This window comes from Salvelinus fontinalis, chromosome 25 (genome assembly GCF_029448725.1).
Source record: "Salvelinus fontinalis isolate EN_2023a chromosome 25, ASM2944872v1, whole genome shotgun sequence".
Lineage (NCBI taxonomy): Eukaryota > Metazoa > Chordata > Actinopteri > Salmoniformes > Salmonidae > Salvelinus > Salvelinus fontinalis.
The window spans coordinates 10,702,726-10,824,621 of NC_074689.1; the positions used below are offsets into that span (position 1 = coordinate 10,702,726).

General features: G+C 42.0%; 2 protein-coding genes, 2 long non-coding RNA genes and 1 pseudogene across 7 annotated transcripts; 2 read left to right on the forward strand and 3 right to left on the reverse strand.

Annotated features, from left to right (window-relative positions):
• Positions 1–12,789: 12,789 nt before the first annotated feature.
• Positions 12,790–36,934, forward strand: LOC129822827 (serine/threonine-protein kinase H1-like). The gene is made up of 4 exons (XM_055881263.1): positions 12,790–13,132; positions 13,388–13,487; positions 13,692–14,483; positions 35,294–36,934. The coding sequence occupies exons 1-4, from the start codon at positions 12,849–12,851 to the stop codon at positions 35,744–35,746; spliced, it is 1,629 nt and encodes a 542-aa protein (XP_055737238.1). The 5' UTR covers positions 12,790–12,848; the 3' UTR covers positions 35,747–36,934.
• LOC129822828 (uncharacterized) lies at positions 36,931–44,162 on the reverse strand. The gene is made up of 8 exons (XR_008754535.1): positions 44,089–44,162; positions 43,856–43,974; positions 43,084–43,125; positions 42,479–42,907; positions 40,493–40,701; positions 40,149–40,390; positions 39,802–40,018; positions 36,931–38,284 (listed from the first exon to the last, which is right to left on the reverse strand). It is a non-coding gene; the product is annotated as an uncharacterized LOC129822828 (long non-coding RNA).
• A 25-nt stretch (positions 44,163–44,187) lies between these two features.
• Positions 44,188–49,339, reverse strand: LOC129823308 (integrin beta-1-like; annotated as a pseudogene).
• A 3,004-nt stretch (positions 49,340–52,343) lies between these two features.
• LOC129822829 (uncharacterized) lies at positions 52,344–56,994 on the reverse strand. 2 transcript variants are annotated; one of them, XR_008754537.1, is made up of 3 exons: positions 53,172–56,994; positions 52,660–53,079; positions 52,344–52,484 (listed from the first exon to the last, which is right to left on the reverse strand). It is a non-coding gene; the product is annotated as an uncharacterized LOC129822829 (long non-coding RNA). The 2 variants fall into 2 exon arrangements; XR_008754536.1 differs by having other exon boundaries at positions 52,660–56,994.
• An 80-nt stretch (positions 56,995–57,074) lies between these two features.
• LOC129822826 (enhancer of polycomb homolog 1-like) lies at positions 57,075–116,282 on the forward strand. Of its 3 annotated transcripts, XM_055881262.1 has the most exons (16): positions 57,075–57,355; positions 63,432–63,526; positions 63,764–63,857; positions 84,621–84,780; positions 85,582–85,727; positions 87,367–87,573; positions 87,793–87,941; positions 89,560–89,716; positions 90,905–91,063; positions 91,368–91,457; positions 91,781–91,929; positions 96,951–97,375; positions 112,240–112,412; positions 113,519–113,660; positions 113,917–114,328; positions 114,611–116,282. In XM_055881262.1, the coding sequence occupies exons 3-16, from the start codon at positions 63,801–63,803 to the stop codon at positions 114,681–114,683; spliced, it is 2,499 nt and encodes an 832-aa protein (XP_055737237.1). In that variant the 5' UTR covers positions 57,075–57,355; positions 63,432–63,526; positions 63,764–63,800; the 3' UTR covers positions 114,684–116,282. The 3 variants fall into 3 exon arrangements, with proteins under 3 accessions (XP_055737237.1, XP_055737235.1, XP_055737236.1); XM_055881260.1 differs by lacking the exons at positions 57,075–57,355; positions 63,432–63,526; positions 63,764–63,857 and adding an exon at positions 65,968–66,464; XM_055881261.1 differs by lacking the exons at positions 57,075–57,355; positions 63,432–63,526; positions 63,764–63,857 and adding an exon at positions 79,486–81,641.
• The last annotated feature ends 5,614 nt before the right edge of the window (positions 116,283–121,896 follow it).

Consider the following 121,896-nt stretch of genomic DNA (forward strand, 5'->3'; position numbering starts at 1 on the left):
AGTGACTATGCATAGATGATAACAACAGAGAGTAGCAGCAGTGTAAAGAGGGAGGGGGGGGGGGCAATGCAAATAGTCTGGGTAGCCATTTGATTAGATGTTCAGGAGTCTTACGGCTTGGTGGTAGAAGCTGTTTAGAAGCCTCTTGGACCTAGACTTGGCGCTCCGGTACCGCTTGCCGTGCGGTAGCAGAAAGAACAGTCTATGACTAGGATGGTTAGAGTCAATTTTTAGGGTCTTCCTCTGACACCGCCTGGTTTAGAGGTCCTGGATGGCAGGAAGCTTGGCCCCAGTGATGTACTGGGCCGAACGCACTGCCCTCTGTAGTGCCTTGTGGTCGGAGGCCGAGCAGTTGCCATACGAGGCAGTGATGCAACCAGTCAGGATGCTCTCGATGGTGCAGCTGTAGAACCTTTTGATGATCTAAGGACCCATGCCAAATCTTTTCAGTCTCCTGAAGGGGAATAGGTTTTGTTGTGCTCTCTTCACAACTGTCTTGGTGTGCTTCGTCCATGTTAGTTTGTTGGTGATGTGGACACCAAGGAACTTGAAGCTCCCAACCTGCTCCACTACAGCCCCGTCGATGAGAATGAGGGCGTGCTCGGTCCTCTTTTACCTGTAGTCCACAATCATCTCCTTTGTCTTGATCACGTTGAGGGAGAGGTTGTTGTTCTGGCACCACACGGCCAGGTTTCTGACCTCCTCCCTATAGGCTGTCTCGTCGTTGTCGGTAATCAGGCCAACCACTTTTGTGTCATCGGCAAACTTAATGATGGTGTTGGAGTCATGCCTGGCAGTGCAGCCATGAGTGAACAGGGAGTACAGGAGGGGAATGAGCACGCACAACTGAGGGGCCCCCATGTTGAAGATCAGCGTGGCGGATGTGTTGTTACCTACCCTTACCACCTGGGGGCGGCCTGTCAGGAAGTCCAGGATCCAGTTACAGAGGGAGGTGTTTAGTCCCAGGGTCCTTAGCTTTTTGATGAGCTTTGAGGGCACTATGGTGTTGAACGTTGAGCTGTAGTCAATGAATAGCATTCTCAAATAGGTGTTCCTTTTGTCTAGGTGGGAAAGGGCAGTGTGGAGTGCAATTGAGATTGCATCATCTGTGGATCTGTTAGGGCGGTATGCAAATTGAAGTAGGTCTAGGGTTTCTGGGATAATGGTGTTGATGTGAGCCATGACCAGCCTTTCAAAGCACTTCATGGCTACAGACGTGAGTGCTACGGGTCGGTAGTCATTTAGGCAGGTTACCTTAGTGTTCTTGGGCACAGGGACTATGGTGGTCTGCTTAAAACATGTTGGTATTACAGACTCGGACAGGGAGAGGTTGAAAATGTGTCAAATGTGTCAGTGAAGACACTTGCCAGTTGGTCAGCGCATGCTCGCAGTACACGTCCTGTTAATCCATCTGGCTCTGCGGCCTTGTGAATGTTGACCTGTTTAAAGGTCTTACTCACATCGGCTGCGGAGAGCGTGATCACACAGTCTTCGGGAACAGTTCGTTTTCTCATGCATGTTTCAGTGTTATTTGCCTCGAAGCGAGCGTAGAAGTAGTTTAGCTCGTCTGGTAGACTCACGTTACTGGGCAGCTCTCGGCTGTGCTTCCCTTTGTAGTCTGTAATGGTTTGCAAGCACTGCCACATCCAACAAGTGTCAGAGCCGGTGTAGTACAATTCGATCTTTGTCCTGTATTGACACTTTGCCTGTTTGATGGTTCGTCGGAGGGCACAGCAGGATTTCTTATAAGCTTCCGGGTTAGAGTCCCGCACCTTGAAAGCAGCAGTTCTACCCTTTAGCTCAGTGCGGATGTTGCCTGTAATCCATGGCTTCTGGTTGGGGAATGTATGTACGGTCACTGTGGGGACTACGTCATCGATAGACTTATTGATGAAGCCAATGACTGTTGTGATGTACTCCTTATTGTCTTCGGAGGAATCCCGGAACATTTTCCAGTCTGTGCTAGCAAAACAGTCCTGTAGCTTAGCATCTGCTTCATCTGACCACTTTTTTATTGATCAAGTCATTGGTGCTTCCTGCTTTAATTTTTGTTTGTAAGCAGGAAATAGGAGGGTAGAATTATGGTCAGATTTGCAAAATGGAGGGCGAGGGAGAGCTTTGTATGCGTCTCTGTATGTGGAGTAAAGGCGGTCCAGAGTTCTTTAACCTCTGGTTGCACATTTAACATGCTGATAGAAATTTGGCAAGACGGATTTAAGTTTCCCTGCATTAAAGTCCCCGGCTACTAGGAGCGCCGCCTCTGAGTGAGCATTTTCCTGTTTGCTTATTGCAGAATACAACTCATTCAGTGCGGTCTTGGTGCCAGCATCAGTCTGTGGTGATATGTAGACAGCTACGAAAAATACAGATGAAAACTCTAGGTCAGGGGTGTCAAACTCATTCCACGGAGGGCCTAGTGTCTGCAGATTTTTGGTTTTTCCTTTCAATAAAGCCCTAGACAACCAGGTGTGGGGAGTTCCTAACTAATTAGTGATGTTAATTCATCAATCAAGTATAAGGGAGGAGCGAAAACCCGCAGACACTCGCCCCCCGTGGAATGAGTTTGACACCTGTGCTCTAGGTAAATAGTGTGGTCTACAGCTTATCATGAGATACTCTACCTCAGGCGAGCAAAACCTTGAGACTTCCTTAGATAAGATATTACAGCTTTGAATGTCCCGTTGGTAGGTTAATCTTCCGCGTAGGTCATCGATTTTATTTTCCAAATATTGCACGTTTGCTAGCAGAATGGAAGGAAGTGGGAGTTTATTTGATCGCCTATGAATTCTCAGAAGGCAGCATGCCCTCTGGCCCCTTTTTCTCCACCTTCTCTTCACGCAAATGACGGGGATCTGGGCCTGTTCCCGGGGAAGCAGTATATCATTCACGTCGGACTCGTTAATGGAAGAAAAGGATTCTGCCAGTCCGTGGTGAGTAATCGCAGTTCTGATATCCAGAAGTTATTTTTGATCATAAGAGACGGTAGCAGCAGCATTATATACAAAATAAGTAAAAAGATAAGTTACAAACACAAAGAAACAAACAAAAAAACACAATTGGTTAGGAATAAGTATAATGTCAGCCTTGTTCTCCGGCTCATGTCAGGTTGTTCATTTGTTGTGATTAAATAAAACCTGTCCATTCTGCTAAGTGCTAAATTTAAAAAACACCAGACATCAAGTCCTCTTTTCATGACTTGTCCCATAAATATGGCCTCCATGATCATTTTATCTGTCATTTAGAGATGATTCAGGGCATAGCAACTTAATGAGTAATTCAACAGGCCCCAATTTTAAATTAAACATGGTATTTTTAAGAAGTGGAATGTCCAAATCCTTCAGGAAAAAAACACAGTTTAAATAAGTTTGTCGCTGGCTTGATGGATGTGTGATACAGACATTAGATTAGCAGGAGTTCAATCACCAGGCACTCTATCACTTACTGTATTCAAATTGAATATTCTCAGCAGACTATTCTGTGGCATAAAATTGGAAGATAGAGCTCGATTAATGTCAGCCTCCTTCCTTGATTTACTTTGCAACGTCTTCATAATGTTTAGATTATGTGGGGCATGGCTCTACAGTATATGTTTTTGGGCTATGGGAATAAATGTGGACAAATTCTTGTCTTTTTTAAACAACTAGACATCTTGTGTTTTCAGTGTGAGCACTATAATTGTGCAGGCAACATACAAGAATATAACTTATTTGCAGAGAGAATAGCAAGGAAATGTGACCAACTATGTTTTTCAGCAGCTGTGCATGTTTTGCACTGTTGTAATGGTAGAGTTTAGTCTGATATTTCCATCTGAGCCCACACACTAAAGATCAGGTTCTAAACAGAGCAGTTTAATGGCAGAATAAGAAGGGGAAACATCAAATTATTCACATAGATGGATCTTTTGAGGGGGAAATGTTTTCAGAGGTGATTTATTTTGGGAGGCCTTTCAGAGTCAACCATTATCCAACATTGTTTTACCAGGAATAGAGTAATGAACTCTTCACATGTCACGCCCTGACCTTAGAGAGCCATTTCATTTCTCTATTTGGTTAGGTCAGGGTGTGATTTGGGGTGGGCATTCTATGTTATCTATTTCTTTGTTTTTGGCCGAGTATGGTTCCCAATCAGAGGCAGCTGTCTATCGTTGTCTCTGATTGGGAATCATACTTAGGCAGCCCTTTTTCCCACTTTCTGTTGTGGGATCTTGTCTTTTGTGTTGCAGGTTGTTGCACTCCTAGCTTTACGTTCGTTGAGTTGTTTATTGATTTTTTGGTGGAACATTTATTTAATAAAGAAAATGTACGCCTACCACGCTGCACCTTGGTTCATTTATGACAGGGAGTTTGAGGACAGCGAGCATAACATCACATACAGTGGGGCAAAAAAGTATTTAGTCAGCCACCAATTGTGCAAGTTCTCCCACTTAAAAAGATGAGAGAGGCCTGTAATTTTCATCATAGGTACACTTCAACTATGACAGACAAAATGAGAAAATAAAATCCAGAAATCACATTGTAGGATTTTTAATTAATTTATTTGCAAATTATGGTGGAAAATAAGTATTTGGTCACCTACAAACAAGCAAGATTTCTGGCTCTCACAGACCTGTAACTTCTTCTTTAAGAGGCTCCTCTGTCCTACACTCGTTACCTGTATTAATGGCACCTGTTTGAACTTGTTATCAGTATAAAAGACACCTGTCCACAACCTCAAACAGTCACACTCCAAACTCCACTATGGCCAAGACCAAAGAGCTGTCAAAGGACACCAGAAACAAAATTGTAGACCTGCACCAGACTGTGAAGACTGAATATGCAATAGGTAAGCAGCTTGGTTTGAAGAAATCAACTGTGGGAGCAATTATTAGGAAATGGAAGACATACAAGACCACTGATAATCTCCCTCAATCTGGGGCTCCACACAAAATCTCACCCTGTGGGGTCAAAATTATCACAAGAACGGTGATCAAAAATCCCAGAACCACACGGGGGGACCTAGTGAATGACCTGCAGAAAGCTGGGACCAAAGTAACAAACGATACCATCAGTAACACACTACGCCGCCAGGGACTCAAATCCTGCAGTGCCAGACGTGTCCCCCTGCTTAAGCCAGTACATGTCCAGGCCCGTCGGAAGTTTGCTAGAGAGCATTTGGATGATCCAGAAGAAGATTGGGAGAATGTCATATGGTCAGATGAAACCAAAATATAACTTTTTGGTAAAAACTCAACTCGTTGCATCCAAAGAACACCATACCTACTGTGAAGCATGGGGGTGGAAACATCATCAAGAAGCATTTCAAGGTCCTGGAGTGGCCTAGCCAGTCTCCAGATATCAACCCCATAGAAAATCTTTGGAGGGAGTTGAAAGTCCGTGTTGCCCAACAACAGCCTCAAAACATCACTGCTCTAGACGAGATCTGCATGGAGGAATGGGCCAAAATACCAGCAACAGTGTGTGAAAACCTTGTGAAGACTTACAGAAAACGTTTGACCTCTGTCATTGCCAACAAAGGGTATATAACAAAGTATCGAGATAAACTTTTGTTATTGACCAAATACTTATTTTCCACCATAATTTGCAAATAAATTCATTAAAAATCCTACAATGTGATTTTCTGGATTTTATTTTCTCATTTTGTCTGTCATAGTTGAAGTGTACCTATGATGAAAATTACAGGCCTCTCTCATCTTTTTAAGTGGGAGAACTTGCACAATTGGTGGCTGACTTAATACTTTTTTGCCCCACTGTATATTTCAAATTCATAATCAGTAATTATCAAATCTAATTAATGACCTTACACCATCGCTTGCTATTAACTCTAGCCTGATGTAAAAGCAATTAAGAAACCATGTTCATTATGCGAGTCTATAGACTGACAGATGGACTGGACATAGCCTAACCTGAACATGGCGAACCAATGACAGAATCCGTCACCAGAATCCAATTTTGCCAACTTGCACAGTGTTCATGCTTTGTTCAATCAAGACATTACAACCAATTTATCTGCTGTCCTTTCTACTCCGCTTTGGCTGGGACAGTAGTAGCAGCGGGCAGTGTGTGTGTGGGTGCATGTATGCGTGGGTTTGTGCGTGTGTGTGTGCGTGTGGGGGCACTAGTCTAAAGAAAATTGGAGTATCCGTCAGCCGTCCCTTAGGATCCTGCCTTTAGAAGACACAATATGCATCCCAAATGGCACACTATTCCTTTTATAGTGCACTAGTTTTGACCAGGACACATAGTACACCATGTACAATAGGGCTCTGGTCAAAAGTAGTGCACTATATAGGGAATAGGGTGCCATTTGGGATGCACTAACAGCATCCTCCTCCTCCACTCTCTGCCTCTGACAAACCCAGCGCTCGCCTCACTAGTCAATGTAATTAGTTTTGTTTCTCTGCTATTGTGTTCATCCCAAATGGCACCATATTCCCTATATAGCGCAATACTTTTGACGAAAGCCCTATTGGCTTTGGTGAAATGCAGTGCACTATGAAGGGAATAGGGTGTCATTATGGACGCATACATTGTGTTTCTCCACAGCACCTTCTTTATTGTTCCCTGCATAGCTTCTGGAATGGCGATGGAAGTGTAACATTACACCATTCCCCAGGATTGTATCAAAGGTTTTTGATCAAGTTTCACTAGTGTGAAAAATAAGTGTTATCCAAAACATTGATCTCTTCCACTCTTCCTTCTTTCCTCTGAACGGCTCATAATAAGCAAACATGCTCTGTGTATACTTCCCTGCTCTCTCGCCGCTAACTTCTTTGCTGCAAAACAACAATTACAGAGTGGTGTTCCAGTGATTAATAAAGGACAGGTTTAATTCATCAGTGAGATAATACAACTAAACTGCAAATGGTTAGTTATTGATGAAGGGGGTTATGAGGGGCTTGACTCGCCACGGATGGTAGAACAAATCTAAGAGATTGATAAACACAATTTTATTTTATCTGCCCAACTGTGGCCCTCTCGGAAAATACCTCTTATCTAATGTGAACAGGAGGCTGCTGTGTTTAGGGAGTAGAAAAAGACTGAAAGTGTGTGTGTGTGTGTGTGTGTGTGTGTGTGTGTGTGTGTGTGTGTGTGTGTGTGTGTGTGTGTGTGTGTGTGTGTGTGTGTGTGTGTGTGTGTGTGTGTGTGTGTGTGTGTGTGTGTGTGTGTGTGTGTGTGTGTGTCACAAGGGCACAACTTCGGGCTCTGAATGCGGGTTCTGCAGTCGCAGGGAGTGCATTGTGGACACAGTACATGCTGATATGAAATACCATTAACTTCTTATCACAAACCAGGGCTTCTTTTGACTTTATTCTATACTTTTTGTTTTCTTTTATGAAATTCACACTTGGGAAGTTTGTATGATTTATTTTGGTCAGTTGAAAGTGGTACTACTCTAACAGCCTCAACAGTTTGGAGAACAACATTTTTAAACTAAAATATTGCCATGTACAGTGCATTCTGAAAGTATTCAGACACCTTGACTTTTTTCCACATTTTGTTACGTAACAGCCTTATTCTAAAATTGATTAAATAGTTTTTTTCCCCTCACCAATCCATACTCAATACATGGGGTACAGCAGGCCACAAATGTGCATGTGTCAGCATATGGTCTCACAAGGGGTCTGAGGATCTCATCTCGGTACCTAATGGCAGTCAGGCTACCTCTGGCGAGCACATGGAGGGCTGTGCGGCCCCACAAAGAAATGCCACCCCACACCATGACTGACCCACCGCCAAACCGGTCATGCTGGAGGATGTTGCAGGCAGCAGAACGTTCTCCACGGCGTCTCCAGACTCTGTCACGTCTGTCACATGTGCTCATGTGCTCAGTGTGAACCTGCTTTCATCTGAAGAACACAGGGTGCCAGTGGCGAATTTGCCAATCTTGGTGTTCTCTGGCAAATGCCAAACGTCCTGCACGGTGTTGGGCTGTAAGCACAACCCCCACCTGTGGACGTCGGGCCCTCATACCACCCTCATGGAGTCTGTTTCTGACCGTTTGAGCAGACACATGCACATTTGTGGCCTGCTGGAGGTCATTTTGCAGGGCTCTGGCAGTGCTCCTCCTTGCACAAAGGCGGAGGTAGCGGTCCTGCTGCTGGGTTGTTGCCCTCCTACGGCCTCCTCCACGTCTCCTGATGTACTGGCCTGTCTCCTGGTAGCGCCTCCATGCTCTGGACACTACGCTGACAGTCACAGCAAACCTTCTTGCCACAGCTCGCATTGATGTGCCATCCTGGATGAGCTGCACTACCTGAGCCACTTGTGTGGGTTGTAGACTCCGTCTCATGCTACCACTAGAGTGAAACCACCGCCAGCATTCAAAAGTGACCAAAACATCAGCCAGGAAGCATAGGAACTGAGAAGTGGTCTGTGGTCACCACCTGCAGAACCACTCCTTTATTGGGGGTCTTGCTAATTGCCTATAATTTCCACATTTTGTCTATTCCATTTGCACAACAGCATGTGAAATTTATTGTCAATCAGTGTTGCTTCCTAAGTGGACAGATTGATTTCACAGAAGTGTGATTGACTTGGAGTTACATTGTGTTGTTTAAGTGTTCCCTTTATTTTTTTGAGCAGTGTATAACATTTACATAAGTATTCAGACCCTTTACTCAGTACTTTGTTGAAGCATCTTTGGCAGTGATTACAGCCTCGAGTCTTCTTGGGTATGACGCTACAAGTTTGGCACACCTGTATTTGGGGAGTTTCTCCCATTCTTCTCTGCAGGTCCTCTCAAGCTCTGTCAGGTTGGATGGGGAGCTGCTGCACAGCTATTTTCAGGTCTCTCCAGAGATGTTTGATCGGGTTTAAGACCTCATGGCTTGGTTTTTCCTCTGACATGCACTGTCAACTGTGGGACCTTACATAGACAGGTTTGCCTTTCCAAATCATGTCCAATCAATTTAATTTACCACAGGTGGACTCCAATCAAGTTGTAGAACATCTCAAGCATGATCAATGGAAACAGGACGCACCTGAGCTCAATGCCGAGTCTCATAGCAAAGAGTCTGAATACTTATGTAAATAAGGTATTTATGTTTTTTTTTTTTTTTATGTACAAAGAATTCTAAAAACCTGTTTTCGCTTTGTCATTATGGGGTATTATGTGTAGATTTCTGAGGGGGAAAAAATATTTAATTAATTTTAGAATAGGCTGTAGCGTAACAAAATGTGGAAAAATTCAAGGGGTCAATACTTTCCAAAGGCACTGTATCCTAATAGCTTGCATTGCCTCAAGCTTCAATCAATGTACTGTATGCAGCGTCCTCTTCTGGGGGTGTAGTTATACAAACAATGTCAAACTGAACGCATTTCATTTTCAAAGCAAAAATCACAAACGTCATGATTTTTGAATACATTCACAATTCAATTCCCTATTGTCACAAAATGATCTCTGTGCACTTTCCAGAAGGTGTGTTGTGTCTATTACTGTGCATTCTGAGAGTGATTGCTACTGAGAGCTGAGCAAAAAAACAATTTCCTTTACAAGATGGACAAACAAATTACTATTCAATTCTACATCATCCAACCATAATAAGAGCAATGAAGGGACTTACTGAACTGAATGCAGAGCAAAAGTGCTCTTACCACTACTCCTCTCCACTAATGATTCCCATCCCTACAGTCCATAATGTGTGCGAGTGTGTGTATATATGTGTGTGTGTGTTTCCCATCCCATCTACTCTATAATGACTTTACTCTCCCAAGGACTCAACGGCATGCGGCAGGCAGGAAGCAGGCATGCGGCAGGCAGTGAACAGCATTACCAACACACACACACACACACAGCCAACTGCATTAACAACACCACACACACATTGTGGTTCATCTGTAACAGGGGACACAGCCTTTTAGTAATCAGATAGTGGTTCGATAAGACTTAACAGCTGACTCCCTGAAGAGGCCTTCTGAAGGACGATTTACCGCCTCGCTGCTGATCTGATGTATATCCTCTGTTGGCTTGAGACTACACTCTGTGTCTGTGTGTGTGTGTGTGTGTGTGTGTGTGTGTGTGTGTGTGTGTGTGTGTGTGTGTGTGTGTGTGTGTGTGTGTGTGTGTGTGTGTGTGTGTGTGTGTGTGTGTGTGTGTGTGTGTGTGTGTGTGTGTGTGTGTGTGTGTGTGTGTGTGTGTGTGTGTGTGTGTGTGACACAAAAGAAACACTGGAACAAACCTCTATTTTTGTCACCTCCTCAAAGGTTCCAATGCCATGTAGAGCAGCATTCACAGCAGATTTGCAGGTGTTGCCATATCTGTCTTCAAGTTGTGAAACTTTTTATCTGAAAAAGAGAGTAAAGAGAATAGCATAAATGGGGTTGATCATCAGCTGTGCACCTGAAGGCAGTTTAACTGGTATACTATACTAGTTAAAGAACCTGTCATAAATCTTGACACTAGTGACACTAGAATGGGGGAATGCATCTGTTGCAACTCAACAATCACTACTACTCAATTATGACTCAGTTGTTATTATATTCAGAATATAGACTGACTGGATGGGTCTGAAACAGCAGGTTGGAGGAAGGAAGGCTCACACAAGGAATGACATCACAACCTGGTGTCTGAATTTGGAAACAGAAATGGTGATGACGTTGCAGTCATATCTGTCTATGTAAGGGTTCCCCAACTGGCAGCCCGCGGCCATTTTATTTGGACCCCCAATTTTTCTGAGCAAAAACATTTGAATTGTTTGACATAAGACTGCATAAAGGCCAGAAAATCAGCTCCCGTTGATTTTAATTTTGAAAATCTGTTCCAATGTATTACCATGCATAATAGAGAGATATGTGTGATTGTTTCCAAATGTAAGCAAGGTTTGAAGTGATATTGTTTTAGTCATCTGTCTGAGCTTCTTGCAGTTTATTTGCAGTCTATACATTTTTTGTAATTATGTTCCGGTCCCCAGACCATCTGCTCAAGAAAAATATAATCCCGCAGCTGAATCTAGTTGATGGTCCCTGGTCTATGTGCTATGGACGTGCCAGACAGACAGAGAGTGGCGTGTATTCATGGATGCCAAGGGAAGCCAGGCTTCCCCACAATATTTACCAAAAAAATTGAAAATATATATATTAAATCATTTATCTTTCATCTCTCTGTGTTTTCATCATTTTCCTTCAATTCGCAAGAGGCTGAATGTACTGAATCTCACCAGAGAAAGTATCCGAGTGAGCAAAACAGCGCCCTCTGTCTCTGTATGTGTAGGCCATCTATCTGAAGCTGTCTGGTCATAAAGAGTATGACATTGTTGCCGCCCGTAGCATTGAATGGAAGGGAAGCCAGCGAGCATTTGGACTCCATTGATAAAAATAGTATACTAGCCAATCAGCGTTGAGCTAAACTGAGTGAGCGCAACTGTGAATGGTACTGGTGCACCAAAAAAAAGTGTCAAGGGAAGTCAGTTTGGATTTGGCTTCACTCCTATCACAGAGAAATTTGTAATTGACAGACACAACTTGAATTGCTGCATCTGGTTGTGTTGTTGTCCTGTGGTGGCTAGCTATCTAGCTAAAATTGTCCCTTTCCTAAATTAGCCATGAATGGGGATAGGGATTTGGAGTTGTGGTTTTACTTAATTCTCCTTACTGGCCAATGATTATAATGGCGATTCTGATCCAACCATAAAATGCATTGTGCCCCTGGAATGAGAGGATGGAAGTTCAATATGTAGCTAGATGTAGAAAGTTAACTAGCTAACATTTCCCATGAAAGGAAGCTAGACTAGCTAGAAAGCATTTGAGCCAGGTAGCCTAGGACAACAAAAAATAAAAGCATGTACTGTATGACATTCATATAGAATTTGTCAACATGAAAGAGGATGGCATTGGCATTTCTAGGGTGAATCAACATGATTTTACTACTTGCATGAACGCGCACACACACACACACACACACACACACACACAAATCAGAACCATAGACAGCCACATCATATTTAGCTTATGTTGATTGGACTAAATTGCAGTTACTCTCTGTGGTTCTAAATCAATAGTTGTTTAGCAGTCTGAAAATGTCAGAAACATTAACTTGCTAGACCATACTGTAGGTCATGTAACTGTTTGTTACATGCAATATGCTTTGTGGACTTCATTGGACAGAGGTTGCTCTCTGGTTTTGTGATGAAACAAAGGTGTGGTTGAATTTATTCTGCCACTGTGTCTTCTTATTGTCTCAGCCTTAGGTATATATCAGGGTCACAAGGCATATGAACTAACAGGTTATAGAGATAACGCAATTACACATAGGTTGTAATATGGATTTTTTTTCTGTCTTTGCTTCCCTAGTCATATTGCCCACGCACCGCTACTGCAGACAGACACCACACACTGACAAATATGGAAGATGAAAGCTATAATAGGCCTATGGTAGGTTACTCTGTCATCAACCAGCATCACGGGCCAGGGTGGGTGGCAATACTATAGAAATAGCCTAGTTCTAGCGGATAGCCTAGTTCTTTCGACAAACGGAGATAATTATACTTTGACGAGCTCAGTGAAAGAATGTCAAAAGCTTCAAAACAACTCATACTGACGTGTTATCTTTGGCAACTGACTGATGTGGAAGAGCATCCGCACCTTATGCACCTGCGTGACAGAATGGCGAGAAAATCCTTTTCAGTGAATCCATCCATTCACACATTCTAAGCGTTGCCTTCACCTGCTCACTCACTCTTCTAGACGTCTTTTTACCAATTTAGCCGTTTATGTGTATTATAGTACAGGTTAAAGTTGACGTTGCTGCTGATCGAGTCTGTTAAGATTGTGTACGTTTTTCTTAGCGCACCGAATTACGCAAGCAGCAACTGTCACTTTTCTCTTCATGCATTCTTTAGTTGCGCTTTAGTAATGGGCTGCGGAAGCACCAAAGTGCTGCCTGAAAGCTCGGTTAAAAACGGTTACGTGAGCTTCGTGAAGTCGGTAGTGGGCTACAGTCACAAAAGAAAAGAGTTAGACGATGAGCTACAGAAGTGTAAAGGGACGCAGAAAGACTTTTGGAGTGTTGTTCAGAGCAGTGGAGTTACGGGTACACAGGCGCCGTCACGCATTCTACTGCCGACGGGCCAGGATGGGCAGAGGCACAACAGAGTGGCCAAGTACAAAGCGAAGTTTGATCCCAGAGTCACAGCAAGGTAACTGTATACAAATCGTCAAAGTTTGAAGATCAGTAGTAGCAATATAAATCAGTGCCAATACATTGTAGGTACTTAGACTAATTAATCTGCTAATGTTGTTGGTGATGATGACGACTCCACATTCTATGATATTTCATATTTATCTCCCATAGAAGACCTCACCTCACTAGAGTTGAATACAGTAGAACAGAACACTATTCTACTTCCCACTCACCCTTTTCTCTTCTCCTCCCTCCTGCCCTCTCTGTCCAGGTATGATATCAAGGCCCTGATCGGTAGGGGGAGCTTCAGCCGGGTGGTACGCGTCGAGCACCGAGCCACCCGCCAACCCTTCGCCATCAAGATGATGGAGGTCTGTAACTTATTTCTTCCAGTAGACCTAGGGAAGAGGTAGGGGGACAGCGAATGTTCATGAGGAGAGAAACAGAAGGAGAAGGAAGTGTGCAACATTAGTAAGGGCATTTATACCAACAAATTAAAAGTGCAGTAATATCAGTTGTCAAACTATTCCGAATTGTGTGTCATTTTATAAACTGAAATTCAACACCTGTTCCAGGTGGAGGCCAGGGAAGGGCGAGAGGTGTGTGACTCGGAGCTGGGGGTGCTACGCAGGGTCAGCCACCTCAATGTGGTGCAGCTGGTGGAGGTGTTCCAGTCGCCCCAGAGGGTCTACATGGTTCTGGAACTGGCCACGGGCGGGGAGCTGTTCGACCGTGTCATCGCTAAGGGCCACTTCACCGAGCGTGATGCCACCAGAGCCCTGCAGATGACTTTAGCCGGGGTGGGGTATCTTCATTCTCTGGGCATCACACACAGGGACCTGAAACCTGAGAATCTGTTGTACTACCACCCTGGAGCCGACTCACGCCTCCTGGTGACTGACTTTGGGCTGGCCAGCTTTGGGAACAAGGACCCTGGAGGGGGTAAGGATGGAAGTGGAGATGGAGATGGAATGGGCAGTGGAAGTGGAGTTGGGGGCTGTGGAGTTGGATATAGTGGAGTTGGAAGAGGCAGTGGAAGTCTGGGTGGAGTTCCAGGTGGTAAGGTAGCAAATAGGGATGGTAAGGGCAGCTGTGATAGAAGGGATGGAAAAGGCAGTGGAAGAGATGGAAGAGGGGATGGAGGAGGTGGCGGTAGAAGAGACTGGTCCATGACGACCACTTGTGGGACGCCAGAGTACATGGCCCCAGAGGTGGTCTTGAGGATGCCCTACTCCTGCCAGGTGGACATGTGGGCCCTGGGGGTCATAGCCTACATCCTACTCAGTGGCTCCATGCCCTTCGAGGACGACAGCCGGCCCAGACTCTACAGAGCCATCCTCAGGGGAAGGTACAGCTTCCACGGAGAGGTGAGTTGGTGTTGAGTTCCATCATGCGTTTCTTAAAGGGGCAATCTGGGATTCAAACAACAACAAAGCTGTCACCCCACTGCTTTTTTTGGTGAACAGCAGAGGGATGGGGCTGGAGCAATGTAACCTCTCTCAATTCATTGAGTTATTGGTGCAAGGACCGACCATCCGTGAGATCCAAATCCTAGATTTCCTTCTTTAAATGTTTTTTTTACTTTGAATGATCCATCTGTCTTTTTAGTTGTTTTGCTATGTAGTCCCATCGTGCGCAGCAGGCCAATGATCTGAGTGAAGTCCTTCTACATCCACTGCCTGCCACGCATCACACACTTTCAAACACTGTCTTTCACTCATGCAGAAGACACACACACACACACTGTCACACACTCTCACACAATTTCTCTCAGCAAGGTAACATAAACACACACACACACACACACACACACACAGTTACACACATCATATCCTCAGCATTATTTCACCAGATAATTTTTAATAGTCTGAATCACTGAACTGAATGTCTCACTGAACATGTCAGAACCATCATGTGACGTTTGTCTCCATTGATCCCCTTCAGCAGATCCGCATGGTAACACACTTGATTGGATACGTATGTTTGTTGTGGCGTCTCTATTTGATTTAGCTCTTTGAAAACGCTTAGAGGGTAAATAGGGCCTTGTCGTTCATGTCCTCTCTGCTCCTTTCTGCTTCGTGCTGTAAGTGAACTGGATATTTGAACAGTTCTGTTAGAGCGCTCTCTCTCTCTCACACTCACACACACACACACACACACACACACACACACACACACACACGCTCAGTCTCTGTGGTGGTGTGTTTGTGGGGAGGTTTGGGTCCGTTCTTTCACGCTGATTACACCCCAGTCTGGGATTATTCAGTGAGCTTTAAAGCATGGCCCCGTTCTGTTGTATGCAGCGGCTTGACATTTCAGTCTGCTCTATTATTCCAATCTTTACTGCTGCTACACTGACCAGACAGACCACCAAAGGAATAATGGATATGGCTGAAACCCTGGGTGGGATTACAAAAAACATATTTCACATATTTATGGCTTTATAGAAATATTTCTTATGTAAAACTGAGAAAATATATTTGTGTTTAAGCTGTATAATAACCTTGTCTGCAACGGTTACGAAATGAATAACTAGTCTACTGATTTTGCCTCACTATTTATGTCTAGGGGTCTTAGGCCTAGCTACATGGTCGGTAACCTGATTTGATGTGTGCAAAAATGTAAGAAGTAAGCGTGTGCGACTAGGCGTTGAATGTACACGTAACTGCCAAAGTAAAGGGAACACTTGATTAAATGAGGGAAAGAAAGTATTTTGAAAGCAGGTGCTTCCACAGAAGTGTGGTTCCTGAGTTAATTAAGCAATTAACATCCCATCATGCTTAGGGTCATGTATAACAATGCTGGGCAGGCCATTATTTTGGCTACCATGGCTATGCCCCCATAGGATGACAGTGCCCCCATCCACAGGGCACAGAGTATGTGAGCGGAGTTGAGCGGTCGGAAATCCCGCTCATCTCTCATGGAGGGGTGCATGCGCACTGCTCCTGCGCTCCACGTCCTTTCCAACCGTTCCGCTAAAAAACGCTCCTTGCTCAAAAGGAAAAAAACTGCCTCTCCAAATTCATTCCATTCATTAAAATCACAATTTATCCAACAGCCATCGATTTTTGTGACTACCTGGACCTACCACTTGGGTATGAAGCATTGAAACCAAACCATATGATTTGAATGAAAAGTATGTTAATAAACAACAGAAAACTTTAAGAAGCACTCATCATTTTAAATAGGCTGTGTCGTATTAAACAACATATAAACTCTCTAAATAGGTCAGGAGCCAGACAGGTAGCCTAAGAAGGATGAAAATGAATTAGTCAGGCTATATTATTTAAATTATGTCAAGGCTGGCAGGGACATTAACCACTCAGCATTTAAACAACATTTCGTTTTATTAAATCATTATAGTCTATAAATTACAAATTTCGGCTGTGACTTAATTAGAATTAAATACAAATTAAACGAAAAATGCCTTATTAAGCTACATCTACAGTGCCTTTGGCAGTTACCTGTATGTACGCAGGATACTGCTACCTTACTTTAGGTTCTAGGACAGTTCCTTGACCTATTGGTCGGCCAGTCCAAGCAGATTATTATTTGTTCAGATGGTGAAAAAACACAGAAATTTGATCAAATAGAAAAAGGCACACCCAAACTAAAGACAAAAACAAACAAAAAGCCTCATGGCCACCAAGCAAAACTAGCAGCCCTCACGACTCTGCCAGCTGGGACATTGACTGACGAATCACCTTAATTGGCAGCACCTGTATGCAAATAAAAGCTTGGCTCAGCATCTATACCCGGTTGCTGCTGTCACCTGGGGATTGAGTGTGGAAGTGTATAATGGTAGTGTGTTTGTATATGTCCTAACATTAACCTTCCCCCCATATCATAATCCAAGCCTCATGAATTTTATTTAACATATTTATGAAATTAGGGAAATTATATATTGTATCTGTTGCATTAAACAGCTGTAGAAGCCCATCCTTATACATCACATGTTCACAGGTGTGTGCAACCAGACTGTCTGTCTCTCATACCACCCACACACACTTACAGTGCCTTGCATATGTATTCATCCCCTTTGCTATCAAACCCCTAAATAAGATCTGGTGCAACCAATTACCTTCAGAAGTCACATAATTAGTTAGATTGCACACAGGTGGACTTTATTTAAGTGTCACATGATCTGTCACATGATCTCAGTATATATACACCTGTTCTGAAAAGCCCCAGAGTCTGCAACACCACTAAGCAAGGGGCACCACCAAGCGAGCGGCACCATGAAGATCAAGGAGCTCTCCAAACAGGTCAGGGACAAAGTTGTGGAGAAGTACAGATCAGGGTTGGGTTATAAAAAAATATCTGAAACTTTGAACATCCCACGGAGCACCATTAAATCCATTATTAAAAAATGGAAAGAATATGGCACCACAACAAACCTGCCAAGAGAGGGCCGCCCACCAAACCTCACTGACCAGACAAGGAGGGCATTAATCAGAGAGGCAACAAAGAAACCAAAGATAACCCTGAAGGAGCTGCAAAGCTTCACAGCAGAGATTGGAGTATCTGTCCATAGGACCACTTTAAGCCGTACACTCCGCAGAGCTGGGCTTTATGGAAGAGTGGCCAGAAAAAAAGCCATTGCTTAAAGAAAAAAATAAGCAAATATGTTTGGTGTTTGCCAAAAAGCATGTGGGAGACTCCCCAAACATATGGAAGAAGGTACTCTGGTCAGATGAGACTAAAATGTAGCTTTTTGGCCATCAAGAAAAATACTATGTCTGTCACAAACCCAACACCTTTCATCACCCCGAGAACACCATCCCCACAGTGAAGCATGGTGGTGGCAGCATCATGCTGTGGAGATGTTTTTCATCGGCAGGGACTGGAAAACTGGTAGGAATTGAAGGAATGATGGATGGAGCTAAATACAGGAAAATCTTGAGGGAAACCTATTTCAGTCTTCCAGAGATTTGAGACTCGGACGGATGCTCACCTTCCAGCAGGACAATGACCCTAAGCATACTGCTAAAGCAACACTTGAGGGGTTTAAAGGGAAACATATACATGTCTTGGAATGGCCTAGTCAAAGCCCAGACCTCAGTCCAATTGAGAATATGGGGTATGACTTAAAGATTGCTGTACACCAGCGGACCCATCCAACTTGAAGGAACTGGAGCAGTTTTGCCTTGTAGAATGGGCAAACATCCCAGTGGCTAGATGTGTCAAGCTTATAGAGACATACCCCAAGAGACTTGCAGCTGTAATTGCTGCAAAAGGTGGTTCTACAATGTATTGACTTTGGGGGGGGGGGGGGGTGAATAGTTATGCACGCTCAAGTTTTCATTTTTTTTGTCTTATTTCTTGCTTGTTTCACAAAAAAATATTTAACATCTTCAAAGTGGTAGGCATGTTGTGTAAATCAAATGATACAAACCTAAAAAAATCTATTTTAATTCCAGGTTGTAAGGCAACAAAATAGGAAAAATGCCAAGGGGGGTGAATACTTTTGCAAGCCACTGTACATCCATGAACACACACACACACAAATCTACACACGCGCATACTAGTGATGCGCAGGTCAGCTGTTTGTTCAACCACACACCTGCAATAGCTAATAACCCATCTGTGATAATGTGAAAATTTAAGGCCCGCACCTGACCCTAACTCGCAAATAGGCCGATAGAAAATGTGCTGTGCTGTTACACAGGTGCACCTTGTGTTGGGCACAATAAAAGGCCACTCCAAAATGTGCAGTTTTGTCACACAACACAATGCCACAGATGTTTCACTTTTGCAGGAGCGTGCAATTGGCATGCGGACTTCAGGAATGTCCGCCAGAGCTGTTTCCAGATAATTTTGTGTTAATTTCTCTACCATAAGCCACCTCCAACGTCGTTTTAGAGAATTTGGCAGTACGTTCAACCTGCCTCACAACCGCAGACCATGTCATGTGTATGGGCTCGTGTGGGCGAGCGGTTTGCTGATGTGAACAGAGTGCCCCATGGTGGTGGTGGGGTTATGGTATGGGCAGGCATAAGCTACGGACAACAAACACAATTTTATTTTATCTATGGCAATTTGGATACAAAGAGATACCATGATGAAATCTTCAGGCCCACTGTCATGCCATTCATCCGCCGCCATCACCTCATGTTTCAGCATGTTAATGGCCCCATGTCGCAAGGATCTGTAAACAATTGCATACTTGCCAGACATGTCACCAATTGAGCATGTTTGGTGTGCTCTATATCGACATGTACGACAGTGTTTTCCAGTTCCCGCCAATATCCAGCAACTTCGTACAGCCATTAAAGAGAAGTGGGACAATATTCCACAGGCCACAATCAACAGCCTGATCAACTCTATGCAAAAGAGATGTGTCGCGCTGCATGAGGCAAATGGTGGTCACACCAGTGATTCACTGGTTTTCTGATCCACGTCCCTACTTTTTTTTAAGGTATCTGTGACCAACAGATGCATATCTGTATTCCCAGTCATGTGAAATCCATAGATGAATGGGCCTAATGAATTTATTTAAATTGACTGATTTCCTTATATGAACTGTAACTAAGTAGAATCTTTGAAATTGTTGCATATTGCTTTTATATTTTTGTTCAATATAGTTGACATCAGTAAAGTTCTCTTTCATCTCTGCTTCTCTCGCTCAACAGACATTTAGGGACCGGGGAGAAAATGCAATAACTAAAAAAAATGGGAAAGATCTTTCGTGCAAAATGTTCAAATGATATCAGTTTGGCCGGTTTTAAGGAAATTAAAAGCAGTGGGAAAAAGCCAACATGTTTCTGATAAGATTTCAGTTCTGCTTGGATGCATATTATGGGATCCTGAGTGGCGCAGCGGTCTAAGTCGTCACTACAGACCCAGGTTCGATCACGGGCTCTATCACAACCGGCCGTGATCGGGAGTCCCATAGGGCGGCGCACAATTGGCCAAGCATCGTCCAGATTAGGGGAGGGTTTGCCCTGGATAGGCCTTCATTGTAAATAAGAATGTGTTCTTAACTAACTTGCCTAGTTAAATAAAGGTTAAATAAAAAATAAATACAAATATTTTAAATGGTTCAAATACTATCAGCTTTTATGAATCTGATAGAGATAGCGCATTTACAGACAGTCCCTAACCACACATTCATTCTCTCAAGATGCTGAAAGAAAGAAATCATATTTCTCCACTCCTGTTCCCGAGTCAAAATGTACATTTGGTGTATCATTTTACTGCAAAATATGCTTAATTCTGCAGGAGTTTGTATTATATTGGTTATGTGAGAGGTTATAGACCTACACGCAGTGTCCAGATTTCAGTTAGGATTTTATCAATTTACCCATCTAAACAGTAGGCTACAGTTCCCTTGACTTGCCATATTTGAAGTCCCTGTCTTGTAACTCTCGAATGTGTATAGCGCCTCACAATAATCACACTGCTATAATCCTCTTTTACCACTTCACAAAATCATTCCCAAACATTACTTTTATGGCCCTCCTTTCTCTTTATTTTAAACTCTCCTTTTCTCTCATTGAATTCAACTTCGACGTTGTCCTTTTTGCCACAGTGGATCGCCATGAACTTTTTCTGGCCAAGTTCCCAAAAAGCATTTGGCCATTGGCGAGTATTTGGCGCATACAGTTAGGCCATAAAGCTTTGGCTTACATACTCCACTAAAAGCGTTTAAGGAGCCCTACAGTACAGTAAATTGTGAGGAGCCAGCCAGAGATGGAGAGAGGGAGAGAGATAGGAAGATAGAGAGGTAGAGAGACAGTGAAAGAGAGAGAAATGGAGACAGAGCGAGAAAGAGAATGGGAGAGAATCAGAGCGAGAGAAAAAGACAAAGAGAGAGATAGAGAGCGACAGAGAGGAGAGCGAAAGAGTGGAGGAGGAAATGGCGGAGGAATGATAGCCCTGGTGTCATCCAAACTTCTTCCATTTAAGAATGATGGAGGCCACTGTGTTCTTGGGGGCCTTCAATGCTGCAGAAATGTTTTGGTACCCTTCCCCAGATATGTGCCTCGACACAATCCTGTCTTGGAGCTCTACGGACAATTCCTTTGACCTCATGGCTTGGTTTTTGCTCTGACATGCACTGTCAACTGTGGGACCTTATATAGACAGGTGTGTGCCTTTCCAAATCATGTCCAATGAATTTAATTTACCACAGGTGGACTCCAATCAAGTAGTAGAAACATCTCAAGGATGATCAATGGCAACAGGGTGCACCTGAGCTACATTTTGAGTCTCATAGCAAAGGGTCTGTATACTTATGTAAATAAGGTGTTTCTGTTTTTTATTTTTAATGCATTTGCTAAAAATTCTAGAAACCCATTTTCGCTTTGTCGTTATGGGGTATTGTGTGTAGACTGATGAGACTTTTTATTTATTTAATCCATTATAGAATAAGGCTGTAACGTAACAAAATGTGGAAAAAGTCAAGGGGTCTGAATAATTTCTTAATGAACTGTATGTGCCGGTACTCATTTTGGGTGCCGGTACCTTTTATATTTAGTTGCAGTGACTTTTGTTGCAGTGAATACGTTTGAGCTAATATATATAGGAGCTGTCTGTATCCTTTTGACTGGTGGTTTTTTAACCAAACTAAATATGCTTCTCTGCATCTCTGCTAAATCTAGGTAAAGGATTGAAAGAAATGTGAGTGTTGTTTGGTACATTTAGTAATTGCTTGCTTTTCTAAAGTCTACCAACCTTGCCAGCAGGCATGCCAGCTAACATAGTTAGACATGCTAGCTACTCTAGCTTGATTGATAGCCTAAAATGGCTGATTGGTAGCTAGTTATGAGGTTAGGAGATTGGGAAACTATCTGGGCTAGCTAAAGCCAACTTTATAAAAGTGCTAGGTGGCTAGTGGTATTACAGAGAAACAACAACAAAAAATGTTTTAACAGGACACATCTGGCCTCAGGCTGTGTGGTAGAAACTCATGTACTGTATACACTACTGAACTGTAGAGGTGAAGGAGGAGGGATGGGGGATAGGGGGTGGGGAGGAAGTTGCCTCTGGGCTATTTGAGCCTTATCGCTCAACCTGTTCACTGCAAGCATGAGTTCATTGTGAACTTGCCTTAGCATGGTGATTTTTCTGCATTTGAACAAATTACAAAAGCCACACAATATTGATCTAAGCATCTGCATGGTAGATTTAGCAGCAAGAGCTATGCATGATTCTAATAGTTAGCCCAGTCTGCCACCTAGTGAGGGGACGGTGAATGAACTCAGCAGTCCATATAGAAAAACGATCTCCTCTTTATATTCCACTTGAGTCATGACATTTAAATTTGTTTACCACCTGGATTTGATATTTAGACTTTGAATGGTCATTTATGTTTGGTATTACAATATACATGCAGGCCAGTTATTTGGTTGATGTAAAACACCCGGCTACATTCTTCCATTGGCCTTAATAGCTGTGCTATTATAGTGGTATATACTGTATGTACTAATGTTATATAAGGTTGTCTTTGTTGCTATGGAAAATCCCTGCTGGAGTTCCACTTCCCATAACAGCAGCTAATAAATCTTTAGCAGTGACTGTCTGAGAGGCTTGCGTGCAGTTTTACATTATTCAGAGTGCATTATCCACACAATCACATTAGAGCTGTAATCCTAGCCTCTAGCGTTTTCTTTATTTGTTGTAATTATATGTTTGTCAGGTGAGGATGGATCCTGGCGCTAACAGAGCCGGAGCGAAGCGAGTCACTGACGCCTCACTTCCTGTCTCTCTAACAGCTAACAGCATGTTGCTCAATAAACCAGGCCCTGTAGTGGTTTCTCTTCTAAGGTTACGTCCCCAAATGGCACTCTATTCACTATATAGTGCACTACTTCTGACCAGGGCCCTATAAGTAGTGAACTATGTAGGCAATGAATAGGGTGCCATTTGGGACGTAGTGTTATTCTCCTTCTTCCTCTGCCCAATACCTTTCCCTTTCTCTCCTAATCTGACTTTCTCCTCAGCAATGATATATGGTTCAGGCTCTTGTCCCTTTCCACCAAACCTAATAAAGCCACTGTTTTTTTTTATGTGAAAAATGTACAAAATAAAACAAGAAAATATACTTGTATTTCAGGTCGTTGGTGCACTACCACAGACAGAGTTGCCACAACTCTTCTCTCTTCTCCAGTGTATTGATATAGAAGAATACTTGGGGAAAGTATGAAGATCCTTCATATTATTATAGTGGAGGCTGCTGGGGGGAGGACGGTTCATAAGGACAGCCGTGATTGGGAGTCCCATAGGGCGGTGCACAATTGGCCCAGCGTCGTCGGGTTAGGGTTTGGCTGGGGTAGGCCGTCATTGTAAATAACAATTTGTTCTTAACTGACTTGCCTAGTTAAATAAAGGTTCAATAAATAAAAATGGGTTCAATGGATTGGTATCAAACAGTATCAAACAGACAAAAATTGTCGTACTTGAGTAAAAGTAAAGATATCTGTAACGGCTTTCTTCTGTGGACGAAGGAGAGGACCAAAGCGCAGCGCGGTTAGTGTTCAACATGTTTTAATAAAGACGATAAACGTGAACACTACAAAATTACAAAACAACAAATGTGAAAAACCGAAACAGTCCTATCTGGTGCATAGACACAAAGACAGAAGACAACCACCCACAAAACCGAACACAAAACAAAATGTATTCATTCTACCGTAAGTCGCTCTGGATAAGAGCGTCTGCTAAATGACTAAAATGTAAATGTAAATATATTTCAAGCAGGAAATTGCTATTTAAGTACTCATTGTCCCAAACTCATTTTGTGTTGACTACTGCCGAAATTGTGCCCACTTCATGCAGTCATGAATTTGTCAAACAGTGACAAACATGGCTAGAGAAAGAGATGACCAGCGATGAAGGGTTGTCGCTACAAACATAACTATAAAGACACATTACTCTAACGTTGAGGCCTACCTTTTGGTCCTGCATCTCCTAACCATCATCCATTGAGTTGGTACAAGACAAAACATCAATCTTAACTTTATGGCTGGTAATGGGGTCAAATACGTTAGGGGAAAAGTACACAATTAGGCTACTTGAGTTTAGATTGGAATAAGCATACGTTTGCGGTTGTAGCTCGTGGAGTGGGACTACTGCCTCTAACGCTGTGTCCCTGGTAACTGACTGAGCCCAGTGACGAGAGCACAGCATAGACACTCCGGTCTCCTCAGTTCGCCTCGCCAGCCGAGGCCTCCTATCAGAGCATGACTAAGCAAGCTCTGAGACAAACGACTAACACCTGCCTCTGATTGGGAACCATATCAGGCCAAACACAGAAACAGGAAAACTAGACACACAACATAGAATGCCCACTCAGCTCACGTCCTGACCATCACTAAAACAAATAAAACACAAAAGAACTATGGTCAGAATGTGACAATATCTTAATAGAAAATGACTCAAGTAAAAGTGAAAGTCACCCAGTAAAATCCTACTCTTAGTAAAAGTCTAAACAAAGTATTTGTTTTTTATGCTTAAGTATCAAAAGTAAATGTTACTGCTAAAATTTACTTAGAAGTATAAATCATTTCAAATTCCTTATATTAAGCAAACAACACTCAAGACATCATTTACAAACAAAGCATGTGTTTAGTGACCGCCTGCTAAGCATTCAAAATGTACTTTTGGGTGTCAGGGAAAATCCTGCCCTGCCTTTCTAAAGTCTTCGAAAGGCAAGTGAACAAACAGATCACCGACCATTTCGAATCCCACCGTACCTTCTCTGCTATGCAATCTGGTTTCCGAGCTGGTCACGGATGCACCTCAGCCACACTCAAGGTCCTAAACAATATTATAACCGCCATCGATAGGAGACAGTACTGTGCAGCCGTCTTCAACGACCTGGCCAAGGCTTTCGACTCTGTCAATCACCGTTTTCTTATCGGCAGACTCAACAGCCTTGGTTTCTCTAATGACTGCCTCGCCTGGTTCACTAACTACTTCTCAGATAGAGTTCAGTGTGTCAAATCGGAGGGTCTGTTGTCTGGACCTCTGGCAGTCTCTATGGGGGTGCCACAGGGTTCAATTCTCGGGCCAACTCTCTTCTCTGTATATATCAATGATGTCGCTCTTGCTGCAGGTGATTATTTGATCCACCTCTACACAGACGACACCATTCTGTATACATCTGGCCCTTCTTTGGACACTGTGTTAGCTAACCTCCAAACGAGCTTCAACGCCATACAACATTCCTTCCGTGGCCTCCACCTGCTCTTAAATGCTAGTAAAACTAAATGCATGCTCTTCAACCGATCGCTGCCCGCACCCGCCAGCCCGACTTGCATCACTACTCTGGACATCTAACTTAGAATATGTGGACAACTATAAATACCTAGGTGTCTGGTTAGACTATAAACTCTCCTTCCAGACTCACATTAAGCATCTCCAATCCAAAGTTAAATCTACAATCGGCTTCCTATTTTGCAACAAAGTCTCCTTCACTCATGCTGCCAAACTTACCCTTGTAAAGCTGACTATCCTACCGATCCTTGACTTCGGCGATGTCATTTACAAATTTTCCTCCAACACTCTACTCAGCAAATTGAATGCAATCTATCACAGTTCCATCCGTTTTGTCACCAAAGCCCATATACTACCCACCACTGCGACCTGTATGCTTTTGTTGGCTGGTAGTCGCACGTATTCGTTGCCAAACCCACTGGCTCCAGGTCATCTATAAGTCTTTGCTAGGTATAGCTCCGCCTTATCTCAGCTCACTGGTCACCATAGCAATACCCACCCGTAGCACGCGCTCCAGCAGGTATATTTCACTGGTCATCCCCAAAGCCAAAATCTCCTTTGGCCGCCTTTCCTTACAGTTCTCTGCAGACAATGACTGGAACGAATTGCAAAAATCACTGAAGTTGGAGACTTATATCTCCCTCACTAACTTTAAGAGTCAGCTGTCAAAGCAGCTTACCGATCACTGCAGCTGTACACAGCCCATCTGTAAATAGCCCATCCAACCAACTACCTACCTCATCCCCATATTTGTTTTTGTTTTTCAGCTCTTTTGCACACCCATATTTCTACTTGCACATCCTCATCTGCATATATCACTCCAGTGTAAATTGCTAAATTGTAATTACTTCTTCTCTATTGGCCTGTTTATTGCCTTACCTCCTTACTTCATTTGCACACACTGTATACAGATTTTTCTATTGTGTTATTGACTGTACGTTTGTTTATTCCATGTGTAACTCTGTGTTGTTGTCTTTGTCGCACTGCTTTGCTTTATCTTGGCCAGGTCGCAGTTGTAAATGAGAACTTGTTCTCAACTGGCCTACCTGGTTAAATAAAGGTGAAATAAATACAAAAAATAAAAACACAATTATCTCTAAGGTCCCTCAATCGAGCAGTGAATTTCAAACACAGATTAAACAACAAAGACCAGGGAGGTTTTTCCAATGCTTTGCAAAGAAGGTAAACTATTGATAGATGGCTAAAAGAAGAAGCAGATATTGAATAATAATAATGGCAAAATTATTAAATACGCTTTGGATGGTGTATCAATGCACCCAGTCACTACAAAGATGCAGGCGTCAGTTGCCGGAGAGGAAGGAAACCACTCAGGTATTTCACCATGAGGCTAATGGTGACTTTAAAACATTTACAGAGTTTTTCTTGGCTGTGATGGATCAACAACAATGTAGTTACTCCACAATACTTACCTAAATGACAGAGTGAAAAGAAGGAAGCTTGTACAGAATATAAATATTCCAAAACATCCATCCTTTTGCAACACGGCACTAAAGTAATACTGCAAAAAAATGTGGCAAGGCAATTAACTCTTTGTTCTGAATACAAAGAGTTATGTTTGGGGCAAATCCAATTCAACACATTACTGAGTACCACTCTCCATATTTTCAAGCATAGTGGTGGCTGCATCATGTTATCAAATTTACCAAACTTTATTTATATGAGCCGAATAAAACAAGTGTAGACTTTACCGTAAAATGCTTACTTACAAGCCCTTAACCAACAGTGCAGTTCAAGAAGAAGAAAATATTTACCAAGTAGACTAAAATAAAAAGTAATAATAAAAAGTAACAATAAGAATAACAATAACGAGGCTATTTACGGGGGACATCGGTACCGAGTTAGTGTACGAGGGTACAGGCTAGTTGAGGTAATCTGTACATGTAGGTGGGGGCGAAGTGACTATGCATAGGTAACAAACAAACAGCGAGTAGCAGCAGTGTACGAAAGGGAGTGGGGGGGTGAATGTAAATTGCCTGGTGGCGAATTGTTCAACAGTCTTATGGCTTGAGGGTAGAAGCTGTTGAGGAGCCTTTTGGTCCTAGACTTGGCGTTCCGGTACGGGTACAGTGCCTTGCAAAAGTATTCATCCCACTTGGCGTTTTTTCTATTTTGCTGCATAACAATGTAAGGATCCTGTGTGTAGCTGGTGTAGAGAGTCAGGCGCAGGACAGCAGATATGAATAATCAACGTATAAGACAAATATACAAAGTAAAATACCAAGCCCACAAAGACGGACCGAATTACAATAAACAATCACTCACAAACACAACATGGGGAACAGAGGGTTAAATAATAAACAAGTAATTGGTTGAGTGAAGCCAGGTGTGATAAGACAAAGACAGAACAAATGGAAAATGAAAAGTAGATCGGCGGTGGCTAGAAAGCCGGTGACGTCGACCGCCGAACGCCGCCCGAACAAGGAGAGGGACCGACTTCGGCGGAAGTCGTGACAAACAACCTGTAATTTAAATACATTTTTGGGGGATTTCATGTAATGGACATACACAAAATAGTCAAAATTGGTGAAATGAAATGGGAAAAAATAACTTCTTTAAAAAAAACGGAAAAGTGGTGCGTGCATATTTATTCACCCCCTTTGCTATGAAGCGCCTAAATAATATAATCTGCAACTAATTACCTTCAGAAGTCACATAATTAGTTAAATAAAGTCTAAATGTGTGCAATCTAAGTGTCACATGATCTGTCACATGATCTCAGTATATATACACCTGTTCTGTAAGGCCCCAGAGTCTGCAACAACACAAAGCAAGGGGTACCGCCAAGAAAGCGGCACCATGAAGACCAAGGAGGCTCTCCAAACAGGTCAGGTACGAAGTTGTGGAGAAGTACAGATCAGAGTTGGGTTATAAAAAATACCCAAAACTTTGAACATCCCACGGAGCACCATTAAATCCCTTATTAAAAAATGGAAAGAATATGGCACCACAACAAACCTGCCCAGAGAGGGTCGCCCACCAAAACTCACGGACCAGGCAAGGAGGGCATTAATCAGAGAGGCAACAAAGAGACCAAAGATAACCCTGAAGGAGCTGCAAAGCTCCACAGCGGAGATTGGAGTATCTGTCCACTTTAAGCCGTACACTCCACAGAGCTGGGCTTTATGGAAGAGTGGCCAGAAAAAAAGCCATTGCTTAAAGAAAAAAATAAGCAAACACGTTTGGTGTTCGCCAAAAGGCATGTGGAAGACTCCCCAAACATATGGATGAAGGTAATCGGGTCAGATAAGACTAAAATGTAGCTTTTTGGCCATCAAGGAAAACGCTATGTCTGGCACAAATCCAACACCTTTCATCACCCTGAGAACACCATCCCCACAGTGAAGCATGGTGGTGGCAGCATCATGCTGTGGGCATGTTTTTTGTCGGCAGGGACTGGGAAACAGAATTGAAGGAATAATGGATGGCGCTAAATACAGGGAAATTCTTCAGGGAAACCTGTTTCAGTCTTCCAGATATTTGAGACTGGGACGGATGTTCACCTTCCAGCAGGACAATGACCCTAAGCATACTGCTAGAGCAACACTTGAGGGGTTTAAGTGGAAACATGTACATGTCTTGGAATGGCCTAGTCAAAGCCCAGACCTCAGTCCAATTGAGAATATGGGGTATGACTTAAAGATTGCTGTACACCAGCGGACCCATCCAACTTGAAGGAACTGGAGCAGTTTTGCCTTGAAGAATGGGCAAACATCCCAGTGGCTAGATGTGTCAAGCTTATAGAGACATACCCCAAGAGACTTTCAGTTGTAATTGCTGCAAAATGTGGCTCTACAATGTATTGACTTTGGGGGGGTGAATAGTATTGCACGCTCAAGTTTTCTGTTTTTTTGTCTTATTTATTTGTTGTTTCACAATAAAAAATATTTAGCATCTTCAAAGTGGTAGGCATGTTGTGTAAATAAAATAATACAAACCCCCAAAAAATCTATTTTAATTCCAGGTTGTACGGCAACAAAATAGGAAAAATGCCAAGGGGGGTGAATACTTAATGCTTGTAGTCGCTAAGGACTGGGGAGTTTTTCAGTATAAAAAATAAACAGAATGGAGTTAAGCACAGGCAAAATCCTAGCGGAAAACCTGGTTCAGTCTGCTTTCCACCAGACACTGCGAGATTAATTCACCTTTCAGCAGGACAATAACTTAAAACACAAGGCCAAATCTACACTGGAGTTGCTTACCAAGAAGACAGTGAATGTTCCTGAGTGGCCGAGTTACAGTTTTGACTTAAATCTACCTGAAAATGGTTTTCTAGCAATTATCAACAACCAATATGACAGAGCTTGAAGTATTTTTAAAATAATAAATGGGAAAATGTTGCACTATCCAGGTGTGGAAAGCTCTTAGAGACATAACCAGAAACACTCACAGCTGTAATCGCTGCCAAATGTGCTTCTACTAAGTATTGACTCAGGGGTGTGCATACTTATGTAAATTAGATATTTCTGTGTTTCATTTTCAATAAATGTGCAAAAATGTATAAAAACATGTTGTCACTTTGTCATTATGGGGTATTGTGTGTAGATGAGTGAGAGAGAAAAATCTATTTAATCAATTTTAAATTCAGGCTGTAACACAACAAAATGTGTAATAAGTCAACGGGTATGAATGCTTTCTGAAGGCACTGTAAGCAGTCATCAGTCAGAACATTATGATTCTGAAGGACAGACAAACACTGGTATGTGGTTGTGGAGCTCAATCAAATACTGCTTCTCTCAGGTGTGAAATAACACAGTGAAGGGAGTCTGTGAGGAGCATGTTTATGGTGCTTTGTGTGCAGTACTTTCTGCTCAGTTACAGACAGACAGTTGACTTCTCCCTCTTTCTCTTCATCTCTCTCAGCTCTCTCTAGTGTAGTACACTGTGTCTATGAGTGAGACCTGCTTCTCTTTAAATTCACCTCCCTGGCAACAGTTTTGCAATTGTCAATTTCATGGTTGATTAATTGTCATTACTGGGTGAGAGACACAAAAGGAGAAATGCATTTCTGGATTAAAATGGAGAGGAGCGAGACCTTCCCCGAAGAGCGAGGTTCATCTGCTTTTGCAAGGTTGAATTGAGAATAAGAGAGAAACATTCATTCATCCACTGTTTTCCTTGGGTTGTTGTTGTAGCCCTTATTGTACAAAAGAACATTTTAAAGTGAGATGTTTGATATATTTTGATTAAAGGTATCATGCTCTACTTAGCAGTAAAGTGAGAAAAGCTTATCATGCATTGCATTGTGCATTGACAGTAATAATACAAGTAAATGGCACTTAGCCTGAGGTAACAAATGATTACACTATTACAAATAATCAAAGCCTCAAAAGTATTTATAGAGAGAGCTTAGTGGGAAGGAAATTAGTCATTATTTTTGGGTTTATGACATTATTTTCTCTGTTGAATGACATTGATGAGTTTGAGTCTTGGTTGTTTAGGCGACAGGTAGATTTTGTAAATTTGTTCTTGAGCTATTAAGGTATTAAAGTATTATAATCAATATACAGTACCAGTCAAAAGTTTGGACACACCTACTCATTCAAGGGTTTTTCTTTATTTTTACTATTTTCTACATTGTAGAATAATAGTGAAGACAACAAAACTATGAAATAACACATATGAAATCATGTTGTAACCAAAAAAGTGTTTAACAGATCAAAATATATTTTATATTTGAGATTCTTCAAAGTAGCCACCCTTTGCCTTGATGACAGCTTTGCACACTCTTGGCATTATATCAACCAACTTCACCTGGAATGCTTTTCCAACAGCCTTAAAGAAGTTCCCACATATGCTGAGCACTTGTTGGCTGCTTTTCCTTCACTCTGGGGTCCAACTCATCCCAAACTATCTCAATTCGGTTGAGGTCGGGTGATTGTGGAGGCCAGGTCATCTGATGCAGCACTCCATCACTCTCCTTCTTGGTCAAATAGCTCTTACACAGCCTGGAGGTGAGTTGGATTATTGTCCTGTTGAAAAACAAATGATTGTCCCACTAAGCGCAAACCAGATGGGATGGCGTATCACTGCAGAATGCTGTGGTGCCATGCTGGTTAATTAGGGATAGCTCCCTTTTTTTCAATTTTCGCCAAAAATGACATACTCAAATCTATCTGCCTGTAGCTCAGGCCCTGAAGCAAGGATATGCATATTCTAGGTACCATTTGAAAGGAAACACTTTGAAGTTTGTGGAAATGTAGGAGAATATATCACAATAGATCTGGTAGAAGAAAATATAAAGAAAAAAACAACCATTTAAAAAAAAGAATCTACCACCATCTTTGAAATGCAACAGAAAGGTCCCACATCTAGCCATCACTCTGGTTGTAATTCTGATAGTGTACACAAGATGGCAGCAGTGTGTGTGCAAACGGATAACTTGAAGTATGAGCAAACTACATGACATTTAGTGTTAAGTCACCCAGGTACATTTGGGCGAATCGTGAAGAAGACATTTTTTATTTATTTAACCAGGCAAGTCAGTTAAGAACAAATTCTTATTTACAATGATGGCCTAGGAACAGTGTGTTAACTGCCTTGTTCAGGGGCAGAATGACACATTTTTTACCTTGTCAGCTCAGGGATTTGATCTAGCAACCTTTCGGTTACTTGCCCAACGCTCTATCCACTAGGCTACCTGCCGCCCCATTACATTTTTCTGCAAGAATATCGTCAAATCGAATACATGGTCTTTGATGTAGCTTTTCCAGTATTAGTAGCCATATTATAAGTTCAACATTTGCAAAACACCCAGTTTTAATAACTTCATAACTCTCCATATTCTAATCATTATTGTCCAAAAGGAAAAGGCTTGCTGTCGCACAGCTACATTTTGCGACAAATACGTGGTTTCCGGATACTCCCGTAAATCCCAGCTCATTGGCTATCTAGCTAGCTTTGTTTGACCCCGATTGGTGCTTATTTGACAAAGTTACAGTCGATCAAGTGAAGACTGCCCGCGTTATCGGCGTGCCATGAAGACGTCGCTCTCTGACCAAATTTGGTGTCCTATAGGATATACTACACCCCTAATGATATAGTGAAGTCTGGTTACATTCTAGGATCGCTGAGGAATAAATACAAATGTGATTTGACTGGTTGAAACAACGTTTAGGGTTCGATTTTCACAGATTCCTTTCTTTGCAGTGGAAATACAAAATCGACCGTGCTTGCTATATAGACTTTTTTTCTGAAATGAAAAAGGATTTTATCTAACAAAACTACACTTCATGTTATCTCTGGGACCCTTTGGATGATACATTCTGAAATCTTGCTATGATTTAAGTACACATTTCACCTTCAGAGGTGAATTTATCAAACCTATTGTGGGGAAAAAAGTGTTTTGTTGTTAGGAGCTCTCCTCAAACAATAGCATGGCATTTTTTTCACAGTAATAGCTACTGTAAATTGGACAGTGCAGTTATATTAACAATAATTTCAGCTTTCAGCCGATATAAGATATATGTACCGGACATGTTGTTTCTCAAAAATCTACGATCGTGACACAAGGCGCTGCATGATTTACAACTGTCCCGTTGATGGGTCGCCTATCCCTAAGAAGTTTTTAAGTGTCCCTTGAGTTCTAAAAAAATCACATACAGTGTCACCAGCAAAGCACCCCTACACCATAACAACTCCTCCTCCGTGCTTCACGGTGGGAACCACACATGCTGAGATCATCTGTTCACCTACTCTGCGTCTCACAAAGACACGGCGGTTGGAACCAAAAATCTCAAATATGGACTCATCAGACCAAAGGACAGATTTCCACCGGTCTAATGTCCATTGCTCGTTTTTCTTGGGCCAAGCAAGTCTCTTCTTCTTATTGGTGTCCTTTAGTAGTGGCTCCTTTGCAGCAATTCGACCATGAAGGCCTGATTCACGCAGTCTCTTCTGAACAGTTAATGTTGAGATGTGTCTGTTACTTGAACTCTGTGAAGCATTTATTTGTGCTGCAATTTCTGAGGCTGGTAACTCTAATGAACACTTATCCTCTGCAGTAGAGGTAACTCTGGGTCTTCCTTTCCTGTGGCGGTCCTCATGATCGTGTTTCATCATAGCGCTTGATGGTTTTTGCTGTCATCAAGGCAAAGGATAGCTACTTTGAAGAATCTCAAATGTAAAATATATTTTGATTTGTTTAACACTTTTTTGCTTACTACATGATTACATATGTGTTATTTCATTGTTTTGATGTCTTCACTATTATTCTATAATGTAGAAAATAGTAAAAATAAAGAAAAACCCTTAAATGAGTGTCACGATCGTGTGGAGGATTGACGGACCAAAACGCAGCATTAGGAAAATAAGCCATCTTCCTTTTTATTATAAAGAAAGAGAACCAAAAACAAAACACTATTACAAAACTAACAAAACAAACAAACGACCGTGAAGCTATGAACGTAGTGCACATACAGGCTACAAACGTATAACATAGACAATTACCCACATCAAACGAAAGCCTATGGCTACCTTAAATATGGCTCCCAATCAGAGACAACAGAAATCAGCTGTCTCTAATTGGGAACCCATTCAGGCAACCATAGACTCTCCTAGACAACTACACCCAACATAGACACAGCTAGACACATACACTCAACACAAACCCATACACTACAACCAACACCCCCTTTACCATATAACCACCCAAAACCGATAAAACACAAACATTCCCCATGTCACACCCTGACCTAACTAAAATAATAAAGAAAACAAAGAATACTAAGGCCAGGGCGTGACAATGAGTAGGTGTGTCCAAACTTTTGCCTGGTACTGTATGTATTATTAATATGGATTTCACCTGTCACTGTTGTCAAGCCGATGCTAAGCATGCCATACTTTCTAATACCAAAACAATTGCATTATTGCCAGCTGCACCTGTGAATGTGGAGAGGTGACACAAAGGTCACTAAGTCACAGTGCACTTCAGGCTTTTTTAGCACAATTTGGGTTACTTTTAAGAACAACTTGATTATGAGGATCATTGTCTCTATGACAGAATGCCAAAAGGATTCTGATTTATTAAAAGGATTATATATTCTTTATTGAAAAGACACTGCATGTTGATGACGGTCTATTCATGAGTGTAATTTTATTCATTACAAAGGGGAATAATTTGATATTTGAATTAACAATGAACTGAAAGACCCCATAGATGTGGTGTGAAGCAGGGTTGTTTTGTGAAGCTAGTTTAAATATAATAATTATCCTCGAACCCATTCCCACATAGACCTAAATCCAGTTCTGTCATATTCAGGTTTCAAAGTAATTCAGCCAAGACCAGTCCATTTAGCCAGTGACATTTAGCTGTGCTAAACTGTTGGGCAGCAGAGGTCAGGGAACACACTCGTAGAGGCCTATGTAATCAAATCTTGGTCTGTGTGTCCCATATGTAGTGCACTGTAAAGGGAATAAGCTGCAGTTTGGGATGTATACCTGGAAGTTGGTGTCAATTTTGATTGAACAGGACTTTGAGATCATCCTGTTGTCTTCCAATTAAGTATTTAGACACTAGATTCACCGAATCAAGGGGCTGTTACACTTTAAGGGTATCTAGGGAATAGTGAGAATGTACTCTGCTATTTTAGAAATGTAGTATAATAGACCATCTGGTATTAGTATTTTATTAGGATCCCCATTAGCTGTTGCGAAAGCAGCAGCTACTCTTCCTGGTGTCCACACAAAACATGACATAATACAGAGCAGTAATAGACATGAACAGCTCAAGGACAGAACTACATCAATTTATGTGAGCAGTGGAGTCTAAAGTAAATTAGTTGAGGTAAGTCCTACTTACAATAATAAGGGCAGTAGGACAGATAGCTAATTATTATGAAAGTTGACCTTTCATTTCTAATCGTTATAACAGGTCTGTACTGTAAGTCATATTACTGTATACATAGTGTGAATGATTACCTCTCTCCTCTCCCCATCATAGCCCTGGCCCTCTGTTTCCAACCTGGCTAAGGACTTCATCGAGTGCCTCCTAGGGGTGGACCCTTCATCTCGCCTCACCGCCATCCAGGCCCTCCACCACCCCTGGGTGGTCACTATGTCAGCAAGCTCCTCGTCCATGACCAACCTGCATCGCTCCATCTCCCAGAACCTCCGGCGGCGGGCGTCTCGGGCCTCCGTACCCTCCTCCTCGTCATCCTCCCGATGCCCCAGCAGCACAGGCTCCGGGGCCAGCCACAGTCGATTTACACATCACTGGGAGAAAGATCTGCTGGAGAAGAAGCAAACCCAGAGACCCACCATCCAGAACCAGAGACGACAGCCAGGGAACCAGGCTACGACCCAGTCTCTAAGACCCACCTCCCAGTCCAACAAGCCCCCTGAGCAGGTTCAGCCAGCGGGCTCCACCACCACCACCCAGCCAGGGTCGCCCTGACAAAAACCCAGTCACAGTCAGGCTAATATCAGCAGCACAACAGCTGTTCAGGCTAAGTCCTGTCTTACTGCTGCAGACATCGGAGTGTCTCCCAAATGGCATCCTATTCCCTATTTAGTGCACTACTTTTGACCAGTGGTGTCTGTGGGTCAGGCTGAAAGCTTTAGCCTGTTCTGTTGCCGCCACTCTGTCTTAGTTACAGACCCATGCTCAGCTATACACTCTGATCCCTCTCAGGCTACCTCAACACTTGGTTGCTCACAAACACGCTACACAGACTGAGGCTTTTCCTAAGACAGTACCATCTCCAACCCCAGCAGAGATGATCAGACTTTGCCTTAAAGAATAGGCAAAACATCAGATAATTTTTAAGGTGTCATATAAGTGAAACTCTAGTACAGGCCCTATTTTCTTTCAGGAGAGTAAAAGGTTAAGTAAATAAGTATGAGTGAAACTCTGCGGGATGAGGCTTGACAGGCAGTGGGCCTCTTACCTCTTTAAACACACAGCTCTGTAACAGTGTAATAAACCATCATCAATATTTAAATTGAGTACCTGAAAACTTTATTTCAAATCCACAACGTTCTAGGAAAAGGCTATGAGGAGAGGAAAACAAAAAATAAAATCAAAGTTTGAAAGTGCATTAAAATGCAAAAAGGATGGGAAGAATAATTGCTCCATTTCATCTGGCATTATCACAAATTATATTCATGATTTTTTGTGTTTTGTATTAATCTTGGTGATTCATGTTCTCAGTTGAAGATGACTTGGGGTAGTGCAAAATGGCACTCTATTCCCTATATTGTGCACTACTTTTGACCAGAGCCCTATGGTTCCTGGTCAAAATCAGTGCACTATAAAGGGAATAGGGTGCCATTAGGGACTTAACTTGCTGTCTGACTTACTTGGCTAGTTTCCACTTTGGAGAGGAGACGTGATAGTAAAACTTATAGAGGACAATGGGTCCTTACCACTGATGCTGGTTCAATGATGGAGTCAGATGTAACATATCGCCTATTTGTGTGGAAAGGCCTCCCTACATCACCTCTTTACGCCAGTGAATGGTTGTAAATATAAATATGAAATCTAATCTGCCTGCCACCTGCATGTTTGCTTTCTTAGTTTCTTCATCCTTTCTCTAATTCTGACGTAAGGTGAAATAAACTGTATATTACTCCAACAAGTTAATGTAACAAACGTTTTTAATCAAATGAACATTTTTCATCACCATGTTTTGATGATATATAATGATCTGTATTATTTGTCCACACGGTGAGCACCCTGTGGCATGGGTGAATGAATGCATCCTTAATAGAAATGATGAGAGGAACTAATGTGTGTTCTTCTATTGTCCCTTGGTCTTGAGTTATCTTTCCCATCACAGGCTCAAGGCTCTAAGAGTGAGTAGACTTCTTGAGTTGGTTTAAGCACGTCCATCATTTATACTTTGGATTGACAATAGATGTGATGGCACTCTTGTAGATTGGCTTCTCACCCTGTAATGGAATAGTGGAACACTATCGGTACATATATGATCCCCAATGATTTCTCCCACCACAATCCTAATTCACAGACATTGAAGAGACAAAACAGCTAATGTACAGTATATTCTTGTGAGTGGTGAAACACTTTCCCTGATACGTCTGACCTGTAGCTTCCAACCCTCCATGGTGTCTACAGCCACATCAGGGCAAGCCAGACACTGAGAATAGGTTTACGTCCCAAATGGCACCCTATTCTCTATATAGTGCTAGGGGGCCTGGTCAAAAGTAGTGCACTATACAGGGAATAGGGTGCCATTTGGAACGGGGCCTGCGGTCAGAGGGTATAGCAGGGCTAGCAGGACTCGCAATTAGCCAGGTCATCCCTCCCAGTTCTTTGTGGAAGCGGGCAAACTCTCTCTGGTTGTGGATGGAGGTGAGTCGTTAGCAGAGCAGTACAGAGACCAAACCATGGACCCAGACACCACTGCAGTCAGCAGAACTACATCAGAACCTGACAGGCACTCTGGGAGGAAGAAAATAAGATCAAACATTAAAGACACAACCTCCCATTGCAACAGCCTCACTTTTGCCACTTTGAAGAAGCAATTGGTGTGTCATTAATTCAAATTACCTTCGAACAGCGGGAATTATGACAGTGTGGCTTTAAATCTGGGATTTAAACAGCAACAAACTGGTCACCCAGCACTTTTTTGGTAAACAACTGAGGTATGGGGCTGGAGAAATTAACCACAATCAAATGAGTGAACATTCATGAGAGCAAAACGATTATTATCTTTGACAATATAGGTTTTAGTACCTCGCTTTAGGGCTGTGTGAATGTGGGCAAAGCCCTGTCTCTGTCTGGCCAGATACAAGAAGAGAACCAAGCACACGTCCGTGTCCCTCTCCTTACATCTGTGGAAACCGTTGGAGGGGTGGTGGTGCTCAGAGGCAAGGGGTAGCTGATCAGGTTGCTTCCCCACCAGGGTAAGGTTCAGGTGGGCACATCTCCTCTGACAGACCCTGGTAAAAGGCCAGACACAGGATGAAATCCCTGTGGAGGGAGGAAAGTAGGATCGATGCAAAGTTGAAAAGCACGATGGTTGACCTGACTGAGGAACTATTTCACTTACGTTTTTTCTTTCTGCATTGCTATGTGATTATATGTATAATGTTTGATGTGTCTCTCTTTCATGAATACTTGTATGTAAACGTTTAACATTTTTGTCATTTAGGAGACGCTCTTATCCTGAGCGACTTACAGTTAGTGCATTCATCTTAAGATAGCTAGTTGAGACAACCAGATAGATAAGCCATAAACTAGGTTTCCATCCAACCTTTTCATGCGAGTAAAGTACATGTCAGATAAAAATGTCACGACAGGCCTGATGGAAACAGAACATTTGTTGGTAAACTTTCCAAATGTCGACAAAACAAAATACGCTAGACAAGTTGGGTTCTTTTCGTGTCGGTAAAATGAATTATGCGATAAATGTCTGTGCGCAAATATTGATATAATAACTATCATAACAAAGTCAACTTGGAGTCACGCGATGACATGTTGTGTGGAAAGCATGCCGTTTATTAGGCTACAGATGAAATAAATGATGATGAATTTCACAGGGTGGTGTCACACCTGCTCCCGCCCCCCAGGCTGCCCTGCATTGCGCACTCCTGCCATCATCAATTACGCACACCTGCCTACCCTCGTCACGCGCATCAGCGATTTTGGACTCACTCACATCACCTGTTTATTCCTTCTCCTATATTTGTCAGTTCCCTAGCTCTGTTCCGGGCTGCTGCATTGATTGTTATTTGTCTGTGTTACCCGTGTGTCACGCTGTTCCTGTCTCGTTCTATGTCCGTTCCATATTAAATGTTTGACTCCCCGTACCTGCTTCGCCTCTCCAGCGTCATCCCTTGACAGGTGGTGAAAGTGCAAGGTGCTGAGCTTGATGCTCCTTTCCAATAAATGTCCATGGTCTTATTCTGGTGATATGATAATCTATGCTCGGCTGCGGTTTGGCAAGTAAAAATAATCTCGCTCTTTAGTCCATAATGATCTCATAATGTAGGCTATACCCGCGCTGTACCTGCAAAGCTGTTGGCTAGAGTGCGCGTGCCAATACCAGAGTGGGCACACTCGCAATGTGACGCAACAATTTTTGTGAGAAAACCATCAGTTGAGTTGAAAATGTGATGGAACCCCAACCCCAACTTTTTATTCAGTACATGAGAATTGAACCACAACATGTGTATGTGCACTATGTCATCACGCATAGACTTTTATTTCCACAAGTCATTTTGATGGAAACACATCTCTGGTGGGGAAATGCCCATATTGTTTTGATGAAGATTTTATAATATTCACATGAAAATCTGTCGCCAATTGGATGGAAACCTAGCTATTGTAAGTAACATTTTCCTCAATAAATTAGCTATCAGCAATGTCGGTGCTTGTAGGAAAAAGTCAAGTGTGAGTGTAGAACTCTCCCTGCAGTCAAATTCCAATTTATGCACTTGTTCTTACAAATGTTAGATATTAATGTTCACTTGGCTGCCACTCCGTACCTGTGTGCGGTGCATGCGCTAGGGCAGGTGGGGCACAGGTCACAGGTAGGGCCCTTGGTGACGTCCGTCCTGGCAAAGACAGGCACCGCAGCTGCAGACGCCCCTCCCTGCACAGGCCAGGCTGCTATGGGACAAACATCTGTCCGTGCTGAGTGGGCACTCACACGCACTGCCACTGAACCCTAGAAGACACTGGCACACACACACCTGCCCCACCCTGAATCACAGAGACGAAAGAACGTGCACACACACACTGACCATTACAAAGACAACGTTACAGTTGACCTGCCTATGTAAAGCAGTAGAAAACAACTGTATGTCAGATGTGAGAGAGAGCACACACCTACCTCCACATGGTAAGCCCTGGTACTGGTCACAGCGGAAGTCACTGCACTCACAGAACTGCACATAGTAAGCATGAAATGTGGGATTTTTGTGGCTATTATGGCACAAACACTTTCCACAAACATACTCCCCATACCCACTGCACTCTTCTGAGGCATTGTCATGGCAACACAGGTGTCTCCCATGATCCCCTTTGCCCGGCTTTACTTTCTCACACAACGTTCCGACACACCCCTCCCTACAACTGTAAGAGACATGATGACCTCGTCATTCATATTCAATGGGGTAGGATTTGCAACTAGCACTATATACGGAATATGATGCCATTTGGGACACAGATCCTTACCTGCACACTCCACACTCGAGGGCACTGTTACCATGGCTACAGGCTGGGCAGTGTGGAACCCTGTCCCTCTAACATGGACGGTCACATATGGGCTTCAGCAAAATCTCCAGCTCCTCACTATACCCCTGGGGCTTGATGACCCCACGCAACTGTCCCATACTGGTACCAGACAGATATGGAGGGGCAGTGATGGTTCCATTAAACTTCACCTAGACGGGAGATGTGAAAATAGCCTGAATATAGTTATATAGCCCTGATATACATCTGAAGTCTGAAGTTAACATACACTTATGTTGGAGTCATTAAAACTTGTATTTCAACCACTCCACAAATTTCTTGTTAACAAACTATCGTTTTGGCAAGTCGGTTAGAACATCTACTTTGTGCATGACACAAGTCATTTTTCCAACAATTGTTTACAGACAGATTATTTCACTTATAATTCACTGTATCACAATTCCAGTGGGTCAGAAGTTTACATACACTAAATTGACTGTGCCTTTAAACAGCTTAGAAAATTCCAGAATTATGTCATGACTTTAGAAGCTTCTGATAGGCTAATTGACATAATTTGAGTCAATTGGAGGTGTACCTGAGGATGTGTTTCAAGGCCTACCTTCAAACTCAGTGCCTCTTTGCTTGACATCATGGGAAAATCAAAATAAATCAACCAAGACCTCAGAAAAAAATTGTAGACCTCCACAAGTCTGGTTCATTCTTGGGAGAAATTTCCAAACGCCTGAAGGTATCACATTCATCTGTACAAACAATAGTACGCAAGTATAAACACCATGGGACCACGCAGCCGTCATACCGCTCAGGAAGCAGACGCATTCTGTCTCCTAGAGATGAACGTACTTTGGTGCGAAAAGTGCAAATCAATCCCAGAACAGCAGCAAAGCCCTTGTGAAGATGCTGGAGGAAACAGGTACAAAAGTATCTATCTCCACAGTAAAACGAGTCCTATATAAAAAATAACCTGAAATAACCGCTCAGCAAGGAAGAAGTCACTTCTCCAAAACCGCCATAAAAAAGCCAAACTACGGTTTGCAACTGCACATACTTTTTTGGAGAAATGTTCTCTGTTCTGATGAAACAAAAATAGAACTGTTTGGCCATAATGACCATCGTTATGTTTGGAGGAAAAAGGGGGAGGCTTGCAAGCCGAAGAACACCATCCCATGGCAGCATCATGTTGTGGGGATGCTTTTCTGTGGATGGTGGATATATTGAAGCAACATCTCAAGACAACAGTCAGGAAGTTAAAGCTTGGGTCTTCCAAAAGAACAATGACCCCAAGCATACTTCCAAAGTTGTGGCAAAATGGCTTAAGGACAACAAAGTCAAGGTATTGGAGTGGCCATCACAAAGCCTTGACCTCAATCCTATAGAAAATGTGTGGGCAGAACTGAAAAAGCGTGTGCGAGCAAGGAGGCCTACAAACCTGACTCAGTTACACCAGCTCTGTCAGGAGGAATGGGCCAAAATTCACCCATCTTATTGTGGGAAGTTTGTAGAAGGCAACCCTTAAACGTTTGACCCAAGTTAAACATTTTAAAGGCAATGCTACCAAATACTAATTGAGTGTATGTAAACTTCTGATCCACTGGGAATGTGATGTAAGAAATAAAAGTTGAAATTAATCATTCTCTCTACTATTATTCTAAAATTTCACATTCTTAAAATAAAGTGGTGATCCTAACTGACCTAAAACAGGGAATATTTGCTCGGATTAAATGTCAGGAATTGTGAAAAACTGAGTTTAAATGTATTTGGCTAAGGTGTATATCATTTCAACTGTATGTATCTCTCTCTCACACACACACACACACACACACACACACACACACACACACACACACACACACACACACACACACACACACACACACACACACACACACACACACACACACACACACACACACACACACACACACACACACACACACACACACACACACACACACACACACACACACACACCTCATCACCAATGGATATATTGGAGCACCTCCTTCCCTGGTCCTCTCAGCAGCTCTTCATCATTGTTCTTACAGTGGGAGCTGTATGATATCTGGAAGCCTGCAGGCAGCTCAATCTTCTCCATAACAACCTCAGAGGTCAGGTCCTGGGGTCAATAACAGAGTTAACCTTTTTAGTTGAGGAGGAGTGTGTTTTTGTGTGGGTCTGTGTGTGTGCATGCGTGTTTGTCCATGTGTGTGTGACAATTAACCTCTGTAGCTGAGGAGGTGTCAGCAGTTCGTCAGCAGCCTTGTACACACAGAAATAATGACCTGTGTAGGAAGGGAGTATTCTGCTGCACTTAGGTTATATGCCTATTATACGCAGGATGTTTTGGGAGTTGTTGGAGAGCGTTCCGACAGCACTTTTTGAGAAGGTGCTCTTCAGGATCTGCCAGAAGAATAAAACAACACTACATCCATCTTGATAAAATACAGATGAGTTACTGTTAAACTATATATACTGTATTGTGCTGTCAAAGATATTTAGTGTAATGTTGTGGTTGGAGGGAGGGAGGAATGGATGAGGAGGAGGAGGAGGAGGAGGAGATAAAGATGGGTTTCTACCTCGTACAGGTGTGTGACGTCCTCGGTCACAGCAAAGATGATCTGGATATTTATTTTTTTCTCAGCAAGGTGAGCCACAGAGGGATAGTCCTAACAGGAAGACAGACCGTACACTCTCTCTATTTCTATCTCTATCCCCCACTCTATCAGACAAACATTCCATTTCCTTCTCTGAAAAGGGATAAATAAATCCAATTTAGAAGGAGTGTGGGGATCCATATTTCACATGTCCATTCCCCACCCTGGGTGGGCACTTATCCAAACAGAAATGGTCTGTAACACACTCAGTAGCACAGTGTGGAGGGAGGCTCGATATAACACACACACACACATAGACACAAACACACAGACTTAGTTTAGGAGATAAAAAGGCTCTGTCAGGATTATTCCATGGTGACCCCAGCTATTTCAAATCAGGAAGTGCCTGTCAGTATCCTCTTTACAAATGATATTGACCTTTAAATCACTGCCGTTGACTTCTGTCTGTCTTCTGTAGACTTCTGTCTACTTCTGCAGTCTGTACTGCATGGAGTTACTGCCACTCCCTAATATCCTCTCACACTAGCTACTGTAAGAATATAAAGGAAGATACTACTATTTAGTCTTCCGTTAGAGACATGCTAGTGGGATTCAAACCAGGGTTTCCTGCATGCACTCTACAAGGCTGTGTTATCCCACTGAGTTTTAGCCTAGGAATTAGCTTAAGGAACTCTGTTATACTTGCAAATCCTATTGTGTTTATTGAGGGGTTCTGGATAGAGCATAGCTGTACCTGGAGGTTACCTCTGGTGTACACATTGTTTTCCAGGTGACATTTCCCATCGTTGGGCAGAATGATCGCTCCCAGGTTCCCCGTCTCCAGCAAAGTGGAAGCCAGCACAGCCCATTGGTCTAAAAATGATCCCAAAAGGAGTTAAGGTAACACAAACACACTAACCCAGACAAAACAACATAACAATCCAACACAGCAGCTCTACCCCCTACTGGGTGTGTATCCAACCTCACTTTATTTCACACATGGCGGCCTGCGTCAAGGCATCCAGGCCCCCCTCTGGTGAGTTGAGGTTTCCGGAGTTCGCTGCCCCCCCCCCCCCCCCCCCCCCCACCACCACCACCACCACCAGCTGTGAGGCCCAAGAGATTGTGGTAGGTGAAGGGAGGGGATCAAGGCCAGGACTCCATCCTTTTACACAGGTTCTGGAGCATCCCCTCAATGGTACTGATATAGGGCATCACTGTCTTGTCCACAAACGCTCCAAAGCCTTCAGAGAAATAATAAAATATACGGTTTAACAGTAATGAATATACAAATCTGGCCCAGTCAGTTCTCCAGGCAGGGATGCATGCAGACAGGCACATGTGCGCACACAAACAAACACACACTCACACATTCTGACGTTGCTGGTGGTGTTCCTCATCTCCTCCATCAGGTGTGTCCCCAGCCTCTTGACGTTGGCCAGGTCGTCCTTCATGGAGAAGGAGAGGTGCATCAGGTAGTACAGGTCTATGTGGTAGTCCTGCACACGCTTGAACTTCACCTCAAAGGTCTGGAGCTCGCCTGTACCAAGAGGAAGCCACTTATTACATTCACACACTACCCCCAGAAAAACCTAGCACATCTATCTGCTTGTCAGATTTGAGGTGGATACTCAGTCAGTCAAGTAGCCGATACTTACATAGAGAACTCATGGTCTCATCAGAATGGTTAGAAAATAATGGAATTTAACCATTGTAGTTATATGTCCCCTTTGCTGACATACAGTATTACTTATATGTCACTATAATGACCAATGACTTATATAAACAATTTATATATACACATGGCCTACCAGGACACAGGTGCAGCAGGACTCTCTGGGGCTATAACTGGGTAATGTGGTGGGGGTCCAGCCTGGGCTGGTGTTTCTGGTCCTGGGGTCTGGAGGTGACCTTGTGGATCTCCAGGAGGCCTGTGGAACCTCTGGGGTTCTCGAGGTGCTCCACCAGGCAGCCTCTCTCCAGCAGAGCCCTGGAGGTGTCACAATGCTCCCTCGTCTGCTAACCTGGTTCTATGAAAGTCTACACATCATGGAAGAACAGTAAAACAAAGTATCATGCTATTTGGACATTATATGAAGAAAAAAAATATTTTCTAAGACTAATGTACTCCAATAATTTAAGTAGCAAATAGGCCAGATGACTGAACCCTCTGTTACAGGAGCTTACAGTGCCTCCTCCTTACACCAGGCACAGTGTGGTCCAGACTCCAGACACTCTCCAAAGCTCTTGACCCCTGACCATAGCACTCCTCCTGTCTTCTCTGGCCTAGGGCAAGGACAACAAGTAGAACAACAACCTTTCACTGCCACCCACTGCAATGTGCTTTATCATTCTCTAGACTCTCAATAGAGCTATCCTCCTGTATTTAATGTAATATGAAATTGTGAAAGGGGAAAGAATTATGATTATCATTTTTTTAAAACATTTATACCTCTATTATGAGAAAGGTATAGATTTACCTTGATTTCCCTTAGTCCTGGCAGCAAAATAACAGCACAACAGCATCTGACCATAAACACAAAAACAGTTTGCTGTTTAACTAATCCAAGACCAGCTCTAACAGCAGCCAACTGCTCAGTACGTCCCAAATGGCACCCTATGCCCTACATAGTGCCCTACTTCAGACCGGAGTCTTATGGGCCCTGGTCAAAAGTAGTGCACTATATAGGGAATAGGGTGCCATTTGAGACGTAGAACAAGTGTTAAATAATACAGGGTGCTGAGCAGCGAACAATCTCTCAGTGGAGACAAAGACTGGAAGACGAAGGACTCCTTACTGAATATCTGGCAGTAACACAGCCTATGCGTAGTAAGTTGAGGAAATGAAGAGGACTCGCTCTCTCTTTCTCCTTCCATGCAGTGATACTTCACACAGTGCTGCTCTGATGATATGAATTATAAAGAGGCAGGAACACTCACTTCAACTCTGCCACATACTGAATCGAAGGACATTACACAGGTCTGCACTGCCCTCTAGATGAGGTCTCAGCCAGGTTTGTACATTACAGTGCAAAGTAGAGAACAGTAAAGTGTATTGTACTTTAATCTACTCTACTGAATTAAACTATACTCTACTGTACTCTACTAAATTAAACTACCCCGTTGAAATGTAAAGCTGTTATGGTTTCGGGTAGAGGCGTCCTAAGGATCACGGATAGCACTGTTTTTTATAAAGGGTAACACTAGTGACATGGAGTGGAAGGACAGTTATTCCCTGTAAAAGATTGTTCATATTTAGTTGATATTTTAGTTTTTTAAGTTGTCAACTATGCAGAGTTAATACTTTCTTTTGCATAATGACATTTAAAGTGTGAACAAAAATATATTGTTTTACTCAAAATATGTCACTTAACCTTGACTCATGACCCGAGGGACAACCCAATTTCATGCTACTGACCGTGTTCTTCAATATATATTTGTAAAAATGGTTGCCAATTTATCTGTCTTACATATGTTTTATTAACAATAAAACCCTTCAATTTGAGGGGCCTCCTGCTAGCTGTGCCACTAGAGATCCTGGGTCGAGTCCAGTCTCTGTCGCAGCTGGCCGCGACTGGAAGACCGGTGGGGTGGCATGCATTTGGCCCAGCGTCGTTTGGGTTAGGGGAGGGTTTGGCCAGCAGGGATGTTCTTGTCCGTTCGCGCACTAGCAAACCCTGTGGCGGCCCGGGCACAATGCACGCTGACACTGTCGCCAGGTGTACGGTGTTTCCTCCGACACGTTGGTGCGGCTAGTTTTCAGGTTAAGTGGGCATTGTGTCAAGAAGCAGTGCGGCTTGCCTGGGTTGTGTTTCGGAGGACGCACGGCTCTCGACCTTCGCCTTTCCCGAGTCTGTGCAGGAGTTGCAGAGATAGGACAAGACTCTAACTACCAATTGCATACCAAAAGGGGGTAAAATAATTAACAAAAAAATATATATACTTTTTTTTTTTTTAAACACTTCATTTTGAACAAAAACACATATTTTGTGTCATTATCTGACACTTTTAAATGTTTTTCCTGGTGATTGAGGCCAGGATAGGAAAACCAACATTTTTGTATAATGAACCGCCAATCATATCTCTGCTAGACTGTTCTCACTGTTAACCACAGGGCAGTTCATCTCTTTGTGATCAAATGATGCCACATTTTCACACTGTCAGTTTATCATAAACATTTGTATAAACCTAGATGGCTGCTGATGACATTGCTGAGAATGTAATAAATTGTCAGAATAATCATTATGTGCTGTTACCATAGTCCCTCAGTGACACAATGCAGACAGCTAGCTAGCACACAACTCTGTGTGACACGCATAGTTTTTACAGCCAACAGGGGGTGGGCCATGACTAGAAAGGATCCAGCTTTTATCAAATTAACATCAAAAGTAGATTTTTTTGGTTTCATTTTAGCTATAACCCTGACCCTAACCCTTTTCCTAACCTTAAGAATGTGAAATGTCAGAATAATAGTAAAGAGAATGATTTATTTCAGCTTTTATTTTCTTTAATCACATTCCCAGTGGGTCAGAAGTTTACATTTTCGGGAAGCCTTCCACAAGCTTCCCACAATAGGTTGGGTGAATTTTGGCCCATTCCTCCTGACAGAGCTGGTGTAACTGAGTCAGGTTTGTAGGCTTCCTTGCTTGAACACGCTTTTTCAGTTCTGCCCACACATTTTCTATAGGATTGAGGTCAGGGCTTTGTGATGGCCACTCCAATACCTTGACTTTGTTGTTCTTAAGCCATTTTGCTACAACTTTGAAGTATGCTTGGGGTCATTGTCCATTTGGAAGACCCATTTGCGACCAAGCTTTAACTTCCTGACTGATGTCTTGAGATTTTGCTTCAATATATCCACATAATTTTCATTCCTCATGTTGCCATCTAGTTTGTGAAGTGCACCAGTCCCTTCTGCAGCAAAGCACCCCCGTGCTTCACGGTTGGGATGGTGTTCTTCGGCTTGCAAGCCTCCCCCTTTTTCCTCCAAACATAACAGTGGCAATTATGGTCAAACAGTTCTATTTTTGTTTCATCAGACAAGAGAACATTTCTCCAAAAAGTACGATATTTGTCCCCATGTACAGTTGCAAACCGTAGTCTGGCTTTTTGTCTTCCAGGTTATTTTGATATAGGACTCGTTTTACTGTTGATATAGATACTTTTGTACCTGTTTCCTCCAGCATCTTCACAAGGTCCTTTTGCTGTTGTTCTGGGATTGATTTGCACTTTTTGCACCAAAGTACGTTCATCTCTAGGAGACAGAACGCGTCTCCTTCCTGAGCGGTATGACGGTTGTGTGGTCCCATGGTGTTTATACTTGCGTACTATTGTTTGTACAGATGAACGTGGTACCGTCAGAGGTTTGGAAATTGCTCCCAAGGATGAACCAGATTTATGGAGTTTTACAAAAAAAATCTTAGGTCTTGGCTGATTTCTTTTGATTTTCCCATGATGTCAAGCAAAGAGGCACGGAGTTTGAAAGTAAGCCATGAAATATATCCACAGGTACTCCTCCAATTGACTCAAATTATGTCAATTAGCCTATCAGAAGCTTCTAAAGCCATGACATAATTTTGGGGAATTTTCCAAGTTGTTTAAAGGCAGTCAACTTAGTGTATGTAAACTTCTGACCCACTGGAATTGTGATACAGTGAATTATAAGTGAAATAATCTGTCTGTAAACAATTGTTGTAAAAATTACTTGTGTCATGCACAAAGTAGATGTCCTAACCGACTTGCCAAATCTATAGTTTGTTAACAAGAAATTTGTGAAGTGGTTGAAAAACGAGTTTTAATGACTCCAACATAAGTGTATGTAAACTTCTGACTCCAACTGTACATCTTCTTTTTTTATCACCATCGACATTGAATTGGTTTGGACATTTGAGAACTTCTCCAAACTACAGTACTTCTGCAATCAACTAGCTAGTTGTTTTGACTAGCTAGATCATTTAATCTTTCCTCAAAATCACAAGTACAATTGTGATTTTCATGTGTGCAGTTTTCTGTACATTGCTTTGGAATGGTTGCTTCAACTGATGGATGGAGGGTTTTTGCAATCAGAAGACTTTCAGCTGCATTTTTGCTGCTTTGATGTGCTTTTCACCTGTGGTAACCATGGAAACTAAAGACGCAACTAGACACCGGCGCACATGGGAGCCTCTGGTGCCTCTGATGAGCCCTCTGGTGCCTCTGGTGAGCCCAGAGGCTCCCAGCACTGGAGGCTCCGTGCCATGGATCATCACTGGAGGCTTCTTGCTATGTATCATCACTGGAGGCTTCGTGCCATGGATCATCACTGGAGGCTTCGTGCCATGGATCATCACTGGAGGCTTCTTGCTATGTATCATCACTGGAGGCTTCGTGCCATGGATCATCACTGGAGGCTTCGTGCCATGGATCATCACTGGAGGCTTCGTGCCATGGATCATCACTGGAGGCTTCTTGCCATGGATCATCACTGGAGGCTTCGTGCCATGGATCATCACTGGAGGCTTCGTGCCATGGATCATCACTGGAGGCTTCTTGCCATGGATCATCACTGGAGGCTTCGTGCCATGGATCATCACTGGAGGCTTCGTGCCATGGATCATCACTGGAGGCTTCTTGTCATGGATCATCACTGGAGTGAGGAGACGTATGGGCAGTCTGGTACGTGGAGCTGCCACAGGGCTCACCAGGCTGGGGAGACATACAGGAGGATTAGTTCTGGGCGCAGGCACAGGACTCACCAGGCTGGAGAGACATACAGGAGGCCCTGTCCTTGGCAGAGGCACCGGATACACTGGGCCATGGAGGCGCACTGGAGGTCTCGAGCTTGGAGCCTGCACAACCCGTCCTGGCTGGGTGGTTATCTTCACCCTGAAAATGAGGGGCACTGGCACATGACGCACTGGGCTGTGCAGACGTACCGGAGACACAGTGCGTAGAGCCGGCACAGGATATACTGGGCAGAGGAGGCGCATTGGAGGTCTGGAGAGCAGGGTTGGCACAACCCGTCTTGGCTGGATGCTCACCCTAGCCCGGCAGATGCGGGGAGCTGGAATGTAGCACACTGGGCTAAGAACGCGTACTGGAGACACTGTGTGCTCCACCGCATAACTCGGTGCCTGACCAGTACGACGCTCGCCATGGTAAGCACGGGGAGTTGGCTCAGGTCTCCAACCTGACTCAGCCAAACTCCCTGTGTCCCCCCTCCCCAAAAAAAATGGGGGGCTGCCTCTCGGGCTTCCTTGCCAGCCGTGTTCCCTCGTAACGCTGCCGCTCTGCTTTCGCTGCCTCCAGTTCCTCCCGTGGACTGCCTGCCTCCAGGGTCCCTTACCGTCCAGGATTTCCTCCCAAGTCCATGAATCCTGAACACGAAGCTCCTCCTGAGCGTATATTTTCTTTTATTTAGCTGAATACGCCGACAAAACAATAAACACTACAAAACAAACTGTGAGGCTAAAGGCTAAGTGCCATAAACAAAGTCAACTTCCCAAAAAGACAGGTGGGAAAAAGGGCTACCTAAGTATGGTTCTCAATCAGAGACAACAATAGACAGCTGTCCCTGATTGAGAACCCTACCCGGCCAAAACATAGAAATACAAATAATAGAAAATAGAATACCCACCCCAACTCACACCCTGACCAAACCAAATAGAGACATAAAAAGGATCTCTAAGGTCAGGGCATGACAATAGAAACCTTCCTAATTACCCGAAAGGACAGAAATCAGAGAGGAGGGGACGTGAGTGGACATTGGTTTTAAAATGAGAACTGATTTAAACCATGATCACATGGAAGCAGTTTGCCTGGATATATTATTACTTAAGTGCCAAGCAATCTTGTTAGGGGCTCTGTATAGACCTCCAGAATAGGGGTTCTGTGTAGACCTCCAGACCAGAGCGACTTTTATGAGATCCTTGAAAATGAGTGTACTGCCTTATGTGACTTTCTAACCTCTGAAGTGATTATTCTGGGTGATGTAAATACTGATGTACTGAACATGAGCTGCCCCCTGTATAAGGCTTGTCTAACTTTTGCAAAACTTTCTGTTTGACTCAGTTGATAAATACGCCTACAAGAATCTCTGACACCAGTCAGACTGCCATTGATCTCAATATGGTATCAGATAATCACAAGATATCCCAAAGTAGTGTAATTGCATATTATCAACCATGTCTTAATAACCTGCTCTAGGAAAGTGAGCAAAACCTGTTAAATTGTCACAATACCTTCAGGACCAGATCCCTCAAAAACAATGACAAGGAACAATTTAATAAACTACTAGGATAGGTAGACTGGTCTAATGTTATGGAAAGTGGGGGTGTTGATAGAGCATAGGAACTCTTCCAAGGTATATTTCTCAGTACTGTGGACAAGCTGGCATCCCTAAGTGAGGAGGATCAAACAAAGGACAGAACCCAGGATCGTAGGGAAATCTTCCTTCCATCACCATGACCTCCAGACTTCAAAAGACTTCAAGAGGTCAACATTTCCAGATTCCTTCACTCAACACAAACACCTAAGGAATACAGTTCAAAGATCCAGGGCTCTCATTTATCAATGTTGCGTAGAAAAGCTTCTCAATTAACTCGTACGAAGAACATTTAGAATGTTCACAAGTACAAAAAAGTAGGTATTTATCAAATGCTCGTACGCTTGATTTACACACACCTGTAAGTATTTTGCCTTGTTAAATCAGACGCGTTCTAAAACACTGTGCTAGTGCTCGTGAAGTCTCATTTACATAAAGAACCACCCTAAATGACCATTTATGGTCACAAACCTTCCCTTTAAAGCTGCAAGAAATGTCACTAATTTCTGTCAGCCAACATGGAGAAATCAAAGAAGACAAAGAAAAAACACTTTTTGGACACAGAAATTGAAGATTTGATCGCTGAAGTGGAAGCAAAACAAGCCATACTTTTCGGAGCCCTCAGCAATGGCTTGACAAATAAGAGAAAAAATATTGCTTGGGAGCAGGTTAGAGCTGTGGTAAATTCTGCCTCATCTGAGTGCAGAACAGTTAACGAAATTAAAAAGAAATGGTTTGATTTGAAAACATATGCCAAAAAACAAAAATCCACCAAAGGGAAATAAGTGCAACAGGAGGAGTGACAGAGTGACTCTTCACTGTCTGCTATGAACCATCGCATTGGCAGCATAATTGGATAGACCTCAGTGTCTGGCATCATTTGTGATGGTGATACTGAGGACCCTCTCCCAGACCCTGAAGGAATACCAGATACACCAACTGATGATAAGTCAAGCTTTATTTTCGCAACCATATTCAGACATGAAATCTTGACAGATGTGGGTGATTTGCCTGATCCCCTCATCCCCAGGCCTACCAGAACGGTGTCCTCTTTGGCGAGCGCTTCAGGACTGACGCAGTCCTGAAACAACAAGAAGAGAACAAAACATACTCTTGAGGATGTATGCAATGGCCTGAGAGATAAATCAATCATTGAAAGATCTTGATTGTGTCAAACATGTGAGACAATAAATTCTGGTGCAATGTAAATGTGTTTTCCTTGTCGATTTGATTACAATATTTGGAAGAACAGATACCTAAAACCGATATTGACTATTGTCCTCAGTGCCAGAGCTATGGGTGGTGGGAAACACTCCCTGTCAGGCATGGGCTCATCGGGTCTGGGTGGATCATTCAGTGGAATGCTGTTTTTGATTGCAATGTTGTGGAGCACACTGCAAGCCGTGACAATGTAGCAACCCTAAAAAAGAAATTGTACATTTTATTACATTCACGTAATGGCATTTGAAGGAATGTCATTTCAGAGGCAAACCTTGCTAGGCTGGTATTGCAGTGTGCCTCCTGTCCCAGACAAGCACAGCCAATGCCCTTTCAGCAGGCCTATGGTGCACTCCACTATTGTTCTTGTGCATGCGTGGGCTTGGTTGTACCTGGCCACTAGCTGGTTTGAGGGGTTTGTGAGGGGAGTCATCAGCCATGTTTTTAATGGGTAGCTCCTGCGGTTATGAACAGAACATTCAGATATTGTTTCCCAGTAGAGGTCTAACGAGGCAAATAAAATTGTGCAAATAAAGCATAAGTCACTTACCAATAAGCCGTCCATCCTCAACAGCTCCTTCCTGGAGGCTAAGGCCTACTGAACTGTTCTGCACAATGAATTATTCATGTGTCCAACCTGGCCATTTGTCCACTAAATTCAACAAATCAAAATGTGATTCACAGATGACCTGCACATTGACAGAATGGAAACATTTTCTGTTGACAAAGTTGAATTTGTTCAATGATGGTGCTTTTATTGAGATGTGGGTGCAGTCAATTGCTCCAATGACATTGGGAAATCCATTTATGGTATGGAAATCCCTTTTCACTCTGGCCTGTTGCACAGCAGTGTACGGAAACTGTATGTATTGTGGGGGTCGATGAAATAATGCCACGAAGGACTGCAGTCAATATTCGGCTCATGGTTGGTTGTGAAATGCCAGACTGATCCGCAATCTCCCTTTGGAATGTTCCAGTGGCCAAAAATCCCAGGGTGGAGAGGACTTGGGTATGCACTGGGATGGCATTGGTGCGATTCGTCTCCCTTCCTAATACTGGAGAGTTGGTTGCAGAGATACAATAAAATATGCTTTTGGAAAATGAAATCTACTAATAAGCCAAGTGTCGCTCTCAGCAAAAAATCTGCACGCTCATTGAAAACACGCTCCCTGCGTAATGCAGCTTGTGCCAGATCCTCTAGCAATGCAAGATTTGCCATTTTTGACAAGTCACAATGCCTCAGTGTTGCCTTTTATATTATTTAACTGGTTTAACAAAATTGACTCCAACCGTACATTCCACTCTCTTTTTAATTTACTTTATTATTCAATTAGGCTTAAATGACTTCATGTTTATGAATTCGATAGCACCCTGAGAAAACTATTAGTAGTTTAAGAGTCTATAGAAGAAATACATGAATAAACTATTAATGTATTATCTTTTATCGTCATAGTTTATGATTTGGTCCAGTATGTCAATCCTTTCTCCATTTGGTGGGTGGTATTTCATAAGCAGATAGACTTTTCTACCACAAGGTGCTGTGCGTACGCATGGTCCGAGGTGTGCTTAAATTTACACACATTCTCAAGTATAAGTACAAATGGATAAATCCCACACTTTGCTTAGAAATGATCGCACGCATGGTTTACGTGTTCGTACGCAACATCGATAAATGAGCGCCCAGGACAATAAAAACGACCCCAGGGCCCTCTGGAAGACTTTCAAGGACCTAGGCAGTAGCAACAAGCCAAAAACAAAGTCAAACAGCATTGGACTGAATATCAATGGTACTGTAACCTTTGACAGAGCACAGGTGAGTGATCATTTAATGAGTTTTCCCCCACTATTGCCAGCAACCTTGTTGACAAACTCCCAGAATGCTTTGGCACCTTTGGAAACCATCATATACAAACCTATTATTCAGCTAAGGGCATCTCCGAAGGACAGTTTGCGTTTTCCCAGGTTTCAACTTCAGATGCTTAAAGATCTAGACAAACAGAAAGCCACAGGACTGGATAACATCCCAGCTAGATTCCTGGGTGATGCTGCTGATAATTTTGGACCTTATGTAACACACATCATCAATCTTTCCATTCAACATGGAAAGGTACCACCAGAGTTGAAACATGCAAGAGTTGTTCCTTTATACAAGAAAGGAAGCAAAGTTGAACAAGGGAACTACAGACCAGTGTCAATCTTGAGTTTGTTGTTAAAGGTTTTAGAAAGAGCACTCCATGAACAGATCATAAAGTACATTGATGACAATAACATTTTATATGACCTTCTGTCCAGTTTTAGACAATCCTACTCTACTGATACTTGTTTAATATAAATGACAGATTTTATCAAGCAAGTAATTGACGAGGGCAACTTCTGTGGTATTGTCATGCTTGACCTACTAAAAGCATTTGATACTGTGAACCATAAAATTGTGTTGTACAAACTGAAAGCAATTGGTTTTGCACAGACTCCTTATTATGGGTGGTCATACTTAATTGATAGGGTCCAAAGGGTGGATGTGGGCTGAACACTGTCTGATGCTAAGGAGATAAACGGTTCATCTCCACCGGGCACAGCCAGAAGAGGACTGGCCACCCATCATAGCCTGGTTCCTCTCTAGGTTTCTTCCTAGGTTTTGGCCTTTCTAGGGAGATTTTCCTAGCCACCGTGCTTCTACACCTGCATTGCTTGCTGTTTGAGGTTTTAGGCTGGGTTTCTGTACAGCACTTCTAGATATTAGCTGATGTACGAATGGCTATATAAAATAAACTTGATTTGATTTGTATCGCCCAGGGGAGCATTTTGGAGCCTTTGCTTTCTTTGCTCTACATAAATGATATGGACTCTGCCTGTTCATTCCCTCTGTTCTGGATGATTCTGCCCTCTTGGTTTTACATAAGAAAAAGGATATTGTTGAAAAGACCCTATGCAGCAAACTGACTAAAGTCAGAAAGTGGTTATCCAACAGCAAACTGTCTCTGCATTTAGGAAAGACAGAATGTATCCCTTTTGGTTCTAAACACAACGTGAGAAACTCTTCCAATTTCTTGGTCAAGTGTAATGGTGTAGAGCTGAAGTAAAAATGCTCTGCTACATACTTTGGATGTGAACTGGACCAACACATGACAGGTGAACTCATGGCTCTGAAGTTCATTGGCCAAGTTCCTGGATACAGAGACTATGAGGACCCTGGCAATATCTCTGATACAGGCCACTATGACTATGCTTGTATCGCATGTTTCAGAGGCATAACAAAAAATCTTAAGCACAAATTTAAATGGCCCTAATCAAACTAATGAGAATTATGCTCATGCTCAGCCCTAGGACGGACATTGGTCCTAATAATTTCAAGGAACTGAACCGGCTTCCAGTTGATCTCCGGGTGGTGCAAATCAAACTGTTGATGTTTTTTTTAAAGTTATACATGACCTTGCCCCCAGTTACCTGTCTGGTTATTTTCATTTCATTAGACTCTCATAGCCATCACACCAGAGCCAGTGTTGCTAATATCAGACTCCTGCGCTATAGGAGCATGGCTGGAAAAAGCTATTTCCTTAACACTGGTGCAGAGGAATGGAATGGTGTACCAAACCATATAAAATCCATCCCTACACTAGAGCGTTTTAAGATAAAGCTTAAGAAATGCTTTATGGGCTAAATGCTTTAGAACTGCACAGGCTTAAATAAAGTATAATTGTTTCCAGAGCGTTACTTGGTAATCTATTTTATTTGTTTTATGGTTTCCTCCCTATTGATAAGATGTATTTTGCTTTCATGTTATAATCTTCTATATCTTTGGTTTTCATGTATTTACATGAGGACCACAATGAAAATACATGTTTTTTTAAATGTGTTATGTCATCCTCGATTATTTTAATGGCATAGTGCCATATCCACATGAGTAGTTGTATTATTTTGAAATGGTCAAATAAATATAATCAAAACTCATCTGTGGCTGATGGGCATTAGCCCATCCAAAGGGAGGCAGAAGCAGCTGAAAGCAGGACAGATCTCCTCCCCCTCCTTTCCCTTGCATCACACTGCAACAATCTGTTTCAGAAGGAATGTTGTCACTGTGTATGTCTGGTATATGATCAATGTGTCTACACTACACTACCTCTGCAATAATACTCTCCCACACTAAATCCATATTATCGGGTCAGATGATCCATGTACATAGTCTACATAGTCAAACATTTATCAGATGAGCCATAAATGTTTAAAATATAAAAGTACTACAATTCATTTGGTAATTTCACAGTTTTACGATTGACTTTAATTTTAATATAAAATTATCTGTCCCTTTCTACTAGTTTTTTGTTGGTTTTTACTCGGTCCTTCGAAGTAAAGTAACCAGTAAGCTCATCGTCCCCTAGCTCTCAACAGGTGATTGGTGCCGCTCGCTGTCCAATCACAAACAGTCTGTTTGCCAACGCAAAGTTATGGCTTGGTCAGCTGTAAGTAACCTTTTGGGTGAACAGATTTTCCGCTACAGCTAGCTAGTTATCCCTTCCGACCCGACGTTGACAGCAAACTACTGAAACAACACACATAAAATGTTGCTACATTCTAAATACCGCATAGTGTTTGTGGATTGCGTGCTAGCCAGCAAGATAGCTGTACCAACCCAGCAAGAACTATGTATGCGCGGTTTGCAATGGATAACGTTCGCTAGCTAAGTATGCTATTGCTTGCTGGAATATTCGTCATGTCGACTAGTTATCATCCTCCCTGGTAAGTAAATGTTCTTGTTTTGTCTCTTAGATCCTGTAACTATTCTAGCTACATTGACTAACACATTTAATAATTTACGTTTTTGAATGTAGTTAGCCAATACAATTAGACGTCGCCAAGACAATCGACGCCCATGCTGTTTTAAATCACAACCCTCGTTTTAAATACAACTTTGTGTAAAATAATCAAATGTGCTTCCCCATAATATAGCCAGCTACGTAAACTTCTCATTCTATTGACGTTAATGTTGTAGCTATAACGTTAGCTACCTGCTAGCAACCGCTCTCGTTCTTGAGGAAAACTATTTGATAATAATTTCAGTAACTCACGTTAACGCTGCCCCAACATCTGCCTGACCATATTCGCTGAGGGAAAGCATTGAAAAATCATTCGTAAAGGCAGATTTTATAGTGGGTGGAACTCTACAAGAAGTTGGCTGGCTACTGTGCTGTTTGCTAGTCAACAACTATCTAACGTACTTTTTGATGACCGCTAATTTAGCTAGTTACAAATTAGCCAACCATTCGTAACCAAGTCAAGCGACCAAAGCGCAAATCTCACTAGCTCACTTTAGCTAGTTAATGTTGTAGTTACCAGTTTTGTGTCCGTCTCTAACTGAAACGTTTGGTACATTTGATTCCCACTTGTCTAGAATCTGGTTGCGGCCAGTTAATTTCCTCAAATGGTCTTCTCTCTGTCCGCAGTTTTATTATCGACAGCAAAGTAACATTCGTTTAGTTTACATTTTCTTGACCATCATTGAGGGCGGGGTTTTCGTCGACTATGTGGTGGCGCTGTTGCCAAATATTTTTTAAACTAACCCAAGGTAGACCACAGCTTTTCGTTACCAATTCAGGAAATGAATCATAGTGGGCAAACAAGCAAGGTGGGCAGAGCCAAAAGCGAGCTAGCATGTATTTGCGCATTTGCAGTAACTCAATTCGCCCTTGTGCTCTTAAACAACGCAATTTACTTAGGCAAAGGGTAAAGTCTACAAAACTTAGTCCATTCTGTTCGTAACAAAGCTGTATTGGGATCAAATGTTTCATGGATGAGAACATTTGCAGAATGTCGGCCAAAATGCATCTTGCCCAATCTTCTCCCACTGCCGCCCACTGGGCATCCTTTCATCATATTTGGTGTTGAGTGGAAACGCCAACAGGATGCGTTAGATTTATACATAGTGAACAACCTGGGTCATTGTTCTATATGTGCTGTTGCTCTCTCATTGAGTGGCTAGTGGCTACTCATGCACATGGCTTGGCTACATGAAATCCAGCTAGTAACTGTTCCTACACCATTGAACATTCTAGTACAGTTAAATAGTTAACACACACATGGACGCAGCGGTCTAAGTCACTGCATCTCAGTGCAAGAGGCGTCACTACAGTCCCTGGTTCGAATCCAGGCTGTGTCAAATCCGGACGTGATTGGGAGTCCCATAGGGCGGATTACAGTTGGCCCTGCGTCGTCACGGCTTTCATTGTAAATAAGAATTTGTTCTTAATTGACTTGCCTAGTTAAATAAAGGTTACACACACCACACTGACCAAAAGGTTATTTTGTTGGAATTTACGTATGTCCCCATTACCAGTAAAACATAATCGAAACCTATTTATTTCGCTTACTTGCGGTGCTATTTCGTTGTTCATTTGTTAAGTCGTTCCATTCTCAACCACTATTTCTATGGAACGCCGTTTGGGTCTTGCGTGTCAAAAAATATACCCTCTTTGACTTGTCAAATAACACTATGGCCAATCAGGACTTGAATATGGCTGCACATCGCATAATAATTTAACGCTTAATAGATTTTTACGTAGTTATTACACATTGATTACACTATCACTCGTATTTCATATGTCACAACGATTCATGGATACGTATGCTATGATGCTAGTAAAGTTGTCTCACGGACCTACAGTGCTGGTCATAAAAAAAAAGCTAGCTAGCTCATGGATGCAAACAATGTTCTTCTCCAAAAACATAGCAAAACCGCATCTTTCGGTTGTTATAGTTAGCTAACTATATAGCTAGGTGTCATCTAAAATAACCTTAATTTATAAGACAGTTCTTATTTGATTAATGGTGGTCGGGCCATCTATGGATTAGCTAATAGTGGACTTTGCAGTTAGACTTCAAAATTAAAGAATGGCATAATTCTACTATTTGTATTCATTTGCATCACTGTCAATTACATACTTTTATTTTGAAGGCAAACCGCAAATTCCACTATTGTGCCTAATCCTTATTGTGGCTAGCTTCACAACACATAACCCAGTCCGGTCGAGCGTCACTAGCCAGGTGAAGCTAGCTGCCTGCTTATAACGTTAGCTTTGGGCAACAGGGTTAATTAGCTGGCTAGCTATTTATTTTCATGAATTGAAGTTAAATTTCAAAATTTCAGTAGGCGAACAACAAGTGGCAACCTAGATAATACTTATCATTGCTAGATTCCTAAGTCATTGCTAAGAATAATGAAAGTGACTGCAGTTTCTACTGGTCATTATTTTCAGGCTGGTTGTATTGGTGATATCTAGGTACCAAGCTAACTATCCCAGAAGTTGTGGTCAAACAAATTGCTTTATTACCAACGCTGTATTGTAAACTAGAGGTCGACCGATTAATCGGAATGGCCGATTTTAATTAGGGCCGATTTCAAGTTTTCATAACAATCGGAAATCTGTATTTTTTTTACACCTTTATTTATCCTTTATTTAACTAGGCAAGTCAGTTAAAAACACATTCTTATTTTCAATGGCGGCCTAGGAACGGTTGGTTAACTGCCTTGTTCAAGGGCAGAACGACAGATTTTTACTTTGTCAGCTCTGGGATTTGTTTTTGCAACCTTCCGGTTACTAGTCCAACGCTCTAACCACCTGCCTTACATTGCACTCCACGAGGAGCCTGTGTGGCAGGCTGACTACCTGTTACGCGAGGGCAGCAAGAAGCCACGGTAAGTTGCTAGCTAGCATTAAACTTATCTTATGAAAAATAATCAATCTAACATAATCACTAGTTAACTACACATGGTTGATGATATTACTCATTTACCTAGCGTGTCCTGCGTTGCATATAATCGATGCGGTACTTGTTAATTTCTCATTGAATCACAGCCTACTTCGACAAACGGGTGATTTAGCACTGTCGTTGCACCTAACCATAAACATCAATGCCTTTCTTTAAAATCAGTACACAAGTATATATTTTTTAACCTGCATATTTAGTTAATATTGCCTGCTAACATGAATGTCTTATAATTAGGGAAATTGTGTCACTTCTCTTGCGTTCTGTGCAAGCAGTCAGGGTATATGCAGCAGTTTGGGCCGCCTGGCTCGTTGCGAACTGTATGAAGTCCATTTATTCCTCACAAAGACCGTAATTAATTTGCCAGAACTGTACATAAATATGACATAACATTGAAGGTTGTACAGCAATATTTAGACTTGGGGATGCCACCCGTTAGATAAAATACGGAACGGTTCCGTATTTCACTGAAAGAATAAACATTTTGTTTTCGAAATGATAGTTTCCGAATTCGACCATATCAATGACCAAAGGCTCGTATTTCTGTGTGTTATTATGTTATAATTAAGTCTATGATTTGATAGAGCAGTCTGACTGAGCGATGGTAGACACCAGCAGGCTCGTAAGCATTTATTCAAACAGCACTTTTGTGCATTTGCCAGCAGATCTTTTCTGTGCTTCAAGCATTGAGCTGTTTATGACTTCAAGCCTATCAACTCCCGAGATTAGGCTGGTGTAACCGATGTGAAATGGATAGCTAGTTAGCGGGGTGTGCGCTAATAGCGTTTCAATCGGTGACGTCACTTGCTCTGAGACTTGGAGTAGTTGTTCCCCTTGCTTTGCAAAGGCTGCGGCTTTTGTGGAGCGATGGGTACCGATGCTTCGAGGGTGGCTGTTGTCGATATGTTCCTGGTTCGAGCCCAGGTAGGGGCGACGAGAGGGACGGAAGCTGTACTGTTACACAGGCAATACTAAAGTGCCTATAAGAACATCCAATAGTCAAAGGTTAATGAAATACAAATGGTAGAGAAATAGTCCTATAATTCCTATAATAACTACAACCTAAAACTTCTTACCTGGGAATATTGAAGACTCGTGTAAAAAGGAACCACCAGCTTTCATATGTTCTGAGCAAGGAACTTAAATGGTAGCTTTTTTACATGGCACATATTGCACTTTTACTTTCTTCTCCAACACTTTTGTTTTTTCATTATTTAACCCAAATTGTACATGTTTCATTATTTATTTGAGGCTAAATTGATTTTATTGATGTATTATATTAAGGTACAAGAAGTGTTCATTCATATTGTTGTAATTGTCATTATTACAAATAAATAAAATAATCGGCCGATTAATCGGTATCGGCTTTTTTGGTCCTCCAATAATCGGTATCGGCGTTGAAAAATCATCATCATCATCGACCTCTAATCTGTACAATATGCAAATTCCGGTCAATTTTATTGCCGACTAACTGACCCTCATTAACCGGTCAACAAACGGTTACGTTTTTTCCAAACAGTAAAATGGCGTGACCAACAGAAAATACTATCATAGATCTGTATGTAATGACAAGATGCTTATGTTTCCCCCCTAACAATGGGAGTAGTCCCAATGTGGGAAGGCAGGCGACAAGCTTATGCCCATAGAAACACATTGGACTTATTTTGGCGAGAGTAAAAGCGTGCGCTTCGCCTATAACTCTCTGATACTATGCATGCATACAAAGACCGGACATTTTTCATTAAGAGCTTAATGTAAACTTGCAACAAGTGCAAGCCTATTGTCTTAGTCAAAGGCTATGGCCTATTATTGAACATGCAACTCGTGTAATGAAACCGCTAATAAAACTTACTTTTCAAGCATTTGCCCAAATGCAATTCACGGAAAACAGTTCTAAACTGTGCAGCTAATGCGAGCAGTTCTGTATATAACAGAGATTAGAATCTCCATTAGAAATTTAGAGGGGGAATCTAATGCAACTACTATAATGGGTTGCTAATATGACTAGCATTGTGCCTTTTGGCTTCTGGACAACAAAAGAAAGTTGGCATAAAAAAACAATAGAACCGGAGAAAATTGCTGGTAAATGGCATGAGGAAGTCTTTATAAAATAACTGCCTCCAAGTTTCTATGGGTGGATTTTCACAAGGCTACTTTGAAGGAAGGTAAGACACCTCATTATTTGTATAAGTAAAGTAAAACATTCAGGTTTCAAACAATTATACTGCCTCAAGCTCACATTGCAAAGTGGTGGCTGATAGTCAACGGTTGGCAGGCTATAGCCTATGCATGCGAATGTGGGGTGCGCTTTACAAGTTGAGATTGAGAAATAAAAATAGCTCCTCCATTCTAGAACTGATGCAACTCTGTTGAGGGTTGCAGTGATTTCACTAGCTGTGGTTGCTGACGCGTATAGGGTTGAATCATCCGCATACATAGACACACAGGCTTTGTTTTAATGCCCGTGGTAGGTAGAAAAGAGTAGCGGGCCAAAAGAGCTGCCCTGCGGTACCACACTTTATATGTTGAACATTAGAGAAGCTTCCGTTTAAAGAATGCCATATAGATTCAGAGCTGAGGTTGAATAGCCATAACAAGTTTTTTTTACAACACGTTATGGTCAATAATATCAAAGGCTGCACTGAAATCTAACAGTACGGCTCCCACAATGTTCTTATCAATTTCTTTCAACCAATCAGTAATTTGTGTCAGTGCAGTACATGTTGAGTGCCGTTCTCGATAAGCATGCTGAAAGTCTATTGTTCATTTGTTTGGAGAAATAGCATTTTATCTGGTCAAACACAATTTTTTACCTTAAGTTTGCTACGTGTCGGCAGCAAGCCGATTGGTCAGCTGTTAGACCCAGTAAAGTGTGCTTTACCATTTACCATTCTTGTGTGGGTTGTCTTGCAGTTGATGTTGCTTGTCTCATTGGGTCCAATCATGATGATTGTGGGGGATTATTTCACTTTTCATCACCTTTTATCTTTCCACTATGATCAAACTAATGAAATACATGTTTTTTTATTCAACATATACTGTGTCTGCACAGCTTCCAAGGCAACCATCACAGGAGGAATGCTGTAATACAAAAACAGCTTTCCCAAGGCAAAGAAGGATATGCTGTGAAGACAGACCTAACATTCTGTAAGTCATTTATTCATATCAAATCTGCATTAATTGTGCACACAGAAATTCCACATACAAACATTGAAAAGTTTCACAAAAGTGCCTGAACAAATATTGCATATTTAAATTTCAGCACTTGAAAACACATTGTAGAATGAGTAGATTTCTACATTAACAAATTGATAGCATCATAAATCAGAACATTTAAATTCACTACATATTTAACAAACATTTGCCTTTTCCAAAACATTACAGGCTACGCAGACAGGCTCCTGGATCTCCTCTTGGATCAATGTCCCCCTTGATCCAGCGCCGTATGTGGGGAAGCTGTGAGAGCTATCTCCCCCATGTAAGAGGCCTGACAAGGAGGCCATAGCTGGATTTGTCTCCCGCTTCAGTCTTGGGGGGGTGACTGAAACCACGTGGGTGACTGACACCTGCTTGATTGAAGCGGGGTACATGGGTTCCCCTCCTCTCCCCATCAATCTTTGTAGTTGGTTGCATTTCCTAAACCCTTAGTAATTCACTTTACTTGATATCACATAATTTTGTTACTTTTTATATAATTTTTCAAGCATTCGGACTGGAGATTTGTGTTACAAACTGGGGGCAGGCGAGTGCCTATACTAGGCTTACGGCGTAATTATATTTTTATGTCAAATGTCTCAACATTATTTCTCACTTTTTTCTCATGAGTTTTCATGTTGATCAATATTTTGGATATGCTAGCCTATTGTAAATGATCAAATGTCTGATCAATACATACAATTCTGAATATAGTCATTTACAATGCTAATGCAGAGGCACCAATAAATTGTCCAGTCCACTTATTGTATGCTGTTTGTCATGTACATTCCCTTACGTCTAAGGTGATTCAGGCTTTACAAATTGTTGTGACGTGTATCGGTGAACTATATTCTGTAAGTTAGTTAAAACAATAGAAATACAATTGTGTATTGCTGCGGTTTGTCTGATATCCAACAGTCTATGATCAACTCAGAGCATTTTGCAGAGAAAATGGGTTGATGCATACATACTATTTAGGCTCGGAATGACGTGGCCCATTGTTTACCTTGTTACCTGGCAAGGGCCACAAGGGTGTTTCAAACAGCTGTCAGTCAAGGCCAGGTCATGAATATAAGCTCTCTGCCCAAGATACAACTTCTTATTCTGAGGATTTTAATAGCATACAAATATTATGGGTTTTGGTCATAGGCTATTTTTACTTCGGAAATAGAATGACTGCGGGACCTTATAAACGTTAAAACGAGGGGGTCGAAATTGTACTTCACTCTGAGCCAGCCGTGTGCGAAGGTACCCACTGAAAACCCTATGGAGAGAAGGGTTTGAGAGCTAGGTTGGAGCATGTGCTTGCATGTCCAGTAGCTCTCTAGTAGGTTTGGGCCTACATCCTATCTTCTGATCAACAAATGATCTCTAACCTTAGCGGCATAGGTTTCTAAAGCTTGTGTTGGCATAGGTTTCTAAAGCTTGTGTTTAAGGTTGAGCATAATGTTGCTAGCAATAATCAGGATATTTTAGATTAACCTTTACTTGCCGATACTTTCTTTGTTCTCATTGTGTGAGAACTGTGTGTGTAAATCTTTGTGTTTGGGTCACACTGACGCGCTGTCATACCACCTCTAAATGTGGCCAGGGGGCCTTCTTTCGGATGGGATGTTAAACTGGTGTCCTCTCTGTAGTCACTAAAGATCCCATGGCACTTATCGTAAGAGTAGAGGTGTTAACTTCAGTGTCCTGGCTAAATTTCCAATCTGACCCTCATACCATCACGGTCACCTAATCATCCCTAGCTTACAATTGTCTCATTCATCCCCCTTCCTCTCCCCTGTAACTGTTCCCCATGTCGTTGCTGTAAATGATCATGTGTTGTCAGTCAATTTACCTGGTAAAATAATGGTTAAATAAAACATTTATTGGGAAGAGCGGTTGAAGTAGGAAATAACCAACACTGCGCAGTACTCTTAGGTTATGCCACAAGAGGGCGACATTGACTAACAAATGGATCCCATAGAATTAGTAAACTCATCTTTGATACATTGATTCGTGATTTTCTTTTCATATTTAGTTAGCAAATGATTTTCACAACAGTCTGATGCACTTGTATACAACTATTCAAGTATCCCATCTAGAGCTCGTGATTCGTAACATTATACAAACTGTCAGTTGCTTTAGTTTATTTTACAATTCAAATTAAGTTATTGTATTCCAGTTTTTTTGGGGGGGGGGGCTGCGTTTTGTGCAAACTATTAATAATCGCGCCAGGGCATTCTGTCGCCCTGTGCTGTAGAATAATAAAAAAACATTTACAGCAAGTGATTTCGTTCGCGGGTAGCGCGCACTGGTTTGCAGCTGCCTCATAGTATGTGAATATTCATGCCAGGCAATTTTTACGGTGGGAACGTGTGAGTACTCCCCTTCCCCCAGTACCCCCTCCCCCGGGCTCCGCGAGCGCGCACGCGTGCAAAACCGTGTGGGAATGGCTGTTGTGTGACCGGGGGTTGGGCCGCTAGGAGCTGCTAGAGTTTGTAATGTCCGCCATGTTGGCCATGGCGTATTGAACCAGGGAGAGCGGAGCCTCGGAAAAAAGAGACCGACAGAGAGCGATCAAAACCCGGGCCTTCCCGGCTCCGTTCGCATCTCCATATACCTACCCTACTACCAATCGAACGGTTGACTTCTGGCGAACATCACAGATCCATCCATGAGAACTCAAAGCAGTACTGTTGTGAACCTTAGGTTATCGGTTAGATAAATGCTGAATCTTACATTATAAAAAAACATGAGTAAATTGTCGTTTCGGGCACGGGCGCTGGACGCTACCAAGCCTCTACCCGTCTTTCGCTGCGAGGACTTGCCAGACCTGCACGAATATGCCTCTATCAATCGGGCAGTACCGCAAATGCCAACTGGGATGGAGAAAGAGGAAGAATCGGTATGTTTTATCGCTGGCAGATTCATATTTGATATGTTTTCCACATTTTCACAATATGGGGGGCGTCGCTATCTTGCCTGCGCAACTTTGCACAAAATGGCGGCCATATCAGTTTACCGTGAACACGGTAGATAACGACGAAATTTGCGTGTTACACCTACATTTTCCGTTAATCTAATCCTAACCGTGTATTGTTTCGAATTTGGGTTCGTTAGCCGTGTTGTGTCCACTTATTTCAAATGGAATTGTATTGGAAAGCACAAAGGGGTCACGTGATTCGTTTCGCATCCGCCATTTTGTTGACTTTCACTTTGCCAAAGACTGCTGGGGATGGGCTTTGAAGTGGTGCCCTTACATGAACAAATACCAGGGGGAGACATTGAGTCGACATGTTTTGAATGGGCAACACATTTGGACAGATCGGTAAAACCGACCATGTACGTGTCTGTGGGAGTGTCACTAGTAGTAATGTTGTCACGATACCAGAATTGATACCAAAACAGGTTTAATATCACGATACTCTATACCGAAACGATACCACAGCAAAGAAGATGGTATTAGTTGAGGTCATAGAATAACCACTGACTTTTCCCCCTTTTTTTCGCATTGAACAATCTTATATAGTGTTTTCAATTTCTTTCAAAACATAAAACTTCATATTACCCTTACAAAAATAGATTGCTATTTTTAAACTGAAGTAAAAGTATAGTCACTGGTTTTGGATGCAGTAATTGCAGAATAACTACAGTGTAATGCAGATACACAGCAAAATTACTGCAGTAAAAGAATAAAAAAATATACATATTGGAAGCAGTATTTGCTGCATTCTGCAGTTTTACTGCACTCTTTTTTTAAGGGAATATCTTAAATATTCCTTGTGCCAAACCCTGAGACTTGAAGCATACAAAATAATTGTATAATTTAAATCTAAACCGTTTTAAAATGTAATTTGATACATATCAGTTAATTTGCTCATCTATGACCATATTGGGTCAACTGCTATTCATTAGACCTATGATTCATTACAGCTAAATAATTGAATGTATTGAATGAATAGTTTATTTCCAAAATGACAACACATTGAAGATCATTTCTGAAACTTCTATTTTGCAGTAGTCTACACACCATATGATGGATTTTACACAGCATAATGATTCCCAGGGTGCAATGCTCCGCCCAGGGCTGCTGGCTGGCTAGTGGCTACTGCTAGCAAGACCAGACAAAAGCGAAGTAGTCTAAATATATTGCTGTCATAGCTAACTTATGAGTGCATTTCACATTTGGCTCACATGAATGTCAGGCTGAATATATGTTCGTGTCATTGTCGCTTATGAACACTTTACATTTAGTTGATAGTAGAATGTTAATATGCAAATTAGAGGTTGACATAGTAACAGGACTCCCTCCGACATGTAGGATACTTGCAAGATTGGGGGGGGGGGGTTATAAATATGTAAAGTGTAATGAATTTCATATAGTAAATAAATAAAAAATGATGCTTAATATAGTTTACTTAAAGATATGTAACTTTTTGGGCATTTTGATCAAATTCAGATAGAAATTAGTTATAGATCTTTCATTCTCATTGAAAGCAAGTCTAAGCATTAGCTCTGCTCTCTTCCCCGTTACTGTTTTTCTTTTGTAAACCAGCTTCAAACAGCTGCAAATAATGTTTTGGTTATGGAAAAGGGTACAGTGATTCTCTACACTAAACTTTCTTGTTTTGTCACACAAACTGGCATTTAAGTGAACTATTTTAGCAACCAGGAAAAGGGTGATTTCTGCTTTATTTTTTAATAAAAAATGATTTCCTTCAGTCAGCACACACTCTCGCCTCGCTCCAGTTGTAGTCATTTACTACTGTACCTCAGATGCACACGGAGACGCACACAATTACACATGTCCAATATCCATGAGTTCATCCGACTCTTGAGTAAGTACAAGGGCTGCCGTCATTGCCAAAATCTCGTAATGTGGTTATCAGCTGTGTACAGGCAACTGTCTCCTGAGCACTGAGCAGCAAAACGGAGCAGTTGCTATGACTACTCAGAGCAGCTGTATTGCATTAGTAGAAACCAAAACTGTTCTCAGGGCATTTCTGCCGCTTTTGACCAGCAGAAATTACTTTTGCAGGTTAGTATTAGCTAAAATTGTCCCGTTGTGACTAACATCGAGCTACAATGAGGCTTGCCCAGAGAGAAGTTTTGGTTTCCACTTATGCAATGCTGCAGAATTGGGATGGGACAGGAAAGTTCCAGGGTTATAGAACTATAGCAGTATGGGAATTTTGTTGACAGGACAGAACAGGAATACATTTTTACTCTAGTGTCAAACTCTAATGAAATGTCACGTGTTAAAATGGTTTGTCGTTTGCAACTAAACCTTCCTTGCGCTGCAGTGCTTTGTAACACATTTTACATAGTTGTTTCGGTGGACTGGTCCTCATCTGCCCTGTAAGCAAAGTATTCCCATAGATCGCCTCTGGAGCCAGTTTTGTCAAGCTGCGGGTGGAGGTATGATGTTTTCGTTAGAAGCCATGCTGTCAGCATTTTCTCTCTCTTGCTTCTCAAGTGGCTTGTGCTGTCAGCTGCATGCGGAAGCACAAGTAGCGAGCTTACTACTGCCCCCTTGAGAAGATTCAGACATATTACTAGTGACTCGATCCTCTCAATCTGTCTGACATGAGACACATTTAGTATCGAACTGTTTTTCATGTTATAGTATCGAAAAAAACTAGTCAATCATTTTGATTGTGAACAGAAAAATAAGCATGTCTGCATTTTCTAATTCAGAAGTGTGCCCAGAAGCTTTTCTTAGCCATGTGTCTCAGTGACAGGAGTACGTAGAGATGGGATCTGATGTTGGAAGTTTGAACATAGTCTAATTCTTCATTCAAGCTAACTACAGCTGCCAGAAAACAAGCATTTTAGAAGCCAGTATTAATAAAGTCAGTATTCATAAAGGAATGCTGCTAGTTGTTAGATAGGTAGCTATGGAATGAAGTAGCAATCTATGGGTATAGTGAAGCCCAGACTCCTGAATGTAATATATCTAGATCTGAGTTCAGGCCAGGGATTTGAACCAACATGATCTTCCAGTGCTTCGTTCTGAACAGAACCATTAAAAAAAAAAAAAAATACCACGTTTTCCGACCGGCAAAATACATTTCTAAACCGGTGCGAAACCCCACAAAGTACCGTTTTATCGTTCCTTTAACTTGTGTAATCACGTTTTTTACATTTAGCTCATTAAATGACTTCACTAATCAGTGCTGCTAAAGCAGGCAAGCTAGTTGTTTACATGCGTGATGGACAGACAAGTGCCACCAATGGTGCACGACGCAACAGAAATTTTGCGGGTGGAGAGCGAGCGAGAGTGGATTGAGGAGGCTTGAAGCGCGGCGCATCTTATGACATGCATTATCTGACTTAGGTCAACAGAATTATACCTAGGGAGGAACTTTGAATATGCTTTGAGCTCGCTAGCTAACAAAACACATCTTACCTTTTTGTAGTTAATAAATCTAACGGGAAATGTGAACTATACCTATAGTATCCTTAACTAGCATTGGAAATGTTAATCCATTCTCCTCTCTAATTAAAAATCTCCATCTTCTGAATCACGCTTGTAACGTAAGTACAGTAGTTTATGCTTCGGAGGGGGTGGCGCAAGTAGCCTGAACACACACTGGCAAAGATGTTCAGCTTGCATGCAGACACTGGAATACATTTGATTGACAGTGAAGGCTTTGCATAGGTGCTTTGTTTAGTGTTTTCTTTTTTTTGTGGGGGGGGGGGGGCTAGAAAAAATGCCTGGAGTGTAACATAACGTTATTAACCGGTTCCCATGCTTTTAAAATAACAGTTCTGTTCCGGGAACAGTTTGGATAACCTTTTGTTCCCTGTTACATTTCTTTCTGTACCTTCAAAAAAAAATGTGTTTGGTTCTGTTCTGTGAACCAGTTCCACCCCCTGGTTCAGGCTGATGCTGTGTGTGCACATTTTTTGACTGCCAGGGGGTTTGATGCAAAACAACTTTGACCCAGTTTTGGGTTATAATCCAAAACAAACCCAGTGGCCAATTTTGAGCATTGTGTTATGGTCTGAGAGACCATGGGTTATTGCCTCTTCATTACCTCACCAGGGCATCAGAGGGGGGCGTCTTGTGCTGAGATGCCTCAGTGAACGCAAACAGAGGAAGGGACTGGGGTTGCAGTTAATTTAACTATCAGAAGAATCCCACCAGCCCCTCTCTGTCCTGTGCTTTCTCTGTTATGTAACTGCTTGGAGTGACAGAGACCGAGGGAGGCTGTTTTACTTCAGGGGCCCAAGTGATATCCAGCGTGGCTGCTTTGCTGTCTGACCCACATTTACACCAGTGGGAACTGGATGGGGAAACCCTGGATCAGTATCCTAAATGGCACCCTATTCCCTTTATGGTGCACTACTTGTGAACAGGGCACACAGTGTTAGTGGTCAATTAGTTCATTATGTAGAGAATATGGTGCTATTTGGGACACACTCTGGGAGCTGATTGACTTAGGCAGACTGGATGGATTGGTAGCTAGCTTCCCCTGACCAGGAACTGGTCTGGTGGTTTTAAATCTGGAACGCAAAGCTCTCTGGCTGGCGGGCTATTGTGAAACCATACCGGAATTAACAGCATGCATATTTTATTTTATACAGCTCAATGTTTTATGCAGTGTTTGTGGAATTTTTAAATGGAGGAAAGTGAGGGAAACTAAGAAATCGAAAATACTGTTTGGCTGGATCTATAATGGCCATAATAACTTTTCCCTTTACTGTCCTGTACCAAATTGATTGTCATTGTCTTGTGGTGGATTTGTCTTTGTACAGTTGGGCTACTTGGAAAGTGAATGGACTGGGTCAGTAACCAAGCGATCGCTGGTTCGAATCCTGAGCCTGTATGGTGGGAAAATCTGCAGTTCCGCCCTTGCGCAAAGCAGTTAAGCCCCGCACTTCAATGCAGAAGACACATTTCGGTTGAATGCATTCAGTTGCGCAACTGACTAGGTATCCCCTTTGAGCGCTTGGCTATTATGTCCCATGTAGTGAACAATTTCCAACCCCTGCCTGCCTCGCACAGTTTGAGTTTTGTAATCCGTCAAGAGGAACAGGTCAAGGACTGGGAGCTAGTGTTTCCTGATCCTACGCATTATTACACCTAGCTAGATAACATCACAGTACACACAGCCTTATACATCCCCGCTTAAATGTTGAGATGCTGCATTATTCGGAGTTCAGTGCACCTGCTACTTTACTAGAATTTACTATTAGGCTACTATAATCTGTACAGAGATCTACTCAAATACTGAGCTAGTCCTTGATCAGGCATGTGTGGACAGTTTTTTATTTTTATTTATTTTTTATTGAATGTAAGAAATTAATTTGGGGCTGTCACCGACTTTATAAAAATAAAAAAAAAATGTAGACCAGGAGTCGTCTGTTCTTTCGACCAATCGTCTGGTCAACATTTTTACATGTGTATTTCTCCATATGGACATGCCCTATATGTTTTAATAAAATCAACAATATGTAAACTACAGCCAGCTTGCCTGATGCTTCAAGCACTCTGTGATTCAATAATTAAAACACAAATGACTCGGGAGCTAGAGAGCCTAACCAGAAGGAAAAAAACTGTTTCCGAACCACCGCTGCTGCTGGCTTTCGCAGATTCTGCCACTATGTTCCCAAAGTTGCCAGTAATAGTCTACACCAGGGGTCAGCAACCTTTTCCATTTGCAGTGCCAATTTATCTTACCATTTCTGCATGCCATTTATTTATTTTACCAGATCTGCATGCCAGTTCTGATTTTCATATGCACATTTTCATGGAAGTTTCATTTATTTTATAATAGTCTTCGTATCTCAATCATTGTCATGTGGTTTATCAAAATTGTATCTAAATGAAAATATGCAAATCTAAAATTAACTTCCATTGCCTACGATGTAAAAATAGCCTACATAAATCCAACAATGCCAGTGAGCTCCATACAGACAGCTGTATTTGCGCAAGGATAAGTAATCAGGTAGGCCTATTTTAAGACGTATCCACCGTATCCGAGCATAATGTCCCCCCTTACACGCAGAGTGGTTATCAAAAGGGGGGGAGCTGGAAAGATTTTTCAAATTGACAATAGTTCTTCAATATAGGCTTTCTCAATGGATGTAAATTGTGATTGGGAGTCCCATAGGGCAGCGCACAATTGGCCCAGTGTCGTCCGGGGTAGGCCGTCATTGTAAGTTAGAATTTGTTCTTAATGGACTTGCCTTGTTAAATAATTTTTTTTTATTTTTTTATTGCCGTGCAGGCCAGGTAGCCTAGGCCTACATTTATGCTTAATCACGTGCGTCTCCTTACTCAACATTGACCGGAGCACGCCAAACAAAATGATTAATAAATTGACCACTTGTAAATGGAATTAAATAAACCAAAACTTTTCACAAGTGTTGCCTAGGTTGTGCGCTCCGCAAACGTGTCCACTCTGACAATGAACTTTAAAAGTAATAATAATATATTGAATGCATTAACTTCTCTGCGCTATGGATCCCTTTAGCGGGATCATTTTCCTAAACAAGCGCTGAATTGCAGCAAAATATTACAAAAAATATTTATAATCATGCAATCACAATTTAAATATACCAAAACTCAGCTTAGCTTGTTGTTAATCCACCTATCGTGTCAGATTTTGAAAATATGCTTTACAGCGAAAGAAATACACTCACAAAAGCTTGGATCAATCAATGCTAGAACAGTTAGCCCCAAATTAGCATGGTCGCGAAAGTCAGAAAAGCAATGAAATTAATCGCTTACCTTTGAAAATCTTCGGATGTTTGCACTCACGAGACTCCCAGTTACACAATAAATGTTCTTTTTGTTCGATAAATATTTTATAACAGAAAAACGCCATTTGGGTTGATCGTTATGTTCAGAAAACCAAAGCCTCGTTCCGTTCGACGAAAATTCCAAAAAGTATCCATAATGTTCGTAGAAACATGTCAAATGTTTTTTATAATCAATCGATCAGGTTGTTTTTAACAAACATAATTGATAATATTTCAACCGGACCGTAACCTATTCGATAAAAGAGAGAAAGAAAATGGTGAGCTACCCCTCTCGCGCGCAGGAACTAATCAAAGGACACCTGACTACTTTTGAAAACTTTTGACACCTGACTTAATATTTCAAAATAAAATCCTGTAAGTATGTCTAAAGCCTGGTCACAGCCTGAGAAAGCCATTGGAAAAGGAATCTGGTTGATACCCCTTTAAATGGAAGAAGAACGGGCAAGGAAACACATGTTTAAAAAAAAAATAATAATAATAATAATAAAAATCACTTCCGGGTTAGATTTCCTCAGGTTTTCGCCTGCAGAATCAGTTTTGTTATACTCACAGACAATATTTTGACCGTTTTGGAAACTTTTGAGTGTTTTCTATCCCAATCTGTAAATTATATGCATATCCTACGATTTGGACCAGAAATAGTCCGTTTACCTTGGGAACGTTATTTAAATATATATATATATATATATATATATATATATATATATATTCTGACCCCTAGCGTCAGGAGGTTAACAGACATTACAGTAACCAATCAAACATTGTAGATTGGGAATTAAAAGTAAATTATACTGATGTGCCATCCTCACGGCCTCTGCAATGGATTAGTCCACTGAGACGGGTGTCAGTCAAGATGTGCCACAATTTATTTGTTTCGCAACTGCTCGACTAAAAAAAATTTCGGTCAACCAACAGCCTATCGACCGAACAGTCGATAGGCTGTCATCGGCTGGAGTCATCGGCTGTGTCACAAATGGCACCCTTATTCCCGATATAATCCACTAATTTGGACCAGGACCAATGTAATCAGCTTAAGTCTGAACACCTGCTGGAGGCCACACTTTGGTTGTCAAGGTAACTTTTATTGGAGTCACCACCTGTGCGTCCAGGGATCATTAAATCATTCGAATGAATCAGCTGTGAAAATAGGCTACGTGACATTCTGTTTTATATCTGTTTTAGGAGTGTGGCATAGCTGTGTCTCAGGTAGTTTAATGGCAGTAGGGTCGTGTAGTGCTAGCATGGTTCCAGATGTTTCTACTCTTGTCAATGCAAACTCAGTTTTGCATGACCAAGATTGAGAAGGAGTTGGCATGATGGCACAAACAGACTGGCACTGAGGCAAGCATGCTGCTTCTTGTAGCAAGGTTTCTGTGTCATAGCTATCATGGACTTTCCTATCAGGGTCCTTCTCTCTTTGTCACCATACACACTACAGGTTATACCCGCCTTAGCTAATACTGCTACGACAGGGGTCTTCAAGCTCTTCTTGCCCAGGCAAATTGGCAGCCCAGGAGCCCCACATAATTAGAAGAGGAAGTGTAAACTCTCAGCTCTTTCCCTGGTTAAGCAAAGGTTGGCAGTACTCCAGTAAGTGTAATTAGCGCAAATGAGTAATTTGTTACAATTTAGGGAGTGGCATAATAAGTTGGCATCATTAGGAATAAGATCCTTCGCTTTTTTCTACTGTAGGTACAGTTGTTTACGTACACCTTTATGTACACCTTAGCCAAATACATTTAATCTGAGTTTTTCACAATTCCTGACATTTAATCCTAGTAAAAATTCCCTGTTTTAGGTCAGTTAGGATTACCACTTTATTTTAAGAATGTGAAATGTCAGAATAATAGTAGAGTGATTTATTTCAGCATTCATTTTTTTTCATCACATTCCCAGTGGGTCAGAAGTTTACATACGCTCAATTAGTATTTGGTAGCATTGCCTTTAAGTATTGCCTCCACAAGCTTCCCATAATAAGTTGGGTGAATTTTGGCCCATTCCTCCTGGCAGAGCTGGTGTAACTGATTCAGGTTTGTAGGCCTCCTTGCTCACACACGCTTTTTCAGTTCTGCCCACACATTTTCTATATGAATGAGGTCAGGGCTTTGTGATGGTCACTCCAATACCTTGACTTTGTTGTCCTTAAGCCATTTTGCCACAACTTTGAAGTATGCTTGGGGTCATTGTCCATTTTGGATGACCCATTTGCGACCAAGCTTTAACTTCCTGACTGTTGTCTTGAGATGTTGCATCAATATATCCACTTCATTTTCATTCCTCATGATGCCATCTATTTTGTGAAGTGCACCTGTCCCTACTGCAGCAAAGCACCTCCACAACATGATGCTGCCACCCCCGTGCTTCACGGTTGGGATGGTGTTCTTTGGCTTGCAAGCATAACCCTTTTTCCTCCAAGCATAACGATGTTCATTATGGCCAAACAGTTCTATTTTTGTTTCATCAGACCAGAGGACATTTCTCCAAAAAGTATGATCTTTGTCCCCATGTGCAGTTGCAAACCGTAGTCTGGCTTTTTTATGGCGGTTTTGGAGCAGTGGCTTCTTCCTTGCTGAGCGGTCTTTCAGGTTATGTCGATATACTTGTTTTACTCTGGATATAGATACTTATGGATTTGTTTCCTCCATGTCCATTTCATGTAACCTGTCTTCAGGACAAATATAAGCACCTAACACACACACACATCCCATTACTTACTTCAAATGTTTTATGGGCTACACATTCCCCATTTTGTGTGCGCTCTCGCTTGCACCCCCACACAGTTCCCATAAGTTACTAGCTACATACCTACATACCTTGCATGCGCTACATATCCGCGACTTCGCTCTCTAACTTACACACACACACACACACACTTGGATTTAATACGCGAGCTAGCTCGTCAGTCTTTTTGTGCCTCATCACACATACTGACAGACACAGAAACACGCAAGCTTTACACATTACTCACCGCCCACTAAACTTGACTAATGGTTGAATGGCAAGCACTTATCATTGGTGAGTTAATTAAAACTTGTCACGTCGCCTGACCATCTCCTCGGGGGTTCTTTGGACTTGCAACTGAACTCGCAAGCAAAAATTAGAAATTTGCCCAGCCTCACTGACCCCTTGACCGACTGAAGCACAGTAATTGACAGATCCACCATTAACGGGTGGGCTTTTTCGGTTGCCTGCTCAAGGGGCTCTGCCTCTACTTCAGTGAGCCCGTCTGAGTTTGCGGAGTCGCTGATGAAGACCCTCTCTGGCTCGTGTCAAAAATTAGTCGACAATAAATTAGTCGCCACTGATTTTCTGACCCAGTCCTCAGCATAACATGACAATTCAAAAATCTAGTTGTTTTTCTCTCTAACGAGGAATCCATCGATGCAGTAGAAAGCTTAGCTAGCTAAGGTGTAGTCACTGTCACTGCTGCTTATGAATGATGGGTTTGACATTTCTGAAGAGCGAGAGACAGTGTAGCGTGAGGTAAATGTTCTGTTTTCCTGCAGATGATACTCTACTGTAGTTTTGATTGGGCAAACAGGAAAATCATCCGATTGAATATCCTATTGCATCTACATTCAGTGTAGATGAAGGGGAGGAGACAGGTTTACCTCAAAGTGTAACATATGGGATTGTTTTAAGATGGTCATACCATGCATCATTTAGCTATTTAATTTATAATTTTAGGACTCCTTTAGCCTGTCTAGGAGGAGCGTGCCGCTAGCGCCCCCCCCCCACATTCCACTGAAAAGGCAGAGCCGCGAAATTCAAAAAAAATATTTTTTTTAAATATTTAACTTTCACACATTAAAGTCCAATACAGCTAATGAAAGACACAGATCTTGTGAATCCAGTCAACATGTCCGATTTTTAAAATGTTTTACAGGGAATACACAATATGTAAAGATGTAAATCTATTAGCTAAAAACACATTAGCATAATCCACCATTTTTCTTTGTCCACCAACAACAGTAGCTATCACTAATTCGGCTAAACTAAGATATTTATAGCCCCTAACCAAGAAAAAAACTCATCAGATGACAGTCTGATAACATATTTATGGTATGGGATAGGTTTTGTTAGAAAAATGTGCATATTTCAGGTAGATGGCATAGGTTACAATTGCACCCACCGTCACAAATGGGCTAGAATAACTACATAGAGCAACGTGTTTACCTACTTACTAATCATCAAACATTTCGTAAAAATACACAGCATACACTAATCGAAAGACACAGATCCTGTGAATACAGACAATATTTCAGATTTTCTAAGTGTCTTACAGCGAAAACACAATAAATCGTTATATTAGCATAGCACATGTGCAAACATTACCCCAGCATTAATTCTAGCCAAAGTGAGCGATAACGTAAACATCGCCAAAATATATTATTTTTTTCACTAACCTTCTCAGAATTCTTCAGATGACACCCCTGTAACATCACATTACAACATGCATATACAGTTTGTTCGAAAATGTGCATATTTAGCCACCAAAATCATGGTTAGACAATGGGGAAAGTAGCCCAGCTGGTGAGAAAATGTCCGTGCACCATATTAGACAGTGATCTACTCGTATACATAAATACTCATAAACGTGACTAAAAAATATAGGGTGGACAGGGATTGATAGACAATTTAATTCTTAATACAATCGCGGAATTACATTTTTTAAATTATCCTTACTTTTCAATACAGTTTGCGCCAAGCGAAGCTACGTCAAAAAACATGGCGTCCTAAGCCACTAACATTTTTCGACAGAAACACGATTTATCATAATAAAAATTTCCTACTTTGAGCTGTTCTTCCATCAGTATCTTGGGCAAAGGATCCTTTCTTGGGTCTAATCGTCCTTTGGTGGAAAGCTGTCCTCTTGCCATGTGGAAATGCCAACTGCGTTCAGCATGAACTGGAAGCGTGCCCAGCAATTCACAGCGTTTCAGAAATAAATGTCCCAAAATCGCACTAAACGGATATAAATTGCTATAAAACGCTTTAAATTAACTACCTTATGATGTTTTTAACTCCTATAACGAGTCTTAACATGACCGGAGAAAGATTACTCCCAACACTAATGCTTGGAACAGGTGCGGGTCGGTGTCCTTCAGGCGCATGACGCAGCTCCAAAAGAGTGACTAGCTACAGGGTTTTTTAATTTGTAGTGCCTGTGAACGCGCAATCGACCCCATTCAAATCGTCATCACGTAAAGGCATCCAGGGGAAGACGTAAGCAGTGTCCGTATACTCATAGGAATAACATTGGCTTTAAAACTGACTCCAGAACAGTGGCCAAAATTTCTGAAATCTGACTCCATGTCAGGGAAATTGCTGTAGAATGGGTTCTGTTCCACTTAGAGACAAAATTTCAACTCCTATAGAAACTATAGACTGTTTTCTATCCAATAATAATAATAATATGCATATTGTACGATCAAGAATTTTGTAGGAAGCCGTTTCAAAAATTACACGATTACCATAAATAGTGACAACAGCGCCCCCAGCCTCAACAGGTTAAAAAAATATATAATTGAATTTGGCCTTTACTACTATAGCCCATAGAAACGCATTGAATAACACATTCATAAATTACCAAAAAAAATCAAAAAAATTAATCATTTTCGGCCAAATGTTTAGAAGTGGCTGTCTATATCTGGAAGATGTAAGACAGATGAGCAAATATTTATAATTTTCTGGACACATATTTAACCCCTTATTTTTGTTGCCACTAAACTACCTCCATTTGTTTGTATGGGTTACCTTCAGATGAGTCCTGTGACACGTGGGGGTCGTAGAACGAAACGGAGAACACCATCGTGTTCATTCCTGAGTCTCTCCTTTCCATAGTGGTCATAATAGTTTGTAGGACAAACCATTCGGATGCTACAGACGTTTTCGTGAGAAGGCAGATTTTTGGGATGTGTCATGGTCTGACAAACACCACTGCAGCTCCGCCACCTCCACTGCAGATGCAGAAGGCCGACATAGTCGGCTGTGGTGGATTAAGATGCAGCCCATGCAAAACAAATGATATCTCTAGCTTAGTCACCTCCCTGACCAAGGCGCCCCCCCCCCCCCCCCCCCCCCCCAGATTGCTCAGTTTGGCAGGCGGCCAGCTCTAGGAAGAGTCTTGGTGGTTCCAAACTAATTCCATTTAAGAATGATGGAGACCACTGTGTTCTTGGGGACCTCCATTGCTGCAGAGTTTTTTTTGGTAACCTTCCCCAGATCTGTGCCTTGACACAATCCTGTCTCGGAGCTCTACGGACAATTCTTTCGACCTCATGGCTTGGTTTTTGCTCTGACATGCACTGTAAACTGTGGGACCTTATGTAGACCTGTGTGTGTGCCTTTCCAAATCAAGTTGTAGAAACATCTTAAGGATGATCAATGGAAACGAGGTGCATCTGAGCTCAATTAAAAGCAAAGGGTCTGAATTCTCATGTAAATAAGGTATTTGTGATTGTTTTTTGTTTTTTTATATATTTGCGAAAAATTTTGAAACTTGTTTTTTGCTTTGTCATTATGGGGTATTTTGTGTAGATTGTTACATTTCAGCCTTATTCTAAAATGGATCAATGTGGAAAAAGGGAAGGTTTTTTATCCCATCCTTCAGCTACCCATCTATCTCTAAAGACCATCCAGTTCTATTTGCCATATAGTTTAACTGTGCTGTTTCACAAAAGTGCTGAACCTATATAGGGTTTCAGATGTTTTCAGAAGATGGGCAAGGGACTCTGCAGTCCTAGTTTCAGGGGTAAACTGGTTCCACCATTGGCGTGCTTTTGCTTTTCTCAAAGCAAGCATAGAAGGCATTTAGGTCGTCTGGTAGGCTCTTGTCGCTGGGCTGCTCTCGGCTAAGTTTCCCTTTTGTAATCTGATAGTTTGCAAGCCTTGGCACATTCGTCGAGCGTCGGAGCCGGCATAGTAGGTTTCGATCTTAGTCTTATATTGATGCTTTCCCTGTGGTTCAGGCTAGAGTCGGTCGCAGCCTGACGTTCTCCAGAGAAGGGAAGTCTGGCTCTGGCCTGTTACTAATTGGTTCCTTATGCAAGATCTCACCTTGCCCAGTGTGTTCATTAGTGCACATTGTTTCTTGTAGGACAAATCCAGGAAGGTCCCTCCCTGTTTTTGGCCTGTTTGCTTCCTAGTTAATACACCTCGAAGTATTGCTTGTCCCTCGCCTTGGGTTGGCCATTATCATCATAGAACATGATGTAAATTGTGTTTCCTCACATTGAAGAAAATGTGAGCTGGGTGTTGGGTCAAGATTTGCTTCAACTGAGAGAAATGAAGGCCCAAGACCAGTCTGTTTGTAGACTAACTTCATATACTAGCTTCTCGTCTTGCGCCGATGTACATCATCTGTTCTCAGAGATTAACAACATTAATTGGTTTTGGCAGCAAGCAGAAGGCCGTTTGTTGCTGAATCATTGGTATGTCACTTGGCTAGCCTAAATGATGTGCATTGATGGTGATGCTATGTTACCTCTTGAAGGTAATGTTGCTCTGTCCTGTTGGTTGGAACCTTGCCAATTCATGTATTGAAGAGAATTGTTTAGGCTAACTGTTAGACACATCTTGTTGATTCTGCTTCCTCTGTCTAAACTGTTAAGGAAATTGACCACACCATGTGCTAAGCCATATAAACATTTGGTCTAGTGAGTGACATTAATCTAGCCTGGTTGCCAGATTATAATCTTCGGGCAAGTAAAAACAATGGGCACGTGCCCTTGAGCGCCTAATGTCAATCCCTATGGTCGTTATGTAAGCTCTCGGTGATGGCTTTCCCCTGTGAATTGGACATGCCTACTCGGTGTGAAATGTTATCATAGTTAACCAGAGCACAGGCAGTCACAGTTTGCTTGAATAGCCCATCTGCTCTCTTCATCCCTTTGATTTGACCAGGTAAATTAACTGAGAATACATTGTCATTTACAGCAACGACATGGGGTATAGTTACAGGGGGGATGAATCAGCCAATTGGAAGCTAGGGATTAGTAGATGGCCATGGTCAGATTTGGGAATTGAGCCAGGACACCCCTACTCTGTACGATAAAGGATCTTTAGTGACCACAGAGAGTCAGGAAACACGTTTTACGTCCCACCCGAAAGACGGCACCATACACGGGCCAATGTCCCCAATCACTGCCCTGGGACATTTTGGATATATGTTTTAGACCAGATGAAAGAGTGCCTTCTACTGGCCCTCCAACACCACTTCCAACAGCATTTGGTCTCTCATCCAGGGACCAACCAGGACCAACGCTGCTTAGCTTCAGAGAGAGGCAAACCAGCAGTGGGATGCATGTTGGTATGTAAAGGCTAGAGTGAGTCAATAGGACATTGTGATGGTAGTTTATTTTTTATTGATATGATATGGTTTATTTGGATAATTGCTTGTGAAGTCTAGGGCTGGGCATAAAAATAGAGTACTCGAATGGAGAAAGAAATCTAGTTTTAGAACACAAGGCCCCCATTGGAAAAGTATGTGCGCAATTATCTAAGTCTATGCCAACAGTGTGTAACAATGCCTAATCTATCATAACCATTACAGATAACAAATCCTAATTGCTAAATTGCTACACATACAGTGAGCTCAAAGTATTGGGACAGTGACACATTTGTTGTTGTTTTGGCTCAACTCCAGCACTTATGATTTGAAATGATACCATGACTGAGGTGAAAGTGCAGATTCATCTTAAATTTGTGGGTATTTTTGTCCATATCGGGTGACCGTTTAGAAATTACAGCACTTTTTGTACATAGGACCCTCCATTTTAGGGAACCAAAAGTATTGGGACAAATTCACTTATGTGTATTAAAGTAGTCAAGTTTAGTATTTGGTCCCATATTCCTAGTACGCAATGATTATATCAAGCTTGTGACTCTACAAACTTTTTGGATGCTTTTTGCAGTTTGTTTTGATGGTTTCAGATTATTTTGTGCACAATAGAAATTGTCATTTTGGAACCCCTTTTATTGTAAATAGAATATGTTTCGAAACACGTCTACATTAATGTGGATGCTACCATGATTACTGATAGTCCTGAATGAATCGTGAATGAGTGAGAAAGTTAGACGCACAAGTATCATACCCCTGAGGCATGTTAACCTCTCACTATTACAATAACGGGAGCTTAGCCTTTCTGGGGGATATGATATAAATGCCTCTAACTTTCTCACTCATCATTATTCACAATTCTTTCAGGATTATCCGCAATCATGGTAGCGTCCACATTAATGTAGAACTGTTTGAAGCATGTTTTAGAAACCTGCAATGTGAATTAAAACTGGATGAGTACTTTGGATGTGACTTCAGATGGGGACACTGGACCTACTGCTAGATGGAGCCGGGGTTATAACATTGTTAGCCTATTTGGAATGGCCTAAGGATCGGATTGTGTAACACAAGGTTTAGCTTACACTCCAGGCTCCAGACTAACGGTTTTCCCCTGCCACTAACTTTTTCAATTGGCACTAGCCTATGATTTGGTGGCACCAACATTGTCACGTCGTAACGCAATAGAATAAATTAGTAGCCACTAGGGATGTGACAAATTGAAATTTTACATAACGTTTAAACAGCCGTTTCTTGGAGGGGCTGGTTCCTTTAAATCGCAAACATTTAAAAAAATATATACTTACATGTCAATTCACAATGCAGAATAAGTGTCCTATTACATGTATGTAACCGCTAGGGCCTGTGCAATGGAGTTGTATCTACCACAACCCTTTACAGAGACAACGCAGCTACAGTAATATGTCGATAGCGACAATTGCTAACATTTTTTAGGTGTAGGAAAAAAGTGCCGCGTCAGAAGCGTCCCTACCTTTTTAAGACAGTACAATTCTGCTCTGCATAGAATGTTCGGTATCGTTTCCCTGACAGCAGTGTATGTTGTTGGTTGATGTGCTGCTTTTTTTTAATGCTGATTTTTAGGGTAGAGTAGCTAATGTTTTCTTTCTATTAAATATCTTGGTAAGACATGGTATTTAACAAACTTTAAAGTACTTTTTTTTAGTAGAGCGTGGTCTGCTATGCAGGCAAGCTACATGCAACAGCTCAAGTTTAGGTCACCTAGTGATGGATGTTAGTCTCGCTTCTGCTGCATTCCTTTACAGACAAGTAAAATGCCCGTTTATATCTCCAGAGAGGGTTTTGTGAGCTTTTTAAAAAGCCGTAGTGTAGTCTACCCTAACAGGCAACATGCTGTCGCCGAAGAGCTTTCAAGGGGCCACATTCAATTATGTCTGAAAAGGGTAATCGATACAGGCAATACAGGCTTTTTTAATTGTGGGAAAAAGAACAAAACATTTTTATTAATGTTAATGATCCCGTTTAAACTTTCACACCCCTAGTAGCCACAGTGCTTAAAATAAAATAGACTACGGAGATGGTATAATAAATAACATGTTAATCAAAGCAGGAATGCATGAAGTAATTTTGATGTGCAACATAAACCAGTGATGGTCATGCATTCTGGGTTGACAATAAAGCTATTGTTGCTATAGGTTACTGTCAACATAGGGCTCCAGAATTTGTAACTATATATTTTTTTGCTGAATAGTTAACCTTTTGCCTACATGTTTTTGTGCACAAGCTTATAGGCTAATTCATTTGGGGCTAACTTAGGGTGTGGAAACTAAAAAAACAGATTGTTAACTGTAAAAATTGCTGATAGGTAGCCCTGTAATTGATTAATCTAACAGCAAAGTTAATGTCCTAAACCTTCCAGTCGTAGGCTAAGTAGAGGGCACAAGTGGAGGGAAAGAGTGTGTCAGCCACAGCAGCTGACCTTGGTAAAATGGGCAAGTCAGGCACTTTCATAGCAGGAATCAATGCACTTTACTTAAGGTGTACCGTTTAACCAAATCATGCTTTTAGCCTCCCAAAAAATAGGACGTTTTAGGTGTGTTGACCAGTTAGAATTTGTAACTTGCAATGATGCGACCAATAAATGTTTTTACTCGCACAGCCAAGTCAAATGGTCGCAAAATACGACTCAAGGGTCAGTCTAGAGCCCTGCTACACAGTGAGACTGCTTCATGGTTGAACCTTTCACATAAGGGCGCAAACTCCTGTTTTTAAAGGTGTCAGTCAGTGTGTTATGTGGTTTACATTTCACCGACGCGATGATGTTGCTTTGTTAATGTAGCTGGCCTCCAGACTAACCTTGTTTTAATGTTTTCCTTGTGTATGTCATTGCATCTCACCAAAGCACTGTTGTTGATGATGTAGGCCTAATGACTGAATCTATGACCTTTCCTTTGTTATATTCCTCCCCCACAGGAGCACCATCTCCAGCGGGCCATCTCTGCACAGCAGGTGTACGGGGAGAAACGGGACAACATGGTCATCCCCGTCCCCGAAGCAGGGAGCAACATCGCCTACTACGAGTCCCTCTACCCCGGGGACTTCAAGATGCCAAAGCAGCTCATTCACATACAGCGTGAGGACTATTACTATTCATGTAGCCTGTGTGTCTGTCTTTCTCCTGTGTGTCTTTCTCCTGTGTGTCTGTCTGCCGCGCCTGTGTGTCTGTCTGCCTCTGTCTGTTAGCTTTATCTGTCTGCAGTCAGTCGGCAGATGTTTGTTTTTCTTGTCTTGAGTGTGCCTGGTGTGTCTGCTGGTTTTCCTGTGTGTGTGTGTGTACGCATACTGCAGTTTGTTTGTGTGTTCATGCTGCTGCGTGTGTGTGCTCTGTCTGAGGTATGTTTAAGTGATTGTGTCAGCCCCTGGGGTGTCTCTAATAGCAGCAGTGTGATCTCAGACGTGTTCTGCTGTCTGAAAGCATTTGAGCTCACTCACACACCACACACAATCACACAGGCTGCGGCGGGGGGAGAGTGGGGCACTCTGTCTGTCTGGATACTCAGTAAGCCCAGGGGACCCCCTCTCAGCCCCAGTTTACAAACACTCCTGTCTGCACTGTTTTTTTTAAAGGACTTTCATATAGAACCAGATATGCAAAGGGATGGCAGACTTTTTGCAAGCTTAGCGTATTTCTGGAGTTGGCAGCATTACGCTGCTGATTGTGGGCAAAAAATAGAGATGTGTTTTTATCAGAACTCCCATTTATCATCTTTCTGTAACACCTATTCACTATAAAGTACACTACTTTTGACCAGGTCCCTTAGCTCTCTGGTCAAAGGTAGTGCACTATATAGGGTGCCATTTGGCAAGCACTCTAAAAGTACTGCAAAGTGTTGTTGGCGTTATTTCTTACTTCAACCCGTGTTCTCTATCACAGCTTTCAGTTTGGATACAGAGCAGCCGGACTACGACCTGGATTCAGAGGACGAGGCGTTTGTGAATAAGCTGAAGAAGAAGATGGAGATCACCTCTCTGCAATTTGAGGAGATGATTGACCGGCTGGAGAAAGGCAGTGGCACACAGGTACTTATGGCTGAGATCACGTTAACGGGATCAACTTGACAACAGCCAGTGAAAGTGCAGGGCGCCAAATTCAAACAGAAATCTCATAATTAAAATTCCCCAAACATACAAGTATTTTACACCATTTTAAAGATAAGCTTGTTGTTAATCCCACCACAGTGTCCAATTTCAAAAAGGCTTTATGACGAAAGCACCCCAAACGATTATGTTAGGTCAGTACCTAGTCACAGAAAAACACAGACATTTTTACAGCCAAAGAGAGCAGTCACAAAAAGCAGAAATAGCGATAAAATTAATCACTAACCTTTGATCTTCAACAGGTGACACTCATAGGACTTCATGTTACACAATACATGTATGTTTTGTTCGATAAAGTTCATATTTATATCCAAAAATCTTAGTTTACACTGGCGCGTTATGTTCAGTAATGTTTCGCCTCCAAAACATCCGGTGATTTTGCAGAGCCGCATCAATTTACAGAAATACTCATAATAAACATTGATAAAAGATACAAGAATTAAACATGTAACTTTAGATAAACTTCTCCTTGATGCAACCGCTGTGTCAGATGTTTTTTTTTTATTACAGGAAAAGCGCACCATGCTATAATCTGAGTACAGCGCTCAGAGCCCAAACAAGCCATACAGATATCCGCCATGTTGTGGAGTCAACAGAAGTCAGAAATAGTATTATAAATATTCACTTACCTTTGATGATCTTCATCAGTATGCACTCCCAGGAATCCCAGTTCCACAATAAATGTTTGTTTTGTTCGATACCGTCGTTAATTTATTTCCAAATACCTCCTTTTTGTTCGCGTTTAGTTCCAAAATCCAAATTGATGACGCGCAGGTCAGACGAAAAGTCAAAAAATTCCATTACAGTTCGTAGAAACATGTCAAACGATGTATAGAATCTATCTTTAGGATGTTTTTAACATAAATCTTCAATGATGTTTCAACCGGAGAATTCCTCAGAAATGCGATGGAATGCAGGCTGCTTTCACGGGAGCGCGCGTGACCAGACACCTGACTCAAAGAGCTCTCATTCTTCACAGTAGAAGCATCAAACAAGGTTCTAAAGACTGTTGACATCTAGTGGAAGCCTTAGGATGTGCAATATGACCCAAAAGACACTGTATATTGGATAAGCAAACCTACAAACTTCATATTTCCCACGTCCTGGTTGGATTTTTTCTCAGGTTTTTGCCTGCCATATGAGTTCTGTTATACTCACAGACATCATTCAAAAGTTTTAAAAACTGCAGAGTGTTTTCTATCCAAATCTACTAATGCATATCTTAGCTTCTGGGACTGAGTAGCAGGCAGTTTACTCTGGGCACCTTATTCATCCAAGCTACTCAATACTGCCCCCAGCCATAAGAAGTTAACCACACCACAATGTTCAAGGCATTTCTTAGGCCAGTGTTAGGACATAGGACAGTGTTTCTCAAACCTCTTCTTGTGTACCCCAAGCCGTTCTGCCTATTTGGTCAAATAAGTGGAATGGCTAGGGGTACTTTTAAGGAGAAGTTTGGGAAGCACTTTTGTTGGCTGTAGGTGTTCATGATTAGTCTAGGTGCTTTATTGAGTACTAGAAAGAACAGTGTGACTAAATGTGTGTTGCCTCTTCTCCTCAGCTGGTGAGCCTGCAGGAGGCCAAGCTGCTGCTGAAGGAGGATGACGAGCTGATCAAGGAGGTGTTTGACTACTGGACGAGGAAGCGAAAAAACTGTAAGAGTGGCTCGCTCATTCCCACTGTGAAGCAGGAGAAGAGAGACGGATCCAGCACCTCAGACCCCTACGTGGCCTTTCGCAGGAGGACCGAGAAGATGCAGACCAGAAAGGTGAGGCTGGAGGCCAGTTCCCACGACAGGGTTTTTAAAGACACAGCCATCACCCAGACACAATTCTGGATTTAGTTGTAACCTAGAGCTAGTTTCCTAGGGCCTGCATTTGGGCATACATTTTATTTCCAGAAATCTGGGTCCAGGAAACTGGCCTACAAAGAATAGTAAAGAGAGAATCTTGTTTACTTACATGTGCCTCCATAAATCGATCTTTAGAACCGTAAGAATGACGAGGCTGGGTATGAGAAGATGCTGAAGCTGCGGAGGGACCTGAGCCGAGCCGTCACCATCCTGGAGATGATCAAGAGGAGGGAGAAGAGCAAGCGGGAGCTGCTACACCTCACCCTGGAGATCGTAGAGAAGAGGTGAGAAAGCCCTTCAAAGCTTGTTTTATCTCTGGTTTCTCGCTGGGTTTTGGACCTTGAACAACTTTGTCTCAGTTACTATCTAGGCTTTAGAATGCTATTTGCTGTGGGTATAAATTATTGGTCCCCCAAATCAAAGAAAACAGTTGCTTTCTCCGTGATTGCAGGTTAATGACTGTCTGCAGCTGTTAGTTTTCAGGCTGATTACACACCTGCCATTTTGGTTCTGTGACTTGGGTAGTAGCCTGTCTGGTTGATTTTAAACCTGCTGTTTGTTTGCCAAAGGAGGCTCCTTGGGTTGTCAGGGCAGGCTGAGGATGTATCCCAAATTGCACCCTATTCCCTATATAGTACACTATGGACCCTGGTCAAAAGTTCTGCACTATAAAAGGGCAGTGATCAGCAACTAAATTCAGCTGCAGGTCGATTTTCTTTTGTGAGTGGATTGTCAGGGGGCCGGAACATAATTACAAATAATTGGTGGACTGAAAATTGTCCGCAAGACCCATAAGGATATAATATTTGACTACAACTTAATCATTTCAAACCTTGCTTACATTTGTATACGATCACATATCTATTTTATGTGTGGGAATACTTTTTATGTGTGGGAATAATTTCCAAAATTAAAATCACTTGGTGCTGATTTGCAGTTTTTGTCATGTCTTTTGCTGAACAAACTTGGGGTGCCAAATAATATCACCTGCGGGCTGCCAGTTGGGGAACCCTGATGTAGGGAAGAGTGCCATTTGGGACGAATCCTGTATGATGGGTATTAGCAGAGTAGACCAAGGCCATGTATTTTTTTTTATGTAGTCAGGCTTTGTTGCTCATGTTAATTGGGGGCATCATTCAGTGCTATATTTTGCATGCATTATCAATTAGAATTCACCTTATTTGTGCTGTAAGGTCAAAGCAATGAGCTCATTCACTTTCACTCAATTCACTGGCCATAAAAAAAATTGGTTTTGTCAGTACATAATAGAATAAGCTGGGCTTATTGTTTGTTAGTTGCATTTATATCTCTTAATTACTCTTAATTAGTTTTTGGGGGCTTGCTGTTCCCTTGTGGGGCATCTTCTGTCCCAATAGCACCCTATTCCCTGCAAAGTGCAATGCACGTTGCCATTTGGGAATGGCATTTCCAAACATGACATATCAGAATGGGATAGATTCCATCTGAAAGTAGATGTCACTGCGAGTTTAGATTTTCCTTCTTTCCTTGAGTGCTTTTGATTTGTAGTGACATTTCAATTTCCGCCTGTTATCAGCCTGCCCTGCGCTAGCGTCTGTATCCTGATGCTTTTATTTTTACTCACACAGTTGGATTGGCCTATTGTTCTATGATGGAAGATGTTTTGCCCTTGTATAGCAGAGATCCAGGTGGCCAACTTCCTTCACTACTTGTCGGAGTATTTTCTCTGATTTTAGAAATGGTGTAGCCTGCTCACATCCAGTAACTTGCCCGTGCAAAGTACAAAAAGTACTTATGAAAGACACATGGTTAGGCCTACTTGCACACTGCTGAATGCTCCTGCAGTTTAATTGTGCAACGTTTTGACCTAAAAGGGTATTTCTCCAATAACCCTCACCCCCTCTTCCTCTGTGTTCTCACTAGAAACGGCATGCCTGACTACGGGAGTGAAGTTATGGCAGAGGCCCTGGCCCAGAGGGCTCTGGTAAAGCCTGTCTACACGATACCCATCATTCCCCTCTCCAACAGCAACCAGTACCGCCACCAAGACCACATGGACATGAAGGAGTACAAAACTAAAGTAAGAAACGCATATCAAATCACATTTTATTTGTCACATACACTGATTACAACAGTTGTAGACCTTACCGTGAAATGCTTACTTACAAGCCCTTAACCAACAATGCAGCTCAAGAAATAGAGTTAAAAAAATATTTACTAAATAAACAAAAGTAAAATAAAAAATCCAATCTAAAAGTTACACAATACATTTACATAACAATAACAAGGTTATATACAGGGGGTACCTGTGCTGGGGTACAGGTTAGTTGAGGTAATTAGGTGTTGTATTGATAAGGAGATGGGACACCATTATGGTAGCTTCGAGAACGTCTTTACTAAGATAAAACCGGATATGTTACACAGAGTATTATGGGTACTGTAGTAAATCATGCTACAGCTCTCGTGACTTATTTAGCTAGCACTACTAAGGGTGCCATTGGGGACACAGACCCTTCTCATTATGACTATTGAGCAGTCAATCAACCAACTGGGCGATGAGTGACTCTCCTATTGTTTATCCCCACACTCATCTATTGATGTAACTGTGTCCCTCCACACTCCTAGTCCACACCCCCACCTTGCTTTCATTCCTTCCATTGATTTAACGGATGCCCCCCACCCCCCCGTACTGTAGCCTTACCCCCCTACCTCTTCCCTCTGGGGCCTTGGGTTGAATGAGAGTTCAGTTCACTAACCTCTACTAGTGGTATGGAGGAGTGTGTTCAGTCAGTGAGGGGTGGGGTCTGCTCTTTGGGTAGGCAGGGAGGGGTGGAGTGTTGTGGTTGGGGGGGGGGTCCTGTCTTCAAGGAGCGGCACAATCTATCTGGGCAGAAGCATCTGGTGCATGCCTCCGTGCCTCGCCTCTCATCTGCATACCAATGACTCACTGTTCTGTTTCTGAATGGCACCACCTCCATATGAAATGCTACAGGGCTCGGAATACCTTTTTGTAGCACAGCCTCAATCCTTCATAGGACTTGCTATATATGTTTGTTCATTTATTGAATAGGACAGAGGTAGAGAGGATATATGGACATGGAGTGTGTTAAAATAGCAGTGGGACGGATTCACAGACACAGCTGCAGCATGGGTTTGATCTGGAGGCAGCGGCTTCGACCGCTAGACCAACCTAGGCCACGCTCTAAATCCCTTTAATAATGTAGACAGCTGTGTAACAGTTTTCCTTTTCTGGTTCTCCTCCTTCCAGCCGGAGAAGACGGAGGTGGTCAGAACGAAGAGGAAGTACGAGAAGAAGCCTAAGATCCCTCCTCTCTCTGCACCCCAACACTCTGGCCCCTCTGTGTTCAACCCCAAGGACCTCAACCAGTATGACTTCCCCAGCTCTGACGACGAACCCTTCTCACAGGTAAACTCATAAATAACGCCGGTGGTGGTGATGTTTGCGTTCTAAATGGTACCCTATTTCCTATTTAGTGCACCACTTCATGGGCCCTGGTCAGAAGTAGTGCATCTGTATAGGAAATAGGGTGCCATTTGGGGTGCAGATAATGATGGTAATAATGTTTAGTATCGGTCTATTTGTTGTAGTTGTAGTAGCAGTTGGATATGTGATTGCAATCATGGCTGTTGTCTAAGTAGCCAGCCCCATTGTTATTGTCTCTGGCTCTTATCGTAACTCCCCCCCCCCCCTCCCCCTCGTGTTTGTTTAGATCCATTCAGGTTCCTCGGAGGCAGAGGAGGAGAATGACCCAGATGGCTGCTTTGCGTTCCGGAGGAAGGCCGGCTGTCAGTACTACGCTGTGAGTAGAGTAGCTGCCTGCGCTCCTGTGACTCCGCTGCTCTATTTATAGCCCATACGCTGCTCTTTCGGCCAGCCAGCCACACACACACACACACACACACACAGCCAGGGCTGCCGCTTTTTTCTCTTCCATGCTCTGCTGACCACATCAACGCCTCACTGACGGAGCCTTCCTGCTTTGTCTCTCTTTTCCCTCTCCTCCCTCCCCTCTCTCTTCACCCTTTTTCTATTTTCTTCTCTCTATTGCTCTCTCTCTCCCCCATTCCATCTCGCCATCTCCCTCGCGCTCCCTCTCTTTCTGTCCCTCTCTCCCTCCCTCAGTCTCGTCTGGACCAGAGTGGTAACTGGCCGTGGGTCAGCCCCTCTGGGGGTGGTTTGGGCGACCCTCGCTTCCGCTACTGCCTCACGTCCCTGACGGTGCCCCGGCGCTGTGTAGGGTTGGCAAGGCGACGCACGGGCAGAGGGGGCAGGTGAGTTCAGACGCCCTTACTGCTGCCTAGGGCTGTGTCCCAAATGGCACCCTATTCCCTATGTAGCTCACTACTTTTGGGCTCTGGTCAATAGGAAATGGGGTGCCATTTGGGACACAACCCAAATCTCGCCTTGAGGCTCTACTTGCCTGTTGTAGTAGCTGTTCATTTGACAGGGGATCCTATTTCTGTGCTGGATGTCATTGAGGAGATTAAGTTGGCAAGTGGCGACAGTTTCTGACACACACTCACTGCAACACGTGCACACAGATTGGAAACAACTATCAGGTCTTTTAGGAAGGCTAGAACTATAATACTCTCATAGTGTGACATGCAATTACAGCTGCAACATTTTATCATGCATATTCCACCTGCCCCAGGCTCTGAATTTGAGGTCTTCATCGGTCTAAAAAGTTTGGCTGTTCCGAAATGGACCCGGGGCTTTCCCATCCGGACCCAATATGCGTAAAAAATGTTTTATTAATTCCCAACCCACCCAAGAATAACTAGACCCGGTACGTTGAGACCTGAATGGATCCTGACCCGGTCCGATCGGAGGGAAACAGCAGAAAATGATATATTTTTAAGCTACTTTACTAAACAGAGCTGATAAAGCGCGAGGTAGAGAGAGGTACCGCTCTAGCAGGGACAGTGCTGTGTTTACTCAGTGTGTGTGAGCGAGTGACATGGGGAGGGAGGGAGAGAGATGCAACCAACCAAGCCGACTCGCCCTACAGTAGATAGTTTATTGAAAACATAGATACATTTGCACAATTGGCACTTCTTGTCTCTCAAATACATTGTTACAGTTGTTGGTTAGCTAGCTAGTACATTTGAGCCATACTAGCATAGACATGGCATCAGTCAAAACACCTCAAAACAAGGTATCATTAACAAAATACAACAAGCTGAAGTGATTCCCTACATGGCAGCTTCTTGTCATTGTTGCTCGCTATTTGACCGTTACGAATAATAACGCACACCTTCCGGCCACATAGATGCGTGTGCATGATTTTCGTAACATTGTCAGTCAACCTGTCTATTGCCGCTTTGATGACTTAAGATTGGTAAACAAGCTACATGTGCCACTCATGAAAAGCAAGGGCAGGAGGATAAATTATACAATTTATATCTCTACTGCAACAGTCTCGTTCGGATCTATACAGGCCTTTCCGGACAAGTCAGTTAAAATTACACATACCCGTGACCATATCAGATCTGACCAAGACCTGTCACTAGGGCTGTTGCGGTGTCCGTATTACCGCCACACCGGTTGTTATGAGTCATGAAGGCGGTCAAATTCCAAGTGTCCGTTTAGTCACGGTAGTTAGGCTTCTCCAAGCTCTGATACTGCTGATGGTCATTAGTAGCCTACCAAACTTGCTAACTGCCTGCTACTCCACACTCTATTGTCCCTCTAATCACTCTGACATAAATCCAAATGAAAATGGAATCAAACACTTCATGAGAGCTCATGTTGCTCAACATTTCTATAGGCTATGCGTGAGAAAACAGTAATGGCCACTACTAAAAAGAGGAGGATCCCATCAGCTTTCTATAGACTAGGCCTACGCCTACTATATTTATTTCTCAATTTTCCTAATATTAAGCACATTGTTTATTTTTACAACAGGATTATAGCCTACCTGGCTGGCATGAAAGCGTTCTCCATTCTTTATTTAAGTGCATAGGTGACATGTATTTTTTTCCCACTGCCCCTGTTTCGAGACATTCTAAATCAAAACAAATTTCACACACATATTATTTAGTATATGTAAAGACAAGATTGAATCAAGAATAGTCTGATGGGTGACAATATTAGCCTATCACTTGTGAATTAAATATTATCACTTGTGAATGATACCCAGAAACGGCCTTTTCCCGCGACTTTTTGAAATCAGTCGCACACCGCATGTAGTGTAGGCCTATATGTTTTAATAAGATTTGTATCACAACTAAAATTCTCAAATAACTTCTTACAAATAAGCACATTTATTTTGCTTTACAAGGGTGTAAAATAAAACATGCCTACCACTTTGAAGATGCAAGATATTTTTTATTGTGAGAAAAACTAGAAATTAGACTCAAAACAGAATTTGAGCGTGCATAACTATTCACCCCCCCCAACGTCAATACTTTGAAGAGTCACCTTTTGCAGCAATTACAGCTGCAAGTCTCTTGGGGTATGTCTCTATAAGCTTGGCACATCTAGCCACTGAGATTTTTGCCCATTCTTCAAGCCAAAACTGCTCCAGCTCCTTCAAGTTGGATGGGCTCCGGTGGTGTACAGCAATCTTTACGTCATACCACAGATTCTCAATTGGATTGAGGTTTGGTCTTTGACTAGGCCATTCCAAGACATTTAAATGTTTCCCCTTAAACCACTCGGGTGTTGCTTTAGCAGTATGCTTAAGGTCATTGTCCTGCTGGAAGGTAACCTCTGTCCCAGTCTCAAATCTCTGGAAGACTGAAACAGGTTTCCCTCAAGGATTTTCCTGTATTTAGCGCCATCCATCAAAAACATTTATTTTTATTTTATTAAGCTTTGTTCAATTGTTTTCTTCATACTATAAAATAATATTAAATATTGCCACGGAATTCTAAACAAATCTTGTCTGCTAAATGAACTAGTCTAGCCCACAGCCATTTGGCGTATCCACATTAGGACTTAACCTGTCTAGGATCAGCGTGCCGCTAGCGGCACCCCCCCCCCCCCCCCCCCCACTGAAAAACCAGTGCCGCGAAATTCAAAAAAAAAAAATTTTTTTAAATATTTAACTTTCACACATTAAAGTCCAATACAGCTAATGAAAGACACAGATCTTGTGATTCCAGTCAACATGTCCGATTTTTAAAATGTTTTACAGGGAAGACACAATATGTAAAGATGTACATCTATTACCTAAAAACACATTAGCATAATCCACCATCTTTTATTTGTCCACCAACACCAGTAGCCATCACCAATTCGGCTAAACTAAGATATTTATAGCCCCTAACCAACAAAAAAACTCATCAGATGACAGTCTGGTAACATATTTATGGTATGGGATAGGTTTTGTTAGAAAAAAGTGCATATTTCAGGTAGATGGCATAGGTTACAATTGCACCCACCGTCACAAATGGAATAGAAAAACTACTTAGAGCAACGTGTTTACCTACTTACTAATCATCAAACATTTCGTAAAAATACACAGCATACACGAATCGAAAGACACAGATCCTGTGAATACAGACAATATTTCAGATTTTCTAAGTGTCTTACAGCGAAAACACAATAAATCGTTATATTAGCATAGCACATAGCACATAGCAGCCCAGCATTGATTCTAGCCAAAGTGAGCGATAACGTCAACATCGCCAAAAATATATTAATTTTTTCACTAACCTTCTCAGAATTCTTCAGATGACACTCCTGTAACATCATATTACACAATCCATATAGAGTTTGATCGAAAACGTTTATATTTAGCCACCAAAATCATGGTTAGACAATGTGAAATGTAGCTCAGCTGGTCAGAAAATGTCCTTGCGCCACTTAGACAGTGATCTACTCTTATACATAAATACTCATAAACGTGACTAAAAAATATAGGGTGGACAGGGATTGATAGACAATTTAATTCTTAATACAATTGCGGAATTACATTTTTTAATTTATCCTTACTTTTCAATACAGTTTGCGCCAAGCGAAGCTACGTCAAAAAACATGGCGTCCTAAGCCACTAAAATGTTTCGACAAACACGATTTATCATAATAAAAATGTCCTACTTTGAGCTGTTCTTCCATCAGTATCTTGGGCAAAGGATCCTTTCTTGGGAGTAATCGTCTTTTGGTGGAAAGCTGTCCTCTTGCCATGTGGAAATGCCAACTGCGTTCGGGATGAACTGAAAAGCGTGCCCGGCTATTCACATCGTTTCAAAAATAAATGTCCCAAAATCGCACTAAACGGATATAAATTGCTATAAAACGCTTTAAATTAACTACCTTATGATGTTTTTAACTCCTATAACGAGTGAAAAGATGACCGGAGAAATATAACAGGCTAAACTAACGCTTGGAACAGGAGCGGCTCGGTGTCCTCCACGGGCGTTACGCACCAAGAAAAGACTTGCTAGCTACAGGGTTTTTTCATTTGTAGTGCCTGTGAACGCGCAATCGACCCCATTGGAATCGTCATCACGTAAAGGCATCCAGGGGAAGACGTAAGAAGTGTCCGTATAGTCATAGCAATAACAGTGCCCTTTTAACTGACTTCAGAACAGTGGCCAACATTTCTGAAATCTGACTCCATGTCAGGGAAATTGCTGTAGAATGGGCTCTGTTCCACTTAGAGACAAAATTTCAACTCCTATAGAAACTATAGACTGTTTTCTATCCAATAATAATAATAATATGCATATTGTACGATCAAGGATTTTGTGGGAAGCCGTTTCAAAAAATACCCAATTAGCATAAATAGTCTCAACAGCGCCCCCATCCTCAACAGGTTTAAGGACTGAAATAATTTTCTTCAAATCATGCTTCTTTAGACCCGTCTAAAATAAATAATGGATTAATTGTGAAGGTGTAGGCTGTATTTATTATACTTTTTTTTAAATGTAGAGGTTCTAACAGACTTCCAACCACTGATGCAGACAATGTGTGGAAACCAAGAGATGCTAAATGTGTTTGTGTTAATTACTGGTCTATTACCGTGGGACCGACAGTTATTTGCTTGACAAATCACCATCTGACTAAATTTCATGACCGACACAGCCCTACCTGTGACATCATTTAGAATTTTTGGTCCCGTCTCGGGTAAAGGTCTGTGAATCCACGACTTCATGTTGTGTAAACAGGAGTCTGTGGATGCGTCCCAAATGGAACCTGTGTTCCCTATATAATGCTCTACTTTTGACCAGAGCCTTATGGGCCCTGGTCAAAAGCAGTGCACTATATAGTGAATAGGGTGCCATATGGGACTCAGTCTGGGTGTTATCGTTGCTGTGATTGTAACGAGTCTCTGGTTCTGTTTCAGAGTTTTGCTGGACAGAGCGCACACAGATCTGGACAATGTTTTCCACAGCCTGGACTCGGACCCCGAGACCGAACCACTTCAAGCCTCATCTCCTCCCACAAGCTCTCCTCTCCGCAGCGCAGCGCCTGCCAGTACCTCAGACACCAATACCTCGGACCGAACCAATGCTCCCAACAACCACCACCCCTCTTCTTCCTCTTCGTCATCTGTGGACCTCAGTGAGATTCTGTTGAACATTAAGTCAGGCCGCTGGAGGCACTTTAGGCCGCGGACGCTATCCCATCACCCCCTGGGTGGAGGTGACATCTCACGCTACAGAGGATTTAGAGGATTTACCCGGAGTACGTCCTTGGGACAGAGCAGGCTCTTGGGGAGTGGAGCTAACGCCCTACCCCGCACTGGCCCAGGAGCTACACCCGTCACCGGTGAGTTGTGCTCCTCCTGCTTTGTGGTTTACGCTAGAATTCAGGTATTGTGGGTAACCTGCCAAGTCCCGCTTGAGAGTACTGAAGGGTGTTTGTTTGTCACTTACCACTTTGCTTTACGGGCAATATACAATGCAGATATAGGCATAGTATGTGCTGTTTCTGAGTACTGGTTTGTTAAGAGTTTGCTGTGCCTCAGAGTCCTGAATGTAATGTACCCCAGCCCAGTGGCGGAGGAATGTCTGCTCTTCTGTGTTCCACATAGCACCTTATTCCCTATATAATGCATTACTTAAGTTTTGACCTGGCCCGTATTCACAAAGAATCTACGAGTAGGAGTGCTGTCCCTGGGATAAGTTTTGACATTTAAATGATAGTTAAAAGGGGGGACCTGATCCTAGATCAGCACTCCTACTCTGAGATGCTTTGTGGATATGGACCCATGGGCCATAGGGCTCTGGTAAAAAAAAAAGAAAAAAAAGTAATGCACTATAAAGGGAATAGGGTGTCATTTGGGATGTAGTATTCCACCCCCTTGCTTTAGGGCACTATGTTGACGCTCTTGAGGACAGGTATTCTCTTTAGAAATCGGATAAATAGATAAGTGTTTGGCAGGGAGAAGAGAGGAGACGTTTGTTTTGACCTAGTCACAGGAGCATTATTTCTTGAAAAGACAGTTTTTCTGTTCTGGCAGAGCTATAAAGGTTTAGTGTGAATCAGAATGAGAGAATGGAGCAGGCTTTGAGTGAGTGTGTGTGTGGTATGTGGGGAGGGGTGTAATTGGAAAATGTCTCCATGCATGAAATTGTGAGCTACCATTGTTTAGTGTATGTGCCTGCGTGTGCCTGCAAGGGGGAGGGTGCGAAGGAGAGATAAATGTGCATTTTTAAAGGCTCACTGTTTAGCTATTCTGTATCTGATCCTGATTAGGTATTTAATGGTTTATTCTTCTCCTTCAGGAAGCGACGCCTTTTCTGGCTGTAAACCAAATTAACATCCTGCATTCATACGCTGCTTCCTTATAAGAGTACATTAATTCCTGTTCTCCCGGCTCGGGGAGTCAATTAGAATTGGTGTCGTATAATTAGATTCAGAAGAGGGCCAATGGCCGTAGAGATGAGTCTGCTGCATGCTAAACACTGTCAGGCTTACCTATATGACGAGCAGTATCTCAAGCTAGAGTCTTGGCTTGTTTGAGTTTAGCCTTGATAGTCCTATCCTTCATGCTATGGTGTCTGAAGACTGGAATATGGAGAGCAATAGTAATGGTGTCTTTTTGTAGGCAATAGTGGAGGCTAACTCCGCCATGGCATCGTTGGCCAAAGCTTATGGGGAAAGTACTGTGGTTTTTGGATAAATGCTGAAAATAAGGTCTGTGTTAAACACAGGCTTAGGAGATCTTACATGCTGACTACACCGGCTCATGTTGATTTTGTCTATCCCTCCAGACGCGATCATGACACACAGGTTAAAATACCAAACTCAACTGTGAATCAATGATATAGATTTTGTGGCAGGTCAAAACACAGGACACATTCATGGACATTTAGCTAGCTAGCTGTTGCTGTTGTCCTGGGAGATGAACATTGGGGTTGTTATTTTACATGACATGCATATTGTCATTTTAGATTGATCTTTGTAGAATTTTGACCCAGAGTCATACAAAATCGTGTGTTTTTCTTCTCTGATAATTAATCCACAGATAAATGTAAACCTAGTTTGTTTTTAGTTATCTTTTATTATTCTCTCGTTTTTCTTTCAAGCATCCTGATATCCAATAAGGAAGGTACTTGTGGAGCGTTTCAAATACATCAGTTCTATTTTCGTGCTTGCGGTGTGGGTGAGATGATTGAATAACATGTATGTGTAAATCTATTTTGCACCGCTCGCGCACATCACATCCGATGACGTTTGCATGTTATACGTTTTGTTCTATGAAATCATCAACAGATAACATCACTTTGTGCTTTTTTTAGCATTTATTTATTCAGAACAATCATTTAAAGGCTTCATAATTCACAACGGTCTTGTTAACTTAATGATATTAGCAACTACACTGATCAAAATATAAACCCAACATGTAAAATGTTAGTACCATGTTTCATGAGCTGAAATAAAATAATCCATCCACCTGAGGTGTGGCATATCAAGAAGCTGATTAAACAGCATCATAATTTTACAGGTTCACTTTGTGCTGTTGACAGTATAAGGCCACTCTATAATGTGCAGTTTTGTGATGCAACACAATGCCACAGATGTCAACGGTTTTGAGGAAGTGTGCAATTGGCATGCAAGAATGTCCACCAGACCGGTTGCCAGAAAATGTCATGTTCGTTTCTCTTCCATGTGCGGCTTCCAACATCGTTTTAGATAATTTGGCATTAGGTCACAACAGCAGACCATGTGTAACGTGGACCTTTACATCCGGCTTTTTCACCTGCGGGATTGTCTGAGACCAGCCAACCGGACAGCTGATGAAACGGGGGTTGCACATCCAAAGAATTTCTGCACACTGTCAGAAACCGTCTCAGGGAAGCTCATCTGCGTGCTCGTTGTCCTCACCAGGGTCTTGACCTGACTGCAGTTTGGCGTCATAACTGACTTCAGTGGGCAAATGCTCATCTTCGATGGCCACTGATACGCTGGAGAAGTGTGCTCTTCATGGATGAATCCCGGTTTCAACTGTACCTGGCAGTGTGTATGGCTTTGTGTTGGCAAGCGATTTGCTGATGTCAAGGTTGTGAACAGAGTAGAGGTCGACCGATTATGATTTTTCAACGCCGATACCGATTAATCGGACCATTTTTATAAATGTATTTGTAATAATGACAATTACAACAATACTGAATGAACACTTATTTTAACTTAATATCACTTAACATCAATACAATCAATTTAGCCTCAAATAAATAATGAAACATGTTCAATTTGGTTTAAATAATGCAAAAACAAAGTGTTGGAGAAGAAAGTAAAAGTGCAATATGCGCCATGTAAGAAAGCTAACGTTTAAGTTCCTTTCTCAGAACATGAGAACATATGAAAGCTGGTGGTTCCTTTTAACATGAGTCTTCAATATTCCCAGGTAAGAAGTTTTAGGTTGTAGTTATTATAGGAATTATAGGACTATTTCTCTCTCTACCATTTGTATTTCATATACCTTTGACTATTGGATGTTCTTATAGGCACTTTAGTATTGCCAGTGTAACAGTATAGCTTCCATCCCTCTCCTCACCGCTACCTGGGATCGAACCAGGAACACATCGACAACAGCTACCCTCGAAGCAGCGTCACCCATGCAGAGCAAGGGGAACAACTACTTCAAGTCTCAGAGCGAGTGACGTTTGAAACGCTATTAGTGTGCACCCTGCTAACTAGCTAGCCATTTCACATCGGTTACACCAGCCTAATCTCGGGAGTTGATAGGCTTGAAGTCAAAAACAGCACAATGCTTGAAGCATTGCGAAGAGCTGCTGGCAAAACGCACAAAACTGCTGTTTGAATGAGTTCTTACGAGCCTGCTGGTGCCTACCATCGCCCAGACTGCTCTATCAAATCATAGACTTAAATATAACATAACACACAGAAATACGAGCCTTAGGTCATTAATATGGTCGAATCCGGAAACTAAACGTTTATTCTTTCAGTGAAATACGGAACTGTTCCATATTTTATCTAATGCGTGGCATCCATAAGTCTAAATATTCCTGTTACATTGCACAACCTTCAATGTTATGTCATAATTACGTAAAATTCTGGCAAATTAGTTCGCAATGAGCCAGGCGGGCCAAACTGTTGCATATACCCTGACTCTGCGTGCAATGAACGCAAGAGAAATGTCACAATTTCACCTGGTTAATATTGCCTGCTAACCTAGATTTCTTTTAGCTAAATATGCAGGTTTAATAAATATATTCTTCTGTGTATTGATTTTAAGAAAGGCATTGATGTTTATGGTTAGGTACACGTTGGAGCAACAACAATCCTTTTTCGCGAATGCGCACTGCATCGATTATATGCAACGCAGGACACGCTAGATAAACTAGTAATATCATCAACCATGTGTAGTTATAACTAGTGATTATGATTGATTGATTGTTTTTTATAAGATCAGTTTAATGCTAGCTAGCAACGTACCTTGGCTTCTTACTGCATTCGCTTAACAGGCGGGCTCCTCGTGAGGCAGGTGTTTAGAGCGTTGGACTAGTTAACGGTAAGGTTGCAAGATTGAATCCCTGAGCTGTCTAGGTAAAAATCTGTCTTTCTGCCCCTGAACAAGGCAGTTAACCCACCGTTCCAAGGCAGTCATTGAAAATAATAATGTGTTCTTAACTAACTTGCCTAGTTAAATAAAGGTGTAAAAAAAAGAAGGGGAAAAAAACGGCTAAATTGGCGTCCAAAATTACCAATTTCCGATTGTTATGAAAACTTGCAATCGGCCCTAATTAATCGGCCATTCCGATTAATCGGTCGACCTCTAGAACAGAGTGCCCCTTGGTGATTGTGGGAATATGCTCCGGCATAAACTATGGACAACGAGCACAATTGCATTTTATCGATGGCAATTTGAATGCACAGAGAGAACATGACAAGGTCCTGGGGCCCATTGTCGTGCCATTCATCCGCCGCCATCACCTCATGTTTCAGCATGATAATGCACGGCCCCTTGTGTTAAGGATCTGTACACAATTCCTGTAAACTGAAAATGGCCCAGATCTTCCATGGCCTGCATACTCACCAGACAGATCACATATTAAGCATGTTTGGGATGCTCTGGATTGACGTGTACGACAGCATGTTCCAGCCAGTGGGACAACATTCCACAGGGCACAACTAACAGCCGGATCAACTCAATACAAAGGAGATATGTCGTGCTGCATGAGGCAAATGGTGGTCACACCTTATACTGACTGGTTTTCTGATCCAAGCCCCTACCTTTTTTTTAAGGTATCTGTGACCAACAGATGCATATCTCTATTCCCAGTCATGTGAAGTCCATAGATTAGGGCCTAATTTATTTAAATTTACTGATTTTCCTTACACGTGACGATTTTTGATGGAGCAGATAATTATAATAATTTGTAGACTGCAAATTTACCACAACTAAGCCCAAAAAATAGATTTTATTTGAAAATAATAATAATTTCATACATTGACAGGATCACGTCTTTTTTTGTGTGGGAAAGAACAGATTTCCTAAATTATTTGCAGCGTTGATCCCAAAACCCCCATACATTTTTCGCATAGCAAACAAACCAGAAGTAGAAAATGCTAACTCATTTACGATTTTAGGACTACAAGCTGGTGAGCTCTATACTTTATAGGAATTTTTACGTTTTAGAATTATGTTTGATGTCAGAAAGCTAACCTTGGTGTGTAGGGCTGACCCCGTTTAGTCGACTGGTAAATTGTTTGGTTGTTGGTCAACTGAGATTTTTTATTGTCGAATAATTACAAATATATTTTTTTAAATGCATGACACACATGACCTGTTTCAGTGGACTAACCCATTGCGGAGGCCGCGGGGATGGCACACCCGTATCACCAGTAGTACATTTACCATTAATTACCATCATTTCTGTTAATGCATTCAATTTATTATTATTATTATTATTATTGCAGGCTTACTGTTGTCATTGTTGGAGTGGACACATTGTTTGCAGAGCACACAACCTAGGCTACACTTGTGAAAGTTTTGGTTTATTTCATTCGATTTACAAGTTGTCAATTTATTAATTCATTTGTTTGGAGCGCTCCTTTCAATCTGGAGTAAGGACACTCACCTGATTACACATAGAAATAGGCCTAGGCTACCTGGCCTCATATAAATGAGCCCATTTGGGAATCTGATACTATTGCTGATTGTCTTAACTCACCACCACTGTGGAGCTTCTCAAATAATTTTTTTCTTTGCCTCAAACAGCAAGTAAACAAAGTCTGTTTTTAAAATCCATTGAGAATGACATTAGTTCCTCAACGTAGCCTATTGACTTTGCTATATTGATCTCTGCCCCCCTCTTAAGTCACTTGTCATTTTTAATTGAATTGCTTAGTGCATCAGGCAAGCTCAGTAGCCTACAAATAGTTTATTTTATTCAAGCATCTGTATATGGGAAAATACATGTTTAAAACATGTTGACCAGTTTAGATGACTCTTGGTCGACCAAATTTTTTTTTTTTTTTGTCGGGGACAGCCATATCGGTGTGTTTTCCTTTCATACCCCCTTGCGGTTTGCTAGGCCACACGTTGAACTGCATTACCATTTTGGGGAGGCATATTTTGCCGTGCACGTGCTTCTGTGGGCACTGGTGTGTATGTTTATGTTCACTTAGTCAACTTTTGATGTCGCTAAGTGTATATTGTGAACGAGTAGCCTACGTTCTGGCTGTCACACCTGTTTTGTTTAGATGGTTATCAAAAGGATAACCATAGGAGCTAGTTCATAGCTCAGCCCAGTTCGTCTCCTGATAAGTTATCTTTCTGAAGGAGGTATTTTTATAGGCTCGGTCAAAGATTTGACCCAGTGTAGAGAGTGGCCCGATAAGAGGTTACTTGATTCTCAGACCACACCTGGAATCTGAAAAGATGTGTTGACCCAAACCACAGCGGCTGGCTAAGTGTAGGATGTGGATTGATAATTTCTTGACTTGGGCTTTGAGGTAAACCTCTTGTCTGTGAGCTCAAACTTGGGCCTTTACAGGGGTTCAGCACAGCCTTGTGCATCACCGTAACCTTAGGTTTATGGCAATTTTAGTGTTATGGATATGACATTTGCACACACAATGAGAAACAGAATGTCTCTCAGAATTTCCTTATCAAGCATAAATAAAAATGTTAATGTTTTTATATTTGTAGAACCCTAAAGGGGAAGTGTAGACACAATTCTAAATAATACCACAGTAATGCAACAACAAAACTTTCGTTATGGATATGACGGAAATGGACAGGCATTTTAGGGACAATGGACACATCAGCAAAAGTCAGAATCTCAGTCTTAGGGTAAAATATTAATAGCCACTTTGAAAGTAAGGATTGACTACACAGAAACCAATGATGAAAATATAAAAATTGTTACATACATACACACACTTCAGAGAGGAAAATTGACCGTTATGGATGTGACGCTGTGGATAATAAGTGTTTATATATGAAAGATTTCTTTACCAAACTTCATCATACTTTTGTTGTCATCTGAAAATGCAGTGTACCTCAAATAACCAAGAAATCACCAGTATCTTGAATAATTATTGCATAGGCTCTCAAAGTGCACTTGTGGGTCCCATCTTAACCAACCATAAATGCGTTTACATTTCTTTATTTGAAAAACTCAGTTCTCATTCCGAATTAGAGTGCTAGATACCTCAACAATTCATAATAACTCTAGAGGTAAATGTTGTTATGGATGTGACATTCTGCATTATGGATGTGACTGGGTCCCAAAAGACAGACCGCAAATGACACTGCACTCCATTTCAAATGTACAATGTTTCAGTCATTTCATTTTAGATCGTTAATGACTGTTTTACTTAAAATATTAATGTTTATTATCAATCACCTAAACATACAAAAACTCAATAAAAAAAAAATGACCTCATACTTTATTAATCTCACATCCTTTAATCTGCCAGCACATCAGGCTCTAAATCAGGCTTTATGAAATGTTACGTCCTCCCCCCTGTTGTTCACAAAATGACAGGGACTGGACAACTTGACCTGCAGCCACCCAAGCCTTGTCCTCCTTGGCTTGCAAGATGTACACACATCCTGTGTGGTAATTTCTCTTAAACAGCATCTGAGTCAGTCTTTATCTGTTACCAGTCCCACAAACTGCAGACTATTGCAGAGTATTGCCCCCCCCCCCCCCCCCCCTATATGGACTCTACAAGGTGTCAAAAGCGTTCCCCAGGAATACTGGCCCATATTGACTCCAATGCTTCAGTTGTCAAGTTGGCTGGATGTCCTTTGGGTGGTGGATCATTCATGATACACAGGGGAAACTGTTGGGCGTGAAACCCAGCAGCGTTGCAGTTCTTGACACAAACCGGTGTGTCTGGCGCCTACTACCATGCCCCATTCAAAGGCACTTGTATTTTTTGAATGGCACACAATCCACGTCAATTGTCTCAGGGCTTAAAAATCGTTCTTTAACCGGTCTCCTTACCTTCATCTACACTGATTTGAAGTGGATTTAGCAAGTGACATCAATAAGGAATCATGGCTTTCACCTGGTCAGTGCATGTCATGGAAAGAGAATGTTTTGTAGACTCAGTGTATATGTCTAACCCTAGACTCAGGGATTGATACACTCATTTCATTATCTTGTTCATTTGAGATAGCTGTGCTCATTCCTCACTCATCTCTTATCATCTCTACTATATCTTGACATATGCCGTTATGTTTGATGTCTTTCCTGTGAACTTCATTTTTGTTATGTGAAATGGTAAAACAAATATGTTTAATTGAATTATAATCTACCAGTGGCACAGGGTTTGTACTTTCACAGACATTTCTTGTCAGGTTGTAAATCACCTGAGACTTGATAGCTGTAGACTACACAGATACAGACAAATATTGTCACTGGGGGTACCCGTAGTTACTCAAGGATGTAAACAAACTCAGCATGACCAGTGAAAGTTTCTTATGGATTTTTAAGACTAATTATGTTTATGAATTTAAGACCTTTATTATGCCATGTGATTTAAGGCAATGGTCCAGTTAGCAGAACGCATGATTGCAGTTCATATGAGAACGGGAGTACACCCGAAATAGATCACACACACACACAGATTGCCCGCTAGCTTGTTTACGAACATACACACACTTCTGAAGCTGTAGGAAGGGCATGAACATTCTATTATGATCGCGTTATGCAGTGCTGCTGACTAGTGAGTCATTGATCATGTTATGCGTCCGTAACGGTCACATCCGTTACGCTTAGAACGAGTACTGACAGAAAGGAAACCCATTATACATCACCTAAGCCCTTGATGAAAGTTAGCTTTGCACAGAAAGTTTGCATACAATCATACTTCAAACGCATCCACAATAACAACCTTTCCTCAAAAACATTACGGATGTGACACTCCCTGTCCAAATCCGCTTTCTAGCTTGAATTTTATACTAGCACTCACTGGACAAACATTTGTTTGATATTGTATCATTAACCTTACGATTTGGTTAAAAACACAGGGGGACAGATTTGACTACTAAAACAAGTTCTGTGAGCCATTGCTGAAAGTTATCGAATCTGGTTGACAAATGCTTATTTTGAGACTTTGTATTCTACTTTGTAGTAACAATAGCATTCAATTTGGCAAACATATAGGCCAAATGTAGTCTTTACTTCAAAAGGCACACATTCAAGGCAAATATGAAAGTACACTGCTCAAAAAAATAAAGGGAACACTTAAACAACACAATGTAACTCCAAGTCAATCACACTTCTGTGAAATCAAACTGTCCACTTAGGAAGCAACACTGATTGACAATAAATTTCACATGCTGTTGTGCAAATGGAATAGACAAAAGGTGGAAATTATAGGCAATTAGCAAGACACCCCCAATAAAGGAGTGGTTCTGCAGGTGGTGACCACAGACCACTTCTCAGTTCCTATGCTTCCTGGCTGATGTTTTGGTCACTTCTGAATGCTGGCGGTGCTTTCACTCTACTGGTAGCATGAGACGGAGTCTACAACCCACACAAGTGGCTCAGGTAGTGCAGCTCATCCAGGATGGCACATCAATGCGAGCTGTGGCAAGAAGGTTTGCTGTGTCTGTCAGCGTAGTGTCCAGAGCATGGAGGCGCTACCAGGAGACAGGCCAGTACATCAGGAGACGTGGAGGAGGCCGTAGGAGGGCAACAACCCAGCAGCAGGACCGCGACCTCCGCCTTTGTGCAAGGAGGAGCAGGTGGAGCACTGCCAGAGCCCTGCAAAATGACCTCCAGCAGGCCACAAATGTGCATGTGTCTGCTCAAATGGTCAGAAACAGACTCCATGAGGGTGGTATGAGGGCCCAACGTCCACAGGTGGGGGTTGTGCTTACAGCCCAACCCCGTGCAGGACGTTGGGCATTTGCCAGAGAACACCAAGATTGGCAAATTCGCCACTGGCGCCCTGTGCTCTTCACAGATGAAAGCAGGTTCACACTGAGCACATGAGCACGTGTAACAGACGTGACAGAGTCTGGAGACGCCGTGGAGAACGTTCTGCTGCCTGCAACATCCTCCAGCATGACCGGTTTGGCGATGGGTCAGTCATGGTGTGGGGTGGCATATCTTTGTGGGGCCGCACAGCCCTCCATGTGCTCGCCAGAGGTAGCCTGACTGCCATTAGGTACCGAGATGAGATCCTCAGACCCCTTGTGAGACCATATGCTGACACATGCACATTTGTGGCCTGCTGGAAGTCATTTTGCAGGGCTCTGGCAGTGCACCTCCTTGCACTAAGGCGGAGGTACCGGTCCTGCTGCTGGGTTGTTGCCCTCCTACGGCCTCCTCCACGTCTCCTGATGTACTGGCCTGTCTCCTGGTAGCGCCTGCATGCTCTGGACACTACGCTGAAAGACACAGCAAACCTTTTTGCCACAGTTCGCATTGATGTGCCATCCTGGATGAACTGCACTACCTGAGCCACATGTGTGGGTTGTAGACTCCGTCTCATGCTACCACTAGAGTGAGAGCACCGCCAGCATTCAAAAGTGACCAAAACATCAGCCAGGAAGCATAGGAACTGAGAAGTGGTCTGTGGTCACCACCTGCAGAATCACTCCTGTTTTGGGGGGTGTCTTGCTAATTGCCTATAATTTCCACCTTTTGTCTATTCCATTTGCACAACAGCATTTGAAATTTATTGTCAATCAGTGTTGCTTCCTAAGTGGACAGTTTGATTTCACAGAAGTGTGATTGACTTGGAGTTACATTGTGTTGTTTAAGTGTTCCCTTTATTTTTTTGAGCAGTGTAGTTTAATTAGGAAATAAGCCATTTTGTTTTCTCATACTCCGGTTGACCTTACTATGAAATACCTCTTTAGCACAGATTTGTCATTGCTTTGTCAACTTGCTTTAACCATGTCTCTGGTGCGAGACACTGCCAGTCTTCGATTTAGGGAAATGTGCACTTTATAGTGAACAGAGCGCCATTTGGGATGCGGTCTTGGCGTGCGAAGTGAAATGAATGAGTTAGTTTGAGACAGACTAGCAGCTGCGTATCCTGTTAGACCAGTCACACAAGGCACTAATGATCTGATCTACTGAGTTAACTGGAAAAAACATGAGCACAGGAGTGAGTCTGACAAGTTTATATTCCTGGCTATTGTCATAGAGGGCTTGGAATTGTGATGCATTTTTTCAGCCATGCTAAGGGTCAAATGAGGATATTTAGGACTTAGATCGAGGGTTATACTGGGTCTGATTATTTGATTACAACGGTAGGCCTATCACTGAACAAAATTGACGTCGTAGAAAGCTAGCTATTTTTATGTCTTCTATCAAACATGCTATTGACTCAAATAGAATCACCAGCTTCGTGAAGATATTGAATGTTCTATCTAGAAGACAAGCTACAGGTGTACAAAGTCAGCCTTGGAGCCAATTACAGTTGTGTATATGCAGGAAATGAAAGAATATGGCATGGGAGTGGCAAATTGCTTAGTGTGTGCACTGTGCAGGCTTTTCTTTGCTTTATTATGACTGGTGGCAAAATATAGGATCTGCATATCACCTAAACTCTCAGGTATCTTTCTATCATGAAAATGCTGGAAATCCTGGAATTTTTAAATGGTGTTTTCCAGGCCTGGAAAAGTTTTAGACGATCAAATCTGAAAAGTTATGGAAATTAATTTAATAATTTCTGTTAATGTAATTTATTTAGGCACAGTTTAAAAAAAATCTTTTATCAAATAAAAAATCGACCTGTCAGCTAGGATAAGAATGACACTTTAGCCCTTGAGTTATTGCGCGCACCTCACCTGCATCTGCGCGAGACGAATAGGCCGTTGCTCATAGAGAGAGTGGGAGCCAGTCGGACATTGCATCAGCAGGTAGGCCTAGACTTTAAAATATGATAGAAAACAGACTAATAAGTAGGTAGCCTATTCAAAACATACAGTATCTTGTACGCTCTAGTTAACTTTTTTAACTATTAGCGTGTATTAATGTTTTCGTCATGTCCCAGAAAAATGTACTCCGACACTCACGAATAAGGACAAATGAAGTTGATTTACTTTTTTAAACATCTACAGGATGTGTTCCCCCGCGGGACGGTTGAGCTAACATAAGCTAATGTGATTAGCATGAGGTTGTAAGTAACAAGAAAATTTCCCGCGGCATAGACATATCTGATATGGGCAGAAAGCTTAAATTCTTGTTAATCTAACTGCACTGTCCAATTTACATTAGCTATTACAGTGAAATAATATCATGCTATTGTTTGAGTGAGTACACAGTTGTGAACTTGAACATCTATTAATAAACCAATTAGGCACATTTGGGCAGTCTTGATACAACATTTTGAACAGAAATGCAATGGTTCATTAAATCAGTCTAAAACTTTGCACATACACTGCTGCCGTCTAGTGGCCAAAATCTAAATTGTGTCTAGATTCCTTAGTCATATATAGGCCTTTCTCTTGCAGTTCAAAGATGTTGGAACAAAACGACAACAACAACAAAAAAAACTTTTTTCTTGAAAGCTTGTTTTGTAGATGCTTTCAGTTGATTTGGCCATCCAATGTAGGGGACATTGCAACTCAATAGATGCTAGTCAGCCTGCAAAGTAAACACTTCTAATGTAGCGAAGATAAATATGACAACTAGAAAAGGGGAATTTCCTGAATAAAATTTGTGGGCTTGCTTTAGCTGATTTAAAAATACTGAGTCTACCATTACGCTTGGTCTGTATACCAGGGTATTTGGAAATCGCCACGGGATGGTTTTTCAATACCGTTAATACCATTGAAACTTTTTTTTAAGTTCTTCTGTACATTTTCATATTTGTAGCTACCTAAGTAAATACCTGCAGTCAACTTGTGCAATATGTAAGAAGATGAAGCAGTTTGCGTTCTTCGTTTCACCTGTCACATTATTTTAACATTATGAAGCTTACCGTAGTTTCCCAGCAGGAGCAGGTGACTCCAGCTGTGTATTGACAGGGCTGTGTTTTATATTGAAAGTTAACTTTTATTTATTTATTTAAATTTTGGCTTCAATAGCGTGATCAGGGACATTCAACTATAGTTTTCCTTACCAGAAAAGACATTAGTGAAACATCTTTGTCAGAAAATAGCTTCATTTTCATCAGATGACAACAGAAGTAAATGAGCTTACAATTAAAAACCAAGGTATTTTGGGGAACAACTATGCATGGCTATAATCTTTCTGTTTATCATAGAAAGAATGTAGCCAGCTACATTTCCTAATGTTTTTCTTGCATTCTACCCGGAGAAAAGTAGGCTGGCTACACCAATAAAAGTACCAGAGAAAAGTAGTTGCATATCAGTCAGAGCACTGTGCTGATAGAATGGCAGTTAGTGAATTGTATTCTCATCTGAGTGGAGAAATGCAACTGAAGCACAAACAAAAGTACATTAAGAAGCATTTTATATCTGCATTTACAAAACGCAGCAAGATGTTTCTTATGCGTAATCATTTTTTTCTAAGAATTCTGCGTAAACGCGACACCTAAGTTTAACTTGCTAGTTATCAAGGTGACTGGACATCATATTGTTGGCTTTCTGCCATGGTGAAGTCAAAGCCCTTTGTTTGAGTTCTGTACAGCTGCCACTTATCTTTTGATTTCCTTGTTTTTTCTCCCCTCAGTTCTCAGCCTGTCTGCTGCTCCTCCATCTTCTCAGAGTAGTCAGGCCTGTTGCCCTAGCAACTCCAGTGGACATATGCTGCTCCAGAGCTAGTACTGTTAATTTGCATGATGTCTACCATTCGCTTGCAAATGTCCAAACTCACCAAAAATGACATTCGGTAGCACCTACCAATATACACTTAACAAAATGTGAAGTCTTGGTCCTATGTTTCGTGAGCTGATAAAAAGATACTAGAAATTTTCCATACGCACAAAAAGCTTCTCAAATGTTGTGCAAAAATGTGTTTCCCTCCCTGTTAGTGAGAATTTCTTCTTTGCCAAGATGATCCATCCACCTGACAGCTGTGGCATATCAAGAAGCTGATTAAACAGCATGATCATTACACAGGTGCACCTTGTACTGAGGACAAAAGGCCACTAAAATGTGCAGTTTTGTCACACAGCACAATGCTACAGATGTCTCAAGTTTTGAGGGAGCGTGCAATTGGCATGCTGACTGCAGGAATGACCACAAGAGCTGTTGCCAGAGAATTTAATGTTAATTTCTCTAGCGTAAGTCGCCTCCAACATCATTTGAGAGAATTTGGTAATGCGTCCAACCGGCCTCACAACCGCAGACCACGTGTATGGCGTCGTGTGAGCGAGTGGTTTGCTGATGTCAACATTGTGAACAGAGTGCCCTATGGTGGCGGTGGGGTTATGGTATGGGCAGGCATAAGCTACGGACAACAAATGCAATTGCATTAAATACAGTTACCTAACCCGTATTCTACTTTGATGTATTCTACTTTGTGGGGGGGGGGGGGGTTAATGACAGGAGGTGGTATATGTGATCTGAGAGCTCCCAGTGTCAATACCACATGGTGCTTGTTTTTTTATATGTACATAGACACCGCCAATTGTTGGTCATCGAAATTTGCTTAAGTCATGGAAAAGGAATTTCATGACATCAGTCAGTGTGTATGAACCCTGACTCTTCATTCATTCTCCTGTGACCAGTTGGTGTATAACCCATGTGTGTGTATAACATTGTTATCCTGTCTCTGTAGCATTCACAGCAGAGCAGTACCATCAGCACCAGGAGCAGCTGGCCCTGATGCAGAAACAGCAGCTTGAGCAGATCCAACAGCAGCAACAGGCACAGCAGCAACAGGCACAGCAGCAGGCAAACACAGACCCATCCTCTACTACTACATCCACAGCACCCCTACCTAACACACAGGTCAGTAGCACTCCTCTGCTATACACAAACCAGCCACCCACCTACTATACCCAAGTCATCTTTTCCAAAACAGTTTTGTGTAGGTTTGTTTGTTTCGTTACGTTTCTTAGTCAAGCAGTCGCAAGTACAGTACCAGTCAAAATTTTGGACACACCTACTCATTCCAGGGTTTTTCTTTATTTTTACTATTTTCTACATTGTATACTCAACAAATAAAAGGTATTTGGTACCTTGGGTCGGGTGTTAGCACCAACTCACGAAACTCCGGTTTCTCTACCTTGTAAATTGGGGCCATGTCTTTCGGACCAGACACAGTTGATAGTTGATACGATGTTTCAAGTTTTTTGCAGACAGGCCATGCGTAGCCAATATGATTTATAGGATGCTTTATTATTATCTGTATATTTTCTACCTGCAGGCTGCAATGTTTTTATCTGTTGGCTTTGTGTGCTATTTTTACATCGTTGGCAATAGATGTTACTTTTAGATTTGTATCATTTTCTTTTAGATATAATTGTTATTAACCACATGACAATGAAACTGTTCTATGGAAATGTGCATATGAAAATCAGAACTGGCACGCCGAGTCGGTAGAAATTGTAAGAGAAGTTGGACCTCCCAAATGGAAAAGGTTGCCGACCCCTGGTTTAGCCTGTTTCTGGCAACTTCAGGAGCGTAACAGCAGAGTTGGAGCAGGGTCAAGAACAGGTTTTTTCCCTTCTGGTTAGACCATCTTGATCTCTGGCTCTCTTGAATAATTTGTCTGAATTATTTAATCAAACAGTGTTCTTAAAGCATAAGACAAGCTAGATACATGTAGTTGATTTTATTAGAACACATAGGGTGTCGTTATATATAAAAGTTTCTCAAATTCAGACCAAACGATTGGTCGAAAGAAAAGACTACTATCGATCGACCAAGATTTGTTTTTAGTCGGGGAAAGCCCTCGAAGCCAGAAAGCCTTTGTGTTGCTTTGAGGGAGCTTTGCATCCTGCCTGAAAAAATAACCAGGGGAATGACTGGTTTCACTGACTCTTCCATGTTTAATATGCTCAGTGGTTGTACAATCCCATCACTCGGTCTGTCTCCATCTGTCCTTCCTCCAGTGTATAATATCTAAGACGTTAGACTCGGCCAGCGCCCAGTTTGCTGCCTCTGCCCTGGTGACCACGGACCAGCTGATGGCCTTCAAGGGCAAGGAGGAGGGGGTTCTGGGAAGTGGCGTCAACGGGGTCTTTCCAGGCTCAGGTGAGCAGCAGCGCCAATGGGATCTGAGCTCTATTGGCCCTGGTTAAAAGTAGTGCACTATATATGGATAGAGTACCATTGTAGGACGCAGACCAGATTTGCAAATAAATACAATTGAATAGAGAGACCGGACTGTGGAGTTGAGGAAGTTCTCTAGTCTTATCAAAGTATTTTCTTTACCCATCTCCTCAATGGGATTTTACTGATAAATGACATGTATGGTATAGTCTAATGTATTAATGTCTCCCTCCCTCAGGAGTGTACAAGGGCTTACACCTCGCCAGCACCACCCACACCCACCACCCCAACACCAACCAGACTCCCACTCCTCCTCCATCAGCCCCCACTTTCCTCAAGCCCTCCTCCACCACTACGTCCCCTGTCACCGCCTCCTCCCTCAGCTCCCCAGCTAACGCACACGGGAATCCCCTCCACCTGGGTAGCAACGCTGCCAACTCCACCCCCACCACCACTCAGGTCCTGATAGGGAACAACGTCCGTATGAGCGTACCCTCCTCCCCTGTCCTCCCCAGTCTGGGCGGCACCACCACGCGCCACATACCCAGGGCTCTGGGAGCCTTGCCCTCTGCCTTAAAGATGGCTGCCAACACCAACTGTCAGATGCCCAACAAGGTCACCGGGGCTTCTACCATGGACATAGGATCCAGGTGAGTTGATTTAACATATTCTAACAAATTAACTTTGAATAACATATAGTTTAAGGCATGCCCTGACTTTAACTGAAGGCTATTATAAAAACATACTCTGACACAGACCTAGGCTATTCACAAATGATACGGTTATGGGTTGTGATGAATCTGTTATTTGTTTTAATTCATTGGTTAAGCCATGCCTTGACTTAAACAAATGTTATCAACATACAGAGTTAAAGTTAATAGGGGTCTAATGGAAGCAGTTTTTGAAATGGTGTTTGTCTTGTATTCTTCCAGGGATAATCACGATCAAGACAAGCCAGCTCTGAACAGTATAGCGGACAATACAATGGCCATGGAGGTGACGTAGCAGAGTGGTGGTGGTGCTGCTAGCTACCGTGACAGACCAGCCAGGCCCAGCGCTACCCAACCCTCTGCTGGCCAACCAGTCCTCTGCTGAGAGTCTGCTGCTACTCTCTGAATCCACTCTTTAGGTGCTGTGCATCGTAGCATCGGGAATGCAAAAGGGACGGCAGGCGGGTGGTCGGCGGGACTCCACATACGGACTACATACGGAGTACGGACATACGCGTTTCCACGGCAACTGTGGGGATTACATGGGTTGCAATTGTCATCTCTCATGCTTTTTAAATGTTTTTGTTTTTGTATTCGTTACTGTTAATAAGAGTAAAAATTGACATTGTGTAAATTATGAATATGGCAAATTAGTATCTGTACAGTAACTAAATATTTGTAATACCCCCTTGTATATATGTTACTTGAATACAGAAACTTGTTTATTTGTGATGTTTTGCACTTGGGAATAAAAAGAAAAAAAGCGATAAACTTGTGAGTGTGAGATGTGAGAGTTGTATTAACGAAAAGAGACATTTCAGAAGACGTTTCATCACATGCATGGTGCAGAGCCTGCTGTTTTATCTATTTATTGTGCTGTGTTTACAGTTTCCTTATTTTATTTCTGCACTGTACCTTAATTGGTTCCTGTGCTGTAGTAAATGTTAGGTAGCTACGGACTCCTGGGTATTTTGTATATTGTAAACACAATGCAGGTTTTCCCCCCTTTGGGTCCCTGCGCTTTTCTTTGGATCATGTGGAATTCAATGGTGATTTACAGATAGACTCTTTGGGGAGGGGAGCCAGAGGTGGAGGACATGGTCAGCTTTGGTTCACTTCACTTAGCGGGGTTAAAGCTCTTCCTGGGATCTTCCATTTACATTATCCCGATACAAGTAACAAACTAGGGATGAAGTCTCTTCCTAGAAGCATCTATCTCATGTTTCTGATTCAAAGCACTATCGATTTTGTTTAGTTTTCTGTTTTTTTAATCAATATTAATGCTGCTTTTGTATAATTTTGGTCCCTTGTTTTCATGCAATGTCCCCTCTTTAATTATTTTAACCCCACACACATTTTTGTAAAACAGAATTTAGTTATTTTTGTATTTTTCTCCTGTTCTTGTGGTAAAAAAAAATATGATTGTAAGCTTCTTCGTATTGAAAGACTTCATTATTTTGTTACTTGTTTATGCATAGGTGATAAGGGAGGTGAATGGCAGTTACAATTGCTGTATGTATCATCATTCCAATTTCTGACAAGAAAAAAAAAATGCTAATGGGGGGTAGCTATGGAGAAAGGCTTCTTTTTCTCCTCTTATCTCACCGTTTCAAACTCCAGACGGCTGCAAGGCCAAAAACCACAAGTGTCGGGTGCCTTCCCTTGGGGGGGAAAAACGTGCTCTCTTCTGTGAAGAGTAAGGCACAAAGACAGTGCTACTCCTAGTAGTACTTTTTGTCTATGTCGTCAGAATCTGAATGCCCAGTCCAATGGCAGGATTTATCCTTGAGGTTTTCTTGTCCCACCTGGAGGCTGAAAAGAATAATGAAAATTAAAAAAGTGACAGAACTCTACGATAATATAAGACAATAAAGACCAGGTCATTATATGTGGATTATGTGACTCTTTGTGTTCTGTTGGGTGAATGTTATGGTTGTGTGTGTGTAAGCAAAAAGTGTCATATTTTAAGAACGAGACATTTTGAATAATGTGTGTAGGCCTATGGATGTTTCAACTGGCTGGCTGTGTGTGTAAGAGTGGAGAGCGCAATGTTTGGGGGAGTTTAAGACGGTTTATACTGCATTATTGCATCATGTTTACATTATCACATTTTGATGCTGTTATTAAAGCACCAGTACCACCGAGCTGAAAGCCATCCGGTTTCTCATTTAAAACGGATTACTCAAAGGGGAATTACATGATAGTGGGATTGTGCGTGTCTGAGTGCATGCCTCGCAGGTTGACATTTACCTAAACTATTAGCACCCTGTTTGAAAGGAACAATGACATACTGAAAGAAAAGACCAAGCATTCTTTGACCAAGTGTAACCTCATTATTTGATTGTTATTGGGAACAAAAATGCCAAGCATTACATGCAAAGGGAATTATCCCCCTTTCTTGCCCAAATGGTATCCTATTCCTGATGTAGTGCACTACTTTGGACAAGGACCTAGTGCTTTATTAAAAATAAATAATGTACTATATAGGGAATAGGGTGCCATTTGGCACTCAGACCATGCAAGCATGTTCATAATTGATTCCACACCAGCGGATCCCAACAGCACAGGCAAGATAATTCAGTCCCTCTGTAACCACCCCTTAGATAAAACAACTAATCAAGTCAGCTTTCTCATTACAACAGTCTTAGTGAGCATCCCAAATGGCACCCTATTCCATACGTAGTGCACTACTTTGGACCAGGCCCTGGTCCAAAGTAGTGCACTTTGTCAGGAATAGGGTGTTGGGCTGCTTCAAGCACTCTGACGTGAGAGAGAAATAAAACTGCACACACACTCCCAACAATACACTCACACTGCTCCCAGGGACAATTCACCATGACAACGCTGTGCTGTCAAGATACAGCTAGGCAGCACATGGAATTACTCTGCTTTCCATTAACCCCTCCAAGCAAACAGCTGAAATATAAAGCTCACTCTCTTTGTCTGTCATTCACTCTCAGATTGCCCTCATTCTGTAAATATGAATTTTTTGGCATGGGTTTAGCTTTCAGAGTATAGAACAAAATGGACAGCGTGACCAAAATAACCCTGGTGGAAAACAAGATGCATCTGTTCACAACTGGATCAGATGTCTTCATCAGGGAGGTGATTGGAAGGGCTGACAGCCAAGCAGGTTTAACCCCTTGCTCGCCACCTCTCTCTATCCCCTCTGTCTCCCTCTCGTCCCTCTCTCTTTCCCCCTCAGTCCCCCATCAACCCTCTCCCTGGCCAACAGGTGCAGTAGTCTGAAAGGGAATGGGGACTTTGTTGATTGATAGCCTGGTACTGTCTATGATATGACTTCTCATAAATATAATTTTACCTCTGGAGAGAGATAGCCTTTCCTGTATAACATGATCACGTTACTCAGGGATGAATTATGCTTTGCTTCTCAGTAGGGTTAGATTAGACTTTTTCGAAAGAGAGATGGAAGAATGAAGAAGTTTCATGACTATGTTACGTCCCAAATAGCACCCTATTCCCTATGGGCCCTTGTCAAAAGTAGTGCACTATGTGGGGAATATGGTGCCATTTGCAGTGGTGGGAAACGTCTCCAATTGTGATGCTTGAGTAAAAGTATAGATACCTTAATAGAAAGTTTCTCAAGTAAAAGTTAAAGTCACCCAGTGAAATACTACTTGAGTAAAAGTCTAAACGTATTTGGTTCTAAATATATTTAAGTATCAAAATCCTTATATATAGCAAAGCAGATGGCACCATTTTCTTGTTTTAAAATTTTATGGATTGCCAGGGGCACACTCCAACACTCAGACATAATTTACAAGTTATGCATTTGTGTTTAGTGAGTCCGCCAGATCAGAGACTGTAGGGATGACCACGTGTTCTCTTGATAAGTACATGAATTGGACCATTTTCCTATCCTGCAAAGCATTTAAAATGTAATGAGTACTTTTGGGTGTCAGGGAAATTGTATGGAGTAAAAAGTACATTATTTTCTTTAGGAATGTAGTGAAGTAAATGTAAAAGTTGTCAAAAAAATAAATAGCAAAGTACAGATACCCAGAAAAACTACTTAAGTAGTACTTTAAAGTATTTTTACTTAAGTACTTTACACCACTGGCTATTTGGGGCACAGCATATTTCATTCAAGTGAGGTGATATAGTCAGACTCAGCTCTGTTTTCAAGCTGGTTGTCTTCACTTTGACATGTGAGCAGAATAAAGTGCATCATGTGAAGCTGTGGTAAACAGAGTGTGTGTCCCAAATGACACCCTATTCCCTTTATAGAGCACTACTTTTGACTAGGGTCCACATTGCTCTGGTCAAAAGTAGTGCACTATATAGGGAAATGGGTGCCATTTGTGATGTAGCCACAGAACCATTCAGGGCCAAAACTACTCTCCCCTGCTGTCACTGTGGACACAGTTGTGGTGTGAGATCAATCTGTACTGAACGTTTCTATTTCACCGGGTGTCTACTCTTCAATGGACACACATACACACATTGCAACACTCAGTCACCTATGCTGGACTGAAACAAACTCAAGCTGAGGAGCGTCAAGCCAGGTTAGATGTTGCAGCCAGCCGGTGCTGTTGGACTTGTTGTGCTTGCGCAGTCCTTGAGGGAAAATTGCACTCAATAGAGAGTGGCAATTTTCCTTAGATGGCCATTCTCTTTAGATGGCCATTCTCTTTAGATGGTACTATGAGTGTTCCTCCGTCTGTGCTCAAGTGGAGAAAACACTTCTGAAAACACTCTAGTGTGGCAGCCTTTTACAGAGCTCTCAGTAAGAGTGGGTTTTTTAACAGGAACGTTGGGTTTTTATTGGCTGATCTCAAGAGTGTTGACTGTTTCTGTTCTGGTTCTGTCCGTCTTTCAGCAAGAGAGCTCAACCAGTGATTTATGTGATGTATGTTTCTTCATGTATACTGATTTTTTTTCCCTTCTGATCTAAGTGTGTCTGCATGTTTGGACATTTGTGAGCTTCTGTTGAGTTTTTTCAGTGTCGTGTCAACCTGACGCAGACGGCCTGCAGTGACAGTGTGACACACTAGGGAATAAGGCACTAGTCTGGGCTGAGCTTGGGGACACCAAACAGAGTGGGCACTTACAGAATAACCACATGAATTTCACATTTCCATTTGACAGACACTCTTATCCAGAGCAACTTCCAAGAGCAATTAGGGTTAAGTGCCTTGCTCAAGGGCACATCCACAGATTTTCACCTAGTTGTCTCTGGGATTTGAACCAGCAGCTACCTGCCTAGGGAGATCACGTGATCTTATGTGAAGTTACTGTGATAACGTGACAACATATAAAAGTAACATGTGATAACATAAAACTACACGTGAAAACATGATCTCATGTGAAATAAATGTGAAAACATACGGATGCAAAATTTCAACGTGTTATACCATGAAACTACAAATTTGAGCACGTGAAAACATGAGCTCGTGAAATAAATGTGACAACATGGGGATGCAAAATTTCGACAATGTTTTTCACATGTGAGAAGGCAATTTCACATGAGAGTTAGATTTTCACAGGTGAAAATTCACATGAGGTGAAAATTTTATTCTCCTCAAATGTAAAAAGGTGGTTTTAACATAAGAACTCTAAATATAATACATGTGAACATATGGTTTCCAATGGAGGCTGCTGAGGGGAGGACGGCTCATAATAATGGCTGGAATGGAGTCAAAGATGTGGTTTCCAGGTGATTGATACCACTCCATTGACTCCATTCCAGACATTACCATGAGCCGTCCTCCACTGATGGTTTACATGTGAACAACTGAACATTTCAGCTCAACATGTGAAAACATCTATTTCTCATGTGAAACTCAGTCATTGACAGACATGGTGGCGTGGCAGGAAGATCGGCATGAGGTTGTGAGTTCAAATCCCAGGTGAGGACATGTTTAATTATAATTACTGTATAAATAAATACAGGCATTGTTATCAAGTGTGATAAATCTCTAAATTGTATTCCAAAAACACATGTGAAACATCATGTTAATTATCCTCACATGTCAAGTGTTCCAAAAGCACATGATTTCACAAGCTGGTGTTACATTAGATTGCAAATTGTCATGGTCAAGACATAGATTGTTGTAAAGTTTGGGAGAGGTCTATCTGTGATGAAGAGATGCTCTGCATTTTTAAAACCACATTCACCCCAAAAAGTCCTGCAGGCTCTGGTTTTGGCCCATCTTGACTATTGCTGGTTATATGGTCAGGAGCTGCAAAAAAAGACCTAGGAAAGCTGCAGCTGGCCCAGAACAGAGCAGCATGTCTTGCTCTTCATTGTTAGCAGAGGGATAATATCAACAAGATGCATGCCAGTCTCACTTGGCTTAAAGGAGAAGAAAGATTGATTGCATCACGTCTTGTTTTTACGAGAAATACTAATGTGATGAAAATTCCAAATTGTCGGCATAATCAAATAACATATCATGCTGACAGACATACGTACTCCACCAGGCATGTCACCAGGGGTCTCTTCACAGTCCCCAAGTCCAAAACAAATTTAAGGAAACGCATAGTATTGTATAGAGCCATGGTTGGATGGAAAGGACTTCCATCTAAAATGACCCAAGCAAACAACAAAATTACACATCACAGAACAACGCCTCTCCCTTAGCAAGTAATGTTTTACCAGTCCCACTTTAAACAACATTCAGCTTATAAAGGCTTCATAAATCCTTCATAATGCCTCCATAAGCACTACGTAAATGTGTTACAAAGCATCTATAATTGTATGTCATGCTTTATAAAAGGTTCATAAATGTGGTATAACTGTGTGACATAATCCTCTATGTCGAATATGATATAAACATGTGCTTTATAAAGGGTGACATGTTGTGCTGAAGGATGGCATACGTTCTAAAGTGATGTAATATTAGTCACATTACACCTAATCTCAGACACTTCCGCCCAAATGCGCAGAAGGTCTGGTGGACCAACGCATCAGTTAGGGTTAGGTTTAAAATCACATTTTAAGAAGACAAATTGTGGAAATAGGAAGGTTTAGAAATAATTATGACTTTTTGACTGTATTAAGTAGTGACGATGACAAATACTTTACGCAGTAAGGTCCCTCCTATAGAATTCTATGGACACTCCCACTAAGGCCAAATTTGAATGGTTTGATATCATGACTGACCTTCATGTCTTAAAGTAATGATGAACTGTCATTTCCCTTTGCTTATTTGAGCTGTTCTTGCCATAATATGGACTTGGTCTTTTACCAACTACGGCTATCTTCTGTATACCTACCTTGTTACAACACAACTGATTGGCTCAAAGAAGGAAATAAATTCCACAAATTAACTTTTAACAAGGCACACCTGTTAATTGAAATGCATTCCAGGTGACTACCTCATGAAGCTGGTTGAGAGAATGTCAAGAGTGTGCAAAGCTGTCATCAAGGCAAAGGGTAGCTATTTGAAGAATCTCAAATATAAAATATAATTTGATTTGTTTAACAATTTTTTGCTTACTACATGATTCCATATGTGTTATTTCATAGTTTTGATGTCTTCACT

Coding starts and splice junctions, on each gene's coding strand:
- LOC129822827 (XM_055881263.1), top strand. CDS start 12,849: ATGGGCTGCGGAAGCACCAAAGTGCTGCCTGAAAGCTCGGTTAAAAAC. Junction 13,133..13,387: donor GATCCCAGAGTCACAGCAAG/GTAACTGTATAC, acceptor CTCTCTGTCCAG/GTATGATATCAAGGCCCTGA. Junction 14,484..35,293: donor GGTACAGCTTCCACGGAGAG/GTGAGTTGGTGT, acceptor TCCCCATCATAG/CCCTGGCCCTCTGTTTCCAA.
- LOC129822826 (XM_055881260.1), top strand. CDS start 66,312: ATGAGTAAATTGTCGTTTCGGGCACGGGCGCTGGACGCTACCAAGCCT. Junction 91,458..91,780: donor CCGGCTGTCAGTACTACGCT/GTGAGTAGAGTA, acceptor TCCCTCCCTCAG/TCTCGTCTGGACCAGAGTGG. Junction 114,329..114,610: donor ACCATGGACATAGGATCCAG/GTGAGTTGATTT, acceptor GTATTCTTCCAG/GGATAATCACGATCAAGACA.